The sequence below is a fragment of the Indicator indicator genome, chromosome 42 (assembly GCF_027791375.1).
Source record: "Indicator indicator isolate 239-I01 chromosome 42, UM_Iind_1.1, whole genome shotgun sequence".
NCBI classification, from domain to species: domain Eukaryota; kingdom Metazoa; phylum Chordata; class Aves; order Piciformes; family Indicatoridae; genus Indicator; species Indicator indicator.
This window is the reverse complement of record NC_072051.1, coordinates 127089-230645: the sequence shown is the minus strand read 5'-3', so window position 1 is coordinate 230645 and position 103557 is coordinate 127089. Positions and strand designations below refer to the sequence as shown.

General features: G+C 53.7%; 5 protein-coding genes across 6 annotated transcripts; 1 reads left to right on the top strand and 4 right to left on the bottom strand.

Annotated features, from left to right (window-relative positions):
- Window positions 1–666: 666 nt before the first annotated feature.
- On the bottom strand, window positions 667–3115 carry NRN1L (neuritin 1 like). Its single transcript, XM_054397208.1, has 3 exons — window positions 3058–3115; window positions 1017–1176; window positions 667–940 (listed from the first exon to the last, which is right to left on the bottom strand). The coding sequence occupies exons 1-3, from the start codon at window positions 3113–3115 to the stop codon at window positions 667–669; spliced, it is 492 nt and encodes a 163-aa protein (XP_054253183.1).
- A 1108-nt stretch (window positions 3116–4223) lies between these two features.
- On the bottom strand, window positions 4224–50846 carry EDC4 (enhancer of mRNA decapping 4). Its single transcript, XM_054397175.1, has 30 exons — window positions 50768–50846; window positions 47426–47582; window positions 46081–46192; window positions 44446–44545; window positions 42358–42547; window positions 41359–41506; window positions 40760–40864; window positions 36561–36670; window positions 35281–35364; window positions 34716–34811; window positions 32065–32167; window positions 31427–31607; window positions 29622–29694; window positions 29123–29214; window positions 28419–28625; window positions 26763–26801; window positions 23107–23179; window positions 22198–22351; window positions 20643–21100; window positions 18403–18504; window positions 16892–17044; window positions 15646–15682; window positions 14102–14282; window positions 11529–11684; window positions 10717–10832; window positions 10263–10428; window positions 9392–9578; window positions 6509–6728; window positions 5740–5903; window positions 4224–4465 (listed from the first exon to the last, which is right to left on the bottom strand). Exons 1-30 carry the CDS (start codon window positions 50844–50846, stop codon window positions 4273–4275), a joined length of 4236 nt encoding a protein of 1411 aa, XP_054253150.1. The 3' UTR covers window positions 4224–4272.
- A 2695-nt stretch (window positions 50847–53541) lies between these two features.
- On the bottom strand, window positions 53542–74129 carry NUTF2 (nuclear transport factor 2). 2 transcript variants are annotated; one of them, XM_054397198.1, is made up of 5 exons: window positions 74099–74129; window positions 67059–67176; window positions 64220–64291; window positions 61988–62086; window positions 53542–54049 (listed from the first exon to the last, which is right to left on the bottom strand). In XM_054397198.1, the coding sequence occupies exons 2-5, from the start codon at window positions 67155–67157 to the stop codon at window positions 53936–53938; spliced, it is 384 nt and encodes a 127-aa protein (XP_054253173.1). In that variant the 5' UTR covers window positions 67158–67176; window positions 74099–74129; the 3' UTR covers window positions 53542–53935. The 2 variants fall into 2 exon arrangements, with proteins under 2 accessions (XP_054253173.1, XP_054253174.1); XM_054397199.1 differs by lacking the exon at window positions 74099–74129 and adding an exon at window positions 69112–69143.
- Window positions 74130–79275: 5146 nt separating this feature from the next.
- On the bottom strand, window positions 79276–80007 carry THAP11 (THAP domain containing 11). The gene has a single exon (XM_054397191.1). The coding sequence runs from the start codon at window positions 80005–80007 to the stop codon at window positions 79276–79278; it is 732 nt and encodes a 243-aa protein (XP_054253166.1).
- A 1142-nt stretch (window positions 80008–81149) lies between these two features.
- Window positions 81150–100748, top strand: CENPT (centromere protein T). Its single transcript, XM_054397190.1, has 11 exons — window positions 81150–81204; window positions 82139–82232; window positions 84499–84629; window positions 86169–86202; window positions 87584–87726; window positions 88130–88534; window positions 93866–94072; window positions 94513–94642; window positions 98732–98896; window positions 99507–99611; window positions 100376–100748. The coding sequence occupies exons 1-11, from the start codon at window positions 81180–81182 to the stop codon at window positions 100497–100499; spliced, it is 1563 nt and encodes a 520-aa protein (XP_054253165.1). The 5' UTR covers window positions 81150–81179; the 3' UTR covers window positions 100500–100748.
- The last annotated feature ends 2809 nt before the right edge of the window (window positions 100749–103557 follow it).

Genomic DNA, 103557 nt, shown 5'->3' with positions numbered 1-103557 from the left:
CTGGAAGGGCACTGAAGTGGTGCTGTGCCAGGTCATCATCGTGGTGGTGACATCAGCATGCACCAAACTGTGCCACCTCGATGCATCCAGGAGCTCATGGGGACCTGGGCAGCCCCAGAGGCAGCCCCAGTTTGATCCTGCACACAGAGAGGCACTGCACATGCCTTGTGCCCTGGAAGATGCCACCACACATGTCCCACGCCCTTGGCTGTGCCACCATGTGTCCTGTATGCCTAAAGGGAACGTGCTTTGTGCCCAGACCCGAGAAGCCACTGTCAGGGAGCAACAGGGTGGTGGAATCCCCAGCACAACCCCTCAAAGGGTGGTCGTGATCCCATAGGCTGCCAAGCATGGCCATGGGCAATGTGCTGGGGTGGGACAGAGCCACAGCATCTTGCCCCAGGGAGCATCTCTTCTCCCATCCCTGGAGCAAACATGGAGCTTGGGAAGGGCATGGTGGGCATCCCATGGCAGAGAGCCAGAAGAAGTGTAAAAATGTCTTTTAATATAAATATAAATCCATCTGGAGGGCTGCAGGAGAGGCTGGTGCCCTGCAAGGGATGCCCAGGGCGAGGTGGACATGGTGGGGACCACGGGCACCTGTGCCAGGCCAGCGCTGGGGGAGAGAGCCAGGGCATCGGCTGGGCACCCTGCGGGCGGGCAGGGCTAGAGCCACGGCAGCAGCAGTGGCAGGGCCAGCAGGGCCAGCAGCCGGCGGCGCAGGGGTGTGGCCGAGCCCCGCAGCGTGGCCTGGTTGGTCTCGGCGGGTGGCGAGCTGTGGGCGCTGGCCAGGCGGCCGCGGGCGCTGCACAGCTCCTGCAGGTTGCCCTGGAACTGGATCTTGCGGGACTCCTGCCGCAGCGACTCCCAGATGGCCGCAGCCTCCTCGGGGCAGCTCGACAGCACTTTGCTGGCGCAGGCGTGGAAGTCGTCCCAGGACCTGTAGAGAGGGGCGGGAGCTGGGGATACCGCTGGTGACACCACCGCGGCAGCTCCCCCAGGGAGGGGACACTCACCTGCAGATGGTGTCCAGCTCCTGCGCCTCCTCGTCCCCCTCCTCCCGCTGCTGCCGGACTCTCTGTGCCATGCTGTCCCCCAGGCTGATGAGGCAGCTGGCGAAGCCCTTGTAGATGGTGTCACACTTCCCTGCCATGCTGACGGGCTCCTGGCTCATGGCTGCGGGGCAGAGACAGAGCTGGGACTCCGTGCACCAGCTGATAGACATCGGCCACCCGGCTCTGGGCAGCTGTCACCAGGTGGGGGTGACACTGGGCTCTGAAAGGTGGTTTGGGGCTGGCAGCCTGTTCTGTGCAGGACCAGAGCCTGGCATCTTTTCCCCAGGCTCTCGGAGTGAGCCTTCGCTCCTGGCCCTGACGAGGAGCACACGGTGTGATGACAGACACCCCCACCAGTGCTGCCGTGGGGCATGGAGCAGGGGCAGCAGCGTGGCAGCCACTTCTCCCCATCACTCCTGGGCTGTCCTGGGAGCCATCTGTCCTGGCCCTGATCCCCTGGCAGTGCCGATTAATCCCTGACCACAACAAGAAAAAAACAAAGGCAAAGGCTCAGCGAGCTGGGGTGGGGGACAGAAAGGAGCTGTGGCAGGGAAAGGGGGGTGAAAGAGAAAGGGGCAAGGGGAAAAAGAAAGGGACAGGGGAAAAGAGAGAGAAAGAGGCAAGGGGGAAGAGAGAGAAAGAGGGGGGGGGAAGAGAAAAAGAGGCAAGGGGTGGAAGAGAGAGAAAGAGGTGGGAGGGGAAGAGAGAGAAAGAGGTGGGAGAGGAAGAGAGAGAAAGAGGAAGAGCCAAACCATAGGAGGTGTGGGACTTGCGGGAGGGCTGTGTGTGTACTGCTCAGCGGTCTGTGTGTTGAGGAGAGTTCCAAAGGGGGTCCCCTGCTGGGAAGCAGCCGAAGGTTGCCCAGGGGCTGCTGAGGCAGCCAGGATGTCTCCAGGGAGCCCTGTGCCCTGCCGCTGGCATCCCATGGCTGTGCCCCTGGAACAAGGCCCTGAGCCAGGCTGCTGTGGCCAAGGCTAGCAGCAGGGTGAGTCCAGACCCCGGTGGAACACAGAGGGTGTTCAGGGAGAGAAAGCCGCGGGGCGGCTCCGAGGAAAGGCTCAGGCTGACTCCAACCACGTGGGTCACAAACACCTTAGGTGTCAATGGGAAAAGGGGAATCTGCTGCTCCTCTTTCTGAGCCGGCTGGACAAGGGTGTCTGCCAGCAGCCCAGGGACACACCAGCTAGAAGGGCCAGCAGATGCCTTCCCCCAGCTCGCTGATCCCTGCTGCGGGCTGGGTTTTGGCCTCCTCCATGAACCCTCCCCTCCACCCGGCACCCTCAGCATGAAGCTGGACAGGTCAGGTGAGGCAGGAGAAAGCAGGAAGGGAAATCAGCTCTGCTACTCCAGTGCAAGTCCACGGGGAGAAGTCCTGCTTCTGGCTCCACAGGGAAGGGAGCCCCAAAGGACACCAGGGAGGCAGTTTCCCAGGGTTCTGTGGAGCATCCCTGGCTCCAAGGTGTTCCAGCAGTCGTCCTGGTTCTGGGAAAGAGCCTGATTCATCCACCCTCCAAGCCTGAAAGCTGTCCCAGGCTTGGTGGTCCCTGTTCTCTAGCCTGAGCAGCGCTGGGGCAGGTTAGCCCTGGGTCCCTGAACCCCTTCTTCAGGACACGAGTGCCACCGGGTACCAGTGCCTGGAGCCCAGTGATGTCTTCCCTCGGCTCTGGGAGGAGCAGATGAGCAGGGAAAGGGGGCACGATGGTATTGGTGCGGTGCTAGAGCGCCGTTCCCAGCGGGCAAGTTGCCCTTCGGGCCCGGGGTGAGGGGGGCAGATGGGGCAGGCAGGGCTGGTTGCATGGACTGGTCCGGGCTGGAGAGCCGGACCCGAGCCCCCTCCCTGCCTGGGCAGAGGGACCCCAGGCGGAGCCGCTTTGCCCGTTGGCCGGCAGCGGGGGTCCCGGCTCCCACCCTTCAGCCTCCCACAGCCCCGGCGGGAACTCCCCCGGAGCTCCCGACTCGCAGGAGCACGGAGCTGCCCCCAGCTCCCGCCCCCGGCACTCACCGAGCTGCAGGAGCAGCAGGCAGACGAGACCCAGCAGCCGCCAGCAGCCGCAGCCCATGGTGAGGACCCCGCCGTGTGCTCCGCGCTCAGCCGCCACCGGCAGCTCCAGCCCCGCCGCACCGCCCCCGGCCCGGCCCCGCCCGGGCGGGTGGAGGAGCCTCACGGGGCCGGACTTCGGGCCACGCCAGTCCCCGGAGGGAGGAGCAGAAGGGAATTGGTCTTTTTGCTGTGTAAAGCGGAACGGTGGCTCCTGCCTGGGGGAGCAGACGACCACCAGCACCGGCACCAGCACCACTGGAGCCCCCAGGCTTTCGCGGGAAGGAAAAGCAGCTGCACACTGCTGGACTTGCCCACCAAAGCTCAAGCACAGACTCAGGGGCAGATCTGGAAAGAGAAAGGGCATCCCAGCCCCTCAGCTCCAGCCTGAAGGTGGCCCCTCCAAGATTTTTCATGTCCTCCAGGACTGCTTCCAGGCCAAGCTTTCCCACCACAGCACAACAGAAAGAAATCCCATTTTAAATTTTGTTTTTCCTCAAAAAGTTATTTATTGAATCGTTCTTAATGTTAATCCAAAAACCCAAACCAAAACAACCAACAAAACAAACCTTCAGAATCTAGATAAAAAGAAAGCCCCTGGTGTAAATCCAAACTCAACATCTGACCCATGGACATGCTCCAATACACAACAGAACCAATGGCCCCCAGGCTGCTGGGGTGCCTGCCCCTGCCAACCCACAGCACTTCCTTAGACCTGCCTGCACCCTGACCAGTGAGGGTTGGGAGGTGACAACACCCCAGAGCCCTCCCAGCTACTCCCTCTGCCAGGGAGGAGGAGTTGGAGTCCTTGACCAAGGTATGGCTGCTGGGTTCTGGTCAAGGAGCAGGTGTGGGAGCAGCCCCTGTGCTGGGGGCAGAGTGAGCACCTCCCTGCTCCTCTGGCTCACTGACAGGGGGAAAAAGCCACCAGCACCTGCCGGGCTCGGGGTCGGAGGGGCAGGAGCAGGACACAGCCCTCCAGAGAGGCTGCTGGAGGAACATCAGCCAGGGGAGTGCTTGGGGACTCTCTGGAACTATACACAGGGTGGCCTTGGAGACATCACACACACCTTGATCGGGTTCCTGGCAAGAGCTCTTACCACATGCCGCATGTGGTTAGTAACTAACTGGAGCTGCTGGTGGGCTCCCACGCAGCGCCCCCATGGGAGCCAGGGTGTCCTAGGTCATGCCAGGGGTGACCAGGCCCTGCAGCATGATCATGAGGCGCCGTGCAGGCTTGCTCAGCGTGTTGTGGGATTCCACCTGCAGGAACTGGAACAGCTTCTGCCGCACCTGGTTCATGACGGACCCCATGTGGTCTCGGGTGATGGGGTCACTGTGGTCCAGGTGCATCACCGCTTCCTCCAAGTAACTGAAGGAGAGAGAACAGGGTTAGAGCCAACCCAAACATTGGATCCCAGCTGGATTTCAGTCATTTCAGCACTGAAGGTGAACAGACACGCAAGCTCAGAACGGGGCATTCGGCGTTACTGACTCCAGTGGAGTCCACCCAGCCCCTCTGCAACACACAGGGGCAGCCTCCAGAATGTGCTACACGATCCAGCTGCCTGAACCAAAAGTCCATGCAGAGCTGGAGGTGGCACTTGGCCACAGGCCACGCCTGGTTGCAGCTCTGTAGATACCTTCTAGATGTCTTTTTAGCATGAGGCAAAATTAGTCACTTATTAGAATCACAGAATAGTTTGGCTTGGAAAAGCCCTCCAGGGTCATCCACTCCAACCAGCAACCCAACACCACCATGACTACTAAACCCCAAGTGCCATGGCCACAGGTTCTGGAACACCTCCAGGCATGGGGACTCCACCCACCTCCCAGAGCAGCCTGTGCCAATCCCTGACCACTCTTGCAGCAAAGAAAAATTTCCTCATCTCCAACCTAAGCCTTTCCTGGCACAATTCCAGGCCATTTCCTCTCCTTCTATCACCTGAGACCAGGGAAAAGAGCCCAACACCCACCTCACTGAAGCCACCTTTCAGGAGGAAGGAATACATCCTCAGCAGTGAGGTTTACTTCATGTAGGAGGATGTTGAAGGCCTTCCAATGAGTCTGTCCAGGAAGGGCTGAGGCAGAGCAGGAATTTTACCACTGAGCCTTTCTGAGGTTCAAACAAGCCATGAGTGTAGGACACCATGGCTACTGCAAATGGCTTTCACCAGCAGACCAGCCTGAGCTTCAGCTCCAAGTAGCATCTCCCCACATAAAACTCTTGGTTCAGCTTTGCTAACTTGAGAACTTGAGTTAAAAACCTGATTTGAGTCTGTTCCTCCTACAAGTCCTGATCAGAACCCTCAGGTCCAAGATAGTTTTTGAGGGCAGGGGTTTGACTCACAGACTAAAAAGTCCATGGCAAGTCTGAGCACAGTCACTATACTGTCACCTGAGCTGTGCTTGGAACATCAGACAGACATCCCTTCAGCAGCTCCTGCTGTCACCTCCCACTGAACCCATCAGCAGTCACAACCAGAAACTGCCGACACGAAGTCCAGCCATGGGCTGCAAACTGAGGAGACAGCAAAGCTGCTCCAGCTCTGGTCAAAGCTCCACCTTCTGCTTCCAGGCAGTGAACTGAAAGGCAGAGGAGGGGCAGGTCCCCCTCAGAGCAGCCCTGGTGCTCTGGTCACTCACTTCAGCTTCAGCTCCGTACGGGTACCCAGGTCGGAGGAGAGCTGCTGGATGAGGGAGAGCAGCACAGGCTGGGACAGGGGGCAGGGGTGCTGCCCAAACACCTGCTGAGTGTCCACAGTCTCACAGACGTACAGCACCAGGTTGAGGTCAGCTGCTGTCAGAGCCTGCAAGGAAGACACAGCTACAACTCACAGACTGTTCAGAGTCCCAGTGTGGTGGGGGTTGGGAGGAACCTCTGGAGATCACAATCGCCAGGGGGGTTGGAAGCTCTCTACGACCTCTCCGGGCAGCCTGCTCCAGGTCTCCAGCACCCTCACACCAAACAAGTTTCGTCTTCTGCTCAGGTGGAACCTCCTGGATTCCAATCTGTGCCCTCTGCCCCTTGTCCTGTCTCTGGGCAACACTGAGCAGAGTCTGGCCCCAGCCTCTTGCCCCCCACAGGTCCTGCCTGGAGAGGTTCAGGAAGCTGCTGCTCTTCAGGGGCACACCACATGCCACTGCTGCTGGCAACACAGCTCCAGCTTACCTGAGCGCTGGCTCCGTCCTGCCAGGGCACGGGCAGGGAGGGAAGAAATCATCTGCCACCAAACCATGGGGCCTGCAGGGATCTGGCTGAAACTGCTGGAGAGTGCAGCCCTCCAGCAGTCTACCACCATGGGTCTTCGCAGTTAGCTCCCACTGTGGGACTCTGTGCCCAGCTCAAGGAACCCTTTTTGCTCAGCTCCATCCCCACCATGCAGCAATGCCCGCTGCCAGGGAGCCCAGGTACCTGCTGGAAAGCCTGGTTGAGGTGTCCCTGCTGGAGCATCTGCAGGATGTGGGTTTGCTGAGCCTGGAAGTCCAGGTGTGTGGAGGGGATGGGAGTGCCGGCCGCAGAGCGCATGGCCTGCACGATGCTGGAGGTGACCACTGCCTGCTGCTCCTTCATGGCCAGGCTCACCTCTCCTTTGATAACTCTCTGCACCTGGGCCAAGATAGTCTCCTGCATGCTGAAAAAAACAATCCAAAGGCATCTCTAAGCATGAAGAGCTGAGGGACAGCACCACACAGAGCCTGTCCCAGCCAGGAAGCACAGCCCTGCCTGTTCCCCGTGTGGCTCCCCGAGGGTTAACCCCAGCTGCCCTGAGGGACAGGCACTGGGACTGGCTGCTGTGGTGCATGGGGGATGCTGGGGTTCTGTGCAGGGGTGCTGGGGGGGCAATCAGCATGGGGAGCTTTTACAAGCCCTTGTTCATAAGCAATGCTGCTCAGCTCTGGGCACCGCCAGCCTCCTGCAGCAGCTCTGCTGGATGCTGACTGCTGCTCTGCGGTGACACCTTCAGAATGAGAACACACTGAGGCTCACAGGCTGGTCTGGGGGGAAGAGGCTTTTCAGGGTCATCCAGTCCAACCCCCTGCAGCCAGCAAGGACATCTGCAGCCAGAGCAGGTTGCTCACAGCCACAATCAACCCGACCTGCAGTGGTGCCAGCCAGGGGGCAGCTCCCACCTCTCTGGGCAGCCTGGGCCAGGCTCTCCCCACCCTCAGGGTCAAACATTTCTCCCTTCTCTCCACTCTCAATCTCCCTCTTTCAGTTCAGACCATCACCCCTTGGCCTGTCTCCACAAGCCCTGCTCCAAACTCTGTCCACAGCTTTCTCAGAGTCCCTTCCAGCACTGCAAGGCCACCAGAAGGTGTCCCTGGAGCCTTCTCTTCTCCAGACTGCCCAAGCCCAACTCTCTCAGCCTGGCCTCACAGCAGAGGGCTTCCAGCCCTGCCAGCATTGCTGTGGCCTCCTCTGGCCCTGCTCCAACAGGTACCTGGAGCTGTCTGTGCTGTGCTGAGGACCCCAGAGCTGCCCCAGCACAGGGAGGGAAGTCTCAGCAGAGCACAGCAGAGGGGCAGAATCCCCTCCCTGCCCCTGCTGCCCACACTGCCGGGGATCAGCCCGGGCATGCTGGGGCTGGTCTGGCAGTGCTTGGTGCCAGCTCCAGCTTTGCACCCCCAAAAGTCCTTCTCCTCAGGGCTGCTCTCCAGCCCTTCTTACAGTCATAGAATGGTCCAGGCCAGAAGGGATCTCCAAAGCTCATCCTGTCAGCAGGGAATCCTCTGCAATCAGCAGGGAATCCTCCAGATCAGGTTGCCCAGAGCCCTGTTCAGCCTCACCTTGAACATCTCCAGGGATGGAGCCTCAACCACCTCCCTGAGCTACCTGTTGCAGTGTTCCAGCAGCCTCCTGGTGCAGAACTTGTTCCTCACATCCAACCTAAATCTGCTCTACTCTACTTTGAAGCCATTGCCCCTGGTCCTGTCCCTGCAGGCCTTCAGGAACAGTCTCTCTCCATGCTTCCTGGAGCCCCTTCAGGTACTAGCAGGCTGCTCTAAGGTCTCCCTGGAGCTTTCTCTGCTCCAGGCTGCACAGCCCCAGCTCCCTCAGCCTGTCCTCATAGCAGAGGTGCTCCACCCTCCTGATCATTTTCCTGGCCCTCCTCTGGACCCTCTCCATCAGGTCCATGTCCTTCCTATATCGAGGGCTTCAGACCTGCACACAGCACTGCAGGTGAGGCCTCACCAGAGCAGAACAAAGTAGCAGAATCACCTCTCTGGCTCTGCTGGCAACGCTGCTTTGGATGCAGCCCAGGGCCATAGGCTTTCTGTGCTGCAAGCTCACACTGCCTGCTGCTGTCCAGCTTCTCCCCCACCAGCACCCCCAAGCCCTTTTCCTCAGGGTTGCTTTCTATCACCTCCTCCCCCAGCCTGTACTGACACTGAGAATTGCTCTGGCCCCAGCCCGGACTGATACTGGGGGTTGTCCTGACTCAGGGGCACAACCTTGCCCTTGGCCTTCCTTGCACTGGGCCTGTGACTCCTCAGAAGCCTTTTCACGGTGCACCTTTGCCCAAGGGTTGTGCTTTCTTATTAAGGGCATGAAACGGCAGATCTGCTCCAGCAGAGGCAGAGCAGCAGGACTGCCCTGAGAGCACACAGTCCACACAACCAGGACTGGCTCTGGCAGCCTTCCTGGCAAGCCTGGTCTGCACTGAAGAGTCAGATGTCCTCTGACATATCTTCTTGAGGCTTAAAATAACCTTGGTGTTCTGCCCTGCAGGTGACCACTGAATGCCTGGCAACCCACCACCAGCTTCGCACCAAGACTGTGCTGCAGGCATCACAGGATCACATCCTGAAACCAGGATGGCCAAGCATGAATTGCTCCAGAGCAGCTGGGAGGGCAGAGCAACCTGCAGAAACTGGTGGTGTGCCTGAGGACACAGTTCAGGAGAAAATCCTTCCCAAGACCAGAAGAAGGTTTCAGAACAGGCAGGTTAGTCAGAGATGAGCATGCTTTTGGGCTGCCTGAGGTCCTTGTGTCCTCCAGCATGGGACACTTGAAGAGCCAGCCCTGAGCTCCCAGATGCAGCAGTGACACAGTTGGTTGTTAGAAACCCTCTGTGACCTTCATTTTGTGCCCCTCGTCATGTCCCTGGGCACCACTAACAAGATTCTGGCCCCATCCTCTTGCCCCCCACCCTCTGGGCATCAATAGCACTGAGAAGACAAATGCAGTCCCCAGGAGCCAATGGCTTGCTCCAGCACAAGCAGGGAGAGGCTGTGGGGACGCAGAGGACAGCTCTCAGTGCCACCTCTGCCCACAAGGCCAGCAGCAGCTTACTTGCCCACGATGACGTGCAGCTGGTGCTGCAGCTCGCTGTGGACGCCGGCAGCCACGCTGGATGCCAGCTGCTCCGCGCTGCTCTGCAAGCTGCCCATGAGCTGCCGCAGCTGAGCCAGCAGCGGCTCCCGGGCCTCCTGCTCTCGCAGCTTCTTGTTCTTCAGGTGAGCCTCCAGCTGCTGGATATCTGCAAGGAGCAGAGAGGAAAGCCTGTAGAGATGGCCTGGGCAGAAACACAACTGCCAGGCTCCCCATGTTCTCCAGCAGGGCAGTGATGGAGTCAGTTTGTGAGCAGAGAGAAGGGACAAAGCACAGATCTTGTCCTGGGCTGTGTCACACTCAGCTGGGGGCCCTGACCTCACCATGCAGGAGCACAGGGCACAGCAACAAAGCCACCAGCTGCCCTGTGACAGACCTGCACAGCCCCTGCTGGATCAGAGCAGGAAGAAGGTGGCACCAAGGTATTTTATTTCACACACAGAATGAGATCTGCATTAGTGATGGAGTTCAGTGACAGTGAAGAAATAGAAGGAACATTTCTGACCAAAGAATCATGTGTGCACAGATCAGAAACCTGTATTTTTAAGTATTTTATGAAATGGTGTGATCATAAGGGAGAAGGATGTAAGCTCTGTGTACTTGTGAGGAAGACTGCACAAAACCCAGCAGCAGGAGACACTGCTGACCTGCAGACAGCAGGCTATGAAGAGCAGAGGTAAACCCCTGTTCTTATTTCTGCTTCCATTGCCCAGGTGTAGAATGGGGTACACAGAGGAGCTAAGAGATGAAACAGTCACCAGTGGGACCGGGAGAGGTCAAGAAGGGAGAAGAGGCCAAGCCACAGAGAAAAGCCAGGCGAAAAGGCACTCACACTCCTGTGTGCCCTGCTTGAAGGTGTCATTGATCTGCTGGAACATGGCCTGGCAGCTCTTCTCGAAGGCTGGCAGGACCACGCTCTGGAAGGTTTCTCTGTAGGCTGCCTGGATGGGGCCCTGCAGGGTGTCAGCTGTTGCCCTCACAATGGTGTCTGTAAGGTTCTGGCAAGCACACAGAGAAGAGTCCACAAGTTCACAACAGCCTGTGACAGGCTGGGATGCGAGCACAGGCTGCAGCTCTGGGCAGCACCCACACCACCCCAGGACAGCCTAGTGCCAGCAGTGTCAGACCCAGCAGCTGAGCTGATGGTACCAGGAGACAGCTTGGAGCAGTGGCAGCTAACCTGGCCCCACCCCCATCCAGAGGTACAGGGGAGAGGAAGGAGTGAGAGGTTGCTCCCCAGGCAGGTGACAACTGGATGTCCCCAGCTGCAGCTTGGCTCTCCTTACCTTGGACTTCACGAGCTTGGTGATGCTCTCCTTCAGGGTCCCCTCCACAGCAGTGAGCTTGGCAGCCATGTTGTTACTGAGCTGCCCAGCAACAGGATCCATGCTCTTGGAAATGCCTAGGGACAACACAGCCACGTCCAAGCTGCAGCCTCAAGCCTCAGTCAGACTTCAAAACCCAAACCAAAATGGGGGTATGACAGAGCTTGGCTATGGCACAAGCTCCAGCTAAGGCTGGACATCAGGAGAAACTTTGCTAAGAGGGTGGTACAGCTCTGGAAGTCACCAGAGGCTGTGGCACCTCCAGCCTTGAAGGCTTTCAAGACTTGTCCCAATAAAAGCTGCCCTATGACTGACCTGGTCTAGAATAGTGGGCATCCCTGCCTGGCACAGAATCGGGGGCACCAAGAGCTGCAGGGGGCTTTCCCACCAGTACTGCCTTGAACATTCCTGTGCATGCATGGTGCCAGTGTGTCCAGGAAGGGTAGAGAAGAGTCTGAGCTTGCTCCAGACAAGCCTCAGCATCTCAGAGCTCATTAGCCTCTCCTGTCTTCCTCTACTGAACAGCCTCCCACAGCTCTATGGATGCCAAGCCCAAGCTTTCTGCAAAGCCATCCCCTCCAACAGCCTCCTGCTCCTCCCAGAGCCTGCAGTGGGGCCCTCAGTGCAGGGCCTGCAGGGGGCACAGGGCCTGCAGGGGGCACAGGGCCTGCAGGGGGCACAGGGCCTGCAGGGGGCACAGGGCCTGCAGGGGGCACAGGGCCTGCAGGGGGCACACAGGAGGCCTTGCAGCTGCAGCAGGCAGCAGCACTCACACTGAGGGATGGTCTTCTTCAGCTCCTCGCGGATGGTCCTGTCCAGGCGGCTGTAGAGCGCGGTGGAGAGGGACTGAGTGAGCTGCTGGTGCAGGTGCTCATGCAGCTGCCCATTGCGCTGCTGGCCCTCCGTCAGCGCCCGGTCCAGCCTCCTCTCTGGCAGCAGCCGTTAAGGAGAACAAGCAGGGCTCCTCCTGAGCACAGAGGTGGTCACCAGCCTCCTCTCCTGAGGCCTGAGAGAGAGCTTGCAGCTCTGCTGGAAGAAGGGCCTGAGAACACTGCAGAGGTGCTCCTGTCCACAGCAGGGTGCCCTCAACAAATCAGGGGGACAGAAGAGCCCTGAAGGTGTGGGAGAAAAGCCAACAGCTACAAGAAGCTTGATGACAGAATCAGTGTCACAGAATGGTCTGGGTTGGAAGGGACCCTAAAGATGCCAATGGATGTGTTCCCTGAACACTGGGGGTTGACTCAGCTGCCCCTGGAGGCAGCTCAGCCCCCACGGGCCTCTGCTGCAGGACAGGGGACGGAAGAGGGAGGGTCAAGGTGAGGAAGCTCAGGGTTGAACTGCTGAGCACAGTGTCACAGGGTATGGGATGTCCCTTTGGGCAGCTGGGGGTGGCTGTCCCAGCCATGTCACCTCTCTGCTTCTTGCCCCCCCTCAGCCTGCTTACTGGTGGAGCACGAGAAGCAGAGCGGCCATGGCAGGGTAGCAAGAGCAAATCCATCAGTGTGCAGAAGAATGCAGCCTGCAGGTGGAGGGAGGTTCTCCTCCTGCTCTACACTGTCCTGGTGAGGCCACACCTGGAGTCCTGGCTCCAGTTCTGGGCTCCCCAGTTCAGGAGGGACAGGGAACTGCTGGAGAGAGTCCAAGGGAAGCTCCAAAGCTGCTGAGGGGCCTGGAGCAGCTCTGTGAGGAGCAAAGGCTGAGAGCCCTGGGGCTGAGAGCCTGCAGAAGAGCAGCCCCAGAGGGGAGCTGAGCAATGCTCAGCAAGAGCTAAAGGTGCTGTGGGGTGCAAGAGGCTGGGGCCAGGCTCAGTGGTGCCCAGGGACAGGCCAAGGGGCAGAGGGCACAAACTGGAACCCAGGAGGTTCTACCTGAGCAGGAGGAGAAAGTTGTTTGGTGTGAGGGTGCTGGAGGCCTGGAACAGGCTGCCCAGAGAGGTTGTGGTGTCCTTGTGTGGAGAGCTTCCAACCCCCCCTGGCCATTGTGACATTGGGCAAGCTGCTGTGGGTACCCTGCTTTAGCAAGGGGGTTGGACTGGGTGATCTCCAGAGGTCCCTTCCAACCCCTCCATGCTGGGACTCTGGGTTAAAAAAAAAATTGTGGTACCACAACTCTCTGAAAAGGCCAACACACAACACTGAGACAAACCTTTGCTCACCAAAGAGCAAAGAGATCCAGGGGAGAAAGGAAGTTGGGTAGGCAGTTAAAAACCAGAAATTCCAACCCCAGAGCATAGCTCTGGATTCCAAACTTCTGTAGAAAGCTGTCCATGAAAACAGCCTGGGTGTCAAAGGGAGAGTTCAAACTAATGAACAGAGAGAGAATAAGGAATCACTGCCAGGTCTTACAGATCAGGAGTGCTGCCAGACACAAAAACAGGCAATGAGGTCTCCCCTCAGCCTCCTCCACACTAAACACCCCAAGGTCGACCCCAGCCCTGTTCTCCAGACCTTTCCCCAGCATCACTGCCCTTTCTCTGAACCTGCTCCAGCCCTCAATGTCCTTCTTAGAGCGAGGGACCCAAACTGACCCCAGGATTTGAGGTGCGGCCTCACCAGTGCCCAGTACGGGGCACAATCACCCAGCACTGCCAGGGCACCACTAAACCATGGCCCTCAGCACCACATCTCCACAGCTTTGAAACTCTTCCAGGATGGGGACTGCAGCACTGGTCTGAGCAGCCTCGGCCAGGCCTTGACAACCCTCAAGGAGAAAAAGTTGTTCCTTGTGGCCAACCTAAACCTCCCCTGGGGCAAACTGAGGCTTTTCCTCTTGTCCTATCACTTGTTACTAGGGAGTAACAAGTCTCCCCACCTGTCTCAAGCTTCTTTCAGGGAGTTGTAGAGAGAAAAGAGGTCTCCTCTCAGCCTCCTCTTCTCCAGGTCCCTCAGCTGCTCCTCCCCAGCCCTGTTCTCTGGCACATGGTGCACACATGGGTACAGAGCAGGTCACCCCAAGATCACCTGTGCAGCATGACATTCAGAAGCTGTTCCTGGTTCAAGTACTGACTCTCCTTGACTAGGCAAGGACCATCCCATAGCTACTGCTCTGCAGCTGGCCCCTCCTGTTGTAGGGGCCCCTGTGAAGGGCACCTCCAGTCTGCTCCAGCCTTGTGACATTTACAGTCTGAATGGACAAGTAGATTTAGTGGCATGGAGGAGCTCCACATCCTTCTCCATTCTATTTCTGAGTTCCTTGCCCTTGGAAAGGGACCAGGAGGAACTGAAATGGTTATGGTGAACATGACTGCACCTACAGCCCACCGCACCGAGACCCTTCTGAGCCTTCCTCACGGCTCTCATCTGCCTTGCAGCCTCCCACTCCCCCTGCACGCAAGTGTGAAGGATACGCTCCTGCTCCTGCTGGGAGTCGAGCACCCTCTCCACATGGCCCATCAGGGAGCTCTGGATGGCATCGAGGTGGTCTGTGAGTCTCTGCAGCAGCTCCACCTGGTTCTGCCGCAGCTCGGAGAGCTCTCGCTGCTGGCTCCTCAGGATGCACATCAGCTCCTCCTGGAACTCAGGGGTCACCTGGATGTGCAGGGCATAAGTCCTCAGTGGTCACAGAATGGGAGCTCAGGCAAGCTTTCTGCCAAGCATTAACTCCACTGCCTAGGCACTGAAGGGTAACACAAAACAGAAAATGGGGCCAGGATAATGCCCATTTCCAAGGCTTCTGTCCCAAGAAATAAGCTGGGAAAGCAAGGTACATGGAGCTCCTGCATGGGGTGAGTGAGTGAGTGCTCAGGACATCAGCTGTGCAGTCAAGAACAGAGTGGGGGCAAGGGAGGGGAGAGAAAGAGGAGGGGGGGGCCAAGGGAGGGGAGAGAAAGAGGAGGGGGGGGCCAAGGGAGGGGAGAGAAAGAGGAGGGGGGGGCCAAGGGAGGGGAGAGAAAGAGGAGGGGGGGGCCAAGGGAGGGGAGAGAAAGAGGAGGGGGGGGCCAAGGGAGGGGAGAGAAAGAGGAGGGGGGGGCCAAGGGAGGGGAGAGAAAGAAGCGGGGGGGCCAAGGAAGGGGAGAGAAAGAAGCGGGGGGGCCAAGGGAGGGGAGACAAAGAAGCGGGGGGGCCAAGGGAGGGGAGACAAAGAAGCGGGGGGGCCAAGGGAGGGGAGACAAAGAAGAGGGGGGGCCAAGGGAGGGGAGACAAAGAAGAGGGGGGGCCAAGGGAGGGGAGACAAAGAAGAGGGGGGGGCAAGGGAGGGGAGACAAAGAAGAGGGGGGGCCAAGGGAGGGGAGACAAAGAAGAGGGGGGGGCAAGGGAGGAGAACAGATCCTGTTCACTTCTGGCCAGGTACTGAGAGTCTTTAGGCTCTATTTGAGCTCCAACACTTCTGAGAGAGCAGTGCAATGAGCAGAGCTAAAAGGTTTCCCAGAGCGCTTTCACAGCTCTTTCAGTGGTTTCTGAAGAACAAGACAAGCACACATCTCTAGTTCACCATCACTCCACCTGCTCAGAAGGGCAGTTTAAGTGCAGACACTTGTCTGAGAGCACTTCCTGCCTGGTACAGAGCTCCTATCAACAGGGGTAAGAAATTCCAGCAGGTCAGTCCCACTGTGACCCTTCCTCTGCTGGGAACAGCCCATGCTGATGCCAGCACAGGCAAGCAGGGGTGAGGAAATGAATGGTGGTGTCTCAGAGGGCTTGTCAGAAGACAGAAGTGCACAGTGACATGCAAAGACAAGGAGTCAGCACTGAGCAGCTCCTCTGCTGCACAAAGCAGAGAGCAAAGCAGTAACAAGGCCAACTGCAGCCCCACCTCAGGCTGCCCTGGCACAGCAGGGGCCCACAGAACTTGGAGGAACTGGGGCGAACTTTCCCTCAGGTCTTCAGCAGGACAGTACTAGAGCTGAAGCATGGTGCCCTTGGCACAGACTGCAGAGCAGCTATGACTCACCTGGTTGTTAGAGGATCTTGGTGACTGGTTCACATCCCTGGAAACAGAAAAAGAGAAAGCAGCAGTGCGCTGCTGTCCATGAGCTGCTCGTGGCACTCAGGTACAGATCACACAATTCATGGCTGCTTTGGGTTTGACACTCCACTCCTACTCCTGTTTTGCCTAGCACAACATGAAGAGAGGCAGGAAGGTGATGGAATCCCTCCAGTATGGCAACTCCATCATCTGCACTCTTCGGGAGGTGTCCCAAAGAACAAGGCACGTGGGCTCGTCAGCTGTGCTCAAGGCCAGAGCCAATGAAAGCCTTTGCCAAACCACCTGTGAAGGCCTCCTGATATTTTGTAAAGGAAAATTAAGGACCTGCTTGGGAATTACAGAAAAAATGAGCTTCAAATCATCTAGAACGATTCCAGCTCTCAAGGTGAAGAAAGCAGTGATGCAGAGCAGAGAGAGCAGAGCAAGGAGCACTGCCTGGATGCACTGACTGCATCCAAGTCCACATCTATGAATATTCAGACACTACCAGATGGAAAGCAAACATTTGTTGTTCCCTGACAGCATCCATTCAGCAGCTTCCAAAGGACTGAGGCAGGAATAATGAAAGGCCTTTTTGAGGGCAAGAGCTTCTGGGTGTCACAGCACAGGATCACAGCCAGAAGCCTAACCCCAGAGCCTTTTCTTTGTTGTAATCTGCATGGCCAGAGATCCAGACCATGGAGCTATGGGAACACAGGAAGAGGAGAAAGCCCCTTGCAGAAGCTGTGCTGCTCTCTCCAGGCTGGCTAATGGACCATGGGCAGATCTCCCTAGTCACGGGCTTAAGTTAAAGACATTCAGATGGGGACCTTGGGACAGGCACAAAAGCAGCAACAGAGATTGCTGAACAGGGGCCCTGAACCAGCATTCAGGTGTCAACCAGAACTGAAGCCACCTTACGCCACACTCAGTGTCACAGTTCTAATGAAGCCATCACTGAAGCTGGCAAAAGGATCCAGAGTGCCCCCACAATGTGCCCCTTTACCTCCCACATGATGCCCTGAAGTCCAGGCTCTATTCTGGTACCAGCACCCACTCGCACTCCCTGAGTGGCAAGTCAGTGTCTGAGGAGCCAGCAGCACCTTCTGTGGGGTTACTGCTGCTTCCAGAAGGGGCTGAGGGGTGGGAGCCCCTGGCTGCTGCCCAGCCTCACACCTTCATCTCCCTGCTGATGGCTACAGCAGGCTGCCCCGGGGTGGCCCCAGCGTACCCATCGTCCTTCTTGCCCTTGCGCTTCAGCTTGGGGGAGGCCCGAGGGGAGGCCTTGGCCTTCCAGTCCTTCACGGGAAGCCTCTGCGTGGATGCCTTGGCACCAAATCCACCTGAGGTAGAAGCCAAGCTTGTAACTTCATCATCATGGTCACTAGGAAGGAACAGCAGGGGAGAGGACGTCACTTGCAATACCAGAGAGTGCTGGCCTGCACTAAGGGGAGGGGATTCACACCCTGCTCTTCCTTCGCCCACACCACCTTCACCTCCAACAGAGGCCTCTACAGAGCTCCTTGCATCCAGGTCTGCTCAGGTTGAACTCAAGTGCTGCACAAGAAGACTGAAAGAGACTGCGTAAGTGTGACAGCTGGAAGGGGGAACTTCAGCCTAGTCCCTGACTGCAAAGGCCCAAAGTGAAATAAATGACCATTGGATACAAAAGGAAAATACTGCTCAGGTCTTGAATTCATTGGCTTGCTAATGGGATATAGAGCAAAGGCAGAAACAGTTCTTGCTCTATTCTGCCACTTCTGCTTGCAGCTTTCCTCTCTTCTGTGGCCCTGCCAGGGGATCTCTGTTTTGACTCCTGTGTGAAGTAATGGGAAGGAGGTGAACAGTCCCCCTGGAACCATCCAGGGGGTCTGAGGAGTTTGTGTTGTTTATAAATTGTTAATATATTGTACATCTATTGTATAGTTTCCACATACTCATCGCATTTCATGTTTCTAGATTGCAGCTTGCTTGTAAACAGAGGTTCATTTGCTTCCATCCCAAACTGAGCTGGTCTGAGCAATTTACTTTGGGGGTAGTTCCCCAAACTAGTTGGGGGGTAATTTCAACCCACCACAATAAGGGACCACCATGGCTCAGGCAGTGTGGTGGAAGGATCAGCTCTTGCTGCACACACCCAGGGGCACACGAGCCCTGCAGGTGATGCTGACCCAGCAGGGCACCCAAGCACAGCACATCCTTCCAGCTGCACACACAAAGCACTGCATGCAGCAAGCATCATGGGAGTAGAAGAGAAGCAGGCTGAGCCCTGACTGGGGCCCTGCAGCTGCACATCTCAGGCTGAATTTGAGTGTGGGTTATGGATGAACCCTCAGCGGCCCAACAGAGATGAGGCTGCACGCACACAGAACATGTCCATAGAGCTGGAAGGTGACTCATGAGGGAGCAAAGATGCCAAAAGCCAGAAACCAACTCCTGAGATACCCTTGGTACTTCATCTAAGGCACAGTACCTGGCAACTGATCCCTCACTAAGTTTGCACTGGTAATTAAACCAAGCTTGAGCCCTGCTCTTAGGGGCAGCACAGTCAGACTGTTCCCTAGACAGCACACTGGCCAATGCCATCTTGTGATGGAGATGCTGGGCTGCAAGCACACCTGAAGGCAGGAGGCAAAGCAAAGGCATTCACCCCACAAGTGAAGGCTTGCTGGGGACAGAAGCAGATGCACAGCCTGAGCTGAGGCCAGGCAGAGCTAGAGAGGGGGCTGAGCACTCAGGTACCTTTGCTCTGCACTGGCATCCTGGCTGTCATGCTGCAGCAGCTGGTAGCTGTGGCGATGGTAGGAAGAGCTCTTGTGCTTCTCTTCAACCTCATCCCTTGGGCTGGAAGAAGAGAAAAAAAAAATACTGTCATTAAAGCATCTTTCTCATTGAGCAGCTGCTCACTGCACTCCTCATGGCAGACACTGATAAAAGGTCTAAAAGGAACAAACAAAACCCTCACAGTCTATAAATATCTGAGGGGTAAGTGTCAGGTGGAGGGGGCTGATCTCTCTTTGGTGGTCTGCAGTAATAAGACAAGGACCAAGGGATACAAACTGGAACACAGAAGGTTCTACCTCAGCATGAGGAGAAAATTCTTTGGTGTGAGGGTGCTGGAGGCCTGGAGCAGGCTGCCCAGAGAGGTTGTGGAGTCTCCCTCTCTGCAGCTTCCAAACCCACCTGGATGCGTTCCTGTGTGGACTACCCTGGGTAATGCTGCTTTTGGCAGGGGGTTGGACTGGATGATCTCTGGAGGTCCCTTTCAACCTCTAACATTCTGTGATTCTGTGAAGACCCAGAGAGCAGCAAGTGTTCAGAGGCACTGAACACTGGTGGCCCCAAGAAGCAGTTCAGCTTGCTTCAGATGCTAGGAACACAATCGCCCAATAGACATCCATGCAGAACAAGTGAGCCACCACAAACCAGGCAGCACAGCATCTTTGGGTGACCAGCACCATCCTGGGCTTGTGTTCCTTGGGGCAATACTGAGCCACCAGGGCTGTTCAGATCTTTCAAGTGGCTGAGGAGCAGAGGGAAGTGTGCCAGCGTGATGGGTTGGGGCCACCAGACAGAAGAGAATTGCAAAGGCCAATCCAGCCTGAGCTGCAATGTCAGAAGTGACATCTTGAATCCAGAGAGGCCAAATGTGATCCTCTGATATGAGAGGAACTCCAAGACAGTGAGGTTAAGGGCAGAGCAAACGCCTGCAGAGCCTCTGCTCAACAAGCAAACATGCTGCCTAGACACAGCCTCGGTGCCCTCCCCAGAGCCAGCACATCCAAGCCTGACCATTTCCTGAGGCAGCCTCCTCAGGTGTGCAGGCACAGACTGAGGCCTTTCTCTTGGAACTCTGATGAGAGGGAACAGCCCTGGACAGTCTGAGGGCCAGCAGTGACACTGCTAGCCTGCTTGCCCTATTAGAAAGAAAGGATTGTGCAGCCCTGGCCCAGACAGGCTCTGGAGGTGCCAGGTGAATCTTGCTGCTCCCATGCCACTGCCAGCCACGGACACCAGCTCTGGGAGGAACCCTGCTCCACTGGCTCCTGGGAAGCAGGCTGTGTGATGCTGCCGACCCTGCAGGCCTGCTTCAGACAGCCATGGCCATTCACCTTCTGACTTTGCAAGTACTTTGTGATGCCAGCATGGAGCCCAGCCAATAACCCCCAGCCACACCAGGCAGCTGTGTGCCAACCGAATACTTCCAACAGGAGCAGGCAGGAATGTGGCACCCAGGACAGAATTTAGCCTGGAGTGGTTTCATTTCCAGTGTGAAGAAAAGAAATAATGTCCTATCTCAAGTCTCCATTTCCAGGTGGACAGGAAGACAACAAAGCAGACTTTTCACCTCAGAATCACAGAATGGTTTGGGTTGGAAAAGCCCTCCGAGATCATCCTGCCAGTCCAGCCAGCAACCCAATACCACCGTGCCCACTAAACCCCAAGTGGCAGGGCCACAGGTTCTGGAACACCTCCAGGCATGGGGACTCCACCCACCTCCCTGGGCAGCCTGTGCCAATCCCTGACCACTCGTGCAGCAAAGAATTTTTTCCTCATCTCCAACCTAAACCTCCCCTGGCACAATTCCAGGCCATTTCCTCTCCTTCTATCACCTGAGACTAGGGAGAAGAGACCAACCCCCACCTCACTGAAGCCTCCTGTCAGGGAACTGTAGAGGTTGCTGGAGTCCTTCACACAGATCCTTCAGGCTACACAAATTGTTGGAGCTGGCCTGGGAAGTGGAGGACACAGCAGATGCAGAGTAGGCACATGGCAAGGGTCAGTTAGCATCTCCCTGCAGGCCTCCTGCTGAAGGAGGAGCTGCTCTGGTTTGGTGACAAGTTGAGAGCTTCTCAGCAAGCCAGCAGCCAGGCAAGTGCAGGGGAACTGCCTCAGGCAAGAAGTGCTCCATGCCTACCTGCCTGCCACACTGCCCCTGGTGGTGCCTACCCCTCTGCCACGCTGCCCCTGGTGGCACCTACCTGTCTGCCATGCTGCCCCTGGTCTCTCGGGTGATGTCAGGGGCTGCCGGCCACGGCTGTGCCCCCACGCTGTCAGGGGCAGAGCTCTCCTGAGTCAGAGCAGTCTCCAGCAGGGAGGGAGCGCTCAGCCTGTCCACCTCCACGACAGGCATGTCCAGGGCGTGGTGGCCATGCTCGGAGCCGTGCCGGTTCCTGGGGGAGAGCAGGTGCAGGGCGGAGGCGGCGGAGGCCATGCTGTCTGCATGGGGCCCCAGCTCCTCTGCGGGCAGCCCGGCCGGGGCGGCCGCGAAGCTGCGCTGCAGGGTCTCAGAGGCGATCTCGGGGATGTCCTGGGACAGGGCTGTGGAAGCAGAGGAGATGACATCCGGCGAGCGCTCGCGGGTAGGAGAAGCCTGAGGCACCACCAACGGCTCCACCTCCTGCAGCTCCAGGGCCAAAGAGGGGTTTCCCTGTGCAACCTGGACACAAAAATCAAACCAGAACCTTCAAGATCTCGTGCAGACATCTCCAGAGCCTCTGGTACCCTGCACCACCCCCTCTGGAAACAGGACATGGAGGGGCTGGAGCCCAGAGAAAGGCAATGAAGCTGGGAAAGAGCCTTCAACACAAGTCTTATAAGGAGCAGCTGAGGGACCCAGGATGAGCTTCTCAGAGGAGGCTGAGAGAAGACCTCATTGCTCTCTACAGCTCCCCGAAAGAAGACTGCAGTAAGGTGGGGGTTGGGCTCTTCTCCCCAGTAACAAGCAACAGGACAAGAGGAAGTGGCCTCAAGCTGTGCCAGAGGGAGTTCAGATTGGACATCAGGAAAAATGTCTCCCCAGCAAGGGCTGTCAGGCACCGTCCCAGGCTGCCCAGGGAGATGGTGCAGTCCCCATCCCTGGAGGGGTTTAAAAACTGCCTGGCTGCAGCACTGAGGGATCTGGCTCAGTGGTGGTGGCTCAGCAGCAGTGGTGGCAGTGTGAGCTCCAGGCACATGGTTGGACTTGGTGATCTCCAATGTCTCTTCCAACCTCCACAGCCCTGTGGTTCTCTGTGACCCCTGTGTTCCCCAAGACTTGCACTGGGCTCTCAGCTGGGCTAACACAACACTTCAGCCAAAACTGGTTTGAAGACACCTTCCAAACAGAAGGTCACACCAGCTCTGCCTCCCTGCTCTGCTCCCTGCCAGCTTTAACACTGAACATCTCCAGAGCCAACAGCTTATCTCCATTTCAAGCTTTGGTTACAAACTGCTTTGTATCACACCTAGAAAGGAGAATTTAGCAACAGGAAATGATTGTTTCAGACACATGAGGCCAGGAAGGAGGAAGAAACCTCTCCAGGTAGCAGTGTCTGACCACATCCCAGCACCAGCCAGAGGTGGCACTGGTTTTGACAAGCTGTCTGACATGAGGTCAAGTTCCACAGGCACAGGTAAGCCTGGCTGCAGGCCAATGCCAGCAGCTGTGTGTTTCAAAGGGCAGCTGCTGGCCTTGTTCAGATCCACAGAAATCTGATTTACTCTTGTACAGGCCCACAGAGAAAGCCCAGAAAGGAGAAGCATTTGGAGCCTTACTGGAACAGGTGCCTTTGGTGTTAGCTTGTCAGGAAGGCCTGGGATGAGAACGGAATGGCTCCTAGGGCTTGTCTGGAGACTGCTGCTGCTGCTACTCAGTGTGAGGCTGGTGTCCAGCTGCATCTTGGGGCTCACAGTCAAGTCCTCTGATGGCCTGTAGAAAACAGAGACAAGCAAATCATGAAGGACAACCTGACGATACAGATCTGCATCAAATGCTTGAGGAGACAGGAGCGACAGCTTGATGGATGAGCCCAACCCAAGGTTCACTTAGTGAACTTTTCTAGAGTTCTCCAAGCCCTTGCTCCTTCCACTATGGTCAGCCACTCCCTGTTCATTTGCACCTGCATCTCCTAGTCCCCACACAGCCCAGAGAAAGGCCAAGTAGAAACAAAAAGCAGAGGGGTATTGCCATTCCCTCACATTTGAGGTGCCAGTGAAGAGGGACCTGTTACATCTTCAGTTCATACTGTACAAGACACTAGAGCACAGGTCCCTGCTCTTAAAAGGGAAGTTTTGCCTGATGCTGCCCAACCTACTGGGACACCAGTAAGATTCTCCTAGCAGCCCCAGCTAGCCCCTATCCTTGGGATGTCCTTGGTGGCTGCAGTCCTCTTACCTGTAAACAATGGCAGGCCTTTGGGAGAAGCATGGAGAGCAACACCACTGAGGTGCAGCAAGAGAAGTCCCAGGAGACACAACCTAAACACTGCTGTTGGCCCCTTGGATGACAACAGGCAGGCTCCAAGATGCATCAGAGATGCAAACAGTTGCCCCCACAGGGATGCTGGGACTCAGAAGCCATTTCTAGCTCTGATTACAAGCCCTTCTCCTACAGGGCCCAGCACAGCCCTGTGCCACCCTAAGGGACCTCCTCAGCTGTGCTGGTTTCACCCCACACCCACGTACCTGGGCATGGAGGAGTCGGTGATAGAGGTGCTGCTGATGGCTGTGACCGCAGTCAGGGAGCTGACACTGCTGCCTGGGGACACGGCAAGCTGCAAGGAGGCACAGGGTGAGAGAGGAGCCCAGCAGGGAGCAGCAGCTGGGAACACTGCCCCATGACTCCTAAGGAGTCTCCTGGTGAACAGGGACTAGAAGAAAACCATAGGTGGAGGTGGACTGCTGGGGTGCTCAGGCACTGGACAAAGAAGAGCCCGAACACAAGTCCCAGCAGGTTGGGATTGGAAGGGACCTCTGGAGATCACCCAGTCCAATCCCCTGCTCAAACAGGGCACCACAGCAGCTTGCCCAGGAGCACAATGGCATGGGGGGTTTGGAAGCTCTGCAGAGAAGGAGACTCCACAACCTCTCTGGGCAGCCTGTTCCAGGCCTCCAGCACCCTCACACCAAACAACTTTCTCCTCCTGCTCAGGTAGAACCTCCTGGGTTCCAGTTTGTACCCTCTGCCCCTTGGCCTGTCCCTGGGCACCACTGAGCAGAGTCTGGCCCCAGCCTCTTGTCCCCGACATGTCCTCTCAGCCTTTGCTCCTCACAGAGATGCTCCAGACCCCTCAGCAGCTTTGGAGCCTCTGCTGAACTTTATTCAGCAGTTCCCTGTCTCTCTTGAACTGGGGAGCCCCGAACCGGAGCCAGGACTCTAGGTGCAGACTCACCAGAGCAGAGGACAGGGGCAGGACACATCCTCATCACAGGATCCCACCTTTCCCACCCTTGCGAGTGTTACCCACTTCTGTTTTTTTCAGGTAGGTAGTGATGATGCAGCAGTGAGAAGCTCACAATCAACTAAAAGAGACTTCAGGACAATGGATGAGGGAACACTTAGGGAGAGCCACGAGGTCAATTCATGGTTTTGGGACTGGTGTCATCAACAGGGGTTTGGATTTTACGATCCCAGCACAGTTTACAGGGCATGAGAGCTGCAAGCAGCCAATGGGATGCACCTGTCCCAGAGGGGGAAAAGGATTCCAGGGCAGGAGTTGGCAGGGCTCATTGACAGGGCTTTAAACTAGATTGGAAGGGGTTGTTCATGTCCTGCTTGCCTGTGACAAACCTTGGGGCAGCTCACCAGAGGCAGAGGCATGGATGCTGGCAAGGGCTCTCAACTTGTTGCCCTGAGGCAAGCCAAGGACGAGGCACTGGGATACCCCAAGGGAGTCAAGGGAGATTCAGCTCAGAGGGTGCCAAGGCCAGCCCAGCTGAAGTGCCTCTGTGCTAATGCACACAGCTGGGGCAGCAAACAGGACGAGTTAAGGGCACTGTGCTGCTGGGATGCTATGATACAGTGACTGTGACTGACACTTGGTGGGGTGATTCCCATGACTGGAATGTAGGGATGGATGGGTACAAGCTCTTTAGGAAGGACAGGCAGGGGAGGAGGAGAGAAGATGTTGTTCTTTGTATCAGCGAGCAGCTGGAATCAGTGGAGCTCCACTAGGGAAGGTTGGTGAGCTGGTTGAGAGTGTATGAGTTAAAATGAAAGGCAAGACAGGGGAAGGAGATGTTACTGTAGGGGTCTGCTACAGGCCACCTGACCAGCAGAGCCAAGCAGACGAGGCCCTCCACAGGCAAATAGAAGTGGCTTCATGTGCACAAGCCCTGGTCCTCATGAGTGACTTCAACCACCCTGACATCTGCTGGAGGGACAGCACAGCAAGGCACCAGCAATCCAGGATGTTCCTGGAATAATTCCAGGATGTTCCTGGATTGCTTAGATGACAACTTCCTCCTCCAAATGGTAGAGGAACCAACAAGAAAAGTGCTGTGCTGGACCTTGTTCTCACCAATAAGGAAGGGCTGGTGGCAAATGTGAGGCTCAGAGACAGCCTTGGCTGCAGTGACCATGAAGCAGTTGAATTTAAGATCCTCGGGGCAGCCAGGAGGATGTATCCCAAGCTTACAACCCTGGACTTCAGGTGTGCAGACTTTGATCACTTCAGGGATCTGCTGGCCAAAGTGTCATGGGACAAAGCCCTAGAGGGAAGAGGGGCCCAGGACAGCTGGGCAGTATTCAAGGACCACCTCCTCTGTGTCCAGGAGCAATGCATACCAACAAAGAGAAATGCTAGGAGGCCTGCCTGGATGAGCAAGAAGCTGCTGGACACACTATCACTTAAAAGGAAACTCTACAAGGAGTGGAGGAAAGGACAGCTGGAATGGGGGCAGGTAAGGAAGCTGCCTGAGCAGCAAGAGACCTGCTTAGGAAAAGCTAAAGCTCAGTTATAATTCAATCTAGCCAGGGGAACAGCAAACATTCCTATAGGTATATTCATGGTAAAAAAGCCTGGGGAAGGTGTGGGCCCCTCACAAAGGAAACAGGGGAGCTGGTAAAAAGTGCCATGGAGAAGGCTGAGGTTCTCAATGACTTCTTTACCTCAGTCTTCACTGGCAAGGGCTCCAGGCATACTCCCAGAATAATGGAAGACAATGTCAGGGACTGGCAGAAGGAACTGCCCATGGTGAGTGAAGATCAGGTTCGTGGCCACCTGAAGAACCTGAAAGTGTTCAAGTCCATGGGGCCCAATGAGATACACCCACAGGTGCTGAGAGATCTGGGGAGGAGGTTGCTGAACCCCTCTCTATTATATTCCAAAAGTCCTGGCAGTCAGGGGAGGTCCCCACTGACTGGAAAAGGGCAAACATTACTCCCATTTTCAACAACGGAAAGAAGGATAACCCAGAGGACTATAGGCCAGGCAGTCTCACCTCTGTGCCTGGTAAGATTATGGAGCAGATCCTCCTGGAGGCACTGCTGAGGCAGAAGAATAGTGAAGAGGTGATTGGGTGCAACCAGCACAGCTGCACCAAGGACAAATCCTGCCTGACAAACCTGGTGGCCTTCTATGACAAGGTCACAACATTAATAGATGAAGGTCAAGCAACTGACATCACTGACATCATTGACTTGGACCTGAGCAAAGCCTTCGACACTGCCACACCACAGCCTGGTCTCCAAGCTGGTGCAGTCTGGGTTCCATGGATGGAGCATTCAGTGGATGAAGAACTGGCTTGATGGGTGCACCCAAAGAGTGGCTGTCAATGGGTCCATGGCTAAGTGGAGGCCAGGGCCTTAGGGATCAGTCCTGGGACCAGTCTCGTTCAACATCTTTGTTGGTGCCATGGACAGTGGCATTGAGTGCACCCTCAGCAAAGTTTGCTGATGACACCAAGCTGTGTGGTGCAGCAGAAGGGATCCATCCAGAGGGACCTGCACAGGCTGCAGAGCTGGGCCCATGACAACCTCAGGAGGTTCAACAAGACCAAGAGCAAGGTCATGCAGCTGGGTCAGGGCAATCCCAAGCAGCAATATAGGCTGGGCAGGGACTGGCTTGAGAGCAGCCCTGAAGAAAAGGCCTTTGGAGGTGCTGGTGGATGAGAAGCTCAACATGAGCCAGCAGTCAGCACTTGCAGTCCAGAGAGCCAATCACATCCTGGGCTGCATCAAGAGAAGCACAGCCAGCAGGTTGAGGGAGGTGAATCTCCCCCTCTACTCCACTCGGGTGAGACCCCATCTGGAGTACTGCAGTTCTGGAGCTCCTACTACAAGAAAGAAATGGAGGTGCTGGAAGGTGTCCAGAGAAGGGCCAGAAGGATGAGCAGAGGGCTGGAGCTGCTCTGCTCTGAGGACAGACTGAGAGTTGGAGCTGTTCAGTCTGGAGAAGAGAAGGCTCACAGAAGACCTTCTTGTGGCCTTTCAGGAAAAAATTCTTCCCCATGAGGGTGGTGAGAGACTGGCACAGGTTGCCCAGGGAGGTGGTGGAAGCCTCATCTCTGGTGGTTTTTAAGGCCAGGCTGCATGTGACTCAGGACAACCTGATCTAGTGTGAGGTGTCCCTGCCCATGGCAGGGGGGTTGGAACTGGATGAGCATTGAGGTCCCTTCCAACCCTAACAATTAAAGAAAGAAAAAAAAAAAAAAAGGGCCAGAACTTTGTATTGAGCAGTTGCTCTCCCAAAGCAAAGTGACATTCTGCAGAGCTCTGCAGCTGGTCCCCATTTTGCTCTTTGAGCTGGACTGGTCTTGTCAAAGTCTGCTGCCACTAGTGAGGCCAGAGTCAGGTCAGGCTTCAAGTCCTGCACTGCAGACAGATGAAAGCAGAATGCTCCAATGCACAATACAGAGGCCTTGCTCCTCTAGCAGCTGGCCAGCAGTGAAGAGCACAAGGGGATATGTTAGCCCCCACTGCTGCTTCTGGCAAGAAACACCTACAGAGACCAGGTCAGCAATGGCCAGTGTGTGCCCAGGTGGCCAAGAAGACCACCTGCATCTGGGCCTGGATCAGCAACAGTGTGGAAGGCAGGGATTGTGCCCCTGGAATGGGCAATGGTGAGGTCAGAAAAACCCCACTGGGCTGCTGGATTGATTTGGTCCAGAGGAGGCCACAAAGATGATCAGAGGGCTGGAGAACCTCTGCTATGGAGATAAGCTGGGAGAATTGGGGCTGTTGAGCCTGGAGAAGAGAAGGCTCCAGGGAGACCTTAGAGCTGCATTTCAGTATCTGCAGGGGACCTCCAGGAAGGCTGAGCAGGAATAGGCAGGAAGGCCTATTCAGAAGGGCCTGTGGGGATAGGCCCAGGGGCAATGGTTTCAAACTGGAGCAGGACAGTTAGGTTGGACAGCAAGGAGGAAGTTCTGCACCGTGAGGGTGGGGAGACACTAGAATACTGCTGCCTGCAGGGGGGTTGGACAAGATGCCCTCTGAGGGTTGGGGACAGACTTTTGAGCAGGGCCTGCTGTGACTGGACAAGGTGGGGATGGATTACATTCAAAAAGGGAGACTGAGAGTGGAGACAAGGGACAGGTGACACTAAGGGTGGGGAAAGCCTGGCACAGGTTGCCCAGAGAGGTGGAAGCTGCCCCATGGCTGGCACCAGTGCAGGACAGGTTGTCTGGGGCTGTAAGCAACCTGCTCTGGCTGCAGATGTCCCTGCTGGCTGCAGTGAGGGTGGACTAGATGAGCTTGAAAGGTCCCTTCCAACCCAAACCAGTCTGAGTCTGTGATTTAGCACATCCATATTTCCACACAACAGCTCCAACCAGCAGTCTTGCAGCTGAATCCAGGGCTCACAACACAAGTATGGGCCAGCTCAGCCTTTCAGATACACCAGCAGGTCTCTAGGTCTCTACTCAGCATGCAGAGAGCTTCCTCTGTGCTCTGCACTCAGCTAGCACAGCCCACCAGAGTCAGCACTGCCTAGGACAATTCCCAAAGGAATCAAAATCCAGACCCACCCCTCACAGCCCAGCAGTAACAGTGCTGCTCTCTGTTACCTGCTGAAGAGATGCACTTGGTGTCATGAATGCATCTGGAGTCATCAGCTTTGGTTTGGCATCATTTGAGAGGGACAGGAAGTCTGCCAGGACAGGCAGGTCTGCAATTCGCCGCAGGTCTGGCTGGGAGCCATGCACAGATCCCCTCTCAGATCCCAGCCCTTCCGTGCTGAGATCAGCCATGTGGTCTGGAAAGGCTTCAAGGGAGAAACACAAAGCAGTTTAGAGCCCCCAAGAGCCAAAGCTTTAACTCCACCAAGCAGGGACTTGTGCTATGGGACAAGCACAAGCCCTGCAACCTCCCAGCCAGAGCAAACCCCAGCATGCTAGAGTGGCTCTTGTCAGGCTTGGATAACAGATCCAAGCTTCCCTTCTTCCCTAAACACAAGGCCACCTCCCAGAGTGCTGAACGAGCTGCTGCAGCTCCCTCCACACAGCCCAGTCCCCTCCACTCCCCAAGCTCTGCTGTCTCTCCCCACAGCAAGGCACAAGTCACATTTCTCACACACATCACCCAGAGCAGTGCCCTTGAGCCTGCTCCTGGCCTCGTGTCCCCCCACACTCACTCCAGGCCTCCATCAGGTCCCACATCAGAGCCCTTCAGGGAATGACACCATAGGGGCACCCTCAACTGCCCTCCTGCCTCCCCCTGCCCTTTAAGGGCCCAGCAAGCCAATGTGCCACACAGGCTCACCAAAGTCTTCCTGAGAGCCATGAGCAGGAATGGATGCACCCAGGTCAGGGCTGTGAAGAGGCTGGAATCTGATCTGCACATCCTGCAAGGCCCTGAGAGATAACAAACAGCAGCTGATTATTTACAAATCACCAATTCCAAGGCTTAGAAGATTTCTCTTCCCCAAACTGATTCCCTTTAGGTCCCTGCCTGTGACACAAGCAGCAGAAGCTGATCTTCACCCAGCTGTGTCACCCACTTCTGGTGCCCAGGGCATCACAGAGATGGCTTCCAGCACAGCTCCTGAGTCACCTCTGGTGACAAAAAAAACCCAGCTCAGCCCAGCACCATGCAGGGCTTCTTCCCTGGCAGGGCCACACTGAACACTCACAGCTGGAAGTTTCTAAGGGTCTGAGCAGGTTTTTTTAGGAGCAAAGGGAGTTGGTGTGAAGTAGGACAGGTGGGTGCAGCACTGGGACACTCCAGCCAGCTGCCCACGGGAGCTGCTGCCCATACTCACTTGGTGTGCACACAGAAGAGTTTTATCAGCACGCCTGCTGCTGATTCAACAGCCCCAGCTCCCTGAGCTCCTTCTGCAAGGGAGACAAGAGGAAAACATGAAGTTGAATGGGAACTGCAGGCAAAGTACTAGAAAACGTCACAGGAAATGACCCAGCATGACACAGCTTCATCACTGCTTTTCTTCAGAGCTGGACTGACCTCATTAAGGGAAAGTGTATCCCCTGCTCCCTTTGCTTCTCAACAAGGGGGTGATCACTTTTGTCCTAATCCAGCCACAGTAGCCTCAGTGAGGAGAAAAGAGACAGCTCATGGGGCAAGGAGGGAGCAGGTGAGGTGTGAAGCTGCCAGCCACTTCTGGCTGCTGAAGCCAGATGTGTTTTAAGACAGACACCTGAGCTTCCATCACACACAACTTCAGCCTAGGGCTCAAGCCCCTTTCTGGCTGTAAAAACAATGAAGAGCTCAGCGAGGACCTCCCAAGACAGCACTGACAGCATCCACCCAACACCTGCATCAGGCTCACTGCTGAGAGAGCATCCTGGCCTAGATCAGCAATGGTGTGTCCAGCAGCACTAGGGCAGGGATTGTGTCCCTGGACTGGGCACTGGTGAGGCCACTTCTTGAGCACTGGGTGCAGTTTTTGGCCCCCTCACTCCAAAAAGGACATTGAGAGGCTGGAGCAGGTTCACAGACGGGCAACAGGAAGGCAGGAGGTCAGGAGTGAGGCCAGGACCCCACCTTTCCTCTCAGCCCAGGCTGCTTGCTGTGCTCACACCTGCCACAGCTCAGTGGTGCCAGGCAAAAGCAGCCTGCTGGCTTCTCAGACCATGTGCTCAGCCCCCTGATGTTTGCTCTCACAAGCAGTAACAGGGACACAACCTGTCCCAGTTTTTCCAGGAAGCCCTGCTCTCCTGGGAGCTCTTCCAAGGACCCTTGTCCTCCCTGTGCTGGAGTGAGACTCAGCCCTACGCTGCCCAGGGAAGCTGTCCCCTGCACCCTGCTGGGGGCAATGACACCAGCACAGCACCGAGCAGCTCATCTTGGGCCTTTGTCAGTGTCACCTGCACTCACTGCAGCCCACACAGCCCTGGAAGGCTTCTTCACAACAGACACATCTCAGTGGAGTCTCTGGTGAGGAGCAAGGGCTTCAAGTCTGGGTTGGGAGGTCCAGGCTGGATGTCAGGAGTATTTTCCTTAGGAAGAACCCTGGGACAGCGCACAGCCAGAGGGGTCATGTCTGAAGGTCTTCAAGAAGCAACTAGGTGACACCATGGGTGAGCTGATCTGCCACTACCAAGAATCCTGCTTCAAGCAGGAGGTTAGATCCCCTGGAGGTCCCCTGTCACCAGTTGTGCTGCGCTTCCTGCAGTGCTGCAGCTGCATGAGATACATTTCCTGCAGCTGAGTGACAGAATCACAAAGGTTGCAAAAGGCCTTCAGGATCAGCAGGTTCAGCCTCTAACCCAGCACTGCCAGGTCACCACTAACCCATGGCCCTTCAGCACCACATCCCCATGGCTTTGAAACCCCTCTAGGGATGGGGACTCCAGCACCACCAGGGAAGCCTGGGCCAGGCCTTGACAACCCTCAAGGGGAAAAAAAAAATAAAATAAAATAAAATAAAAAAAATATATATATTGTTCCTCATGGCCAACCTAAGCCTCCTGGGGGCAAACTGAGACCATTTCCTCTTGTCCCATCACTTGTTACTAGGGAGAAAAGACCAACCTTTCATGAGAAAACCAGAACCAGCCAGGAAAGACATCCTGGTCTCCCAGCAGGCCAATTGTCTTTGCCACCTACCCACACTCAGGTTGTCATTTTCCTCTTCTGCTGGGAGTACTTCAGTGTGCCTCAGCCGACAGCGGCTCACGGCCTGGATGCCAAAGCTTAGAACTGGGTTGGTGAGGAGGAACTCTGAGATGGAGCTGAAGTAAGCTTTGCCTTCCTCTTGATTCTGCATCAGCTCCATTACATACAAGACCTGACAGAAGCAAACACAGCAGGTCACTGGTTGTCAGAGCAGGGCCTTGGGTGTGGGCTGCAGCAGAGCCCAGCAGCTGCAGCAGAGCCCAGCAGCTGCAGCAGATTTGGAGCAATGGGAATTACACAAGGAAGAATGCCAGGGCCATGTACATTTGAACCAGAACATGCCTGGGAGTCTTAGGAAGCACACTCCTGAGCCAGTGCTGATCAGGAACTGAATCCTACTGCACCAGACACAGGTTCCTCCAAATGAGAGCTTCACTTTAGCCTGAGAAGCCACCCTTAAGGCTCCCCAGAGTCAGTCAGCTGCAGTGTTACCATGTTTCACCTTACAGTGAGAGAGCTGAGGCCAGTCAGTGCATGTTTAGCCATACTCCTGGGCAGCAGAGCAGACACACAGAAGGCCATTTCTACCCCCAGTGCCCACACAGCCAGCAGGACAATGCAGCACCTACTTTTCTCTGCACATCGCTCAGGATCAGGTATTCAGCAGAGAGATCCAGGCAGACTTTCAGGCTGGGAAGAATGCTCATGGAGCTGAAGATGTCAGGAGAAAAGCTAGAGCCACAAAGCAGAGGAGTGAAGGTTAGTGCAACCACAGCAACTGCTGTAAGACTGCACTGCTTCAAACACCCCAACACCTTCAGGGGGTCACAGAGCCATCTAATTTGGGCTAGATGATCTGCAGAGAAGCCTTCCAACCCCTCACCATCCTGTGAGTCTGTGGAGTTTAGCAGAGAGTCCTAGAATAGGTTGGGCTAGAAAGGACCTTAAAGATCATCCAGTGCCAAACCCCTACCATGGGCAGGGACACCTCCCACCATCCAGCCTGGCCTTCAATACCTCCAGGCAGGGGGCAGCCACAGCCTCCCTGGCCAACCTGTGCCAGTCTCTCCCCACCCTCACTGACAACAATTTCTTCCTCCTTTCCACTCTCAGTCTCCCCTCTCCCAACTCAAAGCCATTGTCCCTCGTCCTGGCATTCCCAGCCCTTGGCCAAAGTCCCTCCCCAGCCCTCTTGGAGCCCCTTCAGGTGCTGGAAGGCTGCTCTGAGGTTTCCCTGGAGCCTTCTCTTCTCCAGGCTGAATAGTTTACAGCCATGGCACAATGCAACCACCAACCAGAATAAAAACATCACTGAAGAAATCAGTGCTGACTTCAGCTGACAGACTTCATCCAGCAGGTCAGGGCAGGATCTAGCTCCTGACTATTCAATTGCAAGATGACAGCTTGGTGCTGCTGAGCACATTCCACATGGACAGGAAGACAAGAGCCCATGCTACAGACTGACACCCAGAAACTCTCCAGACCAAAACAACCCTTCTCCAAGTTTTGGATCTGCTGTGGAATGAGGTGGTCAAAGCAGCACTGAGTTGCAGGACAGATTCTTCTCACTTCAAGAGAGCAATTCCAAGCTGACCTTAAGCATAACCAGAGGCCACAGGTCCCCAGCAGAAAGGGGAACTGAGGGAACAGGAGCAAGGGGAGGGCTGCCCTCAGGCAGAGCTTGAGCTGCTGGGCCTAAGTACAGGGAAGCATTGGAGACAAGGACCTGGGGGTGCTGATGGACAACAGGGTGACCACTGAGCCAGCAATGTACCTCAATGGCTAAGAGGGCCAAGGGCATCCTGGGGTGCACCAAGAGGAGTGTGGCCAGCAGGTCAAGGGAGGTTCTTCTGCCCCTCTGCTCTGCCCTGGTGAGGCCACAGCTGGAGTCGTGGCTCCTGTTCTGGGCTCCCTGGTTCAAGAAGGACAGGGACTTGCTGGAGATAGTGCAGCAAAGGGCTACAGAGCTACTGAGGGGCCTGGAACATCTCTGTGGTGAGGAAAGGCTGAGGGACTTGAGGCTGTTTAGTCTGGAGAAGAGCAGCCTAAGCAGGAATCTGATCAATGCTGATCAATACTCACAGGGTGGGTGAGAAGAGGATGGGACCAGGCTTTGTTCAGTGGTGCCCAGTGACAGGACAAGGGGTAGGGGGGCAAACTGGAACATCAGAAGTTCCATCTGAACATGAGGAGGAACTTCTGTAACTGAAGGCTTCTGGAGCCCTAGAGCAGGCTGCCCAGAGAGGTTGTGGAGTCTCCATCTCTGGAGACTTTCAAACCCCACCTGGATTCATTCCTGTGTGACCTGCCCTGGGTGATGCTGCTTTGGCAGGGGAGGTGGACTCAATCTCCAGAGGTCCTTCCCAGCCCCTCTCATTCTGCGATGTGGCTCAGCAAATGAGCCTTGTGCAACTGCTTCAGCTCTGTCAACACAGCAGCTCCTCACCATTGGTGTACAAAAAGGCAGCAAGAGGGAAAGACCCCAGGTTGGTTAGGGAGCACCTGGTCTTGTGAGAGAAGAAAGCATTCAAGGTGTGCCATCTGGAATGCTCTCCTTGTGCTACACTGTGCTCTACAACCAAAGTGATACCAACAGGGCTTGCAAACATCAAAGAGACTGCATAAGGATCAACCTCAGCCTTGCCAAAGCTTGACCTCCCAGCCCGTCACAGCCCTGAGAGCTTTCAACAGCAAGGCCTAGAGCAGACTGGGCTGGAGATCAGGGATCACCTCTGCAAAGGGTACCTGGAAAGTGAGAGCTTGGCTCCAAGGAAACCACAAACTGGACTGGGTGGGAAGAGACCTTGCAAAGCCAATCAGTCAAACCCCCTGCAGCCAGAGCAGGTTGCTCACAGCCACAACCAACCTGACCTGCAGTGGTGTCAGCCAGGGGGCAGCTCCCACCTCTCTGGGCAGCCTGGGCCAGGCTCTCCCCACCCTCAAGGTCACACATTTCTCCCTTCTCTCCACTCTCAATCTCCCTCTTTCAGTTCAGACCATCACCCCTTGGCCTGTCTCAACAGGCCCTGCTCCAAACTCTGTCCCCAGCTTTCTCAGAGTCCCTTCCAGCACTGCAAGGCCACCAGAAGGTGTCCCTGCAGCCTTCTCCTCTCCAGGCTGCCCAAGCCCAACTCTCTCAGCCTGGCCTCACAGCAGAGGGCTTCCAGCCCTGCCAGCATTGCTGTGGCCTCCTCTGGCCCCACTCTAACTTCTTCCAACATCCCTCTTGTGCTGAGGGCTAACCCCAACCCCTCAGGAGAGTCAGCACACCAACACCTACCGGACAGTCTGAAGGCAGGTCCAAGACACTGTGCACCACATCTTCAATTCTCTGTTCTGATCTGCTCCTGTGATGAGGAATCTCCAGAAAGGAACCCTGTAGACAGAAGAGAATCAGGTTTTCTTCAAGATCTGGTCCTTCCCATAAGGACATTACACAGAAGATGCTCTCACAATCTGCCCACAGCTCATTTTGCTCAAATGTGTCTTAAGTTGTCAGAAGTTCTCTGCTTGCATGGCTGCAAGACTGCAGCTCTCCAGAACTTCAAGGCCACAAATGACTGAAGAGTTAATACAAATGTTCATAAAAAGGGAAAAAAAACCCCAAACTATTTTTTAAATCATCTGCAGCAGAAATTTGCAAGCTTACAGGTCAGTTAAATCCGAGCACAGCACAGACCTGCAAGGACTCAGCACTCAAGCAGTGCCATTGCCTCCATGGAAGTGCCTCAGGACTAAGGTCACTTGAGGCTGTGGTTCAGCAGGAAGCAGTTAGAGGAAGCTCTTCAGAGGCCGGGTCAGAGGACTCTACACCTGGCTCCCCAAGGCCAGGCTCAGGCACTTACTCTGGGTCCTGTTTTTTATGGTTGTCACAGAAGAGCAGGCAGGACAGAGGGCGACCATCATGGGGCTTCCACTCATGGAGACACCTAGAGAAGAGCCAGAGAACACATGCAGAGGTGCAGGGAGCAAAAATGAGGAAGAGGTTGGTGCTTAAGGCATTTCCCCTTGTCCACAGACCACACTAAGCCAGCAGGCTACCAGCTTGCAGCTCTTCACAGGCTTCCATACAACCAGACCACAGATCCCACAGACAGAGACTGTGGCCAGCAAAGCCACCTGCTGCCATCTAGTTTGGTGTCTGCACAAAGACACAGGACATTAAAAGTCAACACTGAAAGGCACAGCTCAGAGCAGTTTTCTGCCTTTACTGCAACACTGGAAAAGACTTTGGTGACAGCCTGTCCACAGCATAGAGCTTCTGCATCCAGATACAGCTTTCTGATCCTTCCATGAGGTCATCAAACCCTGTGTGACCTTCAGTGACAGCTCATGGGCAACAAATCACTTCATAATATCCTGTGAAGGACCACTGCAGGTGAGCGTGGCTGGGAACCACCCTGCAAAGAAAGACCTGAGGGTGCTGGTTGGCAGCAGCTGAAGATGAGCCAGGGTAAGCCCAGGTGAGCAAGAAGGGCACCAGCAGCCTGGCCTGGATCAGCAGGAGCAGGGCAGGGATTGGATCACTGTACTGGGCACTGGTGAGGCCACACATTGAGCACTGTGGTCAGGTTTGGGCCTCTCACTCCCAGAAGGACACTGAGGGCTGGAGCAGGTCCAGAGAAGGCAACAAAGCTGGGGAAGGGTCTGGAGAAGAGAGCTGGGGAGGAGCAGCTGAGGGAGCTGGGGGTGTTTAGTACAGAGAAGAGGAGGCTGAGGGGAGACCTCATTGCTCTCTACAGCTCCCTGAAAGGAGGCTGCAGCCAGGTGGGGTTGGTCTTCTCTCCCAAGGAACAAGTGACAGGATGAGAGGAAATGGCCTCAAGTTGCACCAACAGCAGAGATTTAGGTCAGAAGAAACTTCCTCCTTGAAAGGGTTCTCAAAGCCTGGCACAGGCTCCCCAGGGAGGTGGTTGAATCCCTGTCCCTGGAGGTGTTTCCAAGATGTGGTGCTGAGGGCCATGGCTTAGGCCCAGGCTTTGTAGAGTTAGAGAATGGTTGGACCTGACTGTCTTAAAAGTCCTTTCCAACTGCAAAGACTCTCTGATTCTGTAACAAGGAAAGCAAGACAGAGGAAATGCTGCTCTCTGCTGCAGCACCCTCCATGTTCTCACTCTCCAGTTACCTTGGCTCATCCTGCCCCTCGATGTAGATCTGCCAGAACTTGACAAAGCCATCGTGGCTTGCTGTGGCCAGCACAGTTCCATCTGGAGAAAGAGCTCCCTCGCTCAGGCACTGCACAGAGAGGAGAAGGGAGACACAGAGAAGTCATTCTACAGCTTCTGAGTTTCACAGGAAGAACAACTCTTCAACAACTGCACTAATGGCAGGAGGTCAGAGTGGTTTCCAGCAGGAGGCTTAACCCTTTCACAGGAGAGCTGAGGACTCTTTTTTGCAACAATCCTGGACTGCAGAGATGAAACTGTTGGGATTGTCTGGCTTGTCACTATCACTGCTGCTTCATCTCAGTGACACAACTGTGTTGCCACCATCCTGTTCAAGGAGTGAACTTGGACTCTTCCCAGTTGTTTCTTTTATATCCAAAATATCACCTGCTGCATGCTCAGCTGCACTCTTGTCCTGCTGGACTCACAGACAGAACTACACTCACCAGGGAAAATAATAAACATTATAGGAATCATAATATATAAAGACCGTAATAAAATAAAGATGATTTTGCACTTCAGTTTCTCTCTCTTTCTCTCATCCAGCAGCAAATCCCCAGCAATGTTAAGTGCTCCATTCCCCAAGAGATTGGAGACAAAGCTGGGGGGGGACTTTGACAAGGGCTGGGAGTGACAAGATGAAAGGCAATGGCTTTGAGCTGGGAGAAGGGAGACAGATTGGAAATCACAGAATCACAGAATGTTAGGGGCTGGAAGGGACCTCGAGAGATGATCCAGTCCAACCCCCCTGCCAGAGCAGGGTCACCTAGAGCAGATCACACAGGAACACATCTAGGCAGGTCTTGAATATCTCCAGAGAGGGAGGCTCCACAACCCCCCTGGGCAGCCTGTGCCAGGGCTCTGTCACCCTCACAGGGAAATAATTCTTCCTCCTGTTTCCATGGAACTTCCTCTGCCTCAATCTCCACCACTGCCCCTTGTGCTGGCACTGGGCATCACCCAGCAGAGCCTGGCTCCAGCCTCTGGGCACTCCCCCTGCACATCTTTATCAACAGCAATGAGGTCACCCTCAGGCTCTTCCCCTCCAAGCTACAGAGCCCTCAGCTCCCTCAGACTCTCCTCAGGAAGATCTTCCACTCCCTTCAGCATCTTTGTGGCTCTGTGCTGGGCTCTCTCAAGCAGTTCCCTGAGGTCCTTCCAGAACTGAGGGGCCCAGAACGGGACACAATATTCCAGATGTGGCCTCACCAGGGCAGAGTAGAGGGGGAGGAGAACCTCTCCAGACCTACTAACTGCAGCCCTTCTGACCCACCCCAGGATGCCATTGGCCTTCTTGGCCACAAGGGCACATTGCTGGCTCATGGTCACCCTTCCATCCACCAGGACCCCCAGGTCCTTTTCCCCTTCACTGCTTTCCATCAGGTCAGTCCCCAACCTATCCTGCTCCATGGGGTTGCTCTTTCCCAGGTGCAAGACTCTACCCTTGCCCTTGTTGAACTTCATTAATTTTCTCCCTTCCCAACTCTCAGCCTGTCCAGATCTGTCTGAATGGCAGCACAACCCTCCTGTGTCACCACTGCTCTCAGTTTGGCATCATCAGCGAAGCTGCTGACAGTGCCCTCTGTGCCCTCAGCCAGGTTGTTGATGAATAGATTGAACACCTCTGGTCCCAGTACTGACCCCTGAGGGACTCTACTAAACACAGGCCTATAACTAGACTCTGTCCCATTGACCACAACTCTGACTTCTTTCCTTCAACCAGTTCCCATCCACCTCGCTCCCTGACCATCCAGACCACACTGCCTCAGCTTAGCTGCAGGGATGCTGTGGCAGACAGTGTCAAATGCTTTACTGAAATCAAGATAAACCACATCCACTGCTCTACCATCACCTATCCACCTGGTTATGTCCTCAGCAAAGGCTATCAGGTGGGTCAGACATGACTTCCCCCTGGTAAAACCATGCTGACTGCTCCTAAAGACCCTCTTATCCTTGATTTGCCTAAGGACAGCACCAAGGATAAGTTGCTCCACCATCTTCCAGGGATGGAGGTGAGGCTGACTGGTCTAGAGCTACCTGGGTCCTCCTTCTTACCGTGTTTGAAGACTGGAGTGATATTTGCCCTCCTCCAGTCCTCAGGCACCTCTCCTGTCTGCCATGACTTATCAAAGATGATGGAGAGTGGTCTGGCAATGACCTCTACCAGCTCCTGCAGTGCCTCCTATCAGGACCCATGGATTTTTGGCTGTCCAGATGACTTAACTGTTCTCTAACCCAGTCCTCATCAACCAAGGAAAAATTCTCCTTTTTTTGTCTTTCTCTGGGGCCTCAGGCTCCTGAGGACACCCTCCAGCAGTACAGATGGAGACAAAGAAGGCATTCAGCAACTCTGCCCTCTCTGTGTCCTCTGTCACCAAGGCACCACCTCACTCAGCACTGGGCCTACATTGCCTCTGGTCTTAGCTTTTCTTGCAGTGTACTTGAAGAAGCTCTTTCTGTTGTCCTTGACCTTCCTTGCAAGGCTGAATTCCAAGGAGGCTTTAGCCTTCCCAGAGCCTCCCTACATCCTCTGACTACTGCCTTATACTCCTCCCAAGTGGCCGGCCCCTCCTTCCATGATCTGTGGACTCTCTTCTTCCACCTGAGTTTGTTCAGCAGTTTCTTACTTAACCATGCAGGTCTCCTGGCTGCCTTTCTCTATTTCCTACCCTTTGGGATGCTCTGATCCTGAGCTTGGACAAAGAAGTCCTTGAATGTTAACCAACTGCCTTGGGCCCCTTTGCCTTCTAGTACCCTGTCCCGTGAGATTTCCCTTGCAATTGCCTGAAAAGGCCAAAGCTGGCCCTGCTGAAATCCAATGTTGTAATCCTGCTTGACACTTTCTTCCTACCACACAAGATCCTGAACTCCACCATCTCCTGGTCACTGCAGCCAAGGCTGCCCTCAACCTTCACTGCTTCAACCAGTCCCTCCTTGTTGGTGAGGATCAGGTCCAGTAATGCTCCACTCCTAGTTGGTTCCTCCACCATTTGCATCAAGAAATTATCATCAATGCACTGGAGGAACCTCCTGGACTGTGGATGGCTGCCTGAGGCCTTCCAGCAAATATCTGATCAGTTAAAGTCCCCCATGGCAACCAGGGCCTGTGACTGGGAGGTTGCTGTCAGCTGTCTATAGAAGGTTTCATTGACTTCATCCTCCTGATCAGGTGGTCTGTAATAAATGCCCACAACAGTGTCACCCATGCCAGCCTGCCCCTTAATCTGCACACACAAACTCTCACCCTGCCCCTCAGCCACCCCTGGGCTGAACTCAACACATTCCAGCTGCTCTCTCACATAGAGAGCAACACCACCACCTTGCTTAGCTAATGTCTGTCCTGAAAAGGACACAGCCATCCAGGACCACACTGCAGCCACGGCAGCTGTGCCACCATGGCTCTGTAACTGCCACCAGGTCATAGCCCCTTGACCGCAGATGGATTTCCAGCTCCTCCTGCTCATTCCCCACACTGTCTGCCTTGGTGTAAAGGCACTGCAGGGAACAAGCTGAGCACACCGATTCTAACTGCTGGTCCACTAATCCTAGAACACTGCCCCACTGGTGCAAGCCCAGCAACAGCCTCATCCCCCTTCAACTCTAGTTTAAAGCTCTGTGAATGAGCCCTGCTAGTTCTTCTCCTAGAATCCTTCCCCCCTTGCGAGATAAGGAAGAAATTGTTGGCAGTGAGAGTGGAGAGACACTGAACAGGTTGCCCAGAGAGGCTGTGGCTGCCCCCTCCCTGCAGGTGTTCAAGGCCAGGCTGCATGAGGCCTTGAGCAACCTTAGCTGGTGAAGATGTCCCTGCCCATGGCAGGGCATTGGAACTGGACAATCTTTGAGGTCCTTTCCAACCCAGACCATTGTAGGATTCTATGAAACACAGTCCAGGATGCTGAGCAGGCCCTGGGAAACAGAGGAGGGCTCTTTCCAGAACCCTTTTCAAAGCAGATGACTACACACTCCCCTCAGCTCTTCACACAAAGGCTACTCAGCAGTAGTGACTGCACACAGGGAGCAGGCTGTAGGTGCCAGTGTAGATGTGTAAGAGGCTGGGGTGTTTTACAGCCACCTGACACACTCTAGCCCAAAGACCACCTGAATGGTCTGTAGGGATCACCTCTGTGATGACAGTGAGGAAGACAAAGCAGGTTCATACCGTGCTGTGGCCTTTCACTACAATGAAGCCTTCTTTGATGCTAGGCACTTCCACAGGCCAGGAGCTGTTGTTTGTTCGGATGATGTCCAAGTCCCACACCTCTGCCTGGAAGACAAACACAACCCATGTTCATTTCTGCAATACTGGGCTAAGCCAGGGAGGGATTTCTTACCTGCTTATCTTAGGTGTTGGCACACCAGCCTAATGGCATGGCTGTGACACAAACCTTCCCATTTCCACCCAACCTGGCCACCAGGTGCTTTCCTGGCACCCAGCCCTAGGAAGTCGGAGGCACTGCTCTTGCACTGGCAGTCCTCTCCCCTTGGCTTGAGGAGTGATGCCTCTGGCCCTTCAGACCATTTCTGGTGGTGCTTACTATGTCATGGTGAGCAGAACTCATCACTCTTCTTCCCCCCGAGTCCTGCAGAAAGGTCAGTGTGGCCTCTCCTCAGGAGAAGAATCCCACAGCTCATATGAGGGGATCCCCAACACAGATTAGACAGGAGCCGTTACACCTCTAACCACATCAGCTCCTTCCTTCCCCAGCTCCCTTCCCTCTGCTGCTTAGGGACAAGGTCTCCACAGCAGGGTGCCCTTACCCTGTCCTCGTGCAGCAGGGCCAGCGTCTGGCTGCCCTCCTCGCCGCTCTCCTCGCTGTCGTCGGGGATGAAGGGGCACCAGATGATCCTGCGGGAGGTGTTCAGGGGAGTGCTGTCAGGACGCTTGATGTTCACCAGGATCTCCTCTCTGGTCACCACGGTTAAGGCATGGAACACTCTGGCTGTGCTACACTCAGTATGAAGCTGTTCAGGCCAGGTCACCTGCTAGACAGGATTAGGGCTCGAGAGGGTTTGGATGGCAGGGAAGAGGCTCCTGCTGGGAACGCAAGCAGGCACGGGAGGGGAAGCTGACAGCAAACAGATCCTCACACATCTCCTGCATGCAGCAGGCTGAATCAGGCCAGGCACAACAGGGCCACAGAGCCACACCTGAATGTGTGAGCCAGGAGGCTACTGAAGGGCAGATGAGATGATCTCAGCCAGCTCCACACCACTGCCACAGAACAACAAAGATGGCACAGGGCCCCAGTCTGAGAGCTCTGTCCACCCAGGCACATCTGATCCTGGACAACCACAACCACCTCTGCTCCAATGGCTTTTGAAACGATGCTCAACAACTGGGACCTACAGGAAAGCTGGGGAAAGGGACAGGAAGCAGGAGGGAAGTGTTGCATCTTCTTCCCCAGAACAGTAACAGAAACCCAGCTAAAAGCAGGCAAACATGAAGAGAAGTTGATCACAGGGCTGGGGAGATCCTCCTGCGCACAAGGCGCAGCCTGACACTTGCCACAGACTACTGCCTTGAGCAGGAGCACCGAGGTGTCCCTGCTGGGATGTCAAGCTGGGTGTGACTTCAGGTACCACTTGTGCTGGCTACAGACAGAGGCTGATTGATTTGACTGTAGAAGGGTCAAGCCTGGACCTTTTCCTGTGGATCTTTTCCCCCTGCCAAGGCCACAGGCGCAGCTGCTGCGGCAGGCTCTGCACACACCCAAGAGCAGCAGGGGGTCCTGCTGCAGGGCAGGATCTGCAGGATACTGGATTTTGTCCTTATCCATGGCCAGGCGCCAAACAAAAAGGTTCCCAGCCTCGTCCAGGCAGGCCAGCTGGTTGGAGTTGAGATGAGCAAAGGCCAGGTCTGCCACGCCGCCGGTGAAGCCCTTCAGCAAGGTGCGCTCGGCCGTGCTGACGCTCAGCACCCGCACCATGGCCAAGCCATTGGTGGGAACTGTGGGAGAGACAGAGGGAGAGGTCACCTGGGAGCCACCTGGCATCCCCACAGGACTGCCTTCATCCAGCCATCAGCTTGTCATCTCCATAGACTAAGGGAATGGTTGGGCTGGAAAGGACTGGTTCATCCAGTTCCAACCCCCTCCAGCCAGCCCAGCTTGCTCAAGGCCTCATCCAGCCTGGCCTGGGACACCTCCAGGCAGTGGGCAGCCACAGCCTCCCTGGGCAACCTGTGTCCGTGTCTCCCCACCTTCATTGTGCAGAACTTTCTCCTGATGTCCAGCCTAAATGTGCCCTCTCCCAGCTCAAAGCCATTGTCCCTCATCCTGGCACTCCCAGCCCTTGTCCAACATCCCTCCCCAGCTTTCCCAGAGCCCCTTCAAGTACTGGAAGGCTGCTCTAAGGTCCTTGAGCCTTCTCTTCTCCAGACTTAACAGCCCCAACTCTCCCAGCCTGTCCCCAACGGGAGGTTCTCCAGCCCTCTGATCATCTTTGTGGCCTCTTATGGACCCTCTCCAGGTCCTTCTTGTGCTGGGGGCTCCAGAACTGGTGGGGTCTGAGCAGAGGGGCAGAATCTCCTCCCTGTGCTGTTGCTCTCCCCAGCTCAGCACACAGCTGCCTACTGGGCTGCCAGGGACCATTGCTGGCTCCTGTACCCATGCTGCCACCAGCCCTCACTGGCAGCACTCTGAAAGCCCCTATCAGCAGTTGCCATATTCAGAGGGCCCAAGGCAGCCTTCAAACATGCACTGCGCCTCTGGGTTTGGTGCAGAAAGACTTGGCCTGGGGCAAGCTCAATTCCTTACATCTTCTAATTCTTGAGCTCTGCAGATTCCAAGCTTTCTCCTTTAAAAGAAAGCAACAAAAGCTGATTTCTGATAATTCCCAGGATTGTTCTCAGGAAATATGCCTTCATTAAAAGCAAGGCCTAAATCTTTATCCCCAGCTTATGATGAAGATACCAAACCTCTAACACTGCCCTCCAGCCACAGAGCATTAACTGAAGTGGCAATTTCATTATCAGTAACTGGAGAGAAGAGCAGGCACCGAGAGCAGGAGGTTCCATGACACCTTCTGTAAGGGGAACATGGAAAGAAAAGAGCACTGCCCTGGGCTGGTCCCCAGCAGTGTGGGCAGCAGGGGCAGGGAGGGGATTCTGCCCCTCTGCTGTGCTCTGCTGAGAAGTCCCCCCATGCTGTGCTGGGGCAGCTCTGGAGCCCTCAGCACAGACAGGGACCTGTTGGAGCAGGGCCAGAGGAGGCCACAGCAGTGCTGGCAGGGCTGGAAGCCCTCTGCTGTGAGGCCAGGCTGAGAGAGTTGGGCTTGGGCAGCCTGGAGAAGAGAAGGCTCCAGGGAAACCTTCTTGCAGTGCTGGAAGGGACTCTGAGAAAGCTGTGGACAGAGTTTGGAGCAGGACCTGTTGAGACAGGCCAAGGGGTGATGGTCTGAACTGAAAGAGGGAGATTGAGAGTGGAGAGAAGGGAGAAACGTTTGACCCTGAGGGTGGGGAGAGCCTGGCCCAGGCTGCCCAGAGAGGTGGGAGCTGCCCCCTGGCTGGCACCACTGCAGGTCAGGTTGGTTGTGGCTGTGAGCAACCTGCTCTGGCTGAGGCTGTTGCTGCTGGCTGCAGGGGGTTGGACTGGATGAACTTGAAAGTTCCAGCCTTCCAACCCAAACCAGCCTGGGATTCTGACTCCCAATGAAAACTCTCCTACACAGTCACCTCTTCTCTCCCCACTAGCTCCAGCTTCACTCCCACCACACACCCTGATCTGGGTGTTGCCAGATGTGTTTCAGCTACTGCCAGTTACCTTCCTCTGATGCAACCTTTGCCTCTTTTGGTGATCCAGAGAGCAGAAGCACACAACTCACATGCAAAACAATAAAGCACCTCACCTCTGACAGCATAGGCCAGGAAGGAGTTGGAGACAGCTATCAGATTGCCATAGTAGTACTTCTGCTCCCAGTCATATCTGGCCACAGGCTTTATTTTCACCTGCTCAGGAGAGAGAAAACAGAAGATGAGAAATGTGTGGAATCCACTTTTTCATGGGACACACCTGCCAAACGTTCCAGTTCTGGGGAATGTCTGAGAGGCCTAGCAGGAAACTGTCCAAAGCAGCCTGCAGAGGTGCAGGCTGGATGCCAGGTAGCAGAGCCCTGAGCACTCAGGGTTCTGGAGGCACAGAAGTGGTTCCTTATGTTGTAAGAAGGAATGCAGGACACTGAGCATCACAGTACAGTGAGGGTTGGAAGGGACCTCTGGAGGTCACAGAGTCCAATCCCCTTGCTAAGGCAGGGTCACCTAGAGAAGGTCACACAGCAACATGTCCAGATGGGTTTGAAAGTCTCCAGAGATGGAGACTCCACAACCTCTCTGGGCAGCCTGCTCTAGGGCTCCAGAAGCCTTCAGTTACAGAAGTTCCTCCTCATGTTCAGATGGAACTTCTGATGTTCCAGTTTGTCCCCTTACCCCTTGTCCTGTCACTGGGCACCACTGAACAAAGCCTGGTCCCATCCTCTTCTCACCCACCTTGTGAGTATTGATCAGCATTGATCAGATTCCTGCTTAGGATGCTCTTCTCCAGACTAAACAGCCTCAAGTCCCTCAGCCTTTCCTCACCAGAGATGTTCCAGGCCCTTCAGTAGCTCTGTAGCCCTTTGCTGCACTATCTCCAGCAAGTCCCTGTCCTTCTTGAACCAGGGAGCCCAGAACAGGAGCCACAACTCCAGCTGTGGCCTCACCAGGGCAGAGCAAAGGGGCAGAAGAACCTCCCTTGACCTGCTGGCCACACTCCTCTTGGTGCACCCCAGGATGCCCTTGGCCTTCTTGGCCACAAGGGTACATATTGGCTCATGGGCAACTTGTCCACCAGCACTCCTACATCCTTTTCCCCAGACCTTCCAAACAGGGACAATAGGTGCATGGGCAGTGGTTTTTTTGCCTGAATGCTGCTTTCCAAGAAGCAGAGCCTGGTCTCTTGTCCCAGACAGCACCATGGCAATTCTGCCAGCGCTGCTGCCTTGTGTCAGGGCACTGCAGCCATTTACTACCCCTTCACCACTGTACACCAGGGAACAGAATGAGACAATACAGGAGAGGCAGAGATCAAGAGCAGAGCTGCTCTGCTGTGGCCTTAGTTCAAACCTCAGCATGCTGGTCCTCCTGCAGCAATGATCTGCTGAGTAGAGCCTTCTGCAGAGCAACCCTCCCTCCATAGCAAAGATCTCCCAGGGAAGGAAGAACCTGCAGCAGAAGCTTGTTTGTGAAGGAAAGCACTTTCCCAGGATCCTACAGCTTAGATCATGGACTCATTCCTGAACATGAGGATAACTTTGCCAGTGTCAGCAACCATCACCTGCAAGGCACCACTGCAATGCTTCCACCCCATTTGTCAAGCTCTTTGACAAGCTCCTGCCCAATGACAAGCTCCTATAAAATGGGAAAGAGAGGTCATTTCTGTCTAAATTATTCAAGCAAGAGCTGATGTGACTGAAGAGGAGACAGCTATTCCTTCTCTTGCTCCTCACCTTGTTACTCCCTCTGGCCTTACTGGTGATGCTGGAGTCACTGCTGGCCACGACCTCCACATCTTTTGCTGATATCACCACACAAGTGGAACTGTCATCACCTGAGAGGCAGCTGCTCAGGAAAGCAAAGGGAAAAGAGAATAAATCAGAGAGGCCTCCCAGGAAGAGAGCAGAGCTCAGCTCCCTGCCTTTGACAGCCTCAGCAGGAGTGTCTGTGCATGGAGCTCTGAGCTGAGCAACTCAAACTGCTTTCAGCTGCAGTCTCCCTTTCCCATGCCTGTGAGTCACAGCTGTGGGCCTGAGAGTGCCAAAGGCCTGCTCTGCCCAGCTCAAACCCCTCCAGGTATTTCAGTGGAGCACAGACCCACGTTTGGGTCAAGCAGCCTGGACTAAGCCAAGGCTGGAAGGTGCAAGGAGACCAAAGCCAACTGACAGCACACACTGCTCATGGCTCCCATGGCTCACTGCCTGACAGTTGCCAGCAGAGAACTCACACAGCTCAGCACAGCAGCTCTGACAGCAGAGAGCAGCACAGGGAGCCAAGCACACAGTTCCCTCAGTGTGCACTGGCACTGTGGCTCCCATGACAGGGCCCAAGCATTCCAGCCCTGCACAGTGTCTGCGAGCAGCTGCAGCACAGCCACTGTCCAAAGCACAGTGCTGGACAGGCACAGCTCCACCACGACCTCAGGACAGTCCAGCTCAGGATGATTTTTCCTCTTGTAAGTGATGTGGACAGAAATTCTTAGATGAGTGAAAGGTCCCACTGCACTGGCAGCTGGTGAGTTACCCCTCAGGAGCACATCACAGAATGGCTTAGGTAGGAAGGGACCTCAGAGATCATCTTCTCCAATATCCCTTCCATGGCCAGGGATGCCTCTCCCCTAGACTTGGTTGCCCAAGGCCTCATCCAACCTGGTCTTGAACACCCCCAGGCAGGAGGTGTCCACAACCTCCCTGGACAACCTGTTCTTCACCACCCTGATACTGAAGAACTTCCCAAGCTCCAGTCATACCCTGTTCTGCCTCAGCTTCAAACCATTCCCCCTTGGCCTGTCTCTAGACGTCCTCAGGAAAAGTCCCTCTGCAGCCTTCCTGAAGGATCCCTTCAGGTATTGGAAGGCAGCTCTAAGATCCACTTGGAGTCTTCTCTTCTGCAGGCTGAGCAATCCCTCAGCTCCTGAGCAGAAGGATGGAAGCCTACACACATCAAAAGCTACCAGTGACCAACACACCAGCCTCACAACTTTCCCCTGCACTCAGATCCCCAGCACTGCCCAGCCTCACCAGAAGTGATTTTTAACTCCTTTCTATTCATGCTCAGCCTGTTTCTGAGCAAACTTACATGACTTGCTTCTCCTGCAGGGCTCCCAGAGAGATGCTGTGGTGCACTGGCTTGGCCAGGGAAGGGCCATCCACAGCCACGATGGGGTCAGGCACCAGCAGCCCATTCAGGTCCCCGTTGTAGGAGTTTGGTGGCCTCTGGTTGTCGTTCACTGAGCCTAGGGAAAAGCAGGACCAACATCCACGACATCCAGTTGAAAGCAACAGCACTGTGTGAAGTACCCTGCCTCCAGGTGGCTTCTGCCAGCCTCTGCTGCTCTATCAGGCAGAGTATGTTGAATGGGGTGGGAGAAGCCTTCTTCTCCAAAAAGGATATGTGAGAGGTTACCCCATGTGATAAAGTTCCCTCCACACAAACAAAGTCATAGCTCCTTCCTCCCACCAGCAAGCCCAGCAGACCTGAAAACCACCAGGGAATTGGTGCAATGAACTGCAAGTTCAGGGAGCAAACAGTCTTGGGTCAGAAAGACAAAGCTGCTAATTCAGATTCACTCAGTCAAGTGCCAGACCCAAGTCCCTGAAGGGTCATTTGTAACCCTCATGCCTGCAGAGAGACTTCTGAAGCCCACCCCCAAAGTAGGCAGCTGCAGCCTTTAGGGGTACTTTCCAAAACTGACCTCCAAGTGTAGGTGTGGGAGCAACTGAGCTCTGAAACTCTACAGCTGTGCCCATGGCATTCCCAGAGCTGTGCCCACGGCATTCCCAGAGCTGTGCCTTGCTCTGCTAGCCACAGACAGGCTCACAGCACTCAATCATTTCTGCAGGCTTTCAGCAGTGCTTTGAAGGCACATGTGTCCTGACTTCAGCTCTGGCCTAGCACCAGTTGCCTGGTGGCCTCTGTGCTTTCTGAAGGATCTTAGGAGGGGAACGGATGTAGCAGGGAGGGGAATGAGACTCTTCCATTTCCCTATCAAGGTAAATAGCTGCCAACACCCACTGCAAAGCAAGCCTGCTGCACAGCAGTACAGCCAGCTGAACCCTTCTGTCTCACCTGACATCTTCACTGGGTTGGGAACTGGACTCTGGTGTACTGTTGCCAGGTAACCACAGCTGCTGAGCTCTGGCAAAATGGCTGCTGCCAGGCCCAGGAGCTCTGCTGCTACCAGCACACAGAGCAAACCTCCCCAGAGGTGAGGCTGAGGGCAAGAGGCACCTGCTCAGAAAGCAAGGCAAGCTTTGCTTCCAACCAGGCTTTAACAGTCCAGGAGGAGCACTGCTGCCTGCAGCTGTTCCTCCTTTGCCAGAAGAACATTTCACAGGTGCCTGCTTATGAACAGCCATCAGCACTATGGACACCAGAAGCCTGTGCTGCAACAGGCTGGTCTCCTCAGTCTGTGGAGAATAGCAGCACCACTCACAGAGCCTGGGCAACATGACCCTGTACCCACCCAACCCACCTGTGCTGTGCCTGCTGCTGCACAGCTGAGATGTGTTACCCATCCGTGCAGCACCCAGTGGCTGCCTGTCCAGCTGCTACTTCCATTGACTGCAAATCACTTTTGTGACCCAAAGCAGGAAAACATTCAGTGCAGAAAGAGCACTGAGGCTGCCAGAGGGAGATGACACATTCCTCACCTGCAGTGCTGCAGGTGGGGTCTGAGCAGAGCAGAGGGGCAGAATCCCCTCCCTGTGCTGCTGCTCTCCCTGCTCTGGATGCAGCTCAGCACACAGCAAGACCAGCCCTACTCTGCGATTCAGGAGGCTGCTTCTACTCTTTGCCTTCCACAGTCCCCCAGCTTCCCTTTCCTCAGAGTCTGACAGAATTCTCCGAGGCTTTGAGTTAACAAAGGTGCCCTCTTGCTCTTCACCTTAGTACACCCAGTTCTTTCACATCTCTTTGTTATCACCCAGGCAATGATTTCTCTTGGGACCCACAGTTCCTCACTGCTTGACTTCCTGTCCATTTCCTTCCTTTCCCTCACTGCTGTCTTTGTGCACCAGAAGGCTAACAGAGAAGATATAAAGCATAGGAAAGAAGAAAATGAGAACAAAGAAAGCACATTCAGTAAATAACTCCTTTGCTTCAAGCAGCAAGAGAAGCTGCTTCAGGAAAAGGCAAGTTGCCTTGAGAGAACTGAAACAACTCCAACCATTTCCCACTCTTGACACAGCAGCTCAAACACCGCCTGTGAGATTCCCAGCCTTGCACTGACTCCTGGCAAGAATCATCCAGCAGCACCCAAGTGCTCCAGAAAAGAAATGACCTCAGGCACTGAGAAGTTTCTCTGTGGGTGGTGAACCTAAGGCAGCTGCCTTGCTGCAGGTTTGCTCCTCACCCCATGTGCCTCTATACAACTCCTGCAACAGTCCTGCATCCCAGCCCTCCTCCTTCTGTCCAAGCAAAAGGCAGCACACATGGCAGTTGTTCTGCAGGTAGCACATTCCTGCTGACTCTCAGGGCACTTAAAAGCTGCATTATTGCTGCCCTTCTCTCAGCAGGAACACAATGCTGGCATAGATCCTGCCCTCTACTCAGAGGCTAAGGCTTTTCTTGCAAGCCATGCATGGGCTTGGCCTGCCAGACCATTAACCTTGGTAGGTTTGACTGGAACACCATGGTAGGTTCAAAAAGCTACCAGCAGGGTTGAGAGAGATGGGGAATGGCAGCACACTTTACACAACCAGCTCCTCCACCTGCTGCTGTTCACCACCAGTATTTTTACAGGGAGACAGAAGTCCACTGAAATCTGAGCAGAAGCACAATAGCTCAAAGGAAAAGACTTGCAACTACTTCAAGGGACACCTGTGAGCCCATTTCACGTTCAAATAAGATGGAGAGGAAAAAATTTGTGGGAAGGGTGGAGGTAGCACTAATCTCAAAGAGGCCAGATAACCCCTTCTTCTGAGTCCCGTGAAACGCCGAGGAAGAACTCCAAATATTCTTAACAAAGGAGGAAACTCGACTCGAGAAGCTCAGTGCTGCTCAGGTCCCAGCGGCAACACCTCTCGGACAGAGCCCGAAGGTGGCAGCAGGCTCTGGATCCCAACTGCTCCCGCTCTGCTCAGCTTCAAAAATCCTCTTCCACAAGCGGGGCTCGTCAATCTGGCGCCTTTCTCTGCCCGGCTCGTACCAGCCTCCCCGCTGGTTCCAGGGCTCCTTGGGCAGAGGCAGGGCCGAGCAGGACCCCTCTGGCCCTAGGCGGGACGGAGCCAGGCGCAAGACGATGCCACCAGCGTCTCAAGAGGCACCAAGCCGGATTCGAGACAGACACCGGAGCTCGGAGAACCGGTGGAAGAAGGTCTCGCAGCCCCGGCCCGGGACAGGGCAGCGCCGGGCCCTGTGCGTCGGCCCCGCCCGGCCAGGCCCGCAGCAGCCTCCCGCACGCTGGCCCCAGCCTCTCACCTCCCGGCCGGTCCAGCTTGAGGATGTCCCGCAGGTGCTGGGTCGCGTCCTCGATGTCGATGCTGGAGGAGGAGGCCATGGGGCCCGGCCCGCTTCCCGCCGCCCGCACAGCCTCCAGCGCACTGCCCCGGCCCGCCCGCCTACGTTTCCGCCTCCGGTCCAGGCCCTGCCGCGCCGGGTGGAAACCGCCGCCGGGACGAACGTTCCGGGCGCGCCAATGGGCGGAGCCGCCGCGGCCCCGGGCCGGCCAGCGGTAGGGTCAGCGCTGGTGTCCCGAGTCCCTGCCCTCAATGGGAGCCTCTCCACCGCCGTCCTCTTCGCCACTGCCAGCAGCCCGGGCGCGGAGCCGCAGCTGCTTGCCGCAGGCCTCAGGGGCCAACCCCGGACCTGGCCCCCGCGGGACTTCTTGTCGGCGGCCTCCGGTGTTCCGGCCGATACTAACGGCCACAAGGCCCAGCACCGTGAAGCGATACCTGAAGGCTCCCTCACAGAGCTAGGACAGGTTCTTTAGAGGGGAAAAACCCTCCGCCCCTCGGCCAGCTCTACACAGGCGTCCTGCCTCGGGAGGTGACCCGTTTGGGCTCAGACTAGTTCTGTACCTAAACACGGCTACAAAACCCAGAGTTGAGACAACTTTATTTGGCCTCCAAAGGGAATCAGAAGCGTCTAAACAACACTGATTTAGAAACAGTGGTGTTTGTCTCCTCCAGGTAAGGAGCCAAAGGCATGAAAAAGAGCCCCCAAAAGATCTCCATGACTAGGTTCAGGAGATAACTGCTCTGAACTTTTAATGTGCTAAAAGAAGCTGATTTTGGATAGGTTTTAAACTTAACTGCCACAGGTATCATTCCTTGAACCTGACTGTTGAGCAAGCACTCTCTTGGCCTGCTGAGCTCATTGTGTGAGGGACTATGCTGAGTCCGTGGGCTGGATTGTTCTGCAGGGCAAGGTTAACAAACCAGGACTATTCTTAAATCCTCCTCTTCCAGGCTTCCTTTAGATCTGGAGCTGCACCAGATGGATCTTTGTTTCTCTCCTGTTAGAGTTCATCTCGTGTGATTAATGCTGAGCACAACTTTCACAACATAGAATCAGCCATAGACCAGCCCTGTGTGAGGCAGGGAAAGCTGCAATACAGAACAGGAGGGCCTGCATATCTCAAAACAGCTCCGTGCCAATCCAAAGGCCAAAGCAGCTAGACTGGAGATGGGACCAGCATGAACACACCCATCCCAGGCTTTGCCCACCAGTCTCTACACTTGGAAAGCCCAAACTCAGCAAGGTGTGCTGAGCCCTTTGAAAATGGGCTTAGCAAGGGCCACAGGTGAAGCAGGTGGGACCCTGCTCCTGTGCTGGAAAGATTAATTTAATGAATCCCATTGCTGGTGGGATTCACCAGAGAGAACATACCTCAGCCAGCCATGCACAGACCTGCACTGCGCACATGGTGCTACTCAAATTGTAACCAAGGGGTGCTAGAAAGACAACACTGAGCAGGAATCTGGCCCTGGCTTTAGAGCTCGACATAAAACTCCAGGAGGGAAGCACTGGACTGACCTCCTCTGTGTTTGCCTGTGAAGAAGATACAGCAGTCCTGTTGAGCTTTGAGGATGAACATCACAGATGTCATGGAGATGTTATGAAAGGACTCTCTCAGGGAGGATGAGGGGTTAAAGTTTCAAACTCTAAGAGGGAAGATTGGATGTAAGGAAGAAATTCTTCAGTGTAAGAGTGGTGAGGCATTGGAGTGGGTCATCCAGGGAGGCTGCAGATGCCCCATTCCTAAGTGTTCAAGGCCAGGCTGTTTAGGGCTCTGAGCAACCTGCTCTAGTTGCAGATGCCCCTGTTGACTGCAGGGGGCTTGGAGTAGATGAGCTTTAAGGTCCTTTCCAAGTTGAAGCAGTCCATGGTTCTATGATTAACTAGAGGCTACCATGACTGTGGCCATCCTCGTGCACTGCTTGAGGCATTTGCCTTAGTGAAACAAAACAGCTGGAAACTAAGCAGTCAGTATGAAACACTACAGAAGTCTGGGCTGAAACCTGCTGAGAGGGAGGGTGTCATGGTTTGACATGGGTGCCTTTAAAAACCGTAAAGTTACAGCCTCCAGAGGCTAGATAGGTCCAGCAGGTGGACCTGAAAGCGTAATTTTTGTTATTTCATTCCCATAATGCCTGCATCTCCAATATAAAACTGGCTGCACAGTGCTTCTCCCCCTTTTTCCTCCCTCTCTTTCTTCCTGATGCTGCTCCCTTTGCAATTGCAGGGGAGCGAGGCCTAGAACAGCTTTGACAGAGGCCTGAAGCTGTCATGCTGAATTCTAGCTGTGTCACATGGGTTTGGTAACGGGGAGGGAGGGGAGGTACATTTAAGGCCTGATTTGGGGAAAGCTTTGGCTTAATGAGCTTCTGTGTTAAGCCCAGACTATGGATTCTGTGTATTTTATATGCTTTGCACTGTAGCATGTAGGCTATAAATAGCACTTCCATTTAAACTTCCAATAATATTCTGTATTTCTATCCAATCCTGTGTGGAGTTTTTCTTTAACTACTTTAAGAAGAGTTAGAGAGTCTGTCTTGCTCCTAAAACCAAGACAGAGGGAAAAAGAAGTTGTCTGGACTGCCTTTGCTGGTACAAAACCTGCACCTCAGTTTGAGTTTGAGGGCTGCAAGCATTTCCCCAGCAGCAAGCAGGCCAGCCGAGGTGAGTAGCACCACACACTCCACACCCAGCTCATGAAAACCATTTAAACTGTTAAGAAAATCTGATGGGTTTATTGTGTAATGGAGCATTGGAACATCTGAGCAAATCAGTATCTGGGCTGCACAGGCTGCTGTTCCCTCCTGTCTTTGGGTTCTAGAGCATCTCGTCAGTACAGAAACAACAACCTTTTGCATTAGATTCTTCCCGAGGCATGCTGGTACAACACAAATTTCTCTTGTCAAATGCAGCTAAAGTCTAACTTCCAAACATCATGCACAAGAAACTCATCTAGTGACAATGTAAACTCAGCAGAAGGGCAGGTCACAGGTCTTGCTCATCAGGCTCTGCAGGCCCGCAGCTTTGTGTATGATATTTGGAATGTTCTGTGAGTGAGTAATACCAGTAAGAGAGGAGGAGAAAAACAAAAACCAAACCAAAAAGCAGAGGTGCCTTGGGGGCTCCAGCTCAGCCAAAGTTGTGCAGCGCTAGCCTGAACATGTCATTGGTACAAACCCAGGCATCGTTGATGTTCTTTAATAGAAAGATCTGGTGGAATCCCATGATAGGATCTTCATCAGCCTGCAGGAAGAGAGGAAACAAAGTTCAACAAGCTCCTGCCCTGGAGAAGTCTATTGCAAAGCTGAGAGCAGCAGTCAGAAGCTGATGTTAACAGTGATGTCACATGCTGTGAGACACCCTGCAACACAAGAATACAACCAGAGGCTCTCTTCCAGGGGGCTCTCCACACAAACACCCCAGGCCCAACAACACAAATGCTGACACAGCACCTGCAGTTGGGGTTACCTGGCAGACCTGCAGCCACCTCCTCCAGCACCGGTAGGAGCATGCCTGCCTCTGTGCTCAGTCAGACTTGCTTTGGGCCTTGCCCAGCACCAAGCATAAACCAAGGAGCTGCAAGATGAGTTTATAGCTGCTGTACTGTGGACTGATGACAGGAGGAAGCTTCTCTAGAACTCAATGCCAGCACCATTGCCTGAATGGTGCAAGCAGTGCTGCAGGCTGTGTGAGCTTTCCCAGAGCAGGTACAGCTAGCCTGCAGTGGAAAACTTCCCATGGTCGCTGTCCAGGAGCAGCACAAAGGGAGCAGAGGGTTTGCTGTAGCTGCGAGGAGATGTTCTGAACATAGGGAATCACTGCAGTAGTGCCTCAGCTCCTGCCTCTGACAGCTCATCTAGGGCTGCTACAGTGCCTGCGCTGTTCCTACTTCATTGCTACAGAGGTGGAAAACAGTATTAGAAGGAGATGAATTCTGCCACTTAATGATGTCAGAGACATCATGCAGGAGTTGCAGCCTCAGGATAACACCAATGATTCCCAGGGAATCACACACCAGGATTTAACTTTAGCAGCACACTGCGCCGAGCAGCAGAACAACCCTCTGATACTGACCACAGTACACTCAGTTCAGCATTCAGGGAGGATTTTCAGCTCTGTTCTCCCAGCACACAACTGCTCAGCTTCAGAAAAGAGAGGAAATGCATTAAAAAAAACCAAAAAAGCAGCCCTGGAAAGCAGCAGCCTGAGTTGCTGCAGCTGGAACAGAGGATTGTTTATTCCCAGTGTTCTGCTGCTGCCCACCCACAACAGCAAAGAAGGCTGAAGAGCAAAGCAGGCTACAAAAATCTTTAGTCAAAAACACTGTTTGTGTCAGTGGGGAAGTGGCTATGGGGCAAGTCTGCCTGGAGGAGCAGCTGGCTGCATCACAGAGCAGCGAGCCTGCTGCAGCACCAGGAGGATCAAGCACATGGAAAAGCAGCCTCCTGGTGCGAAACCCCCACGAGGATTTCACAGGGACAGCTGCCTGGGACGTGACATGGTGCAGATGAAGTGCAGGTTTACTAAGTGTGTGCTGATCCACAGAGAAAAACCAAAAAGGGTCCTAGGGTAGCTGTGGCCTCTCAGGAAAGCGATACTGAAATTATGAAGGGCAGGTCATGTTCTACAGCAGTGGGGAGCTCGGCAGCTACCAAGGCAAGCAGAGGGTTAGCAGATGCTGGGAAAGAAACAGAGAACCAAAACCCCTCAGCAAGCAACTGCAGCGACACACAGCAGCTGAGGGAGCTGGGGCTGTTCAGGCTGGAGAAGAGGAGGCTGCTCTCTACAGCTCCCTGAAAGGAGGCTGCAGTGAGGTGGGGATTGGTCTCTTCTCCCTAGTCTCAGATGATAGAAGGAGAGGAAATGGCCTGGAATTGTGCCAAGGGAGGCTTAGGTTGGAGATGAGGAAAATTTTCTTTGCTGCAAGAGTGGTCAGGGATTGGCACAGGCTGCCTGGGGAGATGGTGGAGTCCCCATCCCTGGAAATGTTCCAAAACATGTGGCCCTGGCACTTGGGGCCATGGTTTAGTGGACATGGTGGGGCTGGGCTGTCAGTTGGACTGGATGATCTTGGAGAGCTTTTCCAACCCAAACCATTCTGTGACTGACAAAAAAATCCTCAAGCAAGCGAGTGGACAGTGCCTGTCCAGTGTGCTGCTGAGCCAGGCAGTGTCCTGTCAGGTCTCCACCAGGCAGAGGCTCTCCAGCAGTCAGCACAGTGTGAACACAGCAGTGAGGCTGGCTCAGAGTAGCCATCCATCGAGCTCCTGGCACCCATCACAGCAGTCCTGCCAATTACTGCAAGGGAGTGCCATCATTAGCTCTGCCCACCAAAGAAGTGGCCTGTGCCCAAAACCCCATGGGTCTTTCCCAGCTTCTCCTGGGGATACAACAATTACATCCCAGATGAATTTTTATCCTGTTTTATAGATACTCACAGAATTGTTTGGGTTGGAAGGGACCTTAAGGATCATCCAGTTCCAACCCCCTGCCATGGGCAGGGATACTTCCCACCAGACCAGATTGGTCAAGGCCTCATGCAGCCCGGCTTGGAGCCTCCCCATTACTAGTGCGTTGTAGTTGGTAGGTTCCTGGACATAAAAGGAATCTTGAAGAAACCTGAAAAGCATCAAATTGCTGCAGATGGAAGTTTGCCATAGTTAATGCTGTCCCTTTTGACCAAGCTGGAATGAATTCATCTTGGTGTCAGCTCCTTTCTAACAGCCTAGTTGAAATTACCCAGGAAGAACCATTTCAGCTCGAACCACTTCTAATCACAACTAGCACCAAGCATTCAGTATGCTCTCAGCAGCCCTTTGCTCTGCTCCTCACAGGTGTCTGTTAGACACTGCACAAGCAGCTTCCACACCAGATCTGAGCATGGCATTACTGACAGCAGCACAGTGCACAACCACTCTTCTGGGAAAAAAGATCCCACCAGCAGGGTGGGTTGCCCCAGCTTCTGCCAAGCCTTGGTGCACTGCAGCCCTCAGTGCTTTGGCCTGAGGAGACTTCTCCTTTGTGGTGCAGTTCAGGACTGCACGAGAGACATTAATAAAGGTTAAAAGCCAACTCTTCCCCCAGCAGCTGCTCTTGGGCAGATGGTGAATCCCCACAGTGAAGTCAGATATTACTACTTGCTTTACTCTATTCATGTTGCATCTTCTCAGCACAAAGCAGCGGTGGAAAAGTCCTAGACTAGATCCCATCCACCTTGAACAACTTAAGTCTGCTCCCAGCAGTCTCAATACATCCCATTAACATCCAGCAAAGAGCCACAGCTGAGTGACTCAAGATGCTCTGGAAGGCACAGGTGAACCCCATCCCATTTTAGTTTGGATCTTTGTAACAGCTCAGGCAACCTCACTGGGAATCTTTGACTTTCTACTCCAGATTCAGCTCTGTCCAAGCCAAAATCCACATTCCAGATGGGAGCCCAGGCATCAAATTCAGGGGCTTCCTTTCTAATGCAAAGCCTCCTCTCTGCAGTTCAGATTGTTTCATGGCATCCTTGAACAGAAAGAAAAAGCCACAGAACCAGACCAAAAGGATGTTCTGCTTCCAGGCCAGACTCCTGCACACAGCAGGACTACCAGCAGCCTTGCATCAGCCACAGTTTTGTGGTCTTCCCAGCCTCCAAGAATAAAGCTTTCAGTGTCTCCAGCCAGTACTTCTCAGATTTTCAACCTTCCGGTGGAAGGAGAACAAAACCCCAACAACAGAACACCCAAAACGCCAACCAAGCTTTCCTTGTGTCCCACCTGAACCTCCCAAGTTATGCTTGGCAACCACTGCTCCTTGTCACACTGTCTGGCACTACCAAGAAGAGGCTGTTGGAAGTACTCAACTGCTTTCCACCCACATTTCAAGCAAATTGCCCTTGTCTATCTCCTCTCCCAACCCCACAAGCTCTCAAACACTGGCAACCAAACCCAGGCTGCCTGAGGTGGTGGTAGAGTCCACATCCCTGGAGGACTTAAGAGCCGTGGAGATGTGGTACTGAGTGGCATAGTTTAGTAGTGGCCTGGCAGTAGTGCTGAGCTAACAGTTGGACACAGTGACCTCAGAAGTTTTTCCCAACCAAAACGGTTCTACAATTCTATCTTGGCAGCTTTCAGACCTCTTCTAGTTTTTCTGTATCTGTTCTGACCTGAAGGCTCCAAAGCAGAAAGACTTCAGCTCCAAGCTGACAGAAGGTCACATCACAGCATTAGATGCAGCTGGTGGTTGAAGTGCAGGCTCTTAGTTCTCCTCATGTCCAAGGGAAGGCAGACTGCAGACAGCAGGCTCCTTCAGACGCCAAGCCTCACTGACCAGGCTTTAAGCAGTGCTCAGCATGCAAGACACCACCACCCAGCAATTTTATCTGCAGCTTTCCTTTCCCTTTTCAAGACCAGAAAACACCAGGTAACCAGGAGTCATTCACAGGGAATTCTGCAACCAGCACTTCAAGTTCACACCCTGGGAGAGCCACATTGCTCCAAGAAGTTGCAAGCCACAGCCATGCTTCTCAGCCCAGCTCAAGTGACAGAAGAGAGCACTCCTTACTCAACCAGGCCTGCGGGAGGAGAGGCAAGGCCGAGGGCTAAACGTTGTGCAGGGCTAGCCTGAAGACTTCGTTGGTGCACACCCAGGCACCTTGAAAACTTTTCAACAAAAAGGTTTGCTGGAAGCCTAGAACCTGGTCATCATCTGCCTGAGCAGGACAGGAGAAAGAGGTTACTCTGTGAAGCAGACTGGCAGTGCTGGCTGACATTCTGCATGGACAGTGGCAAAGCAGCATCACACCAAATCAAACTTGCTCCTGAAGGCTGAGGCTGATGCTTACTGCTCCTAGATGAGGCAAGCATGCACCCAGAAAAAGGAACACCAACCAAATGTCAACAGAACTGGAATCAGTGCAGGGATGGTGATTCCACCTCTGCCTGTCCCAGCACCCATTAAAGAAGATCATTCCCTAGCTTCACTTCTGAACATGCTTTTCATCAAAAGCAGTTGGTATTGCTTCTGCCAGTGAGTGAGATCCTTGCTAGTGACATTCACCCTATTTAAATGTCTTTTACCTTCCAACATCCTCTTCAAAGAGCTGCTGCGTCCAATCCCCTCAGTGTAGATGATTTTTCTTTTGCAAAAATTTTTTAAAAATTTTTATTTATTTACAGTTCTGCCCTGGTAAGGACACATCTAGGGAACTCTGGCTCCAGTCCTGGGCCCCCCAGTTCCAGAGAGACAGGGAACTGCTGCAGAGAGTTCAGAGGAGACTCCAAAAGCTGCTGAGGGGCCTGGAGCAGCTCTGTGAGGAGCAAAAGCTGAGAGCCTGTAGAAGAGCAGCCCCAGAGGGGAGCTGAGCAATGCTCAGCAAGAGCTAAAGGCTGGGGCCAGGCTCTGCTCAGTGGTGCCCAGGGACAGGCCAAGGGGCAGAGGGCACAGATTGGAACCCAGGAGATTCCACCTGAGCAGGAGAAGAAAGTTGTTTGGTGTGAGGGTGCTGGAGGCCTGGAGCAGGCTGCCCAGAGAGGCTGTGGAGTTTCCATGCCTGGAGAGCTTCCAACCCCCCTTGGGTATTGTGCTCCTGGGCAAGCTGCTGTGGGTGCCCTGCTGGAGCAGGGTGGTTGGACTGGATGTTCCCCAGCAGTCCCTTCCAACCCCTCCATGCTGGGAATCAGGAAAGTAGGTACGAGCATGCTGGGCTGCAGACTGTAGCAGCACAGAGGCAGATATACCTTGTCACAGGGCAGTAACCATTTCAACCAATCTCAGTTAAACTTCCTCCAGCAGGGGAGGCCAACGAATGAACCCACCCCAAAGCTGTCTATTTAAGGCAAAAGGCTCTAGGAACAGAAACAGTCTTACAGGAATCATCCTTGGCCCCATTATTCCTTCAGAACTGCTCTTGGGCAGTTCAGAAGAGAGCTGGGGCTAGCCCTTGGTAGCAGTTCACCCCACAGCATATCCAGGGAGAGCAGAAGATTCTTGTGCTTTGATTTGTCTTTTCTCCCTTAAAAATCAAACAAGATCAAAATCCCCCAGTGTGAGGAAGAAATGGTGATGTGTTCAGCTTACTGGAGTTTCAACTCAGCCTCTGGCACTTAGTTTAAGCAACTAAGGCCTCAGAACATCCATTTAAACAGCATGCCTAGGATGTCTTCTAGGAAGGGCAGGTTAGAGAGATCTGGAGTGCACCCTGAGCAGCTGGGTTCAGAGGAGCTACCATGCACCTCCTGAACCCAGCTGTTCCCAGTTACTCTGTGGTACAGAGAACAGCATTACATACAACATGTAACAGCCAGGATCATGTTCATGTCATGCTGCATACTGTCACTGCTCTTTTCATTTGTCCACCTCTGTAAGGATCACACCAGGCAGAAGCAAGAAGCCAACTTCTAAGGTGACTCTGACTTTCTTGACACTTCCTCACTGAAAGGCAGCAGTCACAGGCATTAAATGTGCTTTTTAAAGCTAAGATTGGAGACACAAATGGGTGAAGAGTGGAAAAAAAGTTTCCTCTCCCACTTAAAATAGGCTGAATTTGATCAGGACAATATAGGCACTTTGATCCAGTCAGACTATGCCAAGTCCACAGACACTCGATTTAAAGGATAAAACCAGCATAGTAAGAAACACTGCTCCAGGCCACAGCATTTATGGAAAGCTCTAACTGCACCTACAACCCTAACAACCATACTGAAGGATGAGAAAAGCCAAAAGCTTCACAGAATCTTTAAGAACTTGGTGCCTGGTCACAGGATTCAACACAATGACTGCTGCAGGCTGGCAGCTGGTTAATGATTATGCAGTAAGACATGACTGGGCCAAACCAGGTGCAGATGTGGCTGGCCCTTGGTCCCAGCACTCAGTTGTGTATGAGAGAGTAGTTCAGCATGTCTGACTTCCCCCCTGAGCTGCAGCTCAGTGCCTTCCATGGGCTGCTGTGGTTTCTTCCTCAGAGTGTGCACAGCTGGGACGGAGCAAGGAGCAAGCTGGAACCCAACCTGCAGCTAGAAAGCAGGAGCAGCTTCCATGAGCCAAAGCCAGCTGGGTTAGAGGGGGATGCAGTACCCCAAGGACTGCTCTGCTCACAGCCCAGCCCCAAATGAGTAAGGAGAAGAGCTAAGCAAGCAGAGGCAAATGTTCAGTCCTGTTCACTCAGGGAGCAGTACAGGCAGGGGGAGCTGGGCTGCTTTGATGTCAGAGGGGCCTTTCAGAGTCACCTGGAAGGGGAAACCTCAGCAGCTCTTTTAAAAGAAACTGGGTTGAAGTAACTCTAAAGACTGGCTGGCTTTAGAGTCCTGACTGGAGAGATGGCTGGACCAAAAAACCCTGAGAGAACTGCTCATTTTAACTGTCACCATGTAATGCCACACCTTCTAGATAAACACTGCCATCAGAGCAACTTCTGCCTACAGCTGACTCCACAGGCTATTTTCTACAGCTTCCAGGACAATTTCTTTCATAGCTACGTAGTACAAGTAGCTCCACCTCTATGGCCCTACTATATTTAGATCCAGCATTTGCTCAGAAGAGCAGGAGACTGGATAAGGCCATGCTCTGTAGTAGAACACAAACAGCAACGTCATCACAAGTAACCTGATTTCTTCCTCGGGAGGAACTGTTTCAGCAGTGGTTGACCTCAGAGGCAACACCCCTGTTGCTGAACCAGTTCTGATCACAGAGGTATTGGGCTGCATTAGCCCCAGGACTGCACTTTGTGCTGTGACAGAGAAACAGCACAGACTTACTGAAGGGCTGTCAGCCACAGCTCGATGCAGACCTTACAGCACATTCAGCTAGATGTGCCTGTCCAAGAACAATGCTTTGAAATGCAGCAGGGGACACTGAAACCTTCCTGCAGCAGGGGGAAGGATGTGCTGGTGCTTCCAGAGCCTGTGTGGTGCTTTGGATGCACAGTACAAAGCAGGGTTCCTTGCTTGGCAGAACACACACGTGTCCAATGACAGCTGCTTTACCCAGCGCTTGTTATCTGGAGGGAGGAACAGTCTGCTGACAGTCCTGAACAGCAGGAGGATGACATCCCAGGGCAAGCTCAGCAGTGCTCCTTCCCCACTGGAATGTGGGGCACTGGGATGAGGCACTGGAATGTTTGCAGAGATTGGCTGACTTAGAATCCTGCAAAAAGCTAGGAGAGGAGCAGTTGGTAACCTGCAATGGAAAGAAGTTTACCTTCAGCTGTCCCACTACCATACTGAGTATACAGCTGTCAGGTGTAGGTTGGTGGTCTTGTGCTGTGATGCTGTGTTGGATTTTTTGAAAAGGGAGGCTCTGCAATGAAAAAAAAGCCAAAACAGGGAAACAGAGTCATTGTGTGCTTTACCTTGCCAAACAAAGATGGAGCAAAGCCAACATTAGCAAGTGTTAAAACTATTTTGGTTGCACTGCATGGGGACTTGTTGCAACTCGATACTACTCAGTGTCCCAGCATGGTAAGGTTGGAAGGGACCTCTGGGGATCATCCAGTCCCAACCCCCTCCAAAATGGGCACCCACAGCAGGTTGCTCAGGAGCACAATAGCCAAGGGGGGTTGGAAGCTCTCCACACAAGGAGACTCCACAACCTTTCTGGGCACCTTATTCTAGGCCTCCAGCACTCCCGCACCAAACAAATTTCTCCTCCTGCTCAGCTGGAACCTCCTGGGTGCCAGTCTGTGCCCTCTGCCCTTTGTCCTGTCCCTGGGCACCACTGAGCAGAGCCTGGCCCCAGCCTCTTGCCCCCTGGCAGGTCCTTTAGGTCTTGCTGAGCATTGCTTAGATCCCTTCTGGGGCTGTTCTTCTCCAGGCTCAACAGCCCCAGGGCTCTCAGCCTCTGTTCCTCACAGAGCTGCTCCAGGCCTCTCAGCAGCTCTATAGTCTCCTCTGGACTCTCTCCAGCAGTTTCCTGTCTCTCTGGAACTGGGGAGTCCTGAACTCTGGCAGGGTTAATCATAACAGTTAAGGTTTTCAAGCACCAGGACATGAAGCACTACCTTTTCCTAGCTTAATGACACTGCCCAAAGAGCTTCAGTTCAGCTGAACCTTCAGCCTGGACACAATGGATGCACAAAGCTGCTCTTCTCTGAACAGTGTTAGATTGTTTACCAAGAACTGGTGTCGAGGACTTGAAATCCACATATCCACCTTCCCCCGATAACAGCACCTAAGGGGAACCAGCACAGCAGCAGACACCATCTTTGCCATAGAACAGGCAGGAGCAGGGGAAAAGGAGGAGGAGGTGGAGACTAAGCAGCACAGATACTGAAAAGAGAAAAGCTTTCCCTGCTCATGCAGCAGATACAAGTGTGGCTGAGTTCAGAATGCAAGGAACACCCCTCGAGGAAAACCAGACACTGGGGAGGAATTCCTCCTCCAGCTTAGACCACGTTCATGTTCCAAACATAGACAACTCCGAAGGGTGAACATCAAGTACCTGGGTGACAAGCCCTGACACACCAACACAGCCTTGGCACTGTCCAGCCTGGAGAAGAGACAGCTCCAGGGAGACTTTAGAACTGCATTTCAATATCTGCAGAGGACCTGCACGAAGGCTGGGGAGGGACTGTTCAGAAGGACCTGTGGGGACAGGACGAGTGGCAATGGTTTGAAACTGGAGCAGGGCAGAGTTAGCTTGGACATCAGGAGGAAGTTCTGCACAGTGAGGGTGGGAGACACTGGAACAGGTTGCCCAGGGAGGTGGTCGAGGCCCCATCCCTGGAGCCATTTAAGGCCCTGAGCAGCCTGCTCTAGTTGGAAGCATCCCTTCTGCAGGGGGTTTGGACTTCTGAGGGTCCCTTCCAAACCCACTGCATTCTGTGACTCTGTGGAAAGCAAAGCTTCTCCCAGTTTAACCACATGAACATGCAGAGAGTTTCAGGCTCTGTGCAGCAGGAAACGTTTTCCTGTCACTTGCTGAAGAGGAAACGCTGGTTTCAAAGTCCTGAAGCGCTGATAACAGCTGCCAAGTGCTGCACTGAGCTGGATTCTCCAGCAGGTAATTTATTTGCAGTTCATGTATCAGAAAACAAACTGCTCCCCACCACAAGTTTAGCCTCTTTCCCAGGCAGATCCAAATCACAGGTTTGCTGTGGCTATGTCCTTGGCATGCTTTAAGAACACAAAATCACCTTTCATTCCTACAGCTCATGGGGGAAGCTTATGTCTTAGGCTTTCACAAAGGGAATCAATCAGTAATGTCAGATGCAATTGCAGCCACCAAGTAACCCTGAGGCAATGAACAGTCCCCCAGCAGAGCCACCAGTGCCACCCAAATGAAATCACACTTCTGAAGACCAAAACTTGGGAATGCAAGTCCCACATCTCCAAGAGTTTTAAACTGATGAAGCTGACATAGAATCCTCAGAAGCAATTAATTCTGGTCTGCAGCAGTATTTCCCCAAGCACTTGGTAAGGATCCCAGACTTACAGAGAGCTTTTCAACAATGGCTGCCTTGCCCTGGAACTGCTGTCCTTCCCACGTAAGGCATGAGGCATCAATCTGGGGGGGGGAGGAAGAAAAAAAAAAAAAAAAAAAAAAAAAGAGTCATTAACCCATTGAGGTAACTTCCAAGCAATCCTGGTTGGAAACTTTGTTTACTTGGCATACATCCTTAGAATTCATCTCTTTGGAAACTACCTCAGAGAAATTGAAAGAAACCACAAAGAGCAACTGAAACAGTGTGGAATAATCAAGTAGAAATTCAGCAGGATCAGGATTCTACCAGCAGAGAAGTCCCTGAATCAGTTAGCTTTCAGGAAAATCTGAAGGACACCAAACATATAATCCTAGGGACAGACGTCAAGCATGGAAACAAAAACACAGGAAGAAATGTGAGCAGTTGTATCCCCAGCTTTTTCACCTCTCAGATACTGATTTGCATACCATGCTCACCCCAGAGAGGTATAATGTGCCTCTAGAGGTTTTCTAACTGGCTGCCCTGTGTGGCGTGAAGTTACTGAGGTGCTTCAGCCTAGAAGTTCTTCCAAGTATAGGAGGAGGGTGCTCTGAGCATATTGTGTCAGCAACAGACAAGGGCCTTCCTGTTCCACTTTGACACTCTGTTTAATCCAGAGTCACAATATCCTGCTATTAACACAGCTCTGCCCTCTCAACCCCAATTTGAAACCATGGAAAAAGACTTGAGTTTAACTTGGTTTCTGCTTTCTGGCATTTCCAAACAACACCCTCACGCTCAACCTGAATGCCCAAGTTCTTGTGCACCCTGTCACAGATCCATCTACCTTTTTGAGTTTAAACACCTGCAGGAAGATGAGTCCCTGCTCTTTCCCATTCAGCCTTCAACTCTCACTGTAGCGCTCAATGCCTTGGTAGAACCTGGCGGATTCCAAAGATCTCCTTTTGTGTGCTGCCTGGTAGATTCCAGGCCCTGTTTTTGACCCACAGCACATCAAAGAGTCCCTTCTTCCAGCCACACCTGCTGTGCTGAACTTGCACAAGAGTCTCAACCAAAAGAGCTTCTGGTCCTCCAAGTATCCTCAGAAGGAACACCACGGTACAGTAAGAGCCAAAAGAATGGGACCAGGGACAACAGCGTGAAGCCTTTAGGGTCAGACAACCACAAGCATGAAGAGCCCCTGAAATCAGTCTCCTCTTGAGAATCCCCCTCCCTGCCCCTGCTGCCCACACTGCTGTGGATGAGCCCAGGACAGGCTGAGGCTGGGCTGGCCATGCTTGGTGCCAGCTCATCTCCAGCTTCTCAGCCACCAAGAAGCTCATCAGAAAAAGCCAATTTCTGTAGAATTTGCTCTAAACGTAGGCAAGTTGTGACCTTGGGGGATTTTAGCCACACAAAACAGGGTCTCATCCCCCATAGTTTAGGATCTCCACAGATCACATATTGCTGACCACACGTGCATAGGTATCTCCACCATGTGATAAAAGGCAGAAAGAGCCCAAGGTGGAAAAGGCCCAAGAGGGCACTGTGTGGAATGAACTCCATGGTTCCAGGAATTTCAATGAGTCTCTACTTAGTAGCAGCTTTCTAAGGATTCAGTAAGTTTTGGTAACAACATGACAGAAGCTGGTGAGTGCCTGAGTGTTTGGAGCTGTGAGTTGAATGCAGGCTCCTTGTTCTCCTTGCTTTAGAGGCTCTCTGCATACAGCTGCTACAAGACAAGGCAACAACCCAGCAGACAGCAAACACACAACCATCTACAGAGCAGCTGCTGCCAGTGCTGGTGGACACAGCTGGGCTGCAAGGAGGGAGCATCACTGCTCATGCAGCATTTCCAACCCTCAAGAGCTTGGTGAAACTTCCTACAATTCACCCAGCAGATGAGAAGGGCAGCAAAACAGGCTGTGCTGCTGCAAGGCCTGCAAGACCTGAGTGTCTTGGTGAAACGCCTCAGCCACCCAGCAGCATTCCTTACCACCAAAGATCAACATCACACAGAGAGCACTTCGCATGCTCTGAAGGAGTCCTCTCCCAAAACTAGAAGCTGATATTCCTTGGTTTTGCTACTTAAATTCTGGAAGCCAAATCTACTTTGCCCCAAACAAGGAGCAAAAATTACCCCCTGATTTTTTAATCCATTTTATCACAGATTCACAGAACAGGTGGGGTTGGAAGGGACCTTCAAGATCGTCCAGTTCCAACCCCCAACCATAGGCAGTGAAACCTCCCACTAGATCAGGTTGCTCAAGGCCCCATCCAACCTGGCTTTCAACAATTCCAGGCTTGGAACCCCCACAACTTCTCTGAGCAATCTGTTCCAGTGTCTTACCACTCTCATAGGGAAGAATTTTTTTCCTCAGGTCTCATCTAAATGGAATTTAGACCTCAAGAGATTATCAGGTCCAACACCCCCCTGCTGCCAAAGCAGGATCACTTAGGGCTGTGTAGATGTGCAGGGCTGGAGCCAGGCTCTGCTCAAGAAAGTCCAAGAAGAGGGCCAAGGGGAACTGGGGGCAAGCTGGAACAGAGGAGGTGCCACAGGAACAGAAGGGAAAACTTTGTCACTGGAGGGTGCTGGATCCCAGAGGATCATCCTCAGCCCCCTCCTCTATGGGCCACTGTCAACAGCCAAGGGGGAGTTTTACCAATCTGCCTACAGCTAAAGGAGACAAAGCTCCAAAGAGAATGGAAACAGAAGAAATGCAATACAGAAAAGCTGAGCAAGAATGACTGCACTGACATGCTGGAGTGAGGATAAATCCCACTATCCCACCCTGTGCATTCTCACATATCAGATCAGGAGCTCTAGGGAGAGCAAAGGAGCACACCACAGCCCCCGTTGGTACTCACATAAATTGCTCCTAACTGAGTCCTGTCTGCATCAAACAGCTGGTAGTAATGTTGGACAAAGCTGGACCCAATCTGCTCCCAGATTGGCTTGTCTCCCATGCTGACTCCTCACCTGCAGCTGCAAAAACAGAACAAAGCATCAGCAGAAAGCAGCAACCACATGGAGTGTACACTAAGCACCAGCAACCACAGGTCCTCACAGCTGGCCAGAAGGTTTCTCTGGATGGAGCAGGACAAATCTCACCTGTGCACCCAGGCCTCCTGTGAAAGAACACACTTGGTTATCAAACACTTTCTTTGCTGATTACAGCCTTTGGGGGTTCCTGCAGCTGTCTCAGCATGAGGTCACAACTCATGGACAGAAGGGGAGAACAAGAAGCAAAGTCAGTGTCACTACTTGACAGTCCCACATCCCAAGAACTGTCCCACGTGAAGGAGCTGGCTGGCACTCCCTGCTTTGACCTCATCTCCGTTTCTGTAAACAGCTGCTGCCTTAGCATGGATTGTCTGCAAGTGGCTTACTCCAGCTGATGGATCTCCTCAGCTGGGACACCACCCACAGGCCACACTAAGAAGCGTCTTTTCTGTGGTACCACAGCAGTTAAGTCACAAGCTCATTGCTTAACACGAGCTGACTCTCAGCTGCTCTCCTGTCACTCAGGCTGAAGCATACACATTACTTGGCTCTGAACTTGCCCAAGGTACAAACTACGATGCTTCCCAGTGCTGAGAATCTGGTGTCCCAGCCAAGGGACTGGAAGTTCAGAGGCATCCCAAAGCCTCTCTCCCAGCTTCCTTATAGGTTCCTCTACTGTGTGTTCTGTGCCACCAGCCACGCTGGCCCAGGAGAGAGACAACCACCCCCTCATGTGCTTTGGCATGTAGCAGCTGCCACCCTTACCCTCTGAAGACACATGACCTAGAGAGCAGTAAGACCAAGAAGGAAAGAAGGTATGAGACAGGAGAACTAGAAGAGAATGGAGCCCTCCCATGGGCTCAAGTGATCTTCAATCAGACCAGGGTCACACTGGCAACAAGCAGATTTTCTGGCCACAAAATCCAAACCCACAACATCATTTCCATTGTCTGTCCAAGCTTTGGTGTTCCTATCTACACTCATCCTTCTCTCCTCCAGCTTAACTCTGGGCATGAAAGGCCAGCACAAACACACCAAGACTGCCAACAGCTCCTAAGTGGCACAGTCCTTAGAAGCCCTGTTTCTGCAAAAGGTCTGGCTGAACCTCTTACAGCTTCCTTCGACAAACAAGGACCCATGACAGCCTGGAGCCAATTCACTGTCCATCTGCTGCATCATAAACTGATCTTCCTGCTCCAGCAGCATCAGCAGAGCCCCTCAGAGATGGAACTTGAGCCAAACCCATCTCACTGGGCAAGAGCAGAGCCTCCTGCTGACACAAACAGATCACAGTTCCTGAAACGCAGAGCCACAGAATCATTTAGGTGGCAGAAGACCGCCTCCTCTTCTCTACACTAAACACCCCCAGCTCCCTCAGCTGCTCCTCCCCAGCCCAGTTCTCTAGACCCTTCCCTAGCTTCACTGCCCTTCTCAGGACCTGCTCCAGCCCCTCAGTGCCCTTCTGGAAGTGAGGGGCCCAAAACTGAAGCCAGCATTTGAGGTGGCTGGTTTGGGGAAGGGGGCTACCAGCACATCTCTGCAGCATGGAAAAAGGCCAGAGAATCTTTTGAGCCAGCTGCTGTGTTTGCAGCATTATCAGACCTGGACACACATAAGCTCACTGCTATGAACTGAAAAATGCAGGGTTCTAGACTTCAAGCATGGCAGACCTGCACTTGTGTTAGGTTCTCCACATTCTAAAAATGCCAATATAAACTACCAGGAGACAGCAAAGCAGAATGTGAATTGCTGCAGAGGAGGAAGGTGGTCTTGCAGGGACTGCCACACATGAGGAGCAAACAGTGTTCCAACAACCAACCGACAACCACCACAGGCAAGTAAGCTTGGTAAAGGCTTCTTGGTCTGTGGAACATCACAGAAGAAAGCAGAATTCCAAGACAAGCCTCAAAACCATACCTTCTAACATGCTGGTGCAGGAGAAAGGTTGCCCAGGGAGGTGGTTGGGATCCCATCCCTGGAGATATTCAGGGTCAAGCTGGACAGGGCTCTGGGCAACCTGATCTAGTGGAGGATGTCCTGCTGACTGCAGAGGGGGTTGGGCTGGATGACGATTGGAGGTCTCTTCCAATGCAAACCGTTCTGTGATTCTGCGAAATTGGTAACCATTGTCCATTTAGGACTATACCCAAAGTCCTCAGAGCACAAAGGCTCTACTCATTTGGGGTGTCACAGCTGGCCCCACACACCACTGTGCCAACACCCAGCTCACCAGGACCAAAACCAGGTTGGAGGTCAGCGTGACAGCAGAGCAGCCAGGCTCCCTTCCAGGCCATGCTGTGGGCCCAGGCCGACATGACAATCCAATGGCAAGCACGATCCAGCCCATCAGCTGCTGCACCCTCCACTACTGATTAACAGAGCAAACAAGGACACCCAGAGCTCCAGGTGGTGCTTCTGCCTTCACCCCGCCGAAGCTCTGAGCCTGCAGGTTAAAACCAGCAAGCAGACTTCAGAACGCAGTGAAGAAAGCAAAGCAGCAAAGAGCTTCAGGGCTATTACACATGCTCCACACCCTCACCAACTAGGGAGTTACACATGTTCTACACCCTCACCAACTACAGAGCTACACATGCTCCACACCCTCACCAACTAGGGAGTAACACATGTTCTACAGCCTCACCAACTACAGAGCTACACATGCTCCACACCCTCACCAGCTAGGGAGTTACACATGTTCTACACCCTCACCAACTACAGAGCTACACATGCTCCACACCCTCGCCAGCTAGGGAGTTACACATGTTCTACAGCCTCACCAACTACAGAGCTACACATGCTCCACACCCTCACCAGCTAGGGAGTTACACATGTTCTACACCCTCACCAACTACAGAGCTACACATGCTCCACACCCTCACCAACTAGGGAGTAACACATGTTCTACAGCCTCACCAACTACAGAGCTACACATGTTCTACACCCTCACCAGCTAGGGAGTTACACATGTTCTACACCCTCACCAACTACAGAGCTACACATGCTCCACACCCTCGCCAACTACAGAGCTACACAGGCTCCACACCCTCGCCAACTACAGAGCTACACAGGCTCCACACCCTCACCAACTACAGAGCTACACATGCTCCACACCCTCACCAGCTAGGGAGTTACACATGTTCTACACCCTCACCAACTACAGAGCTACACATGCTCCACACCCTCACCAACTAGGGAGTAACACATGTTCTACAGCCTCACCAACTACGGAGCTACACATGTTCTACACCCTCACCAGCTAGGGAGCTACACAGGCTCCACACCCTCGCCAACTACAGAGCTACACAGGCTCCACACCCTCGCCAACTACAGAGCTACACAGGCTCCACACCCTCGCCAACTACAGAGCTACACAGGCTCCACACCCTCGCCAACTACAGAGCTACACAGGCTCCACACCCTCGCCAACTACAGAGCTACACAGGCTCCACACCCTCGCCAACTACAGAGCTACACAGGCTCCACACCCTCGCCAACTACAGAGCTACACAGGCTCCACACCCTCGCCAACTACAGAGCTACACAGGCTCCACACCCTCGCCAACTACAGAGCTACACAGGCTCCACACCCTCGCCAACTACAGAGCTACACAGGCTCCACACCCTCGCCAACTACAGAGCTACACAGGCTCCACACCCTCGCCAACTACAGAGCTACACAGGCTCCACACCCTCGCCAACTACAGAGCTACACATGCTCCACACCCTCACTAACTACAGAGCTACACATGCTCCACACCCTCACCAACCACAGAGCTACAAAGGCTCCACACCCTCACCAACCACAGAGCTACACAGGCTCCACACCCTCACCAACCACAGAGCTACACAGGCTCCACACCCTCACCAACTACAGAGCTACACATGCTCCACACCCTCACCAACTACAGAGCTACACATGCTCCACACCCTCACCAACCACAGAGCTACACAGGCTCCACACCCTCACCAACTACAGAGCTACACAGGCTCCACACCCTCACCAACTAGACACAGTTACACAGGCTCCACACCCTCACCAACTAGACACAGTTACACATGCTCCACACCCTCACCAACTACAGAACTACACATGCTCCACACCCTCACCAACTACAGAACTACACATGCTCCACACCCTCGCCAATTAGAGCTACACATGCTCCACACCCTCGCCAACTAGGGAGTTACACATGTTCTACACCCTCACCAACTACAGAGCTACACAGGCTCCACACCCTCACCAACTAGACACAGTTACACAGTCTCCACACCCTCACCAACTAGACACAGTTACACATGCTCCACACCCTCACCAACTACAGAACTACACATGCTCCACACCCTCACCAACTAGACACAGTTACACTTATCCACAACCTCATCAACTAGAGCTACACATGCTCCACACCCTCACCAATTAGAGCTACACATGCTCCACACCCTCACCAATTAGAGCTACACATGCTCCACACCCTCACCAACTAGACACAGTTACACATACTCCACACCCTCACTAACTAGACAGCTACACTTATCCACACCCTCATCAACTAGAGCTACACAGGCTCCACACCCTCACCAACTACAGAGCTACACAGGCTCCACACCCTCACCAACTACAGAGCTACACAGGCTCCACACCCTCACCAACTAGACACAGTTACACATGCTCCACATCCTCACCAACTAGACACAGTTACACATGCTCCACATCCTCACCAACTAGACAGCTACACTTATCCACAACCTCAACTAGAGCTACACATGCTCCACACCCTCACCAACTAGACAGTTACACATGCTCCACACCCTCACCAACTAGACAGTTACACATGCTCCACACCCTCACCAACTAGACACAGTTACACATGCTCCACACCCTCACCAACTAGACACACTTACACATGCTCCACAGCCTCACCAACTAGACACACTTACACATGCTCCACAGCCTCACCAACTAGACACACTTACACATGCTCCACACCCTCACTAACTCGACAACCCTTTTTCCGAGGCAGACAGAAGGAATCCCAGCATAGGAGTGCAGAACATTGCTCCTGTTTTGCACTTTTCTCCAGATCTGAACAGCCAGAGGCAGTGAAGCAAATCCATTTCAAAACATCCCCCAAACATTGTTTAGGAAGAACATCACATAGTAACTAGGAACCCAGTGGGAAGATGAGTCCCAAAGTGAGCCAGAATACGATTGCACTCCGAGTTAGCTGAGGAGTTTCACCGACAGTGGTGCTGCTGACAGAAAATTCCCTTCTGGTACCTACACGGAGCTCTCTGAAATGCCTTTGTTTTGTTGCTGCTAAAGGAAGCCCTAAAGACACCAGGCACAAATACAGAAAGGCTGTTTGAACACAGCTCTTCCCAGAAAAGGAGAAGGCTGTAGGCTGTCCACTCAACAAGAGATGACTAAAGAAGCAGATTGAACTCTCAAGCAACAGCTCTGCAATCGATTCCTCCTCAAGCATTTACAGAATCACAGAATGGTATGGGTTGGAAGCGACCTCCAAAGGTCACCCAGTCCAACTCCCTCTGCAGTCAGCAGGGACATCCTCCACTAGAGCTCTGTCGAGGCTCACCTTGAATACCTCCAGAGACAGGGCCACAGCCACCTTCCTGGGCAGCCTGTTGCAGTCTTCCAGCAGCCTCGTGGTGCAGAACTTGTTCCTAATATCCAATCTAAATCTCCTCTTCTCTAGTTTGAAGCCTGGCTTTCCGTTCCAATTTGGCTGCAATACAACGGAGATGCCACAAGCCCAACTCCCAGCCACACAGTTACACTGCAAGGGAAGGACTTCAAAAGAGGAGGAAGAGTTGGAGTGGTTTTGCAGCCTGCATTTGAGGGTTAAATAAGTGTCTTAGGGTCTCCAGCTCCCTCCTATCAACAAAATGCAAAGTAAGTTCCTCGCTACTATAAACTTGTGCTGGCTTTGATCGATTTTAAAGCTTAAAAGCGACAACTACAGAGGTGGAAGAGAAAAAGTCACCTCTGGTAGAACCACACCGGAAACCGGCAATTCAAAGGGAAAATGCAGGCGGCTCCAGCAGCTCACCGAGCACATGCTCCCCGGCTGGGTCTGCTTCAAGGAAGCGGGAGCCTGTCGTTTCCTACGTGACAAAGCGATCCCACCACATCGGACAAACGTCAATCCTCGCACAGCCTCCTGCCCGGACCGCCGAGCAACGCCACCAGCAGAAGCAGGGCGCGCAGAAGCGCTGCGCTCCCGTTACACCTTCCACAGCGCACACACCACCCCCGCGCCGCTCCCGGGGCTCACCCACCCTGCCGCCACGGCGATCGCAAAGCGTGGCAGGAGCACTCCGGGATATCGGGCTCGCCCAGTGTGGCGGCACAGCCCAAAGCACACCGGAGCAGTCGACAGGGACAGCGCTCCCGGGAAGCGTCGGTGATCCTGGCGGGCTGGGGAGCCGCCTCCACCTCCCGAGGGACCCATTCCCTCAGCCTGGGGTCCAAGCTCACCCCGGCAGCGGCGCCTCAGTCCCCTAGGAACAGAACCGGGACCCTTCCACCCCGCACTGCCCTCTTGCCCACACGCGGGGCCCCACCGAGCCGCGCCCGCCCCACCCCCCTGCTCCGCGACTCGAACAGTGGCGGCGGCTGCTCGGCTCCTTCAGCCCAGTAAGCCCGGCCGCTGCCCCTCGGAGAACCGCGCTGCCGGCGTCTCAAAGACGGAGAAGGTCAGGGCGGCTCCGGCCGCCGGCTCCCGCCCAGCCCGCGGCTGCCGGCAGCGCCCCGCGCCGGGGCTGTGGCCGGGCCGCGGGTCCGGCAAGCGCGGGGTGGGGCTGCGCCATGCGCCGGCCCGCGGGCGGGCGGCCTCGCTCCCGCCGCCACCCGAGGCCCGCCGCCCCGCCCTCCCCCCGCACTCACCCCGCGGCTCCCACTATGGCGGCGGCGGCGGGCCCCGTGTGCAGCGCGAACCCCCTCAGCCTCTCTCGCCCGCGCTCCCCGCCCCGTCCCGCCCGGCCCGGCCCCGCCCCGCGGCACGCCGGGACAGCGAGTCCTGCCGGCGGCGGGAACGCGCGCTGTGAGGAGGGGGCGGACTACAACTCCCAGCGTGCGCCGCGCCACCGCCCGCCGGGGCTCATTTGAATGAAGGAAGGGGCCCCGCGCGCCGCTGACCCCGCGGGCCGCACCCCAGAGCACTGTGGGATAGTGGCGGAGAGGGATGGGGTGGAGAGGGAGGCCGGGAGCACCGAGCCTGCGGCAGCGGGGACTTCCTGCCCCCGTGAGTGCCCCGGCAGAGCTCCCCCCCCCCCCCTTAGTTCTTCCCAAGTCGTCACCAGATGGGAGGCCGCGTCTCATGGCGGGAGGCCCAGATAGGCTCCTTCTAGTGGGGCAGGAGGGCGATGGCGGTACTGTTAAGTGGGCCTGGTGGCTGAGGGGACCTTTAGCCCACCCTGCGCCTGGGCCCGCGCTGTAGCTGTTTCTGCGTTGTGGCACTGACAGGGTTTCGGCGAGCAACCACGCTCAGGGGGTTGTCAGTCTTGAGCGAGGAGGGAAGCAAAGGGCCACAGCCAGAACTGCAGATCCTCGATGATCTTAAAGGTCTTTTGCAGCCTAAACGATTCTGTGATCATAAGAATTTTTAACTCCACTAGCAAGAGCATCTCACTGAAAAATATGCTTAAAAAAAAAAAGGAATTGTTCAGCTTACTTGCAGTGAAAAAAAGCTAGTACTGAAGGTCTGCGGTGGTAGAAACCCCCCCTCCAAAATCAACGGGGTGGTAGATACTTGCACATAAGTGGTCTAAAAAGCATGGATCTGTGGAGGCCCACACCACATTCACTCAGGCAGCCTCAGGGTTTATAAAGGTGCAGAATTATTTGTTACTGGGTAGTTTAGATTGTAGGTCTGGGCCTAGAAGACACAGAATCATAGAATGGTAGGAGTTAGCAGAGATCTTCAGAGATCATCCAGTCCAATGCTCCTGGCCAAGCAGGATCTCCTACGGCAGGTCACGCAGGAACATGTACAGGCTGGTCTTAAAAGTCTCCAGAGAAGGAGACCACAACCTCTCTGGGCAGTCTGCTCCAGAGCTCTGTCACCCCTCACACCAAAGAAGCTTCTCATGTTGAGATGGAACTTCCTGGGTTGCAGTTTGTGTCCCTTGCCCCTTGTCGTATCACAGGGCACTATTGAAAAGAAGTTGGCACCTCCCTGCTGCAGGCATGCTGTGCTGTGCTGTCCTTATCCATGCTGCCAGGAGTTTGGGATGGCACCTCGAAATGTGCCATAGATGGAGTTTGATTTCCAGGTTGCTTCTGTAACTGGAAGGCTGAGCTGGAAGAGGTGACCTTGGGCCACAACACTGGATATAAGCTACTGAGGAAATAAAACTACTTGTGTAGCTGAAGTTCTGCAGCTTGAGGATGCTGAGCTATGATGCATCATCTTAAAAAACATGAAATTATCAACCCCCTGGGTCAAAGGCTACCATCTTACTACAGAAACACTTCACACTAGGTCCAGAACCCAGAACAGGAGTTATGGATAATCCCTAGAGGGGGTTGTCATCAAGGTAAAACGAAGACTTTCCCTTAGAACCATAAAAGCTATTTTAGATACACTTCTGGAGTTCTTTGTAGGGGTGGTGTTTCCACACGTTCCCACACGCAGGAATGTGGCAACCATAGACAGAGGTTGGAGAAAGACACCATGAAGGTCTAGGTTAGACTGGAATATGGGATGCAGAAGGGTGACGGGCTGGACAAAACCCATTTGTGTTGAGCAATAATAAAAATTGTTAATGTATAAAGATGCCTCCCCGCAGAATTAGCCTCCTAATTCACTGCCACCACCATCGTTCACTTAATTTAGCAGCAAACAGGGACGTTGTGCCTGAGCACGGTGTTTGCTTTTGGCAGGCTTCACTTAGAGTTCCCAGTTCAACTCAAAACTGGGACGTTGGAGGCACAGCTGAAGTTTTGTGCTGCTTACATTTATTCTGCAGAAGAGGAGGCTGAGGGGAAACCTCATTGCTCTCTGCAGCTCCCTGAAAAGAGGCTGCAGTGAGGTGGGGTTGTTTTTTTCTCCTTAGTCTCAGGGGATAGAAGGAGAGGAAATGGCCTGAAATTGTGCCAGGGGAGGTTTAGGTTGGAGGGGAGGAAAAAACTCTTTGGTGCAAGAGTGGTCAGGGACTGGAACAGGCTACCCATGGAGGTGGTAGAGTCCCCATACCTGGAGGAGTTCCAGAACTGTGAGGCCATGACACCTGGGGCCAGGGTTTGATGGCCATGGTGAGGTTGGGTTGCTGGTTGGAGTCAATGATCTTAGAGGGCTTTTCCAACCTAAACAATTCTGTTGTTCTATTCTATGATTCTATTCAAGAACAGCTGCTCTCAAGCAGTCTGTAGCAAAGAACTTGAAGTGGAACTAGAGATCAAAAATACCACACACGAGCTCTTCCCTGCACTAGGCTGGGTCACAGGAGGCTGTGCCTTCTCCTTCCTCCATCATGTAACCTGGGAAATGTGCGGTCCCCCCACCAGAAGTTCTCTGCTCTGGCTGCTCAGATCCTTCCAAGCTACTTAAAGAGCACTCCTGCCTCAATAGCTCATCACAAGTGCTCTAACTCCTGCATAGCAGCAGGGAACACAATGAAATACTGTGAGCTCCTCTACATAGAATTGTGTCAGTTGGAAAAGCCCTTCAAGATCATGGGCTCCAATCATTCTCTAACTCTCCCAAGGCTGGTGCTAACCCATGTTCCTCAGCATCACATCTCTGTGGCTTTGAAACACCTCCAGGGATGGGGATTCAGCCACCTCCCTGGGCAGCCCATGCCAGGGTTTGAGAACCCTTTCAGCAAAGAAGTTTGTTCCAATGTCCTGGAGCAACCTGAGGCCATCAAGCAGGAGCTGCCCTTCCTGAAGCCATGCTGTCTGGGCCTGATCACCTGGGTGTCCTTCACATGCTGTGTCATGGCCCCCAAGTCCATTGATCTCCACTCGATACGCACACAGCAACAGAAATGTAACAAAACAAAATAGACTTTATTAAAATTAAGCATGTTAGCACCTCAGTGTAACCTGGAGAAGCTGACAAGTCCAGCAGGTAACCAGTCTGGCAGGCCAAGTGGCTGAAGGTCCTGAGGTGCATTTCAATGGTAGAAAAAGTACCATGAGCATCACCACAGGCACCTGCTCCAGGATGCACAACCAGCCTCCATCAGCAGAGACCTTGTGCTGCCTCTTGCCTCGATGGGACCCTGTGGATCTGCTAGACCAGTTACATGTGTCAAACCAGGTGGTGGAGCAGGTATCTGCTTTCCCATCAAAGAAAAAAAACAACCCAACAGCCCAGCCCAACAACAACAGAAATGAAATGGCTGCTGACTGGACTCACAGGAAGATCGGGATACCACAGAGCGGGAGGGAAGAGATACACATCAGAGTGGAGAAAATAAATTAAAATGAAAATCATGGCAAATACTTAGCAGGTGAGTGGGCCTGCAGAGTTCTCTCAGGCAGCCATCCAAGTCGGTACACACGCCAAGGGAACGCTGGCCCTCCAGTGCCACCAGCACAGGGGCCCTGTGACAGCAGGAGGAACCTCTGCTGCCAAATCCCAGCCCATGCTGTCCACGCAGCCCATCCAACACGATGAGCTGCAGAGTTCCACCAGAAAGTACAATCTTTCAAACTAAAGACACTTCCATACATTTAGAAAATACTCCTAAAAGATGTAAGCAGAAGGGACGTTCCAAGCCCCGCAGGCACCGTGCCTGTAGGGAGACCACCCCGCAGGCCAAGGGGAGCCTGGGCACTGCTCCCTTGCATCTGATGTGGGCACACTCTGGGAACTGTCTTGTTTCCGACCTCCATCGCTGCTGTGGCCGTACCCCAAGCACAAGGTGCACCGGATATGCTTCTCCTCCTCCAAAGTGCTGAGGTATCTGCTCCACCCATGACCCCAGGAGTACACATTCAAGCCTTGCCACCCTCACTCCACCCTTCCCCTAGCCAACCTTGGTTTGGTTTCTTGTTGCTTGGAGCAAGGGGATGAAAGCTGGCTAGAAACAGAAAGTACACAATCATTCCACAGAGCTTTGTTACGATACTCTTACATTGGGGGGTCAAACACACAAGCAGGTTTCGGTGAGGGCTTGCCTAATGCATTGATGGTTAGTCATGCCAACTAGTTCAGGGTTAGACAGCAAGGATTTGCAGCTGCTGCAGGGAGACTCACTGCACTTCCCTCTCATCCCGCTTCTTGGAATGAAAGCCAAGGATTTACATTCCAACACATTTCCTAGCCCCCATTTCAGGAGAGGGAGTTCTTAAGCCAATGAGATAAACCATAGCCATCAGATGCCACCAGGCCCAGCCTGTCAATCCTCACTAGTGCTGAGAGCATCTGTAAGGGACACGCAGGGTCTGTGGGAAAGCAGAAACTACATCGAAAGAGAGCAGTCTGTAACCAGGGGGCTCCTTCCCACTGCATGGCCTCAGTCTGATAGGGCATCAGCAGCTTAGTGAAGAAACACAGCACCCTGGGAGGCTCCCTAAAGCTGTCCTCGAGCCTCTGCCAGGCGAGGCCAGCTGCCACCATTGCCGCTCCTTCCTCTGTGGGGTATGCTGCCAACTGTGCTTCCAGACACGCCTTTCTCCAGGGGTAGTATTGCTGCTAGCACACTTGACACAGAGCTAGTTTCTTTGCTGAAAATAGATCCCCCACATCTGCTTCGTGGTGCCTTGGGTCCCCCCATCGACACCCACAGAAGTGCTTTCTGCTGCCGGCGGTACGGGGAGGGTGAGGATGGGCCCGGTGCAAAGGGGATACTGACCGGCACCCGCAGTGCCAGCTCCGGGGTGAGGATGGATCAACAATGGGGCTCGGCAGTGAGCTGGCGGCAGCCGGGCGGGAGAATCCACTGGCGGGGGTTTGCTCGGCAGGGGGCTGCTTCGGCAGGGCAGAGGCAACGGGCAGCGAGAGCCGGGGAGGGCTGGAGGGTCGCGTCGCAGCCCAGCCCCGTCTCTGCTCTGTCTGGACACCTCACCGAGGGCGGTGGAGAGCCCCGGGCCGAGTCGGGCCCCGGCAGCCCTCAGAGACCGTGACGCTTGCGGTTACCGGCGCCGGCGGCGTGGAGCAGCCGGTCCTTCACTCGTATCTCCTCCCGGAGCTGGGCCTCGGACAGGCGCAGGCGGCGGATGCTGCCTTTCATCTCCTTCATCTTCACCTCCAGCAGGGCGATGATATCGCGCTGCTCGTTCAGCTTCCTCAGCAGCTCCTCCGACGTGGTGCCCGACGACAGCGAGTACGAATGGTCCGGGGGGCCACCCTCCAACGGGCCGTCCTCCCGTGCTGCTGCCGATAGCCTGCCAGGCCCGGGCCCAGGCCCAGCGGGAGCCCCGGGCCCGAGCTCCACCTGCACCGTCAGGTCGATCGGCTTCACATCCTCGGCCGCGCCCCCTGCCGGGGCCTCGCCGCTGCCGGCGGCACCGGGGCTCTGCGATGCCGCGGCGGCGGCAGCGGCGACCGGGCGGGGGCGGCGGGCCGCCCTCTGCGCCTTGCGTTCGTTAACGCCGCGGAGCGGGAAGATGGTGGGGACCCGCACCAGGTAGGACTTGCGGCCGCCCTGGAAGTGCTCGCTGCAGACGCGGTGGCCTGTGGTGGGCTGGAAAGTGCTGAAGCAGCCGCTGACGCCCGCTCGGGAGACGTTCTTCAGCCAGAGCCGCCGCAGCTCCTCGTCCTTGGGGAAGGTGTAGAAGTGCAGCGCCTTGTCGCGGTGCGAGTTGTTGTAGCAGCCCGGTACGCAGCAGGTGAAGCCCGGCATGGCGGGGCCGGGGCAGGGGGCGGGGACACACACCCTAGGGCTGCCCCAGCGGCGGGCAGAGCGGGCGCGGGGGACCCCCGCCGAACTACAGCTCCCACAAGGCCAACCGCGGCCTCTCGCCGCCCGCCGCCGCCGCCCGTCGCCGCGGCCGCACCGGAACTACGCGGCCCACAATGCACCGCGTCGGCGGCGCCGCGCCGGAACTACCCGCCCCACACTGCGCCGCGCACCCGCGCGAGGCGCGCCGCCTCCCGCTCCCGGTGTGCGTCACCGTCACGCGCTCCCTCACGTCAGGCGCCGAGCCGGGGTCTCGCGAGAGGTGTCAGGCGCGAGGCGGCAGGCGAGAGGCGCGCGGGGAAACGGCTGTCGGCGCCATGGCTGAGAATCGCTCCGCGGCCTGCCGCGGGAACAGGCGCAGCTGGCGTCTCTCGGTGCGGGCAGAAGCCGGGGCGTGCGGAGGGGGGCGGAGGGCAAGGCAAGGGAAGGGGAAAGGGAAAGAGAAGGGGAAATTGAAGAAGGGAAGAACCCCTGTCCCCGGGTGTCGCCCCTGTCCCCGACGACCGCCTGGCGTTGCCTGCCTATTCCCATTGTGTGCAAGGCAGAAGCGACGCTGCTGGAGCGGGGACCCGGGAGCCGGGGGCAGGGAACGCGCCGTAAGACGCCTTTAGACGTGGAAGGTAGGCCGGAAGGCTTGCGTTGGCTGCTCAGCAGAGAGCCAGTGCCCTGGCAACCTGGCACTTCCCGTATGGTTTTTTTTTTTGTTTTTTTTTTTGGTTGTTTTAGGTCAGGGCTGTGAGGGAACAAAGCCCTGGACTGCTCTTTATGTCCCCTCAGGCTTGAGAGCTGTGCACTAGGGTGACAGATCAGTGTAGTTGTCTGCTACCCAGCGGTGAAGTGCCAGCATTGTCAGAAGGCAAACGTGCATGGTTGCTTTGGGGGGATTCGGAAGATGCTATATGTTGGCCACCTCATGGGTTTGTTAGAAGGTGGGTGGTGAATGCTTTTGATGTTCAGATTCACCTTTAATGATGGATGTATGACTTTGGAACTGCATGTCTGTTATTCTTCAGGCTGTGTCTGGCTCAGGAAAGAAGAATAATTCTGGCAGACAGAGTTTAGTGAAGCCTAGACTGACTGTGCTCCCTAACCCTGACAATGACACTCCACGGATCATGCTCAAGAGAATCATCCAGACCCGTAAGTACCTTTTTTTTTTTTTTTTCCCAGGCAAACAGAACAGAATTTTGGTTGGGTTGGGACCTGGAGGTGTTCTTTTGGAGCCTGTTCATATCATGCTATGTGGAGGAGAAGGCCAGACCACTGTGACCGATGTAAATGAGGAATGCTCCAGGGCTGGCTGAATGAGGTAATGGTCTGTCTCCGAGGCTAGGTTTTATGCTGATTAAATTATGATAAACTCTTAGTCTTCATGTGAGCCAATATGAAGAAGTCCTCTTCACTCAGTCTTTTCCTGATGGGCAAGTGTCTCACCTTTGTGCCACCCTGAGCTGTAGGATCAGGGCCTCTGGAGAGATCTTAGAGCAGCCTTCCAGTACCTGAAAGGGGCCTACAGAAAGCTGGAGAGGGACTTTTGACAAGGGCTTGCAGTGACAGGACGAGGGACAATGGCTTTGAGCTGGCAAAAGGGAGATTGAGACTGGAGTTGAGGAAGAAATTCTTTGGAGTGAGGGTGGGGAGACACTGGCACAGGTTGCCCCAGGAGGCTGTGGCTACGCCGTCCTTGGAGGTGTTCCAGGCCAGGCTGGATGAGGCCTTGAGCAAGCTGAGCTGGTGGGAGGTGCCCCTCCCCATGGCTAGGAGGATTGGAATTGGATGATCTTTAAGGTCCTTTCCAACCTAGGACTCTGTGTGTGTAAATCCCAGAGGCATGAGCTGTTGCAGTCCTCAGCTTGGCTCTTCTGTAGCACAAGGAACCTCCATGCCACCACTGCTTTTGTTACTGTACGTGCCAGCTTCCCTAGGAGTAGAACCCAAAGAGCTCTCACCAGGCTTGATTGTGACCCATGAATAAATGCAGTTTCTGGGATGCAGCATAGATTTGATGCTTTGCTGCACTTTGGATTTCTGGCTGGATTGCTCATGGAAAGAAAATGTTTTGGTTTGTTGGCAGAACCGCAAGTTTCACCTCTAGCGCTTCAGATAGCTAAGCATGAAGGAACAGAAAAAGCTCAAGCAGAAGTCCCCTCGAAGAGGGTTTCAAGCATGTAAGTAAGGTTTTCAGTTATTGCTGTTGTTTTTCACAGTACCAGGGACAGCTGCAGTTCCCAGTAGGGCTGGCAGCGGAATTTGTCCACTTCCGAGTGATCAGAACTGTGTTCTGTCAGGTGGGGCTTCCAGAAACACCTCTCCAACTTTTGAATGGCTTAAGAGTCACTGGGGCTGAGGGATTGAAAAGTAAATCCTGCAGGTTTGGGCATAGTCCCCTTCTTACATGCAGACAAAAGTACCCGTGCCAGGTTCTAAAACAGGAGCTCTTGGCTCTCCCCAAGGCTGTGTGCTGGGCCAGAACGAGTGTTGCTTCCTGTGCTCAGAGCACAGGCTGAGGTAGCTTTTGATGGTGTTGCTCCTTCTTGGTTGTCCTTGTTATGGGCTGTTTGGGGTAAATTCCTTTCCTCATGGAGGTTTGGAGTTGAGGCTCAGCTACTTTTATTCGTGTTTAACCTCTGTCAAATAGTGCTGACTGAACTGGAGAGGCTGACTCCCACCTTGTTACGAGGAGGTCAGTAGTGCTGGTAGAGCTTAATTTCCTACAGCCACTTCAGTCACAACACTCCTGCAAGTTCATGCTTCCTGCAAAAGAAACTCTTGTAAATAAAGTGATTTGTTTTGCCTTCATGGCTAAACTTGCTGTGCTGACCATAAACGAGGTCAGGTAACACATTAAACAAACTTCTCACTGATTCTTGGGGAGAGGGAGGAACATCTGAGTTATCTGTAGGTGTGGCAGCTTCTAGCTTCTTTTTTGGTTTTGTTTTTAATTGAAAAAAGATGAGGATTATTGTTTTAGTTCCTTGGTTTTGCTTGTAGCTCTCAAATGTCTTTGGATGTGCCTCTCATCAGCCTTTCCTGAATGAGAAGCTGGTTGGATCTTAGCAGGGGGTTGCATTCCATGTTAGCTGGTTGTTGAATTGCAGCACGTAGAGACTTTTTTGTTTAATTTCTTCCTTCCTCACTACCTTCCTTCAGCTGAGCAGGACTTTCATGATTTTTGGGGAGCCCCGCTTGCCCTGGTTACAGAGATAGATAGGAAAACATGAGCCATTTTCCCCCTGCTGCTTTACATTTATTCCCCATTATTTTATCACCTTCTGGAGGTGTCCAAGGCTTGGCTGGATGGGGCCGTGAGCAACCTGGGCTAGTGGGAGGTGTTCCTGGGCTGTGGCAGGGGGGTTGGAACTGCATGATCTTTCAAGTCCCTTCCAACCCAACCCATTCTAGGATTCCATGAAATATCTGAGGGGTGGCTGTCAAGAAGAAGGGGTCAGCCTGTTTGCAGTGGTGTCCTGTGATAGGATGAGGGGCAACAGACACAAACTGGAACCCAGGAGGTTCCATGTGAGCATAAGGAGAAACTTCTTTGGTGTGAGAGTGCTGGAACCATGGGGCAGGCTGCCCAGAGAGGTTGTGGAGTCTCCTTCTCTGCAGAGCTTCCAAACCCCCTGGCCTCAGGACCCTTCTGGACACATTCCTATATGACCTGCCCTAGGAGATCCTGTTCTGGCAAGGGGGTGGGACTGGATCATTTCCAGAGGTGTCTACCTTTACCATTCTGTGATTCCAAGCCCCTTAATTCTAATGCTTATACTCTATGCAAATGCTCTAAGAAATGGAACTTGGCTCCATTTCTGAGTGTAGAGAAGGTGTTTTGTGAGGGGCAAAGAGCCATAAAGGTGGTCCCCTTCCCATTCTGGCTGGGTTGCAGCCCTGGGTATTGCAGCAAAGGATCCAGAACAGCATATCCACTGAGTGCAGGAGGGTACTGCTCAATTACTCCATGGCATGATGTGGAACAGTGGCAGCATTTCACCCCCTGAATGTAACCTTCACCACAGGGGATTTGTGGAACTTCTCAGTGAGGGGGGAAAACACCTCAGAAGCTTACTTCTGATCCTGAGCCGGTGCCTGACTGGGACATGTGGTGTCTGTTCCCTGTGCTTTGTGACACCTGAGAGTGTTTCATGATGGTGGCCCTTTCATTTGCACTGTAGCCAATGACTAAGAGAAGAGAGATGTGAAGCTTGTCCAAGCCTTTACTCTAACCTACCCTTTCTCAGCCCTGTAGTTTGGAATACACATTCAGGTTTTGCTTCTGCTTTGACCCATTCCTGCATTTGCTGAGCTGGTCACCTCTCAAGTTCCTTCCTTCTGCAGCAAGGACAAATAATTTTAATTTAGTTTTCAGGCAGAGGGACCTTTCTAGCACAGCTAAATGGTGATGTCCTTTGTTAAAGGTGTGGTTTGTGTTGGCAGGGGGGGAATGCAGCTGCCAGACCTTCCTGAGGACACACAGGTCACCACTTTCCACATGGCTAAGAAGAGAAAGAAGTTCAGCATTTCTGAATTTGAGAAAGCAGCAGACAAACGACTTCCCCAGAAGCAAGGTAAGGCCACTGTCAAAAATTACCTGGTCTAACACTGCCTGTGCTGCCAAACCAATTTTCTTGTGCTACAGTTTAGTTCTTAGGAACATCTTGACTGGGCAGTTGTGTGCTTGGAAGCAGGACTGCAGTGGTACAGGGAGGATAGCAGAGAAGGTAAAACCCCTCCTACCAATTGGAAAATGAGTCTTTGGCGGCCAAGTTACAGGCTCTGTCCTGACTGTAACTGTCATAGCCCTGCAGCAGGCTGCCCAGAGAGGTTGTGGAGTCTCCTTCTCTGCAGAGCTTCCAAACCCCCTGGCCATTGTGACCCTGGGCAAGCTGCTGTGGGTGCCTCTGTCTGCGTAGGAGGTTGGACTTGGATGATCCCCAGAGGTCCCTTCCAGCCTCCACCAGGCCTCAGCCTGATTGAGGGATTCTTGAGTATTTTTCAGCTTTGAGTTTTGAAGTGTCTCCAAAAGGAGCATTCCAGAACCTTGCAGGTAGAAGCAGCTGCAAACTTGTTGTTGCAGTTATATCACATAAAGCTTTTCTTGGAGAAGAAAGGGTCTTGTTTTAATAAAGAACTAACATTTTCTGTTGGAATAAGTCTTCCCTTCAAACATAACTTTGCAAAAGGGATGATTCTGACTCTGATTTTAGTTACAGTTTAACAGAAGCCTCACCATGGTTTAGGCCCCCTCTTGGCAGTAGGGACTGGAGGGACTGAGGCTGGGATTCAGCTCCCGACTGGAGACACTGATATCTCATTCTGGTTCCAGGTGTTGTGTGCCTTGTGTACAAGGGGTAACTGAAGTCCTAAAGGGCAGGGGAGGTCTAGTGAGAGTAGGTCTAGGCAGAGGGCTGTACAGGGTGACTCAGCTCACCCTGGAGTAGACAACTGTTCTTTGTTCTTGTCTGTGGTAGCAGCGTAGGTACCTGGTTTGAATATTTTCATCTGGAGTTGAATCCAGCCCCAGCTCACCTGTGGTCAGATAATGGACTTGTCCATCTTCAGCCTGTTGTTCTGAGGTATGAGCAGCTCTGGGAGATCAGAGCAGGCAGTGCATACTTTGGTGTTTTCTGAGCATGATTATGTCTCTGCTCTCCAAGTGTTGAACCTTTTGGACTCTGTGAGTAGAACAGCTTTGAGTTACAGTTTCACCAGCAATCTGTGGAGTAGTTTCCTGTACTCTAAAGCTTTTAGGTACTCCACTGTTTGGTTTGGATTGCTGAAGGATGGTTGTGTTGGAGGCCCTAACCTAGCATCTTGCTGTACTGTAGTAAGAGTAGTATCAAGTGAGGGCATGTGACATACTGACTGTTCTTTGCAAGAAGTGTTTTATTGCCCTTCCAGATGTTAGAATTCTAGCAGGCAGCTCTGACACACAGAGCAGGTCTGAAGTGAACCTGTCACCTGATTCTGTTCTCAGCCAGGTGGGACTTTGGGGGGTTGTAGATGTAGAGAGAGGGAGAGCTGTTGGGTAGCCTGTAGCCTGTGGTGCAGGTGGGGGTTCCCAGCTGGTCTCATTTCTCAGCTCATGTCTCTCCATCTCTTTCTAGCTCGGTCAACGTTGGACAGCACTGCTTTGGCTCGGTGAGTTTAACCTGATCAGGCTATCCTAGCCATGGCTGCTTGATTCATCACTTCTGCAGTGGTGAAGCACAGTTTAGATGCCTGGGTCTGTGACAAACACCTTGGCTAGCACCAGCCCAGTCCTCTCCCATGCTGGTGGTGGAGTTTGAAGGTGTTGCTCTATGTCCCTTGTTCTTTTCAGAAGCTGTGACTCTGTGCTGTGTGCCCAGGTTGGTCTAGCTTGTGTTGCTGCTACTGCTCCTCTTTGTACGCATTAGGGGCGTTTGTTTTCTCCTTGCGTTCTCATATTTCTGACAACAAATCAGTACACAAAACTCCTTAGAGCATTGTCCCTGCCTGTTCACTGCACCTATGCAGTCTTTAGCCCAATCTTCCTGGACTCAAAAAGAACTTTACCAAGTCTGAGAACTTCTTTTCCTGTGTTGCCTGTGTGCTTTGCTGGATCCTGGCCAAGGTTAGCAATTATTTAACCCTTCTCTCTGCAGCCCTTGCCTGTGGGCCCCCCATAAGGTGGGTCATAGGACTGTATTCTGCACTTCCTTCCTTTGAATCCTTTGGGCTGCCTAGAGAGAGGGAGAGGAGAGAGCTGACCATGGCCAGTCTCTTCAGGATGCAAAATCTGGATGGGTAGATGCATCTTTTCTCCTCCTACCACTCTGCTATCATCTAGAGGACGTCTTTACACTCAAACATTTGTTCCTTCCTGCTCCCCTCCCTTTTTTTTTCGTGGGGAGGGTTGTTATTTAAAGCCTTTAAAATTCCTGAGCCTTTTGTCAGCTGTGTTGTTGCAGCCCTCTTCAGGCAAGAAGCTGCAGAACAGTCCCGAAAAGAACCTGGAGATGAGCCAGCCCTGAGCGCTGCCAGCCCAGCCCCAGCCTGTCCTGGGCTGATCCCCAGCAGTGTGGGCAGCAGGGGCAGGGAGGGGATTGTGTCCCTCTGCTGAGCTCTGCTGAGACACCCCCTCCCCCCCCGCCGCTGCAGTGCTGGGGCAGCTCTGGAGTCCTTAGCACAGCACAGACAGGGACCTGTTGGAGCAGAGCCAGAGGAGGCCACAGCAATGCTGGCAGGGCTCTGCTGTGAGGCCAGGCTGAGAGAGTTGGGCTTGGTCAGCCTGGAGAAGAGAAAGCTCCAGGGAGACCTTCTGGTAGCCTTTCAGTGCTGGCAGGGGCTTCCAGAAGAGCTGGGGAGGGAGTTTTTACACAGGTATGGAGTGACAGCACGAGGGCAATGGCTTGGAGCTGGAAGAAACTGTGTTTGGGGTGGATTCCTCCAGCTAAGGGATTTGTGAAGTGTCCCCCTGTTAGGGTCACTGTGTCTGCAACCTGAGGGTAAAAGGAGAGTGTGCAGGTTGGGAATTGTTTCTCCCCTCCCCTCTGTGCAGGTCTCTCCATGTGTCTGTGGGGTCCCTGGTCCCTGTGGACCTGGCTGAGGAGCAGGGCCTGCAGCGGAGGCCGAAGCAGCGCAGAGCCATTGACCTGGAAGCCTTTGAAGCCGGAGTGGAACAGAACATGCTGAACAGAAAAGGTCTCTTCTGCCTTCTTGTTCTGTCTTGGGAGGGAGGGCCTTTTGGCAGGTGGGGTTTGAAGCAGTGACTGAAGTGTGGTCTGTGTTTTACCATGTCAAGGCTACTTGCATGTAGCCTGGGAGACAGGATGGGAGTGAGACTGCTGTTGCAACTTTGCTTCTATGTGCTTAAACATGGCTCCACCCAGCCTGGTGATCTGTACCACAGGAATAATTTGGGATCATGTTCATAATTCTGGGTACTGGAAAAATGGTCTGGTAGAGGAGCATTTGCTGTGGAGAATGAGTAAAGCTTGGCTGTGGTCAGGTTCCACACTCTGCAAGCCCTGGGAGTAATTGTGTGTCCCCAGGACCTACAGCAGCTTTTCACATCAAACTTGTTTCACAACTTTTATCCAAACAGCACAGAGCCACCTCGTGGACTCACAGCTGGGGATGCACACAAGCGATGCAGAAACCATGCTGAGTACCACCAGGCTTTTTGTTCAGCCCCAGCTGGATGAGCAGAGCCAGAATAAGCTTTCTCCTCTCCAACTGCCATTGTTGGATTCCAAAACCTCACCATGGAGAAGCAAGAATTCTGGTGCAGCTCAAGAGGAAGCGAGGTCAGTGGGCAGCGTGGTGTCCAGTGTGGGCACAAATGAAAGACAGCTTCAAAGGCATTCTGAGGACTTAAGCCTTGATCATGAGCACGGTTGCAGAGTGACTCCAAAACCACCTTCAGACCAGCGAGAAGATCAGCAAGATCCCTCTCAGCAGAGTAACCCAGTGGAACAGCTTTCTCTTTCAGAGGAGGTGGTGGCTGCCTGTGAGTACTCTGAGCTAGGACTTGGGCTTAGCAAGTGTCATCTGTAACCACAGAATGGTTGAGATGACCTTTAGATGTCTTCATCTCCAACCTATTGCTTGGACAGGCCCACCTAGAGCAGGTGGCCCAGAACTTTGTTCTGGTGGCTTTTACACATTTCCAGGGTTGAAGATTGCAAATCCTGGGCAGCCTCTTCCACTGTTCAGTCACTCTCACAGTGCTTCCTTACCCTCAGACAAGGCCTCCAGTGCTCCAGTCTGTGCCTTTTGCCTCTTGTCCTGGCACTGGGCACCACGAACCAGAGCCTGGCTCTGCTGTGCACCCTCCTTTCTGTTACATGCATGTATTGAGGAGTTTCCACCCTGAGCCTTCTCCTCTCCAGACTGAACAGTCCCAGTTCTTTCAGCCTTTTCTCCTGGGAGAAATGCTTCATTGTCCTGGTGGCCTTTGCTGGACTCTTTCCAGTGTTATCTCTCCCTGGTACAGGGGAGCCCAGAAGTGACACTGTAAATTGGTCACAAATAAGGTGAGATAAGGAGACAATGTGCAGGAGCTGTAGGCAGTTAAGAGGAGTCTCAGGAGGTTACTAGTCTACGTCTTTATCCTGGTGAGGTCATTCTGTGTCACAGCTAATGCCTTCCCTGTCTTCAGGGCCTTACAGATCCCTTGCACCTCCCTGGTGTTCACCTCCTTGATCACTGGACCAGCACTCTCAAGTCCTGTCTCTGGCCAGTTTTCCCTGCTGTCTGATCTCTCGTTGCCCTGTAAGCACCTTGTCCTGGCTGTGAAAATGGCAGCACATTTCCCTCACGGTGCACAGACCCAAGGTGTGGTTGTAACCCCAAAATGCTCTCTTTGGTCACCCTGGGGCAACCAGCCAGGATCTGATGTACTAAGAGCTTCATGCAGGTCTTCAGTCGAAAGTCTCTGTGCTCCATCAACTATGGACAGCTAAAGTCTCTTTTTAGTGTAATTTTAATATGATCCTTTGTCAGAAGGGACAGAGTGATGGGTGTGCTGGTGTGGGATGCTGCTGAAGGCATGGAAAGCTTAGAAATGAATTAGCGCTTGGAGGAGTGCTGCACCATGCCCTGCCTCTGCAGGGTTGTCTGTGGCAAGCTGGCTGGGAAAGATCGTTTTGAAAGGACAAGAGATGAACAGACAAAGGTTAGTTGCCCTGAAGGATCCAATGGCAGGGACTTCTAGGACAGGTGGGTAGATAAGGTGGAAAAAAATGTGGAGAATGTGGAGTAGGGGCCTGGATCAAAGGAGAGGAGGAGGAGGGGGTGGGAGCGGATGGTGAGGCTGCTGCAGTCTAAGCAATCCATGGCCATGGTTCATGGTGCATGGTTCTGCTGCTGCACCAGGGGGAGCTCATGTCAGGGCTGCTCCTCAGTGTGAGCTGCGAAATACTGGCAAGGACTCTCCCAGCTGGTTCCTAAGATAGCTGTGACCTCCCTGAGCTGTTCCAGGGACCGGAGAGCACTTTGTGCTGTGTTCCCCTCTCTGCTTGACTGGTTTTGCACTGACCAGGAGCTGAGAGAAAGATGCAAAAGTTACTTGGGGTGCATTAATGCATTAATTAATAGATGAAGCTCCGCTTTGCCATCCAGCTCAAGTGAATGCTTAGGAACCCCACTCACCCTAAAGCACAAGAGTTCTTCCAGCATGCCTCTGAGAGAAGTTTTGTCCCATACAATCGAAGACTTAGGTGTAAGCAGTGCAGAAGAGGAGCTGGCTGGTGCTGTCACCCCAGTGCAGCAGAAGCACATGTGCAGAGAGGGTAAGAAGTGCTGGCAGGGAGCTGGAGTATCTGAGCAAGCCCAAGAGTTTCTCAGGTGATTTGCAGGGTGAAAGAAAACTTCATTGTGCAATAGATGCTGGAGGTGATTTAATTCAGATGCATTTCCAGACTAGCTTTCTAAAAGCTCTGCCTCGTTCCCCTGCTTCCTTGTCAGTGTTTGCTTTGTCATGGTGACTGCCAGTGGAACAAAGGTTCATCAGTTTTGGTGGGTCCGTGGTGCCCCTGGTCAATCACTCTGTGTCCATTTTAACACTAATGATTTCAGCCCTGGTGACTGTTACACTCCAGTGCTAACCAGCATCTGGAGAGAAGGCCTCAGAAATTGCCCTTCCTTACAGTAATGTCAGCAGCAGCTGCAGAAGGTGGCAGGTGTTGCCCTGTTGTTCTGAATTCCAGACTCCAGTTCATGATCCTTTTCAAGGCTTTGCCAGTGTGCTTGGAATTATGTGGGTTTGGCTTTCCCAAGGCTTAAATACACTTGAACTTCCTTCGGGCAGTGTGGAAACAACAGTCTATATCAGCAGCAGTTTTATTACTGAAATTTGAAACAGAGCACTTGGAATCACAGAATCACAGAACTGTTTGGGTTGGAAAAGCCCTCCAGGATCATCCAGTCCAACCATCAGCCCAACCCCACCATGGCCACAGGTTCTGGAACACCTCCAGGCATGGGGACTCCACCACCTCCCTGGGCAGCCTGTTGCAGTCCCTGACCACTCTGGCAGCACAGTTTTCCTCCTCTCCAACCTGACCCTCCCCTGGCACAATTTCAGGACATTTCCTCTCCTTCTATCACCTGATCCTAGGGAGAAGAGACCAAGCCCCACCTCACCGTGGGGAGCTTCCTTGCCACTCCTCTCAGCTGTAGAGAGCAAGGAGCTCTCCCCTCAACAGCCCCAGGTCCCTTAGCAGCTCCTTGCAGTGCCTGTGAGGAACAGCTGGCACACACCAGGTGTATCAGCAGGATTGGTGCTGCTGACTTTTTGTGGTGCTAATACAGCTTTGTGTTGCAAACAATTCTTTTAGAGGAGGTCCTTCAGTTAGCAGAAACACTGCACCTCTGAACTGACTGGTGGAGCACTTTCTGTACACTGAATGACTAAAGACAAGGGGGGAAAAAGTGAATTGCAAGAAGTTTAAAAAGCAAAGCCTTGAGCAGTGTGGAGGAGAGGACTCAGCAAACAGCTCTCTGGCTCCCTGATCTGTCAGTGCAGAAACTACAGAGGAGCAGCCAGAGCTGGCAGCTGGTCCTGAGCCACAGGAGGTGTTGCTGCTAGCTACAGGTGAAGGAACAGGTCAACATTCACCTTGGATGTGCCCACAGCATCTGGTACCCCACTGTGAAAGGGCTGGAGCCCAGCAGGGATGCAGCAGTGTGGGAGATTCACTGCTGCCTCTGCTGTAGGTGGTATTGGTGTAGAGTGGAGCTTTTGTGTTCTGGCCACGAAGCTCCTAAATATTCCCCTGCCTTCAGGCACCATTTTGCCCTGCCTTGGTGCAGGGAACCCAATGTTCTGCTCAGTGAGATTGGCATTGCTGACTTTTGCACCACCTTTGCCAAATTTCCTTGTCTTCTTTCAGTCTGGGAGTTCCCAAGATTTTGACAGTTGTACTTTGGAATGGGAAAACTCCCAGTCACTGGAGAGAGGGAAAAATCCACTTCTAGAGCTTCTGGGCTCAGCCAGGATTTCCAGACCCTTCAGTGACAGAACTATGACAGTTCCCCGTAGGGTTTCTCCAGATAATGACTTGTGTGGGTTTCTGGGCTGGGTGGGTACAGGCATGTGGATTATAGATCTGTAGGGAAAAGGGCTGCTGGAGCACTCTGCAGTACTCTGCAGCACTTAGTAGCTGAAGTTTTTAAAGACATACAAATCTTGTGTCTATTTATTTCCGCTCATCCTGCCTGCCAGAGTCCTCATGAGGTGGTTAAAGGCACTGCTGGGTGCTCTCCTCTTTGTAGTCCAAAACATCTCTTCCAAAATGGTTTATTTAGAGAAACTGAGGAAACAGGGAGAAGAATCTGAGCACAGACTCCATTTGTTGTTAGAATTAAAGGTCTTAAAGACCAGTCTAGAGCTTGGGTCTCTCACAATCACCAGAAATGAGACTAGAGGTAGGGTTGGCACACCTAGAGGAGCTCTGCTTACTGAGCAGTAAAACTCCTTCACTGGGATCTGGCATGCACCCGAATGAGGTGGCTGCAGAGCCCACACAGGACAAGTTGTGCTTTTCTGTCTCAGCTTTTGGACAGGAACTGCATCTGCTCCCTTTATTTGCTCATAGAACCACAGAATGGCTCAGGGTGGAAAGGACCTCAAAGATCACCCAGTTCCAACCCCTGCCATGGACAGGGACACCCTGCACCAGCCCAGCTTGCTCAAGGCCTCATTCAGCCTGGCCTTCAACACCTCCAGGGAGGAGGCAGCCACAACCTCCCTGGGCAACCTGTGCCAGTGTCCCTCCATCTTCACTGCCAACAATTTCTTCCTCTCAGTTTCCCCTGTTACAGCTCAAAGCCGTTGTCCTTCGTCCTGGCACTTCCAGCCCTTGGCAAAAGTCCCTCCCCAGCTCTCCTGGAGCCCTTCAGGTACTGGAAGGCTGCTCTGAGCTCTCTCTGGAGCCTTCTCTTCTCCAGGCTGAACAGCCCAAACTCTCCCAGCCTGTGCCCACAGGGGAGATGTTCCAGCCCCCTGATCATTTGGTGGCCACCTCTGGGGTTGCTGAGTTTACTGATGAAGAAGTGTTAGCAGTGAAGTTATGCTGGTTGTTGCTTGGGGTTTTGTAGGTAAGCCTGGTGATAGGGTTTCCTCTTTTAGCTGCAGAGCATTGTGCAGGTGCTGGATCCTCTGAACGTCTGGGGAAGAGACTGAGCAAAGCAGCAGAAACACAGTTAGCTGCAGCACAGGTTTCCAGACCTGAACTGGAAACAGCCTCTGAACCCTGGGTTGAATGCTGGGCAAGTCCTCAGCTAATGCTGGCTTATCAAGCTGAAAGGCTGCATCCTGCTCAGGGGGCAGAGGAGATGATGCTGACAACAGTGCCTGGCAGTGTGTCCCTGTGGAAGGCTGAGTACGGTTTGCTAGTTGGGCTTCTAGAGTCAGGTAAAGATTGCTAACACTTGGAGACTTGAGTGTGGCGACAGATCAGGATCTTCCAGCTTTGTCTGAACTGCTGCATCTTCTCTGCTCAAGGTGCTGCACTGAGGCCTTGCTAAGAGGAGTTCTGAGATATAAATTCATAGTAAAGGGTGCTCATTGAAAATGAGGTCAGATCAAAGTTTCACTCAAACCTTCTGGGCTGCTTCTCTGCATTACCCAGTGCTGGGGTTTTGTGTGACCTCTTTACATCTAAATGGAGCAGAGGGAGAAGCTGAGGGCTGATGGCTGCTTCAGCACCTGAGTGTGTTGGCAACTGATTCTTGGAGGCAGTGCTGTCAGCACTGGCAAGATGGGCTTTGTCCTCAGGAGTGCCCTGCAACTTTGGCTGTGCTGCTTGTTTCAGGGATGTTTTTTTCTGCTTTGTAGCTCCAGAACGTGAGATTACCACAGGTGGTGGAGCTGCAAATCTGGGCAGGCCTTCTCTGGCTCCTTCCTCTGCAAAACCTGGGATGAAGCTCTTAAAGGAAGCTGTTGAACAGGAAGATATGCTCGAGGACCAGGCTATCATGGTAGAATCGTATAATCTGGAAGAAGAGTCTGCTGTGGATGAAGCTGAAGACCCTGAGAGTGAAGGTAAGAAAATGTTGTGGAAGAAAGCAGCTGGAGAAATGTCCCCTTGCTGTCTCTCAATAGATGAACTAACAAAATGTTCAGTCCATCAGATAGCGCAGGGGAAGATGCTGGCTGCTCCTCCTAGGGTCAGACTCTTTGTAACTGGCTCATCAGGTGCTTCAGGGACCTAGATGATCTGGTACTGCTGGTCCAGCATTAGGCTGGTGGGCTGGAGCTGGCAGGAGGGAAGCCCCCAGGCTGTGTGGCAGGAGCTGGGTGGGTAGAGCTGCAGCAGCCAGCTGCTGAGCTGCTTCAGGATGCCCTGAAGCCACAGCATGAGCACAGGTAGTGTGGCAGCTGCCCAGCTGTGTGGAGAGCTGCTGGGCTTCTGTCTGCTGGTGCAGCACTGCTTGCTGAAGGGACTCTAGAGTCCAGTTGCCCAAGTCCCTTTTTGTCCTCAGAGGTCTCCCTGAGGATGCCCTCATTTGTCCGTGCTGCAGACTACAAGCCACAGCTGTCAGCTCCGCCCCCTGCCAGACCTGCTGCTCCCAAGCTGTCAGTTCCACGTCCTACAAAGCCCTCTGCTTCCAGGTAAGTGTCAGCCACCTTCAGCTGTGGCCTGGCAGAGGTGTGGCTGGGGGTGGGTGTAGGTGCCAGGTGGGGAGGGAACTGAGCCCAGCTTTGGCAGCTCTTCTGTGCTGTGGCAGCTGTGGCAGGGAGTCAGTGCTCCTGAAGTCCTTAGTTTGTTCACTATCAGTTCTCTCTCTGCAGTTGTCCTCTTTTCTTGTGCTGAAGGCCAGCACTTTTTCTTAGGAGTTTGTTGATTGGAGCTGTGGCAGTGTGGGACACAGATGGCATTTCAGAAGAGGGAGAATTGCAGGATATGTTCCACTGGTCACATGAAATGACACATCTGTGGTGATGTTAGAGCCTAAAGCTGTGTGCTGTGGCCATGTGCTGAGCATAAATTGAAGCTCATCTAGAGGCAGAAGATGAACCTGTCCTCTGCATTACTCCAAATTAATTAATTAGCATTTTGTCACTCTTGTAACTGCAGATTGGGTGAATCATAGATTCACAGACTGGGTTGGGTTGGAAGGGACATTTCAAGGTCATCCTGTCCTATCCCTGCAGCCAGCAGGCACAGCTGCAGTCCCAGCCACAGCAGGTTGCTCACAGCCACAACCAACCTGACCTGCAGTGGTGCCAGCCAGGGGGCAGCTCCCACCTCTCTGGGCAGCCTGGGCCAGGCTCTCCCCACCCTCAGAGTCAAACATTTCTCCCTTCTCTCCACTCTCAATCTCCCTCTTTCAGTTCAAACCATCACCCCTTGGCCTGTCTCCACAGGTCCTGCTCCAAACTCTGTCCCCAGCTTTCTCAGAGTCCCTTCCAGCACTGCAAGGCCACCAGAAGGTGTCCCTGGAGCCTTCTCTTCTCCAGGCTGAGCAGCCACATAGGATGAAGCTGTGTGCTTCACCAGAGCCACTGACAGTGGCACTAACAGGGTCCTAGGGTTCAGGAGGAGTTTTCCAGTCCGTGGCTCTAGAGTTCTGTTTATTGAAGCAATAAACAAACCAGATTCTTTTGCCCTTCAGTGCTGTCAATAGAGGTGAAGCTTGCAGAAGGTGGTAGGTGATTGCTCTTGTCATAGAACCATAGACTCAGAATGGGGTGAGTTGGAAGGGACCTCAAAGATCATCCAGTTCCAATCCAATCTGCCCTCTTCCAGCTCAAAGTCATGAAGGGTAAAATACATTTAATGAATAGAAAAAGGAGTCTCTGGTACCTCTGCTGAAGTGGAACTGAACAAATGCGGATTTGTCTTGGTGTTTTGGACCAGGACATGCTCTTGTTACAGAGAGAGGAACATCCCAGTTCTTCTCTAGAGAGTGCAGGGCCTCACTGGTGAAGGAGGTCCATGCACTTGGATGCATCTTCTTTCTGGACTGTAGCAGACTGAGTGATTTCCAGGCTGTCCAGCTGTGCTGATGACAGTCCTGGGGCAGAGCTAGTGACAGGAGGATGCTGCACAGTAAGCGCACAACTTGTTTCTGCTTACAGAGCAGTCCATGCCTCTGAGTTCTGGGTTCAGTTCTGGGCTCCTCACTCCCAGAAAGACATGGAGGGGCTGGAGCAGATCCAGAGGAGGGCAACATAGCTGGGGAAGGATGTGGAGAACAGGGCTGGGGAGGAGCAACTGAGGGAGCTGGGGGTGTTCAGCCTCGTGAAGAGGCTGAGGAAAGATCTCATTGCTCTCTACAGCTCCCTGAGAGGAGACTGGAGCCAGGTGAGGTTGAGCTCTTCTCTTAGGGAACAAGTGATGGGACAAGAGGAAATGGCCTCAATTTGCTCCAGGTGAGGTTGAGGTTGGACATGAGGAACAATTTCTTCCTCTTGAGGGTCATCCAGGCCTGGCCCAGGCTGCCCGGAGTAGCAGTAGAGTCTCCATCCCTGGAGGGGGTTCAGAGCTGTGGAGCTGTGGTGCTGGGGGCCATGGTTTGGTGGTGCCCTGGCTGGGTTAAGGTTTGGAGCTGATCTGAAAGTTATGATTCTAGGAGGACTTAAGTCATGACTTGTTTTTGTCTCACATAAGCTTTTTCTCTGGGGCTGATCTCTTCTTCCTGACCCTGGGTTTCTGAGAGAAGCAGAGACTCAGATACCAGATGCACTGCCTCTGTGGGACTGGCAGGTCTCAGCCTGAGCTTCCAGGGCTTTCTCTTGGTTTCCACTTGGCTGAGTGAATCCAGACATTTCACTTCCCTGTTCCATGCCACAATGTTTCCTCTTTAGAACAGAAAACAAAAGACGTTTCCTTTGGGATTTAGGCTTTCTGTAGTGGGGAAAACATCCAAACCACAAAAGCTGCTCATTAGAACCCCCAGACCACCCAACCAAAAAACCCAAACCCCACAGACCTCCACTGAGCCTAATGTTTGTGCTGGTGCAGAGGTAAACTCTGCAGAGCAGGCTCTGCTGTCTGCAGATGCAGGGGTGGCTTGTGGGTGCCTCAAGCTTTGTGCCCTCCTGGAGAGTGAACACTGCAAGGAAAGAGAGAAACTGCATTAAGTGTTGGAGAGAACTTGAGTCTGCTGACTGCTTCTTACAGTGTGGGTGACCAGGCCAGCTGGAGGGCTGGGCAGAGGGTACCTCGTGAAGTTCAGCCAGGGCAAGTGTAGTGCCCTGCATCTGGGGAGGAGCAACCCCCTGCAGCAGGAAAGCTGAGGGGGACATGCTGGACACCAGCTCCACGGAGAAGGACCCCATGAGCTAGTGTGAGGTGTCCCTGCCCATGGCAGGGGGGTTGGAACTAGATGATCCTTGTGGTCCCTTCCAACCCTGACTGATTCTATGATTCTATGAGCCAGCAGTGTGCCCTTGTGGCCAAGAATGGTTTGCTGGGGGTTCACACATGGTGGTGTTCACTGCTGAAGTGTTTAGGATCTGGGGCAAGGAACCAAAGAACTTTGTCTCTTGAGAGGCAGTAGATGTCCCAGCCCTGGAAATACTTATAAGATGCCCACGAGCCAGCAATGTGCCCTTGTGGCCAAGAAGGCCAATGGAGTCTGGGATCTGTCAACAAGAGTGTGGCCAGCAGGGCAAGGGAGGTTCTCCTGCTGTTCTACTCTGCCCTGGTGAGGCCACATCTGGTGCCCTGGGTCCAGTTCTGGGCTCCCCAGTTCAAGGACAGGGAACTGCTGGAGAGTCCAGCAAAGGGCTACAGAGGTGATCAGGGCTCTTACAAGGAAAGGCTGAGGGACTTGGGGCTTTTCAGTGTAGAGAAGTCTGAGGGGGATCTCACCAATGCTGATCACAACTCAAAGTGAGCGTGTCAGGAGGATGGGACCAGTCCTTTTATCAGAGGTGTCACCAGTGACAGGACAAGAGGCAAGGGGCACAAACTGGAACATAGGAAATTCCATCTAAGGTGAGCAGGAACTTCTCTGCTTTGAGCGTGCTGGAGCCCTGGAGCAGGGTGCCCAAAGAGGTGGTGGAGTTCCCATCTCTGGAGTAATTCAAAGGTCACAGTCTGCTATGGGTGCCCCTGCTCTGGAGGGGAGATTGAACTGGATGATCTCCAGAGGTCCCTTCCAACCCCTGTCATGCTGTGATTGTTTTGGGACACCTGAGCCTGAGTTGATTCTCCCATGGTTGTAATATCAGGTGACCTGTTTGCAAACTGTATGTCATGGGCAATGAAGAGTTTGAAGAGCTGGGAGAAAGAATCCCAGCATGGTGGGGGTTGGAAGGGACTTCTGGAGACCACCCAAGTCCAACCCCCCTGCTAAAGCAGGGTACCCTCAGCAGCTTGCCTAGGGTCACAGTGGCCAGGGGGATTTGGAAGCTCTGCAGAGAAGGAGACTCCACAACCTCTCTGGGCAGCCTGCTCCAGGCCTCCAGCACCCTCACACCAAACAAGTTTCTCCTTCTGCTCAGGTGGAACCTCCTGGATTCCAGTCTGTGCCTTCTGCCCCTTGTCCTGTCCCTGGGCACCACTGAGCAGAGTCTGGCCCCATTCTCCTGACCGCTGCTCAAGATAGTTCTTAGCCCTTTATATTCAATATGAGGTTTGCCGAAACTCAGCTTGGTGCTCTCTGCTTCTTCCCTGTGGTTTTGATGTGTGAGTAGTCTGCTTCCCAGTGCCCTGGTTTGAGTTGCCCTAACTCTTGGTACCCCTCAAAGGTCCTCCCTGGAGCCGCAGCAGGCTAAGCTGGTTGTGAAGAGCTCAGGAGCATCACGAAGGAGACCTCGTGAGGCTGGGATCATAAGCAGTTGGGTGAAGAAGGTTTTCAGCCATTATGCCAAGATGCCAGTGGCCAGAGAAGCCTTCAGAATTGTGGAGAAATGGTAAGCAGCAACAAACCGCTCCTCCTCCTGCTGTTTGTAGTCTATTCATCTCTCTCTTGAAGTAGCAAACCTGTCAGGAAGCGCTGCAAGATGACAGTGAGCAGCTCCTGTGCAGCCTGCTGCACAAAGCTCATCTGCTCCACAGCCTGCTTTGATTTCCTAGAACCCTAACTGTTGAGGTTGGAAGAGACCTCTGATATCACCAAGTGCAGCCACTCGCCCAGAGCTCCCACTGCCACCACTGCTGCTGAGCCACCACCACTGAGCCACCTCCCTCAGCACCACATCCAGGCAGCTTTTAAACCCCTCCAGGGATGGGGACTGCACCACCTCCCTGAGCAGCCTGGGACAGTGCCTGAAACCTTTGCTTGAAGGAATTGTTCCTCATGTCTGATCTGAACCTCCTCTGGCACAGCTTGAGGCCATTTCCTCTCATCCTGTCACTTGTTGCATGACAGAAGAGTCCAACCCTACCTAGCTCCAGCCTCCTGTCAGGGAGCTGTAGAGAGCAGTGAGGTCTCCCCTCAGCCTCCTCTTCTCCACACTAAACCTCCCCAGCTCCCTCAGCTGCTCCTCCCAGAACTCAATTCCCTCTTCAATCCTCCCTCAGCTCTGAGAGATACTTCAAGCAGCTAAGCAATGATCTGGAAGCTTATGCCAACCATGCAGGGAGGAGGACAGTGGAGATGGCTGACCTGGAAGTCCTCATGAGGAGGTAAAGGGTTGTTAGAACCTGGAGTGGTGTTTGGTGCCCCAAGACTGCTGTGGCCAGGGCGTGTGTCAGTGTTTCCAGTGACTGGGGTGTCCTGGGGTGTGCTCTGCGTGATGTCTCTTGGCCTCCTGTCCCAGGAGGGCATTTGGAACGTGGGCTTTGTACTTTGGGATAATGGTGGTGCAGGAGGAGGTGGTGAGGAGTTGGGAGTGCAGGAATTGTCTGAGGAGCAAGAGGAGGGGGAATGTGTGCAAGGTGAAGCAGTTATGGCTGGGAGGTGAGTGGTAGAAGTAGCAGGGTGGTGGCAGGTGTGAGGCTGGGCTGCACATTTGCAGGCCTAAGGCAGCTCTTGGCTGCGAGTGCTTGCAGCTGAAGTGGCCCTGGGCATTTCCACCTGTCCTGCTGCCTGCCCTCGCTGCCCCCTGCCAAACATCAGAGCCACAGAACCACTTTGGTTGGAAGAGATCTTTAAGATTGTGGAGTCCAACCAGTAACCCAGCACTGCCAGGGCACTGAATCATCTTCATGGTCCTCCTCTGGACCTGCTTCAACAGGTCCATGTCCTTATTGTGTTGGGGGATCCAGAGCTGGGCACAGTACTGTTTGGTGTTATCAGAGCAGAACGGGGAATCACCTCCCTCAACTTGCTACCCAGGCTGCAGGAATGTCACTGCAGGAGCACTTCAAAACTTCACTCTGCTGTGAAGGTTGAGTGGAAACCCTTCTCACTAACACAACTCTTTCTCTGCTGTCCCCTCTGCACAAAGACAGGGGCTGGTGACAGACAGGGTGCCGATGCAGGTGCTGATAGAGCGTCACCTCCCTCTGGAGTACAGGATGCTCCTGATCCCTGTGGCTGTGAGTGGAAACAAAGTGATCCCCTGCCAGTGAGTGTGCCCCTAGGTCTGGGAAGGTGGCCTGCTGCCAGAGCCTCCCTGGAGGTTCTCCTGTGGAACTGCTCTATCTGATGGGTCTCTACCAGTAAGCAGTGTGGCATTGATGGTCATTGTTCCCCTGAGCTGCTGCTGTGGCTGTCCCAGCAGCCTGCTGGATCTCACCAACTGGTGTTGCAAGCAATTTGCCTGGCCTGCCTTTTCTGTGTTACCTGTGAGCACCTGTACAGCTCTGATGAATAAAATGTTATCTTATGCGTGATGCAAATGCTGCTCCTTCCAGAAAGCTGAAAGGCTTCTGCAGTGCCTTGTCCACAGCCTTCCTGAGAGCCTTGGAGCTATGGTGGTGCTCTCCATGCTAGAGGTTGTTTGCTACAAGCAGCACCAGATCCTGCCTACAGCTGGGTAGTTTTCTAGAGCAGGGGCTTCAAAACTTAGGTGTTGTCCCCTTTTGCTTGTGTCAAGAGTGGGTCTCAACCCATCTGTGACCACAGCTGCCACTGGTGTGAGTTGAAAGAGAAAAGCAGCCTCAGGCAGCAGAAGGAAGCAGAGGTTTATGTAGTGATGAAGAACTGACATTCATCTGGCTGAAAGACACTGCAGAGAGAGGTTGTTTGTAGTGAGGGACCACGATCAGGCAGCCCAGGTGGCAGGTACTACGATGAACAATATAGGCAGGGGGTTGGAATTAGATGACCTTCAGGGTCCCTTCCAAGCCACTCCCGTTCCATGATTGTATGATCCTTTAAGGGACTGTCCCAGCAGAGTACTGTGGACATTTGATAGCCCTGTGTGAAATGAGCTCCCAGTTACAGGCTATTTCTGGCCCTCTGTGATTGTTTACACAGTGCTGGTATCTCCCTGGCATCTGAATGCCAAGCACAGCCTGAGGCACCCTGGCAATGGCCAGGGAACAGCCAGCTCAGGCCCCTACCCTGCTGCAGGAGTCATTCCAGCTTCCAGTCACCAGAACATGTGCATCTGATGTCAGGAGGAAGAACGCTGCTGACATCCAAGACAAACCTGGAGACCGCTGCTGCCTGCAGTGTGTGGCTGAAGACTGAGAAAAGTGAAAAATCTTAAATCTAAGGATTTAAGATTGTGTAGTAAAAAGTGCAGCCCTCTAACAAGCTCATCTGCTGTCTGAAGGGCAGAGTGCTGACAGAGCTGAAGATGGCTTCAGCAGCTGGCATCTATGGAGGCTGCTCAGCCTGTGGCTGTGCCCAACACAACCAGGCTCTGGAAGAACCTCTCTATTAGTGTTTAGAGTTGTGTTTAGAATTGTTGCTGTTGGAAGAGACTTTTCAGATCATCCAGTCCAGCCAGTGTCTAACCCTGCCAGGACTGGTGCTAACCCAGGGCCCTCAGCATCACATCGCTGCCTCTTTGAAACACCTACAGGGATGGGCATTCAACCACCTCCCTGGGCTGCCTGTGCTTTGAGAACCCTTTCAGTGAAGAAGTTTTCTTCCAATGTCCAACATAAACCTGCCCCAGGGCAAGCTGAGGCCATTCTTGTTGTTTGTTCCTTGGAAGAAGAGACCAACCCCACCTCACTGCAGCCTCCTTTCAGGAGGCTCTGGTTCTGTCACTTGTCACCAAAGAGAAGAGGCTGCCCCCTTCTCACTCCAGTGTCCCTTCGGGGAGCTATAGAGAGCAATTAGATCTCCCTTCAGCCTCCTCCACACTAAACAGCCCCAGGTCCCTCAGCTGCTCCTCCGCAGCCCTGTTCTCCAGACCCTTCCCCAGTTTTGTTGCCATTCTCTGGACCTGCTCCAGCCCCTCAGTGTCCTTCTGGGAGTGAGGGACCCAAACCTGAACAGGACTCAAAACATGGCCTCACCAGTGCCCAGTACAGTGATCCAATCCCTGCCCTGCTCCTGTTGGCCACACCATTGCTGATTCAGGTCAGGCTGCTGGTGGTCTTCTTGGCTACCTGGTCACTCCCTGGCTCATCTTCAGCTGCTGTCATCCAGCACCCCCAGGTCCTTCCCTGCTGGGCAGTTTGCAGCCACTCTGCACCAAACCTGGAATGTTCCTGGGGTGATTGTGACCCAAGGGCAGGACCCAGCACTTGGCCTTGTTGAACCTCATCCTATTGGCCTCAACAATGGATCCAGCCTGGTCAGGTCTGCAGAGCCTCCCTACCCTCCAGCAGATCAACATCTGCTGCAAACACCCTGAGAGTGCCTGTGACCAGTTCCTTGATCCAGGCATTGAACAGAACTGGCCCCAGCACTGAGCCCTGGGGAACACCACTGGTGAGCAGCAGCTTTTTTCCCCACAGGCTAAAGTGCTTACCCAAAGCAACTTCATGTTCATCCTTTATAGCTGACAGCAAGGGCTTACATGTCTTGAAGCTGTCTCTGATGAATTCAAGGTTCACTCTGTAGGGCTGAGAAGAAAGAGGGGTTGAGAAAACATTCGGTGGCACGTTCTTCAGAATTGAGAGCTTTTGCCTTACAGAAATGGAACCCAGTACAAAAGTACTACTAGCACAATGTGTTTTGTCCCTCCATCCCTGCTCTACCATCCCAAATACCTCCTGTGAAGTTCTTCTCTCCCCTGGGGATAGGCACCCACAGCACGATGGAGAGCAAGCAAGGAGAAGCTTTGATGGAGTCAGTCAGGGCACAGCTCCAGAAGGAAAATGACACTGTTCAGGTGGAGCTGATGAGAATTCAGGTTCCAGCATGGACACTAAAGGCATACAACAAGATGGGACAGCTGCTCTTGTCTGTTTGGTGAAGTTAAGTGGCAAGCTCTGCAGAGCAGAGAGTCTCCAAGGTGTCCTCAGCAGAATGAAACAGCCCTGTGTTGTACCTGGGCTGTGGGAAGACCTTGCCAAGCACTAAGCAATGTTCTCTCTGGTGAGACAGCAAAAGGTATTCACAAAACATAAATGTGTTTACAAAATCTCTTGCCATTGGTCACTCTTTGTTTCTCTCCATTCTCTTCCTTCTACCACTTTCTTTCCCCATCACTGCAGGATTTCTTTGGGAATGAGAATTTGAATTAATTAGTGAAGAGAAAATGAAGTCTGCAGATGTGCTTGG

Bases quoted from the DNA above. Each gene is read 5' to 3' on its own strand.
- THAP11 (XM_054397191.1), bottom strand. From the start codon at position 80,007: ATGCCGGGCTTCACCTGCTGCGTACCGGGCTGCTACAACAACTCGCAC.
- EDC4 (XM_054397175.1), bottom strand. From the start codon at position 50,846: ATGGCCTCCTCCTCCAGCATCGACATCGAGGACGCGACCCAGCACCTG. The intron at 10,833-11,528 runs GTGAGTGCTGCT...TGTTGTCCCTAG, and splicing joins GAAGAAGACCATCCCTCAGT to GCATTTCCAAGAGCATGGAT. The intron at 4,466-5,739 runs GTGAGTGACCAG...TCTCTCCTTCAG, and splicing joins CGTACGGAGCTGAAGCTGAA to TTACTTGGAGGAAGCGGTGA.
- NRN1L (XM_054397208.1), bottom strand. From the start codon at position 3,115: ATGGGCTGCGGCTGCTGGCGGCTGCTGGGTCTCGTCTGCCTGCTGCTC. The intron at 1,177-3,057 runs GTGAGTGCCGGG...TCTGCCCCGCAG, and splicing joins CCTGCTGCTCCTGCAGCTCG to CCATGAGCCAGGAGCCCGTC. The intron at 941-1,016 runs GTGAGTGTCCCC...CCCTCTCTACAG, and splicing joins GAGCTGGACACCATCTGCAG to GTCCTGGGACGACTTCCACG.
- NUTF2 (XM_054397198.1), bottom strand. From the start codon at position 67,157: ATGGGAGACAAGCCAATCTGGGAGCAGATTGGGTCCAGCTTTGTCCAA. The intron at 64,292-67,058 runs GTGAGTACCAAC...TCCCCCCCCCAG, and splicing joins CTCAGTTAGGAGCAATTTAT to ATTGATGCCTCATGCCTTAC. The intron at 54,050-61,987 runs GTAAACTTCTTT...CTCTTCCTGCAG, and splicing joins TGGTAGTGGGACAGCTGAAG to GCTGATGAAGATCCTATCAT.
- CENPT (XM_054397190.1), top strand. From the start codon at position 81,180: ATGCTCAAGAGAATCATCCAGACCC. The intron at 86,203-87,583 runs GTGAGTTTAACC...CCCTCTGTGCAG, and splicing joins GACAGCACTGCTTTGGCTCG to GTCTCTCCATGTGTCTGTGG. The intron at 98,897-99,506 runs GTAAGCAGCAAC...ATCCTCCCTCAG, and splicing joins TTCAGAATTGTGGAGAAATG to CTCTGAGAGATACTTCAAGC.